The 144,179-nt window shown below is 34.4% G+C and overlaps 4 protein-coding genes across 6 annotated transcripts; 2 read left to right on the forward strand and 2 right to left on the reverse strand.

The window, feature by feature from the left end:
* Positions 1-1,989: 1,989 nt before the first annotated feature.
* Positions 1,990-73,642, reverse strand: fbl (pantothenate kinase 3 fbl). 3 transcript variants are annotated; one of them, XM_068769788.1, is made up of 12 exons: positions 73,540-73,642; positions 65,766-65,876; positions 11,286-11,377; positions 9,405-9,523; positions 7,918-8,096; positions 7,140-7,313; positions 6,506-6,649; positions 5,722-5,873; positions 4,762-4,938; positions 3,698-3,833; positions 2,856-2,971; positions 1,990-2,369 (listed from the first exon to the last, which is right to left on the reverse strand). In XM_068769788.1, exons 3-12 carry the CDS (start codon positions 11,375-11,377, stop codon positions 2,261-2,263), a joined length of 1,398 nt encoding a protein of 465 aa, XP_068625889.1. In that variant the 5' UTR covers positions 65,766-65,876; positions 73,540-73,642; the 3' UTR covers positions 1,990-2,260. The 3 variants fall into 3 exon arrangements, with proteins under 3 accessions (XP_068625889.1, XP_068625888.1, XP_068625890.1); XM_068769787.1 differs by lacking the exons at positions 65,766-65,876; positions 73,540-73,642 and adding an exon at positions 41,508-41,799; XM_068769789.1 differs by lacking the exons at positions 65,766-65,876; positions 73,540-73,642 and adding an exon at positions 19,663-19,674.
* A 992-nt stretch (positions 73,643-74,634) lies between these two features.
* On the forward strand, positions 74,635-88,411 carry LOC137926292 (charged multivesicular body protein 7). Its single transcript, XM_068769891.1, has 11 exons — positions 74,635-74,989; positions 76,932-77,151; positions 78,390-78,564; positions 79,720-79,886; positions 81,329-81,465; positions 82,532-82,619; positions 83,107-83,278; positions 84,206-84,394; positions 86,448-86,615; positions 87,916-88,069; positions 88,236-88,411. Exons 1-11 carry the CDS (start codon positions 74,718-74,720, stop codon positions 88,378-88,380), a joined length of 1,887 nt encoding a protein of 628 aa, XP_068625992.1. The 5' UTR covers positions 74,635-74,717; the 3' UTR covers positions 88,381-88,411.
* Positions 88,412-98,760: 10,349 nt separating this feature from the next.
* Positions 98,761-107,587, reverse strand: LOC137926126 (endocuticle structural glycoprotein ABD-4-like). Its single transcript, XM_068769655.1, has 4 exons — positions 107,516-107,587; positions 102,478-102,583; positions 99,994-100,100; positions 98,761-98,898 (listed from the first exon to the last, which is right to left on the reverse strand). The coding sequence occupies exons 1-4, from the start codon at positions 107,540-107,542 to the stop codon at positions 98,761-98,763; spliced, it is 378 nt and encodes a 125-aa protein (XP_068625756.1). The 5' UTR covers positions 107,543-107,587.
* Positions 107,588-139,227: 31,640 nt separating this feature from the next.
* Positions 139,228-143,707, forward strand: LOC137926363 (uncharacterized). Its single transcript, XM_068769966.1, has 4 exons — positions 139,228-139,442; positions 140,300-140,427; positions 141,823-141,975; positions 143,537-143,707. The coding sequence occupies exons 1-4, from the start codon at positions 139,282-139,284 to the stop codon at positions 143,686-143,688; spliced, it is 594 nt and encodes a 197-aa protein (XP_068626067.1). The 5' UTR covers positions 139,228-139,281; the 3' UTR covers positions 143,689-143,707.
* Positions 143,708-144,179: the final 472 nt, after the last annotated feature.

A 144,179-nucleotide genomic window follows, 5' to 3' on the forward strand; every position in this document is an offset into this window, starting at 1 on the left:
CGCGTAACACCTCTCCCGTAATAGTAGGTACAACCGTTAACAAAAACCGCACGACGACGACTTCGCGCCGGTGGCCGGTACAATCGTACACAAAAGTCCAAAAAAATAAATCTAAAATTTATTAAATAATGATTTTGTGCTATTAAAACTGTTAATTTCATTATCAAAGCGATAATTATGTAAAAACTGTATATACATCGACGCATATCTGCGTCCTAATTCAGCTACAACTTTAGACACAGGACTGCGTTGTCTGTCTCTTTCTTTTCAAGTACGTCATAAATAGAACTTGACTCTTTCCTTCATATACAGAAGAGACAATTCCTATCTCGTTCTTTTAAAGTACACTAGAAAGGGACAAACACTGTCTCTTAATTTCTAATACTTTAGAAGAGGAGGTTTCAAATTACGTTATAAAATGACAGCATCTTTGGAGGCAACTAAATGCGAATGACCTTCACCATCTTTTATCAATATTCAATTCAATTAGCAATGCTTAGTTCGTCTCTTTGCATTGGCCGCGTAATTCTGACAGATGTCAATCGTGACATTTCAAATTGCGTTCATAAACGCGACAAATAGGGTCAAGCAAAAAAAAACCCAACAAATGCATATATCTTAGTAGTCATTAATTTTTTAATTATTAGTCTATTAAATTTAGAGTTGAAATTGAAATATATTTCTTTTTATAAAACAGTCAATAATCAAAGACAAGAATTAAAGAATGCATTTGGCACGAACATATTACATTACAATTTAACAGAAATTACTAGCGTAAATGATATTATATTACAACCTTCATAGGATACTTCATAGGATTAGGTATTTTTCTAAACGTGAAAAAGATTTAATTGTCAAACTTTATATATAAACATAAATTGCCAGGCTCCAAAAATCTTTACGATAAAATGGAAAATCAGTAATGATTAGCGGGGTACATGATTAATTATTTTGTTTTCCATAACTGAACCTGATGTATAGTCCAGTTATATTTCGCGTTATTGTTTGATCACAAAATAAAATATGTTTTGTAAACCAAAACATATCAAGTTCGTATATATAAATACATATATACCTGTGAAGTATAATATTCATAATAGTTAAAACAAAATAAAATTTTAATATAATACTCGCAGTTAATTCTGCCTCCTATAATTTTGCGTTACATTCCCATTGCATCCTTATGTAGAAATCAAATAATACATATACAAATACGAAATTTATTAACATGATATAAAATTATTACAATATTATTGTATCATTGTCTCCATTTTAATAATTAATTATTGAGATATTTAATTAATTGAATTGTTTCAACTCATAAACTGTCGAATTTACCCAAACATAACCACATTCATAGAACCGCAATTCGTTTTTTAATTACTGAACCCAAAGACGTTGACAGATTACACCAAAACTGCATCATACTGTTGTTTTCTCATATATATATATAAATAAATAAATATATATATATATATATATATATATATATGTATATATATATATATATACATATATATATTTATTTATATATATATATATTATGGGGACCGGAAAGTAATGTCTTTTCCATCGACAAATTTTACATAAAAACAGATTAATTTTTACTGCTCCAGCACTGAAAATTTGTATACTAGATGGCAAAAGGTTGTTCATAACAAAGGTGAATATATTTTTGATCAGAAACAAAAAACTTACGACAGAAGAAAGAAAGGAAACGACAAAACGACGAAATTTAGAATATTTATATATATGTATATATACACATATATGTGCTTCTATAAAGCCAAAACAATAGACCATAGACAACTAGTGCCATCTGTCGACTTCGTCAAGGTATTAGAATATATATGATTTAACTAAAATTAATCAGCCGATTTGGTCATCTCATAAACAGTCAAAAATGAACCCAGAGAAACGATCATAAAGTATATTATTATTAAATCACCAAGAGGGAGCAAAATGTATCAATAATATCAATATATATATATATAACAAACGATATTCTAAATATACAATTAAAATTTTTCAAGTCCAACGTAAGATAAGTCCCGATATATAAAAATTATTACACAGATGTGTAGGAAATTGTAGTAATACAGTTAATATTTCTAGCATTGAATTAATTTTAACTGACGTAACACATGTATATGTCTATATGGAACTTGTGCAAATTATCGAGGCGGTACTGCAGCTGTGAGTGACGTATGCGTCGGCCGTGGGAATATGGACCCTGTGGCGTTAGCGCTAAGGTTGAAGTTCACCTATCCGCGTGCCCGGTCTCGACGCCGAACGGCGAGTTGTGACGTGTGTTTTCTTTCCGGTGGTTGATATCTAAATGAAGGAGACAACCCACCGCGCCGAAATATCTGAAAAAAAAATTCATTCTCGTTTAGAATGCTTTATCAGATATCTATGTTTGGGTTTCAGGGAGGAAACTTTTCTATTAATACTCTCTTACAGGATAGTCTCTTTAACTGTACTGTTCCCGTTCAGAATATCATGAATCATCCCCGCGTGCCAATTCAGACGCAATACTTCGAGCTATATCGAAGACCATGGTTCTCTTGCGAATCTCATTTCTGATTCGATCTCGCAGCACAACTCCGAGCATAGCTCTCTGGATGACTTTGAAACTTCAGAGTACATACACACGTTTATTTAGATATATTTAAAACTGGTATACGAAGAGCATTATACATGTATGTGTATATATTAGTTTCATATAATATAGTACATTATTAAAAATTTCTTATATGTTTATTAAACTATGTCGATGATTACGTCTAAAGTCTTGGATAAAACCTTCTCTGATATATAAACTGTCAGTGATAAAACACTGTGTGTGTACTCACCCTTCGTGCTCCAAGAACAGCGCCTTCAGAGCACCGCGCGACCAGTAGCTCATGGCGTAGGACAGAAGCTTCATAGACAGCGGGTTCACTCTTAGGAAATTACCGCAAAATACAACCTGAAATTTTTAATAATTTATGTTAGATTAATTTTTTATACAATACATATTATTTTCTTTCATTTATGCAACACAGAGAGATTTAATAATTAGATACTAGTTGTAATTACAATACCCGGCGGTAAATATTGCACATAGACCTTTGGAAAGAGACAATCTGCTAATTTCGGCTTCGTAGAACGTCATCTCTGTCGCACGAAATTCAAACAGTTCGGTATCTATTAGGAGCTGTAACAATAAGTATCTTCTTCTGATAATTATTTTTATTCTTTGTATAAAATACACCAATTTTTCTATAAGTGGTGGCACTCGAGTGTTACAAGCAGATATGTTCTCAGGCAGTTGATGGGTTAAAGGTTGCTATCATGGTACCATGTTACGGGTTTTGGAGAGGAATTGGAGGAATTGCAGGATCTTGTTCTTTCTTTCCTCTTCGTTAGGAATCTATTATATCCACTAGAGGGCGCTGAAGGTATTCATGAGCGGTAGCGACTACAAGGCAAATGAGGGTAGCTATAAATTTCTATTTAACATGTTTTTGTTGTGAATGGTAATCCTTTACCATCTATATATAATTAGAGCAAGAGAAAGATAATTATTATTAATTTTAAAATGACTATTTTGCTAATTTTTTTTTTATAAAGAGTTATCACAGCAGGCATCTATTTATTGTATTTCTCAAAATTAAAATCGTATGGAGTATATTAATATGGAGAAATTAATTACCCTTTCAATGTTCTCGTTGGAGGCACAGAGACGAGCGATGGAGCCAATGTTGTTGGTAATGGTGACCAGCGTTGCACGCGCCAGGTCCTCGCGGGACACCTTGGCACGCCGCTCCGCTGAGCACATCTGCCCGAAGCTACACGAACAAACAAAACGATACTCAAAATTACATATAATTTGTATTTTAGGACGCAAAAAATACATTAACTAATTAAAAAATATTACGGTACTATAATCACCGAAAAGATTTTATATAAGATATAAAACCTATCTCGTTGGTTAGTAAGGTAAGGATGTGTTTACATAGCAGCAAAATGTCAGTCAACATCCGTCGTTTGCACGGTACGGACGCTTTCGCTCGATTGTACCTGCTCACCCTACGACTCAGCATGATTTTGGCCTGATTTCTATTTAACCTGTGATTCAGTGTGCTCTTGAATTGAGTCCTGTTTAATTTTTGTCTTGTTGTGTTTCTTGTACAACGATGGCAAGTACATCGGATAACCCTGCAACAAAGATATTAGGACGGCATTTTTCGTCAAGACGTAATGAAATGTAACCGTTTGGAAGTGTTTGGTAATTGATTAAGAAAAGTAGATCACGTACGACAGGAACGATTGAACGAATGAAAGTCTGTGATGAGTATCTATTTTAATAATATAAGATCTTAACAGTTGATATTAAGGTATGGTCTGCAAATTAACAGAGAGAGCTATACTCGGATCAGCAATGAGGAGATGATCCTCAGAAGAACAGAGGTCATGAAAGCAGCTTGAAAAATTGCTTGTCTGAAGTGACAGGGGGTGAGGTATATAATTCTTGTGGTCACAGTCATCGGCACTGTTGGGGTCAAAAGTTTCTCTTGTGTGGCCTCCACGAGCATAAACATATGGATATTCTCCTCTCGAGGTAGATCGACGCCATAGTTTAGGTCGTCAAAACTTTCTGGATGTGTGATCAGTGCATGATTGCTCATAGTGACGATTTCTGGAAGAGTTTAGTATTAGGGGTCTGTCAGCTAAAATGTTGATGAAGGTATGTTTTAGCTCTTATGTTAAGGTTACCTGCTAGCAACCAGGTCTCCGGGCAGGCCGAATCGAGCGTAGTCGCCACCGTAGATGTCCCGCACCAGTTTGTCCACGGTGGTGTTGTCCCCGGCAGCCGCCAGCGCGATCGCCTCTTCGAAGCTACTGCAGCCCGTCAGCAGACAGCATAGGCCCAGGAACGTACCGCCACCCAGGCTGGTACACAGATCTTAGTTTAATATCTTAAATGTTCAAGTCCTCATATGGCCAAAATCAAGGCTGGAGGTGGTTCAAATCTGTGATATTATTGTAGTTGGGTGAGTAGTAGAACATCCATAGTTGGATATAGTCCTCCCCCATAGCTATCAAAGTCCAGCAGAGAATGTCCCGCGGCTAAAAAGATGATGTTGGTAACGCCGGTATTTTATATGGAACTAAATATACCATGTTGGATATTTCCAATGATCATTGACTAGACGGCGTTCAATCTAGTAAGCCTACAAATATTCACTTTTGGACACTGATCTTCCACTCTATTTAATCTTTTCTCATTCCAATTTCAACTGGAAAGAAGGTGCTCTACGTATCTTCGTGCAGCGACACTCCATTTTCATCACTTTTGCCACCATGATTTCTAATAAGACTGGTAGAAAGTGGTTTCCATCTGGCGCCTGCCTACGATCTTTACAAGATCGTCTGCTCACTTAGTGGATGGACGTATAACGCTGCGCTTTCTGGACCATGGTCTCCACTTCAGAATCAAGATATCGCCATGAGGAGAACACTAGAAGTGTCCAATTTGATAGAAACTAGATTGAAATTGAGCTCTCAAATAATAGCGTCCTTCAACCTAATGCTACGGGGTTCCAAACGCGATTTTTCTTCACTTACAGAATTATTCCAAAACTTATGATGGCAGAAGACTGTAGAAGGAAGTGTGAAGGGTTATACCTCTATGGTCTGCCAATAGATTGAAGAAGACAATATAATAACACGCACCTTGTGCCGCTGACACGGAAGTAATCGTTGGGGCCATTCACCACGAGCATGGAGACACCGCTGCCTATGTTGACCAGAAGAAACGGATAGGGCGATGAGAAGTCGTAGGGCTTCCGCACGTACACGCTTAAGGCTTCCGCTGAGTATGGCGGCTGGGGAGAGCAACATTTGTAATATTAGTGACATTTTATCATCCAATATCTTTCCGTGCCTAAAGTCAAATGTCCACAATGTTTGTTACCAGCAAGGCAATCCTCCAAGACTAAACGGGGTCGCACCGTGAATGCGGCAGCTGAGGGAAATGATCATTCTCTACGTCCGAATTATGGTTCGCGGCGGAGCTAATTACTCGCACTCATGGTTCCCTCTGTATCAAACTCGAGGTAACCCGCGTTAGACAAAGGCCGAGAAGTAAGATACTCTAGGTTCCGGTGTACCTATGCTTGAAGGGAATTTATTTCAGCAGCAGCTTCAGTCTAGCCAAACCAACTCCTCGAGAAATCCCTTCTGATACTTGATGTCGCCGGTGTTATTGAGGAGTCCCACCAGCGAACCTGGGTGACCATATAGGACTCTACTTCTGTACATAAGAGCGTATACTAACATATTGCACTTATCTTTTTTCTCCTGAGTCATGGTTACATGGGTGGCCGTCATCGGCGAAGCTACTGTATGGACATCGTGAGGCTTTTAGTGCAAGTCGGACATAGCCTGTCCTAGTTCCTGGAAGGGATGATATGTGAAGGCATTTACCCCACGTAAATGAAAAAAAAGTCACACTAACTGTATCGCTGGGCTGTTGATGGACTGGCTGCTCATTGGGTGGAGCCCAGTAGTAGCACTCCTGTGCATTCATCGAGTCCACGAACAGGACGCCCGCTATCAGCGCATCCAGTTCATCGAGCTTAGATAGCCTCATGTTTACTTCCTGAAAAGAAAATTAAACTATTATGCGTCTTATATAACATCGTTCTAATTCTAGCTTTACCGAAATTACTGAAAGCCCGGTGAGGCAAAAATATTTCTTGCGATAAGTCAACGTAGGTGTGGTCGACAAGTGGTTTGAAAATGGCAAAGTAAGTAAATGCATATGACTTGTACGGATTATTGCATTCATGACATTAACTTAATCGTCGATAGATGGCGCTGACAGTTTGATTCACGCTATTAACTTGGTCGAATCCGTGCGTTTGACTTTGTACTTTAGAATTAGTAATTAATATAAATACAAAAACCTTATTAAAAATGACACTACGATTTCATAGCTTTGGGTGTTAAAAAGAGACGATATAATGACGCGGCGTGGGTAAACCCCCTTCAGGTGGACCGATGATATAGTCAAAGTCGATGTAAGTGGATTCCGGCAGCCTAAGACTGGTCATCGTGGCGACTTTTGATGATAAAAATGAGAATCCAACCTTCTTAAAGTCCTCTTCAAACTTGTACGCTCCACCGCCGGTAGCATATATCGTGTTGACCAGGTCAGCCATGCCTTTGGAGCGAGCAAGTTGGAGGAAAGCGCCGACTTCGCTGGTGGGGAACCGGATGAAGTGGAGACACCCTCGGCGACCTCTGATTGTGACGTTCTCCATCTAGAAAGAATTTTATTAGTTATTTTAAGGAGTTCTTCTTATACATTAGTGATTTTATAAAATATGTAATATATTAACCAATGTTATATAATACAGACCGTAATCTACAGTACCCGGCAATAAATATTGCACATTTACTTTTTGGAAAGAGACAATCGGCTAATTTCGGCTTCGTAGAGCGTTATCTCTGTCGCACGAAATACAAACAGTCCGGTATCTATTAAGAGCCGTTAAAACAAGTATCATTTGCTTCTTTTCAAAATTATTTTTATTCTTTGTATACATTACGCATTTTTTTTATAAGTTTTTACAAGCTTTAGGTTGGTAAATTAAAAAAAAAACATGTTATGTTTATCGCCAGGTACTGTACAATCCAGAGAGATTTAGATATATAGACTGGCATAACTCTTAATACATTTTTATGCAGCTTCTTTGTGAACAGCGATCAGGCTGCCATTTCATCCCAAGTGGATGGATCAACGATAGTCAAGGTTAAGAGAAGTCGCTGAATGCAGGCAGCCCAAGACTGATCATCGTGGCGGTGTTTGGGCGAGACCTATGCCTTACAAAGGGAGTATTTCAGCTGAAAACAAATAAGACTCACTTGCAAATGCACATCTCGTCTACCAGTCTTGCCGTAAGCGGAGTTCCTGGTCAGATACCGTCTGATGTTCTTCAACACCTCCGTCTCCTTGTCCAGCTCGCGGCGATTCGTCTCTCGCGGCTCGAAGTACACCAACTTCGTTAAGGTTCCTCCAATGTCCATGCCGAACCATGGCATCGCTGGAATAAAACAAATTACGTTTTTTTTTTGCTCTAGGACTTTAAAAATTAAGTCCGAGAACCTAGACTTTAGATCAGGGATTCCCAAGAGTCGATAACAACCCATTGGGATTTCCCGGTGGTCGACATAAATAACAAATTTGGGAGTCGATTAGGTTTACGAATCTTCGAGATAGTCCTGTTTCATGTAACAACTTGTTATAATAATTACCAATATTTTAATAGAAATTATAAATATTTCCGCAAACTTATAAAATTGGTAATTTCTTGGTATTTTATTTCGAAAGGGAAAAAATAAGAGATAGGACTTATAAAGTAATAGTTCGTTTTGGAAAAGGCCTCTCTTGCCAAGAACAAAGGATTTTTGATCAAGACTCAAACATTCCAATTACTTTTTCTTTTCTTGTATGTTTTCTCTATATATCACGGTTTTATTGTCTTCTGGTGGCTCATGTGACGTCACTGAAAAGCATAGGCCTCCTTCAAGGTCGACACGATGACCTGTTTTGTGTTGCCTGCATACTACGACTTTAATTGTGTCATCGGTCCACTTAGTAAGGGGTCCCCTACCGTGACTACAAGCACGTCGCCGCACTAGAGCCTGTCGGCCCCAACATTCATCGGTTTAAAGAGCAAAGTGATACGCTCTTTGCCACTTAAAACGAGCAAATCTTCGAGCTACGTCAGCGACGTTGGTTCATCTGCAGTTCTACTCATTCCTGAGGGCATCTACGAGACCAAAAGCATTCACACAGTAAATAACAGTGTTTAAAGCAACAATATGGTTCTTCGCTTCATCATTAATGCTTGTTGTTGCATAAAAGGGATTACCATAATTTTACCATGTCAGTATTCCTGTTCAAATATCACATGGGTGATATTTGAACAGGAAGCGTGAATGAACAATGACTGCGCTATAAAATTTCCATGTTGTTCATTACAATAGAAATAATTTTCCTTGTAACTAGCTTAAATAAAGTTGTCACGTTGTAACTTTGGAACGGCGCCGACAGATGGAGTTAGTAGTCGTTCGATTTGGGTAATCGTAATAAAGGGTATTCGTCAGTTGAGTCAGGTATTGATTAATAATGAAGATTCTTCGAAGATCAGAGATGTGTATATAGGTTTTGTTTTTTTTTTTAAATTCGATTTTTACACACGTGGTAATCAATAAGATGGCGCCAAACGTCACTCAGCTATCGAAACAGCGAATTTAATTTGACTAAATTCAAAATTTATTAGCGAACTCTACTACGCTATTTTAAAACAGATAATCCTCGTTCTATTCGGACTTATTTGATCACTTACGCGGTGCGTTATTGTCGGGTGGAGTGGGAGGTGATGACTCAGCCATGCTGGCGATGCGATTGGGTTTCAGCACGGCGGTCTTGTAGGGAGATCGGCGAGCGCGTTTCAATTGGCTGCACCTGGAAGAGAGATTGAAGAATGAGATCAAAGCATGAGAAATGGCATAATGTACATAACTTTAAGTTGGTACATATGTTCAGTGTATTTGGCCAGAGTGTAGCGAGACAGTTGTACTAGGCGCGTATAAGTCAGCAGGACCTTACTTGGCCAGAGTGTAACGAGACAGTTTTACTAGGCGCGTATAAATCAGCAGGACCTACTTGGTCAGAGTGTACCGAGACAGTTGTACTAGGCGCGTATAAGCCAGTAGGACCCTATTTGGCCAGAGTGTAGCGAGAAAGTTGTACTAGGCGCGTATAAGCCAGTAGGACACTATTTGGCCAGAGTGTAGCGAGGCAGTTGTACTAGGCGCGTATAAATCAGCAGGACCTACTTGGCCAGAGTGTAGCGAGGCAGTTGTACTAGGCGCGTATAAATCAGCAGGACCTACTTGGCCAGAGTGTAGCGAGACAGTTGTACTAGGCGCGTATAAATCAGCAGGACCTACTTGGCCAGAGTGTAGCGAGACCGTTGTACTAGGCGCGTATAAGCCAGTAGGACCCTATTTGGCCAGAGTGTAGCGAGACAGTTGTACTAGGCGCGTATAAGCCAGTAGGACCCTATTTGACCAGAGTGTAGCGAGACAGTTGTACTAGGCGCGTATAAGCCAGTAGGACCCTATTTGGCCAGAGTGTAACGAGACAGTTGTACTAGGCGCGTATAAGCCAGTAGGACCCTATTTGGCCAGAGTGCAGCGAGACAGTTGTACTAGGCGCGTATAAGTCAGCAGGACCGTACTTGTCCGGAATGTACCGAGACAGTTGTACGAGGCGCGTATAAGTCAGCAGGACCCTATTTGGTTAGAGTGTACCGAGACAGTTGTACTAGGCGCGTATAAGCCAGTAGGACCCTATTTGGCCAGAGTGCAGCGAGACAGTTGTACTAGGCGCGTATAAGTCAGCAGGACCGTACTTGTCCGGAATGTAGCGAGACAGTTGTACTAGGCGCGTATAAGTCAGCAGGACCCTACTTGGTCAGAGTGTACCGAGACAGTTGTACGAGGCGCGTATAAGTCAGCAGGACCCTATTTGGTTAGAGAGTACCGAGACAGTTGTACTAGGCGCGTATAAGTCAGCAGGCCCTACATGGCCAGACTGTAGCGAGACAGTTGTACTAGGCGCGTATAAGTCAGCAGGACCCTATTTGGTTAGAGTGTACCGAGACAGTTGTACTAGGCGCGTATAAGTCAGCAGGCCCTACATGGCCAGACTGTAGCGAGACAGTTGTACTAGGCGCGTATAAGTCAGCAGGACCCTATTTGGTTAGAGTGTACCGAGACAGTTGTACTAGGCGCGTATAAGCCAGTAGGACCCTATTTGGCCAGAGTGCAGCGAGACAGTTGTACTAGGCGCGTATAAGTCAGCAGGACCGTACTTGTCCGGAATGTAGCGAGACAGTTGTACTAGGCGCGTATAAGCCAGTAGGACCCTATTTGGCCAGAGTGTAGCGGGACAGTTGTACTAGGCGCGTATAAGCCAGTAGGACCCTATTTGGCCAGAGTGCAGCGAGACAGTTGTACTAGGCGCATATAAGCCAGTAGGACCCTATTTGGTCAGAGTATACCGAGACGGTTGTACTAGGCGCGTATAAGCCAGTAGGACCCTATTTGGTCAAAGTATACCGAGACGGTTGTACTAGGCGCGTATAAGCCAGTAGGACCCTATTTGGCCAGAGTATAGCGAGACAGTTGTACTAGGCGTGTATAAGTCAGCAGGTTCTTACTTGGAGAGCGAGCGCGGTAGCTCGTAGGGCGGCGTTGCTCGGCGCTCGGGCCGGCAGGCCGCTAGGCAGCCCTCACAGCGGTGCAGGCGCATCTGGAACACGTTAAAAAATTAAATCATCTATTTCACAACCCTTTTATTAATAGGCACAGCCCTGACCTTGCACCTGAGACTTTTATTTATTCTCAATAAAAAAAAAAAGATTTCGTGAAGCTTGTGGTATTTCTTACTTTAGTTTCTCAAGATCGATCGATACATAGCTTGTCAAGAAGACTGTTTTAAAAAAACATGTATTAATATATCTAATAGATTCAGGCGTTAGTTTGCGGAAGTCCATCCTAAGTAAGAAAGGGACTAATACGAGTATATAGTTACTTCCGCTATGCAGCAGTAGTCGTGCAATTAAGCGCACCGCCTGCCAGGCAGCTGATAAATGCTTTTATATTTAAGATCAGCATGCGCAGCTGAACAGGCGTGTTTGTACATCAAATTAACCAAATTACATCAGGTGGCAGCTTAAAACGTTTGGTTTAACCAACAATGCAAGCATTTATCAGCGGGCTGGCGGGCGGTGCACTTCATTGCACGACTACTGCTGCATAGCGAAAGTAGCTATATATTTGTCCCTTTCTTACTTATTAATATGTTATGACTTAGTTAAATCTTTAGTAATGTTCAGTATCATCTCGTTTCTAAAGTCGTAATATATGCCAAACAGTGTTAAACTAGGCGCACCGATAAATCTAGAATAAGCCCATTTATTCTCTCGTTCTGTGTAAGCTATATAATGTAACTGAATTAATTACAATTCGTTAACCTTATGACACTTATTGACGTAAGTATGACGTCACTCTCTCATTGTGCCATTGGATGTTCGTATACCTCCTAATATCTTACTATTTTTTTGTGCACAAGGTTTCTGTACATTAAAATTATTTTTTTTTCACATAGGATATATAACATATCTTATTTACGCCGAAACGTATCTACCAACTGTTCGAATAATAAAAGCCTTAAATCTGACATTACATATTTTTCAAACAATATAAAATTGCAATATGAATTAATATAGAAATGGAGTCGAATATACAATTCCCAAGGTCATTTACGTTGATGTAACCCAGTGATTCCCAAAGTGGTCTATATCGACCTCTAGGGGTCTATGACAACCTGCAAGGGGTCTACGTCAGCGAAAAAAAAATTGAGGGTCCATGAAATGAAAACGGGGGTCCACGATAGTGGATCTCAACACATACACTGAAAGTACCTATTTACTTACATCATACTATCTTATAATATCAGAACATTTACATTATTTATAAAAGTACCTATGAAGGAAAAAAAACAGACTGCACATATTTAGCCGAGATAATTAACCCTTACAAAATTGACGCCAAATGTTGATAATTTATTATTAAAGCATCAGGTTCATCCTTCTCACTAAAAATATTGATTTATTGCGTATGTATTTTATTTATAGTTTATTTTATGTTTATTTAATGTTACGTATATTTTACATAACAGATACAAAATTTTATTTTGGGTGGTTTTAATTTAAATTAATTAATAAATGTATAAATTAACACGTGTTTTTACTTTAAGTTTTTAACACTAAACATCACTACAGTTAGAAATTTACAGGAAAATCAATATCAGGTAAGTAGGGGGTCTAACCAACACGGAAAAACATGGCAAGGGGTCTACGACACAAAACAGTTTAGGGAACTTTGATGTAACCCTTAGCTCACATGTCTGGTTGGTGCGTATAAATAAGGACTTGGCGGCGCAAACAGAGCTGTCGCTTAATTTCTTGATACAAGAGAATTGTTGTGTATTTTAATTACACAAAGTTATGTTAGTATAGCACCTTTGCTATACTTACCAACAATATCTTTTAAAACACTACTACTGGCTTTCTCTCCAATATATCTATATAAAATTATTTCACTTATCCTTTGGAAAGTGGGTAGGTCCCCCACTATGTAATCCGAATAAGTAATTAAGGTTGGTGGATGCAGACAGTGTAAGACTGGTCGCTGTGGCGATCATTACGGCCTATATCAGGTGTGGCCAAGCTCTTTGTTAGTGCAAGCCGTTTTTCCAAATTTGAAATTTATGAGTCGCAATTGAAAACGCATTTAAAACACGCAAAATAATGTTTTTTTTTTCACAAAAATTATATTTATTGAAATTATATGACAAAAGTATACAATACGTGTATTGAAGTTAGATATAACAGCACACTAATATATGACAGCACTCCTAATAATACTTAAGATGCCGGTTAGTAATTATGATAGGTGTTTGGATTTCGCTAATTTTATGGTGGAATAATAATAATTATTTTTATTCACACCAGTAATTAGTTTCGATTTCCCAGGACCTGACATAAGTAACATGAATTTAAATATTTAAATAATTCGACAATCAATCGGAGCTAGCTAAAAATAAACGTTCAAAGAGCCGCAGTTTGGTCACCCCTGATCTATGCCTTGTAATAGAAATCTATCGGCTGACCCTTGGAATCAGGTCATGGTCTGTGGTCCCTACTCCAGAATTTTAAGACCTCAGCGGCCATGTGGGGGACTTCCACAACAGCAAATCTTGAAACATAACCGTCGCCGTGGCTCATTCAGTGGCTGTGACCTTGCCGATGAGGTCCAAAGTTATGGAACACGCTTCTATATCTAAAGTCATCACGGGTAATATACATTAGTCCTATACCTTATTATTTTCCAATATGATGCAAAAAACGTCTCCCTTTCCGCATTTCCCCTTTGCTTTTCCGTAGACTGTACAAGCTTACCATGACCTCTCACAATATGTAACATAAACTACATGTTTTGACTTAACTGTAGAACTATAGTCATTTTGTGTTTATATATTCACTGGCTGTTAATGTATCTTGTTAGAGGCCGTCTGGTTAAGTTCAAACGTACCTTCTATTTTTTATGCGGAATTTTTACTGTATGTGTGTGTGCATTATTAATCATCAGGGTGATGGGCTCATAGAGTTCATTTGACAAAAACAAACTTATCTGATGGCGGATCAGTTAAAAAAAAAACATTTCGCCGAAAATCCGCTATACGATCTCCAACTGAGGAATTTAGGATTTCTACATTTAAATTTCCCATAGCAATTTCTGAGCTGAATGAAAGGGAACGTGACGGAATATTTAATAAAAGAACTGGTTGTCCTAGGTCCGTTACTAGTACGCGGTATAACTCAGTACATAGGTCGAAGTTTCTTTATATATATATATATATATATATATATATATATATATATATATGTATATATATATATATATACATTTTACTGTTTTGCGTCTCTTTGTATCAATGAAATACACTTTTACTTTTGTAATAAGTGATGGTGCAGACGGAACACCGAGCACGTCTGCAAGCGGTCACGATCGGGGCACGAGTGTCATAGTCGGGTTGCGCATGCACTATATATATATATATATAGGAGATTCAATGTCATGTGTGTGAATATTATTTGTCATCAAAGTACTCACTATGAAGCGCAGGTCATATGGAACAAAACAATTGACGCGAAACAAATTTAATTAAGAGCACTGGATGCGGAGAACACTAAGACTAAAAGTCGACCTTCTATCTTTTTGGTACATGTAGAGTAGATAGACAACTTATTTAGACAATTACAACAAACACACCTAACTTATGATAACTTTACATCGGGTCAGTACTGTTGATATAATTGTAAATAGGGTACATGGCGTAGAACTGATGTCCGCTGGAGCCTTAAGGTTCTGGAGACGCTTGGACGGCAGACCAGAACGTCTACCAGTTACGTGGTCAAAAGACCTTTCTATGGTCTTCGGAAAATGCTAGATGGCCGCTTCCAATCGGTCTCATTCTAAATCTATCTGTGAGACATACGTCCAACTGTGAACGTCTTATGTAATAAATAATGATAAACGGTGAGGTATCAATGTTCAAAATTCACAAGTTCTTACTTTCAGAAGTGTTTACTTCGACTGGTCAATGTGGACACTACTTTACAAAGTCGGAATTTGCTTGTCGTATTCATTCCGTTAATCTAATAGGCAATTTAAAGAGCGAAAATGTTTGCTAGCATGTGGACTATACAAACGGATTAAAAGGTAATTTAATTATAATTTTACAAAATTTCGTAACAGTAAAATATTACGTAACAATAGACTGACAGAACAAACGAACAAGCCAAGAGACACAAATTGTCAATAAATAAAGTAAAAAAAAACAAATAATATAAACAGGTTTTATATGACCCAGTCAGTCGCTAACATTCAGGCCCCCAGGTGGAACACTAAACCCTGGTAACAATTAGCTGGAGTTCGGCTACTAGCGGTAAGAGCTTACGGACTAAGCGACGTGGACCAGTCCATCAGGTCCTCTAAAATTTTTGGCCATACTACCATGAAGCCAAAGGTCCCTTCGTAAGGAATTGTCCGCGATCTAAATTACGTCACCTTGGCTTATATGACAGCACTCTAATAATACTTAAGATGCCGGTTAGTTAATTATGATCGGTATTTGGATTTCGGTAATTTTATAGTGAAATAATAATAGTTATTATTCACATCAGTAATTTGTTTCGATTTTCTAAGCGCTGACATAGATTATTTAAATTTAAATATAGAAATAATTCGACAATCAATCGGAACCTAAAATAAATGTTCAAGGAGCCGCAAGTGGCTCGCGGGCCGAAGTTTGGCCACCACTGGATTATATAATCACTCCTCTGCAGCTTTTACACTTATAACCAATCATCTGTATAAGGGATTCCCAATGTAAAATCAATGTTAATTGTAGTGTAACTTGCGTGTGTCACATATTTTTGTAACTTGACACTTTGAGATAGATTTTTCAAATTTACTTCATAGTGTAAGTAATAAATTTACACAAACTTACAGAAATCAAATTCACGGTCTTAATTCGGTTCCCACTAATCGATTACCCCTTTATGTAATATGTAAATGAAGAGTATATTGCGGAAAATTGCAGCTGGCAAAAAGTCAATGTGCCGTGTGACGTATATATTAAAAAATTAGAACTATATTAGTAGTCAACGAAAGTCAAACGCAGCAATGGAAAGCGAAATGTCACAAAATGACATTTCCACTGCCGATAATTTGTAACGAAGGCGAATATTTGTTCGAAAAATCTTTTAACAGTTTATCGATTATTTACCGATCGGCATTCAGTTGTGGGCTTGAATTTAAGAACTGTTCGTCTGAAGTTTTCCAAGCGAGGCACTTCGCTAGTGCAACTGATGGCCAGTGGGGCAGAAGGGTTTCGAGAGGCGACCACAAGCCTGTAGACGCAGCGTGGGTATGAACCCCAATGATGAAGATGGAAGACAGCATAGTCAAGATATCGAAAACACTAGATCTCGGTCAGCGTCAGACATGTCATTGTGACGATTTTTGGTGGAGGCCTATACCTTGCACTGGGAGTCCACTAGATGAAATAATAATGGAGATAAATTAGTTTTTTAGGGTTTGAGGTGAAACAACCTAGTCTTTAGATGAACATATTGTCCAAGATAGATACTAGTTGACAGAAAAAGTGTGTGACTCTTTTGAAGAAAAGATTAGTGAAGAAAATATCATGACGGTAGAAAATCAATATATAATATATATGAAGACTAGTTATAAATGGAAAATGTGCAAAAGGGATAAATGCATAGGCCATTTTTGTGCAAAAAGCTTTTATCCATCCTTCATTGTCAAACTAATAAAGTCGTCACTCTGAAACTCTACTGGAATGCCGCGTTTAAAACCGTAAAATCAATTAAAGTGTGCTACACACCATCTCAATCAATGCTTTTAAAAATAATAAATAAAGTAATGATATAAAAAAACGTTTGCAAATTAGAAGTATTAAATTTTAAAATTAATTACTATTTACTGTACCCCAAAGACTGGACTGACAGAAGTTATTGACGTGTCGCATTCCGATTAAAAAAAACTGATCTCTTTATACACGGTGATTAGAAATAGGTATTAGAGCTTTAAAACTTTTTGTAATAGATCTATACATTTACAATTACCACTTACTTTGTAAAGATTTAATAAATGTTCGCTAATGAATTAATAGTGATCGTCCAGTGGAAGCGAGGCTTAAATGAATGTTACGGTACAAATTAATTCAGTCTAAGACTATAATGGATCCCGTTTGGGTCAAATTGACCCACTGGCCTGAAATACGTCTGCTTCTATGTGTTATGTGAAGTAAAAGTTGTCTAACCGCAGTAAGGGACATATATTGTGATTACACGCGAGTTTAAACTATACAAAGATATCAAAACAAATTGTTTTAAGGAAAGAAAATTGAAATAATCGTGAGCAATATATTTATATTCGCATAACAAAGATAATATAGATATTTCTACAGTAACTTGTAAGCAAGTGAAAGTAACAGATGTAAAGATGCGTTTACCAATGACTTTTATTCAAAAATTCGATATTATCTCATTTACTATTTATTCGCGCTTTGTCACCAAAAACTAATCAAATTCTATCGTCATTTTGTTGCCGACTGAGACCGCAACAAGAATTGTAAATAACCAACATAAATTGCCGCCAAGTTTCGATAGTAAATAATAGAATAATGTAGCAAAGAGTTTTATAATCGAATGTTTAAAAGTAAATTTTTAATTCTCTTTTTTAACTGGCCAGTTCTAAGGAAGAGTGACCAATACGGCCGCCAATAAAACATATTTATGACTATTCCAATAATTAGATAACTCCATTTCACAGATTCCCAATGTCGTATCAATTTTTGTCTGATATATGTTTTGAGTTGTTCATGGTTATGCAAAAAAAAGTATAAAAATGTTAGCTTTTGTAGTATAATAATAAAAAGAACATCGCAGTGCGTATAATACATTTCCTTTTTTGAATAACTATAATTTTAAAAATACGTGGCAGAGATTTTTTGGTATTTTCCAGGTATGCTTTATATGCACGGACAAACCGTCTAGCTTGTTAAATTCAACAAAAGATATCACTCGCCGGATCGAATTGAATGGAAAATGTTCGGGAAGCTCTGTAACATCTCGTCAAAAATACTGCAATATTTGAGGAGTAAGGTCATTCACATATATGTTGCCAATATTGACATACGGATCTGAGATGTAGTCGCTTACGATGGGTTCCATAAGAAGGCTCAAGTTCACACAGAGAGCTATGCTTGAAGTTTCGCTGCGAGATCGAATAAGAATTAAACGAGATCCGCTGAAGAACCTAGGCCACCGACAACTCTAAGAATTATTCGTCTCAAGTGGCAGTATGCGTGGCACATCACTCGTATAATCGATGGCCGTTGGGTTCGAAAGATTCTCGAATGGCACGACCCTTGAACCACTTGTGATCCTCTTCCGCCAAATGACAGAGATCTTTTATATTGGTTACATTTATTATCATACCCGCTTTTTATATTCTTCCATACCGCTAATTCGTTATTAAATTTTATTTGTCTATACGTTACCTAATTAATTTCTGATTATTTATCTTGATTGATTATTTGCTAAAAATTAATGTCTATTATTTTTCTATTTACTGTCTTAATTATATATATATATATATACATATATGTATATATATGTATATATGTGTATTTATGTATATATGTATATATGTATATATATATATATATATATATATATATATATATATAAACATTTTGGTGAAAAAAAAAAACATCCAATACTCTATATAATATATGAAATTCTCGTGTCACGGTGTTCGAACTTGAACTCCTCTGAAACTGCTTACCGATTTTTACCAAATTTAATATGCGTATTTAGTAGGTCTGAGAATCGGCTACTATCTATTTTTCATACCCCTAAGTGATAAGGGTTGTTCACCCTTAATTTTTTTATGATACAACATACAAAAATACATACGAGTACAACCCTAAATTTTCACCACTCTACGATCCCTTATTTTTAAATTGAAAATTAAAAATATTTTTTTTGCAAAACAACGTTTGCGGGATCAGCTAGTACATATATATAATATTCATTTACTATGCAATATTTTTGTTAAATTATCTATTAATTCTATTATCTACATGTACAATGTCAACAAATAGATGACATTGTGGCACATTATTTATCTATAATTGTTAATTGTATCTTATTTTTTTTTACGTTTCAAATACCTATTCTAAATAAACTCTTTTTATTTCAGTTTGTGCGCTTGGCATTTAGTACACTGTTAAACCAAACTTCTTTCTGCACTATGTGAACAAACGTAGTCAAAGTTGGGGGATATCAGAAGAAAGGCCTATGCCTTGCAGTGGGAGTTTATCTCTAAGAATGACAAGTACCTAAATATATGAAGAACCACAAAAAATTGACTTACCCCGTCTCCAGAAAGATCCACAAGTGAACCAACTCAGTGATTATAAAACCGTATCTTATCAATGTTAATCATTTGGCACTGTGATAGCATTATCAATGTGTTATTTCTATAATTAATATTTCAAATGTCTGTTTATTTGTTACCATACTCTTTAATATTTATTTTTACTTTCCCTAAATCGGATACATTTATTTCACATTGTTTTGGTTACATCTCTAAGTTTTTTATTATATTTATCGTAGAGAATTTTTACATACTAGAATGTTTTAGTAAATATAACAAACATTTCCAATACAAGTTTCGAAGAATGTTACATTCCACTAATATCGTAACGACATCTAACGGAATTAACTTAATTATAATTGCTTTCAATTAAATGCGGTTGACAAAATCGAAGTCAGCCAAATGGTTTTCATTTCTGACGTGCCAAATCAAATGCCGAGTCAAATTTTCATTAAAAATAACAATTCAATTTAAAAATCTTAAGATAAAGCCGCAGGCACAAGTTAATTTTAGATATGGCGCACCTCGAAGGCGCGGTCGTGATAATGTATCAAGTGTTTACTCAGTTTTCATCGAATGTCTAACTTATGGTAGGTCACAGAATTCCTCGTGTATTTTATGATATACTGGAAGTCTAATTCTAACTCTTATAACATCATCGCGGTGATGAAAGCAGAGGTAGCATTGCATAATGTTGCATAATGCAAAAAAATGCAATTTGCTTAAAACCTCCTTTCGAAAATCAATCAGTCTCTTCGGAGATCAGCTCGCGTATCACAGGGGTCGCCAACCCTCGATCATTCTTGATTGCAATCTCCGTGCTACATGATTCTCCGTTACTGGAGTTTCTTCCAACACTTCCAGCGCTAAAGCTAATCAATTAATAATAGGAAAAATAGAATAAGAAAAGTGTAGTAATGTATTAAGAAAGCACAACCCAGAGAAAACTGTGATAAAAAAAATAGAATATGTCAATAATAAAATAAAGAATAAAAAAATGTACCTAGCCACCTAAGAGTAATAAGACGATGAAAAGAAGGCGATGAAAGCAAGAAGGAATGAAAGAACAAAATGAAAGATATTGTGATGGAAAAAATAAAAGATATTGAGAAGAATGACAGTGAGTGAAGAATAAAGATGAAAAATCTAAAAAACTTAATTGTGAACAAAGACCCTGATCACAACTAATTAGGGGTACGAGAGGCCTCCAATAGCGGGGGCCATAAAAAAAAGCCTTCCGAAGTGGCAGTAATGCGAATCTAACGCTTTATCGAAGGGAGCATTTAGCCTTTGTCATATATATATATAGTCCGCCTAAACGATCTGAGAGATTCACGATCCCCCAATGCTGTATGTAGCAGTTAACTGTTGTATGTAGCAGCCCAATCTTTATCTCCCCAAGATGCTTTTGAGCTTCGCTGTCTTAAAAAATTTTACACTCAAATCTATGCCACTTGGGCAGTATGCTAAGCTAGTTGTGTGCTGGGCTAGCACAATGTGTCGAACAGCCAGCTTGTTCAGATGCATTTTAAAATGCAAATATTTTAATACACGTGTTATTTAACATACTATTGCTTAACATTGTACGGATAAATGTGTTTGTATGTGTAACAGAAAGTACAGTCGCAAACAGAAGTGTTTTCGTTTGTAATTTTTATATTATTAAAAATTGATCACAGTAGAAAAACACATACTTCGTCACCAGCAGATTGTTAAAAATTATTTCTTGAAAGTAGACAAACATTTGTACTTGTTTTGTTAGGGGTATAAATAACGAACCCATGGTTACAGATAGGGTTGTCGCTCAAACCGTCGGAGCGTTCAGATCTATCTAAATATTGTTAGGCTTTTATAAAATATAAGATGATTATCAGATTGCGTTGTTTTGGAAGTGTGTAATAATCACTACAGTTATTTTAGTGATGTAAACAAAGCTAGTATGACTTTTTTGAAAAACACTACTGAAGCTATTTCAAACATCAACACATTTAACTAATGGCATCAGTATATAGAGATAGGCAAAATGTATCCTTGACAAGAAAAGAATGACTTATATCTTTTCGTTCTTGCGATATATATCACTCTTTTATATCTTTAACTCAGAGAATTAGACAGGTAAGACAAAAATATATCCTTTATATCTACGGCGTTTTTTTAGCTCAGACTTAGAACTGAGTAAGGCGGAATAAAACGTGTGAAATATTCCTAATAAGCATTTTATTTCTTTGTCATAAAGCACAAAAAAGACAGACAATCGGCTAATTTCGGCTTCGTAGAGATTTCTGTCGCACGAAATACGATTGATAAAACGTCACATAGGTAGTGTGGTACAGAGGTAGTGCTCTACGAAGCCGAAATTAGCCGACTGTCTCTTTCTAAAAGTCGATGTGCAATATTTATCACCGGGTACTGTATACAAAAACGAATACAAGATGTATCCATTGTTTTTTTTACTTTCTGATACGTCGACACCTATGTAATCTTTAGTTTTGGATAAACAAAAAAATTAGGTACAACATTAATTGAGGTATAAAATGTTTTATATATTTTTTTTAAATGTTTATACAGGTGGGCCAAAAATTTTTGCAAATAGCAACAAACAAGTTTTCCAAAATTTACGTAGTCGATTATAGGAGTACCAACGGCGAGACGGAGCACATCTCGACGATGTAATTTTTTAAAAATAAATTTTAATAAATGATAATTACGGTAAATAAATCATAAACAAAATAGCATTTGTACTTTTATTTCTACACATGTTTCAAAATTGCAAAAATTTATGGCCCACCCTATATCTTTAAAGTACGTGAGTTATTAACATATGTTCGTAGGGTGAGGTCCGATGCCCGGGGCGACGACCCGAGTAGCAGGTTCAGGCATTGCGTTCACCTTTACTGATCAGACTTCTCTCTTCTCCAATCAAAATTTTAAATAACTCTACTAATGCTGCCTTTTAAGCACTGTCCAAAAATGAGCTGATGTTAGCTCTTCACATGCCAAATCATTATGCACGTATGAGCGAGAGGTATAATAGAAGGATTTCTCTATTATGCCTCTCTTCTAACTCTACCGCATTTAAAGTTATTTTGTTACTTAGATCGTAGAAGTTGTTAAGCATAGTCGTGTGGGCTTTAGATAAATTTGTTTCCTTTAAACATTGGATCTTTTATCGCGAACCAGGTTTATGATAATAAAAATTGCCTTAACAAGATTTTAAAAATGATCCCGATCTAAATGTACCTGACAAAACTTTCCTTCAAGTTATGACCGGGTTACAATAGAAAAACGCTGGAGAGGCTTATCTTATTTGCGGGTACGTGAAGACGTATGCCATGTATTGAAAAGCCTTCCAAAACCTGTAACGAGGGTCATCAGCCCCGAGCGCACGAATAATAAGCCGAGCAGTTACGTCTCATCACAAGCATTATAAAATATTAAAGAAGATCCAGAACAACACGCGTCAACAAGAGATTGATTGTGATGACCTTCAGAATTAAGAACAACACCAGAATTAGAATAAAACCATAGGCACAAACTTTTCGATACTGAAAGAAATGAACATACATTAATATGAACGTTTTAAGTGATGACAGAGTATGATAATGAATTGTTCTATTATCGTTTTAAGGATACAAATAAGCAAAATCTATGTTGATTGCAGGCTTTTTTCAAATCAGGACGTGTTGGAATACCCTCGCAACTTTACGTGAAAGGATACCATTTTAGGCCGAGCTAAATCTCATTGTATGTGAACAATTTGATAAATGAATAACTTTCGTTATAATAATAATATAAAGACAGAAAAGGTGGTCAGACCTAATATCGCAGAAGTTGCTAATTATTATTGCTATACATCAAGCAATGAAGTAAATGAAGCAAACGATCTGCAGACTTCCTTACTTCCTGAAGATAACTCAGGTCTGAACAGATAGGTTGCTCGCGAACTAAAGACAAGAAAGATATATATATATCTTTGCAAAAGATATAACCACTCTCTAACTCGCGTATGTTTCAATTATATCTTACATTTAAGACTCAATTTTCGTGATGTCTTACGGCTCGTTCAGAGTTTGAGAGAGAGATGGGCTTATATAGCAATTTACACGTAAAACAGAGAGACCGATAACTATTTCATGTTTATTAAAAATGTAATCTACGGATTTTCGGAACGACAATACGCGCGGTCGATTAGCTTTTTTGTGCTTTATGACAAAGACATAAAATGCTTAATAGGAATATCTCACACGTTTTATTCCGCCTAACTCAGTTCCAAGTCTGAGCTAAGATATAAAGGATATATCTTTAGTCTTACCTGCCTTATTCTCTCTCTGAGTCGTACTGTGCTAAATGAGTTAAAGATATAAAAGAGTGATATATATCCCTAGATCGAAATGACATAAATCACTCTTTTATTGTTGTCAGGGATACATTTTGCCCATCTCTATTCCTCAGGGTCAGAATGAATACGTATCAACTGAGTCAGCGTGTTTCATTTGACCAAATCGTCGCATTTCACCAGGTGACTTGGTGGTCAAAGGCGGACAAATAAACTTACAAAAAAAGCTACGATTCTCACACATGATCACAGAGAGAAGTGAAATACATATGTATTTTAATATACAGATTGGTACAGCCCTACCGCGTCCTTGAGATCCGAGACGAGTGCATTAAGAGGGACAAGGCCAAACGCCAGCTGCATAAGTGCAAGGTCAAGTTCTCCACCTGTGCTGCATCCGACTACCCGTCTAAACGTGACCATTATAATATTATTAAATTCAACAGATTATATATTTCTTCAACTTTAACTTAAAAATAAAATAACATCACAATTAATCCTAAAACTAGTGCAGTAATAATATATGCAGTTATCTTTATCGTACGAAATACAACGACTGACAAAACGTCACATAGTATATAAAATTTATACAATACTATATAAAATTTATATGGAAGCGTATTATCCTTTTCAGTGAACAATCTCTAAAACAGACTACAGTACCCGGCGATAAATATTGCACGTCGACCTTTAGAAAGAGACAATCGGGTAATATCGGCTACATAGAGCGTTATCTCTGTCGCACGAAATACGACTGACAAAATGTCACATAGGTAGTGTGGGACAGAGATAGTGCTCTACGAAGTCGAAATTAGCCGATTGTGTCTTTCCAAAGATCGATGTGAAACATTTACCGCCGGACACTGTATAGTTGAAGTTTTCTAATATATATATTAGATTTTATCGAAAGGTTGAAACTTAGGGGTCGTGGAATTAATAACAGATAAGAAAACAAGCGGTAGAGTGAGACTTGCGGGATACAATCTTATATAATTCACACTTTCTGCAATAATTACATAGGATTTCACAGCTAACAAAGAAGTTTCCAGAGGATGGGCAGCAGAGTTCTCTGTGTCATTCTCTGTGTCAAACATGGCGATCATGGTATGTCCCCCATAGATATCTATGGGGAAGGCATATGTATTTCAATGAAAGTATATGAGTTGAAAAGACTAAAGAAACGAGTGACCAATTTAAAAATGTACCTTGAAAAATAACTTGATTATATTCTGGAATGTAATTGTAGTATAATAAACTTAATACAGGTTGATTAGAAATTGGTAGTAAAAACTTTATGTGAATGTATAGCTCATTTATCAGCAAATACTTTTAAAGCTTGTACAATTATTTCTAATGTCAGCGTTTCTAGCCTTCAGTTCTGAAGAAGCTGCAAAAGCCTCCGGGCCTGCGGCACTAACTTCTATGGATACAATATATATTTTCAATCATTCTGTATAGACTGATCACTTTGAAATATGTTATACGCTGTCAAATTAAATATGCTACACCCTGTCCAAAAATCAATGGCTTCAAAAATAATAAATAGTGTAATGATAATATAGTAAAAAGAAGGGTTTATATTAAAATTATTTGCTGTTTAATATCTTATATATACTTTCTATATATATTTAGTATAGACTGATCACTTTGAAATATGTTACAAACTGTCAATTATTGTATGGTACACCATATGGTGTCAAAAATCAACGGTTTCAGAAATAATAAATAGTGTAATGATAATATAGTAAAAAGAAGGGTTTATATTAAAATTATTTGCTGTTTAATATCTTATATATACTTTCTATATATATATATAGTATAGACTGATCACTTTGAAATATGTTACAAACTGTCAATTATTGTATGGTACACAATAAGGTGACAAAAAATTACGGTTTCTGAAATAATAACTAATGTATTGATAATGTAGTAAAAAGAAGGGTTTATATTAATATTATTTGCTGTTTAATATCTTATATATACTTTCTATATATATAGTATAGACTGATGACTTTGAAATATGTTACAAACTGTCAATTAATGTATGGTCCACCATAAGGTGACAAAAAATAACGGTTTCAGAAATAATAAATAATGTCATGATAATATAGTAAAAAGAAGGGTTTATATTAAAATCAATTACTATTTAATATCTGTTTCTGTACAAGCTAACAACTTCTGTCAGAAATTATATATATCTCAATTTGGTACAAAATATTATTAATGTAACATATTTCAGGGTGATCGCTTTATACAGGGTCTTTGGAAATAGGTGTAATAGCTTTTAAGATTATTGCTAACAAACGAACGTTTTACATTCACCATTTAATGTTTTTACAGCTATGACAAATCATACTGTAGTACTGTGCTGTACTATCTGGAAGATATTTGTGCTCTTGATATTGTTGCCCCAAGCCTTTTACAGCTTCGTCGGATATGAGTTCGTGGAGCTAAAGGGTTCGTGAACTATACTAAAAACTAAATCATTTTTGTTTCAGAATCTAAAACTTGACGCTCCGATGGAGATTGAGTCAGCTAAGACAAGACTTACATGATCTTGTCAGTGTTGATGTTGTAGTGCGTGTGCAGGTTTTTTACATGTTAAAAGTTAAAGATTTTTATTACATAATATGTTTTTCACATTCTCAATATTTATTTCTTCTTTCACTCGCTCTTTCTCACCCATTAGAAAATCTGTCACTCTTTATCATTCATTACATTCCTTTCTTTCGTCTCATTCCTCACTCCAATTGATTATTTTACATTTTTATCCCAATTCACGTTTATATTTTTGTTATTTTTATTTATTTTCTTTAATGGAGTGAGGATAAGTGAGCAGCGTGGACCTCGGATCGACCACGCTGTTCGCGAAGTTGGATCGGGCGGTCGACACCGTTTGCGTAACGGACGGAAGATCATACTTTAAAGTCAAGACTTTGTAGTAAACATCAAAATACTTGTATAAAATTATTTCGTACCGAATACCATACTTGATAAAACAAGTATTTTTATCAATGTGAAACTTTAATTAGTGAATGGTAATTTCTTATAATTTTTCCCTTTTATCAGTGTATGTTTCCTTAACATAAATACATATATATGCGCAGGTGTAACCAAACTATCTAGTTTGAACAAATTACAGTCAAATTTTAATATTGGCAGACTTTCACAAATTTAAACACTATTGAATTTAGCAATATATGTGTTTGGTACCAAACTTATTATGAGTCGATTTATTGAAGAATTGCTGGTCTAAAGTGGCAATGAGCGGATCACACTGCTCTTGAAACCGATGGAAGTTGAACCAAGAGCTGGGTGGATGCAGCATGGGTAGGCCCACCAATGTGTGGACCGAAACATAGGTAAGGTTGGGAGAAGTAGCTGGATGCGAGTAGCGCAAGACTAGTCATCTTGGCGGGCTGCTGGAGAGAGAAGGAGAGCGGGGAGGGGGAGGGGGGCGTCTATCTACTTAAAAGAAAAAGAAAATGAGTCTAAAGAAGTAATATGTGAAAACTAGCTCAAACAGGACATCGGATGTTTAAAAAATATTTTAGACAACTTATTTGGTAAACAAAATATCCAAGTCTAATACTATAGAACGTGTGTGTGTATGTGTGTCCGTTTACATGAACAAACAAGATATATGAATGAAAAATAACCTATTTCAAAGCTTTATATCCTTTTTACCACTCATCATAACCTTTTTTTAATAATAAATCCATCATTGTTTTTACATTCGTATAGATTTTAAATAGAGAGAAACATAGACTTACAAAAAAATTAACGAAAATGGACCAAAGACATATGTCTTTAGAATAATTGTTCTATTTCATAACAAAACTAAAGTGGACGAATCCACTTTAATGTAATGCCTAGAATGTTATAAATTGCATTGACCACAGACATAATTCTTCTTTTCAGCTGATGGACGCTCACTGCAAGGCCTCTTCCAAAGATCGCCAAGATGACCGGTTCTTCGCTGCACGTAACCAGCGACTTCCTGCGATATTAACTAAATCGTCGGTCATCCTAGTGGGAGGAGGGGAGGGGGGCGGCGGCATAGCCATGCCGGGTCTACCTGGCTTGTGGTCACCGCTCGAGAATCTTTTGGTCCCAATAGCCATCGGTTGCACGAGGGATTTGCACCGCTCACTGCCACTACAATTGTGTAATTTTTTGAGCTACGTCAATGATCTTGATTCTCTTGTGAATTTCCTCATAAGATTCTACTTATAATAGTATAACTAGCTGATCCCGCAAACGTTGTTTTGCAAAAAAAAATATTTTTAATTTTCAATTTAAAAATAAGGGTTGATCGTAGAGGGGTGAAAATTTAGGGTTGTATGTATTTTTGTATGTTGTATCATAAAAAAATAAAAACAAAAAATTTCGACGAAAAAATTTAAAAAAAAAATTTTAAGGGTGAACAACCCTTATCACTTAGGGGTATGAAAAATAGATAGTAGCCGATTCTCAGACCTACTGAATACGCATATAAAATTTGGTAAAAATCGGTCAAGCCGTTTCAGAGGAGTTCAAGTTCGAACACCGTGACACGAGAATTTTATATATTAGATAGAGTATTGGATGTTTTTTTTTTTCACCAAGATGTATCGCATTTTTCAGAAAAAAACCACTATTTCTTCAACACATAGAACACTGGCAACAATAGAGACCTCCATTTTTCGCAAGCTCATATAATAAAAAAAAAATATTTAAATAAAAAATATATAAATGTCTTACGCCATTTTACAAAAAAACTGTTATGTGATTAATGTACGGTGATATTTAAATTAGTTCGTTTCTTTTTTCACGGCGAAAGAAAAATTTGTAGAGCATTATTACAATCGTGCCAGACAACCCGGAAAACGAAACCGGCGAAAAACCTATCTTACCGTCAGTAATAATTTAAAAATACGCATATCAATATATCCTGACGCTATCAAATACAAATTGTTCTACTAGGAAGTATCGACAAAGATTTAATACAAGGACATCACTAGTTAATGGTTTGTTTTTATATTAAACCTTTTTTTCTAGCTTTACACTCACATCATCATTATTATAACAATACTAGCTGATCCCGCAAACGTTGTTTTGCCAAAAAAATTAAAGTTTTTAATTAACAAATAAAAAATAAAGGTTAATAGTAAAGGGGTGAAAATTTAGGGTTGTATGTATTTTGGTATGCTGTATCATAATAAAATAAAAACCAAAAAATTTGTTTAAAAAATAAAAATTAGGGGTGGACCACCCTTATAACTTAGGAGTATGGAAAATAGATAGTAGCCGATTCTCATACCTACTGAATACGCATATAAAATTTGGTAAAAATCGGTCGAGCCGTTTCAGAGGAGTTCAAGTTCGAACACCGTGACACGAGAATTTTATATATTAGATCATACATCTAGTGACTAAGTGACTTTGTCATCAGTCCACCTAATTGGGGGGAGAGGGGGGGATACGCCGCGTCAACCGCCTTGTGGTCACTAACCTAGAATCTAAGGGTCAAAACGTGACCTTGGTTCTTTTGCAAACCTCTCATTCCCGATTCGATCTCACAGGGTACTTCCGGGCATAATCTTCTCCATTTGTTACTGGGTTACCTTAAGTTATAAAGCCTCTCATACCTTGTCATCACCGGAAACACTCGTATAACTTATTTAACGAAAACATAACTTAGTGTTGCTTTAACTAACGACGATGTAATGTGTTACTTATGGTGGTCAAATTAGATTGTCTTGGCTGGACTAACATATATATATTATTAAAAGATTCAATGGTTCATTACCATCATCATTGGTGGCGGGTGTAATAAAGTATTTTTTTTAGATATATTAAGCTGTCATCTTTATACTGGGCATAGGCTTTCGTTTATTTCTAATAAAACTGTTGGGAACAGGCGTACATCCAATGTCTGCCGACCACCTTGCGGATCCGTGGTCTTGACTTAAAATTAAGATCCCGGCGGGTTTCTGTTCTGTGCGCTATGTAGTCTGACCACTGCCACTTGCGAAGCCTTTAGGCTATGTTGGTAACTTTCGTTACTTATGTATATAATAGTAGTAGTAATAGTATCTTTCAAGTTTTTTATTATTTTTCTCTCTTATTAAAACTATTATTTATTTTGGTAGTTGGCTGGAAATAATATCTGTAGGATAATAAATTCGCCGTTCAAAACTTAAGTTTTTTTGTGAATAAAATCGTAAGTTTTGTTTTTTAGTTTTTTTTTAATTATCATGTTTTTTAATATGCTCTTTAAAAAATTAGGAACCTATGTTCATTGACCTCTTAAATACATTCAGAACGCATGAGTTATTGGTTTTTTATACACATTCAAATTCAATTTATTGAAGTATGCATTTACACCCACTTATAATTTGTTCACATATTATTTTATTTCCGCACTCTACATCCGTTCAAATCAAGTTCTTTCATCATGCACCTTTATACATATATATATATATATGTATGTATATATGGTTGTACACGAACTTTATAATCTTCAATTATTTTGACATGCTACCGCCGGAACGCTGATCTGCTAGAAGAAACGCAACAGTGACTCCATTTCAATTAGATTTAACAATGTCTGATGTTCCTCTACGTCCGGAACATTTCAATTAGGGACCCTGACCTCTCGGGGTATGAAGTCTAGTTCCAAGCTGGTACAAATAGACCTTCACTCAAGAGAGACAATACAAATTTCAGTCAACATACTCTTGAATTATGTAATAAAATTTAAATTCCATTGATTATAAAGCAATACAGTTTTACAATTAACTGTCGCTTAAATGCATATATAATGTCTATTTGGGGGCAATAATTAATCATTATTGTATTTATGCAGAGGTCTAAAGTCAACGTACGTGAAGTTACCAACGCTTTGTATAGTGAAACGAACTACCTAGATTTTTATAATTCACATAGCAACGAATGAACGTTCTTCTATGGCCGACACAAAATAAGAAACATACATTTATTTATATTAACCTCGACATAGAATTTTACAAGATTAAAGATGTCCATATAACATCCTTCATATATCATAGCAACGAGTGTTCCAAACGCGATCAGTTTCAGAACTAACCCACAATTATATCGAACGCGTTTTTTGTGGACACTTTTTAAATTTTATTAATGAGATTAATTATACGGGAGTACATTGTAATAGAAGCGTTACTACATTACCCGACGATAAATATTGCACATCGAACTTTGGAAAGAGACAATTGGCTAATTTCGGCTTCGTATAGCGTCATCTCTGTCACACACGTCACATGGGTAGTGTGGAATCATTGTCTCTTTCCAAAGGTCGATGTGCAATATTTATAGCCGGGTACTATAATTTTATTAAGACATTTTATATCCTTACTAGCTGATCCCGCAAACGTTGTTTTGCCAAAAATAAATATTTTTAATTTTCAATTTAAAAATAAGGGTTGATCATGTTTGAAAATTTAGGTTTGTATGTATTTTTGTATGCTGTATCATAATAAAATAAAAACCAAAAAAATTGTCTAAAAAATTAAAAATAAAATTTAGGGGTAGACCACCCTTATCACTTAGGGGTATGGAAAATAGATAGTAGCCGATTCTCAGACCTACTAAATACGCATATAAAATTTGGTAAAAATCGGTCAAGCCGTTTCAGAGGAGTTCAAGTTCGAACACCGTGACACGAGAATTTTATATATTAGATAACCATTCATTACTTTATTAACTACATTTTTTTTTATTCGGATCGTCGGGTGAATTTTGAAACTTCATATAAATTATTTTAATCATTCAGTTCATTCATTCCAGTCCATTGACGTTCACTGTATGGCGTAGATCTCTCTCAAATATATCTATGGAGAGATATACCATTATTTATCGTTGCACTTGTCAGGTATTATGGTATGCAATTGACGCTGTTGCCCATTCTATGAAAACTTTTTTTGTATCAGCGGCAAATCTATATAATTAATGCACAAAGTGTGAATTATTTGGGATTATATTGGGAATCGAACTTGCGACCTACGCAAGTCTCAGTCCTCTACCGTTGTGCTTCAACTACTTTTATTACTACATATTAATCAGTTACTATGTTTCCCAGCAGATTTCGACTGCTAGAAGTAACTGGTCTGTCGCATTCTTAGAAAAAAAAATTAACATATTTCAGTGTATATGTTTATACATGATGATTAGAAATATATGAAAAAAAAATATATTTGCTAACAGTTCAAGTATATACCCCCCCCCCTCCCTTTAAAGCTTTTACACCTAAAAACCAAAGTTCCCCAAACTTTTTTGTATCGTAGACCCCTTGCCATGTTTTTCCGTGTTGGGTAGACCCCTACTTACCTGATATTGATTTCCCCTAAATTTCTAACTGTAGTGAAGTTTAGTATTAAAAACTTAAAGTAAAAACTCACGTTAATTTATACATTTATTAATTGAATTTAAATTCAAGCTACTCAATATAAAATTTTGTATCTACTATACCAACTAAACCAAGCTATTATACCAACATCCTACAACTTACACAATTTTATAAACATATATAATAATTTTTTAACTTCATAGGTATTTTTATAAATAATGTAAATGTTTTGATATAATAACATAGTGTGATGTAAGTAAATAGGTACTATCAGTGTATGTGTTGAGATCCACTATCGTGGACCCCCATTTTCATTTCATGGAGCCCCAAATTTTTTTTCGATGACGTAGACCCCTTGCAGGTTGTCATAGATCCCTAGGGGTCGATATAGACAACTTTGGGAATCACTGCTATAAACAATCATCCTGATTTTTATGACGTAGATTCTGTAGTACACACGTGTATATCTATCTATATAACTAGTAATTGTACCGCTTTGTTTCTTCTGTGTACAGATTCAGTTTCCCTGTCAACACAACAGAATTATCTAGTCGCACCAATATCACGACATTGAAAACACGTGTTATATGTTTGTATGTTTATTTACTTAAAGACCAAAGTACAGTTTCCGCTTCCCGACACACGTAACGGTCTCGAGTCGAGAAAGAAATTTGTGCTCTAAAGCAAGCGTCATAAATATTATAATCGCCTGGTGAATATGCACGAAATAAATATTCAAATGTATTTCTTATCTTCTTCAATTCTATTCACCAATATATAATGTACTGTTAGTATGTGTGTGTGTTTTTTTTTTAAATTATTAACTGTTTGGACACAATCGTACTGTCAAAAGTTAATGGCCAGTCGCAGAAAATACAGAGAAACAAAAAAAAGTAGATGAATAATAACTATTTTAGTGTGACCACTTCATTATTTATATGTTTTGATTGTCGTAAAATTTGTAGAGATGGAAGTGTTTTGATTTCCACAGGATTTAAAAAAAAAATGTTTTTAATGTAATGCTCGCTTTTTTATTTTTATTCTCTTTTTAAAATTGGAATGGTTTTCGTTCTTTAACGAATATGTGAGAAATATAAAATTTATCGAGCCGTTTTCAAGTTTTGTGTAACATATTTTAAGACTTACTTTTATTTATATAGATCATAAAAAAACTAACAAAGTCTAACTCGGCTTTGCAGCGTAATTTTATTTACATTTAGTTAAGTACTTACATATACCTTTAAAGTACTTATTCTCGGTTGATGTAGTTGCTGTTAGCACAAGGGCTTTTACAGCTTCATCGGAACTAAGTTCACGGAGCGGAAGGGTCCGTGAACTGAAGAATAAACAAAGCGGGACAGACGCGTATCAGTTGCATATAAACGTTCGCACGTAGTAAAGCGCTCTACCCGAGTAGAGCTGTGTAGTGTTGATGTTGTGTATATGTGGCTTGGGACAGCAGCATGGACCGCAGGCGAGCCAAGGATGGATCCGGATCCAACCTCGGTTCGCCCACGCTGTTCGCGGTTAGGGAGCGAACGGCTGCTCCCAAAAAGGAGGTTTTGTGGTGTCTTGTGCGAAATATCGCAGGTGAAGGTTGCTACTGCTATGTGGTTAGCGCTTGCAGTATTAAGTATTGGTGTGGTGTGATGCGTGTTCCGTGGGAACCATGTGATGGACGTGAGAAGTACGTCTTTGGGACGTCTCTTAATCTTTACTGAGGTACGGGGGCAGTAGTGAGAAGCACTCGCTATGTAACAGGGTTTGGGTGGAAAGAGGCCGCCTTAAAGGAAGTTTCAGAGTAGATATTCAAAAATTTTCGGACCGTTGGGAGTTTGAGGTCGTTACAGATGGATAGATAAATAAAATCTTTTCAGATTTTAATTTTATTTTGTCTACACGACTGTACATATAAATAATTTTTATTTTATTTCATAATATCACTGTGGAAGTGATAACGTTATCTTTGGAGCCTATGCGTTTAATTATAACGCGATTGTTCGTACGAGTGCTATTTATTGCCGATTTTGAAAGCCGAGTAACAAAGGCACGGACGCCAATGTCTGTGGAATACAGATTCTAATAATAATAAAAAAACCATATAGCGTTGAAATTTAAAGTGTTATATGTTCATAAGAGCTCTAAAAACTGAGCTGTTAAAGCAATGAAAAAACTATTTATAGTTAATAGTTTATCACAGATTAAGTTAAAAGTGTTGCTATGAGCAAAACCTAAGAACATCTCAAAAAAATTTTTCTATAATTTTGTAGATTGGTACGATAAAGGTACAGACAGATTTTTTCTGTATCCTAAGACTTATCTTATTTCAAATATCTCATGTGCGTTATGTCAAATGCGCTCTCCTTGTCACACCTATCATTATATCCTGTGTGAATATTGTGCACGCTATAGTGTTAGTTACCTCCCGATATGTGATCCACCTTGCGTTTTTCTATTCTGACAAAAGTCAAGCAGTCTGTCGATTGGCGATTATAAAATAATCTCGTGTGCGTCTTGCCATCACGCAGTGACAAACAATTCCACTAACAATATCGGAACTACAGTTAAAATTGTAATTTATATTTAAAATTTTCATTGATAAACTAATTACAAAAATTAACATATGGATATCTATATACAGGGTGATTTGTTAAAGTTGAAAGAGTGGTTGTTTTTCTCAAATAATTTATGATACATTCGTTTTAAAGATCAATGTTTACTAAACGAATAAATAGTGTAGTTATAACAAAGTAAGAAGAAACATTTTTCAAGGAAACCAAAATTCGGGTAACCGTTGTAGATATTTAATTTAACCCTTTCGATACCAGCGCCGAAGATGGCATCCACTGGACACGCCGTATGTACTAGCGCCGCATTTAAGTGGCATCCATGTTTTTTGAATGCGCCTTTACTCAAAAACAATTCTTCGAAAGTATTGTATGTAATTGGAAACTAAAATTTAAAATATAAAAAGTATCACTGAAATAATAATATACTAAGATTGACAGAAGGACATTTTACTTTTAATTTATAAATCAGTAGGAATAAATCGAAGTAGACGGTTCGTTGTGTGCAAATGGCAAAAGACGGGAATCTAAATATGAACGTAAAAATTGTAATGCGGGCTTATGTGAAGATCCCTGTTTTAAGATTTATCACAGACAAATAAATTACTGCGAATTATCCTAACTTCCATTTTTAATTAACATGATATGTATCTAAAAGTTTATTGTTATATCATAATTGAAATTTTCTACACTGAACACTTTTTTGCATATGCCAGTAACAGTTTCTTTGGGGATCCAATATAATTAGTCAACCACGTGTTATTAATGTGTATTTAACCCTTTCGTCACCAGCGCCGGTGTTAGCCGGCATCCACCTTGTAACGTGGGCTTTTGTATAGATCCCTGTTTTATATCCCTGATTTATCATAGCCAAATAAATTACTGCGAATTATCCTAACTTCCATTTTTAATAAACATATCAGTAAAATCTTTAAATGTATAACACAAATGAGAAAATTCGAACATCAGTCTACCGCCATGCAATGTGCACACTTTGCGGCGCCCTGCCCGGTTCAGTAGCGTCACTTCAGTGGAACGTACTGCGGTAACGAAAGGGTTAAATTTTCTTTAATATCTATTCGACCAAACTTTGTGCCACAAGAAGTTATAGACATGATGCATTACAATATAAATAAATAATGTAACGTATTACAGAATAATCACGATATACATAATAATTATTAATAGGTGTGAAAGTTTTAAAGCTTTTTTTTTCTTAAAAAATTTACACCTATAACCAATCAGCCTGTATTATAATGATATCCTTACTTAATGTAAACCATGTAAAATTGATTTTTACGTTTTTTATTTAATGAATACTTTTTACGCTATTGTTCTGTTATATATTATTGTTCTGTTCTTTTGTTTCTTTTTTCCCTTATTAATGTAATTAACAGCCGAGATTCACTATCACGTTGTTACGTAAATTCATTTATTTGGTATGGAAGACAGTGTATTGACTTTTTTAAAACAACTTTTGCTTTTATAGCTTTGCCTGATTTAGGGTGGCTTTTTACACTGTGTCGTCCCCGCTCTCCTTATGAGTGGACGTCTTACGCTGCGCTTGCTGGTCTGTGGTCCTCACTCCCCAACTTACTTACTAAAGTTAACACTATCCTTCACAAACTTATTGACTTGTTATTTTTTTTTAAAGTACAACATTGATTATTATAACTTGTTGAAAAAAAACTTATACAGTACAACCAGAATATATATATATATATATATATATAGTTACCTATACACGCACCTTATAATCTTCAATTATTTTGACATGCTCCCGCCGGAACGCTGATCTGCTATAAGAAACGCAATAGTGACTCCATTTCAATTAGATTTAACAATGTCTGATGTTCCTCCATGTCCGGCACATTTCAATTAGGGACCCTGACTTCTCTGGGGGTATGAAGTCTAGTCATATATATACATATATATATATATACACATATATAGTTTATTGTGTCGACGATTGAGAATACAATTTCGATTGAGGTCGACCCTTTATTATGTACTAGTTTTCACTGCCCAAGCGGCATTTGCAGATTTCGCAGATTCGTGGTGACAAGGCGCCGGGTGCGTTTAGCCTAAAACCTCTGCCCCCGGCTCAAGCCGCAGCGTACTATGCTACACTTTCCCTGGTTGATATCCTAAGTTAAGTAAATATAAACTTTTTTTTGAGACAGTCGTTTTAATCTAGTAAATTACCTATCTACTTCAAGACAACCGTACAGGAGAGAGAATGCTTCCTCAGCTACTGCAGGAAGGTGGTAATAAAAGCAATAGGTAAAAATAAAACGAACACTAAAATATAGAAATAAAAGGAATATAGTAGTAGCAAAAATAGTGTAATAAATAGTATAATATAAGATGATAATTACAAAGAAAATACGTGTTAAATATTTGAACAATAAATAATGTTGCAAAATAAAATAGTAAGGAAACCTAGAATGTAGTGGTTGAGGATGGATGTATGGCTAATGGAATGAAAGAGAAAGACTGGGAAAATTGTAGAATGAAAGAAACAGTACGACAGATAAGATGATATATGAAAGAGAAGAATGAAAATAATAAAAAATTGAATAAATTACTAGATTTAAAAAGTCCCTGTCCCACACGAGATAGGGGAACGAGAGGTCCCCAACAGCGGGGACCAATAATAAAAAAAAAAGACAACCGTACATGCGGAATTTTGGAGGGCACCCTGCATTTCCTCATTATTAATCTTAATTAAAATTTAACTGCCATACCTCTTTGACAGTCATTTGAACTTTACCCAGTTTCAACTTGACCTTCCTTGAAGGTCATCGGGCGCCTTATGAGACGGAATTATAAATTTACGATAACAAGGTATTACATAACTTCAATTAATAGAAATTATAATTTTCTTCTGAACAATAAACAGGTATGGTCAAAAACACGATGTAGCAGCTGATGGTTCCTCTAGATCATGGATGCACAGACCGCGGCCCGCCGGTCGAATACTGGTGACCCGCCGACAGCAAAAACAATACTCTCGAACATTCGAAAAATATTGAATTCTAATTATTATCAATTCTTCAAAGTCTTTAATTACCTATACTTCTGGCGGCTGGCTTGCCATCAGTTCATGATTTGCCCGATTGGCCCTAGTCTTAATAAGTCTGTGCAACCATGCTCTAGATGTGTTGTGGACTCGGTGTTTAGCACTAATCGGTGTAACAACTCCCGAAGATGCCCCGTGGAGGGGTGAAACACGTGTTGAGTGAATTTACGGTGGCGGTTGTGTGGTTGGCATTGTCTGTCGCATGCGCATTTACGAGCGGGCTGGCGGGCGGTGCACTTTCATGCACGACAACCACTGCATGTGCGGGAGTGGCTAAATATTGGTCCTTTCTTATTTAGGATGGACTTCCGCAATGTAACGCCTGATTCCATTAAATTACACAACTGCCAACGTTAATTCACTCAACACGTGTATCACCCCTCCACGGGGCATCTTCAGGAGTTATGTTACACCGATTAGTTTAAAAGCTAACAAATAGCTTAATTGTTAGCAATTTTAAAGCTTTTAAAATTTACTTCCAATTAAAATGTATAGTGTGATCACTTTGAAACTAGTACAACGTCTGCAAGGATAGATAATAAACAATAATTCATTTTAATATGTGGCTATTTGAATTTTGAATATGATTTTTCTTTATATATTACTTAATATTTATAATATTATATTTTAATCGACATCATATGAGCTATACATATACCCCTTAAAAGCGTTTATACCTATTACCAGTTGTCTTGTTTTATTTATGTCATAAGTCTGCCTGTAGCCACAGAATAATTCAATTTTTTTTAAAGGCACCAAAATTGTTTTTTATAGTCTGCGTTATTGGGGACATTTCGATATATCTTGGAAAGGACGGGAAGTTTATTTTACAATTAAATTTTTTTAGTTAATTAAAAACACATTTTCTTTTGTTATTTTCGTCTGTCTCTTTTTCGTTTCTTCTATTCATACTTCACCTCACTCTCTTTCTCTGTTTCCCATTGTAAAAAATATTGTCATGTTAATTTAAATTGAGAAAGCGACATTACTTTCCGTTCTCTCTAATATATAATTATTACTTATTAGGTAATTAGTTATGTTTTATTATGGATATATAATACAAAGTATTTAATATGTTGTATATCTATCACGACATTTACACGTGTCTGCTGGCTATCTATGCACGGCTCAAAGTTGACTGGTAGAGAATGTCTATAACAGAGTTCCCCAAAATTTTTTGTGTCGTAGACCACTTGCCATGTTTTTCCGTGTTGGGTAGACCCCCTACTTACCTGATATTAATTTCCTGTAAATTTCTAACTGTAGTGAAGTTTAGTGTTAAAAACTTAAAGTAAAAACACATGTTAATTTATACATTTATTAATTGAATTTATAATTAAAACTACTCAAAATAAAATTTTGTGTCTGTTATGTAAAATATACGTAACATTAAATAAACAAATTTTTTACTTGGTAGATACTTTTATAAATAATGTAAATGTTTTGATATTATAAGATAGTATGGTGTAAGTAAATAGGTACTATCAGTGTATGTGTTGAGATCCACTATTGTGGACCCCCAAAATTTTTTTCGCTGACGTAGACCCCTTGTAGGTTGCCATAGACCCCCAGGGGTCGATATAGACCGCTTTGGGAATCACTGGTCTATAATAACATTACCGATACAACACAGTGTTATTGTAAATAAATAAATTGATTTATGCGTTTGTCAAAATTTAATATAGTACACTTTTGTGCAGAATTGTACCTTCGATACTATTTTCACTTCAAACCTTTAACATGTCATATGCCTATGGACATATCTGTCCGAACTCCCCGGTTGCGTACGGGTCATATCTGCCCGAAATAAAGTAGACTACATTATATCGAATCACCTTAAAAATACAGTTCAAAATCGCTTGCTCTGGATGCACTACAGAACACAGGATCATAAACAATAATATTACATTTATCATTTAAAAAAATTCGTACTGACAGGCTCCATGTTGCGGTAAACGAAAGGTTAAACCGCAGCGTAGGACTTTCACTCATAAGGCAGACAGACGACCTTGTTAAGGTCGTAGGAACCCTATGCCCAGCTGTGGGCATCATACGGCTGAAATGATGACGATCATAAAATATCTATTGCGAGTACTATATGCATAGTAATTACCAAGAAATACAGATATAGTATATTACTTATTACTTATAACTGTTGATGATGAAATATTTAAAAAATTATGATGATTATATAGTAATGATAGCGTGTATAAAATTTAACTATGATTACGGTATCTCTAAATTACGTACCAACCATCACCTACTTAACCATGTTATGGAAGGAGGTGACGAGTCTGGTGAATCAGATTATATTTAAAGCACATAATCATCATCAGAATACTAGAATATTAGAATTTATAAACCAAACCAAAATCCGCACGATTTGAAATACGTACAAACGCTTTTAAAGGTGAATGTTTTTTTTTTTGTTAGCATAAAGTTTTAGTTTCTACACATATATCCAATCAATTTTCATTGTGTTACATGTGTTACATATAAAATGTGTTAATGTGTTATATTAGCTTAATTTTTTATTGAAATTCTACAGACCAATAACTAATGGTATAAAGTCTGCAGAGATAAACAATAATTAACTTTTATATGTAGCAATAAATTTTGAAAACGATTTTTCTTACTAAATTATTATTTCTGAAACTATTTATTTTTGCAAAGGGTGTACCTTACATTATTTGCTAGCAATGAGTTCACACGTTCACATATTTCGAACTTTTACACCTATAACCAATAACTTTGTATATCTACAAAGAAATATCATTATTTTTAAGATAAATTAAAACTAATCAATTTTAATTTACCTATATAATAATAATATTCTGATTGTTGTACATCGCTATTTATTAAAAAAGGTAATATATGACGACAGTTTTGTCACAGAGGTTAAAAAAAGGATAGACTGATAGCACCGGGCAGTTCAACATGTCATGTCGCGTCAGTTTAAAAGAAGGCTTGCTCTAGATCCTATGGTAATTTGGGGTCTTTAAAACAATCTATGTAATTGGCGGTCAAGAATAATTCAATGGAAAGGGAGTATGCTATTATTGATAACTGACCTCAACATTTAAAGGAATGTTGCGACCGATGGAGACCACTTAGAATAGGCTTTATATATATATATATATATATATATATATATATTAATGATTTTATATTAACGTATTAAACTGACACACTATAATAGTAATAAATGTTACCTCTGCAAATATATTTATAGCAACACAAATTAGTTAATAATTATTGAGTTCATGTTAAAACACCAAACTTAACAACTCAAACATTATAAAAGCATTTAAATTTTTATTAATTCGAAATTTACGAAGACCCACAACTATCATCTCTAATCTAATCTAAATATTTCGTCGAAAATTATGAAATATAAAATTGCACTTTAAATATATATATATATATATATATATATATATATATATACATATAATTTTAAAAAAAATATATGTTTTAAAAAAATAAACTCACTTGGTGTATTGTGATAACTCCAGTCTGCTGTGTCATTTTGATTAACTATTTAAATCAACTCTTAACTATATATATCACAGATTGAATAAATAATATATAATTTAAACTATAACATATAAACTATTCGTCTTCAACGTCCAAATCGAGCATTCGCGATATCTTGCCCAACAAATCTTTAATGATATAATCAAAAATTTTATACAAAAATATATTATAATATATAACAACGAACGAGAACGCGATTACGACCCGAACGTCCCAGACGTACATGAGCACAACTAGTCCACGCGCCGCGACGGTCACGCAGCGAATGACAACGGAACGCGTTCGAAATTTAAATTTGTGCGCATGCGCAAGTGATAACATTGGAGGCGCGTAAAGTTTGTTACACACGTCGCGCGACGGGCATTGCTAATGTATGTTTTATAACCATTTTTTATATATACCTTTTACGTGTGATGAATGCACGATTTATTTGACTACAGTGATAATGGTTTAGTCTTCGTTACATTAAAGTTTATGCGTTAAACTTTACTTCATTATTAATGACTTTAATTTTTTTACGATACAGTTTAGTCGGTCTCACGAGTAACATTGTGTGTTACATGTTGTTACAAATGTTTTACAGTACCCGGCGATAAATATTGCACGTCGACCTTTGGAAAGAGATAATCGGCTAATTTCGGCTTCGTAGAGCGTTATCTCTGTCGCACGAAAAACAACGACTGACAAAACGTCACATAGGTAGTGCGGGACAGAGATAGTGCTCTACGAATCCGAAATTAACCGATTGTTTCTATTCAAAAGTCGATGTGCAATATTTATCGCCGGACACTGTACTAAGGATTAATACGTATATGCGATATTTATCACTAACTATATATCTAATAAAACTATACACAGTCTCCTTGATCATGATTCGGAAAAATAGAGTTACTTTCAAATTAAAAATACCTTTATTCAAGTAGTCATTTACACGCATATTGAATCGTCAATTATTTTTACATAAGTAGTAAGTTGCTCGGAATGTCGATCTGCTAAGAGCCGACCAGAAATTCAACAGTTGCTCTTTTAAAACGAAATATAATAATGTTTTACAAACTACAAATTTATACATCCGTCAACTACACAATTCGACTGAAAACTCTCGAATGCTATAAGATTTATTTAACATACTTTTAATATTAGATTTAACTAAAAATAGATCAAAAAATAGATCATAACTCAGAATTGAAATAGTAAATCCCTCATGAAGACATGTGCAAAGAGTGTGCCTTCCTGCGTTTCTCCTTCTAAATTTTTCTTGCATTTTACGGTTCCCATGACACAAGAAAATTCATACCAGTGCGCACGCAGGAAAAAAAAACCCTATTCAAATTTGAAAAAAAAATCTTTATTCTATATATATCTTGACATCTCTTATTGTCGTCAACTGAATTCTATAACAACCCGTCACAAGAACAGTCGAAGCGAAATTATTGCTATTTTATATTATTTTAATTATAATATATTACATATTTAAATTAACATTAAAATAGCCTGAAGAAGAACGCATAATTTCAAAAGGTGTTATCTTTTATGAAGTCTTTGACAGTGATCCTAGTAACTGACTCTTAGCATTCAAACATTCTTTCACCTTTTTAAACATCTGATTAAGATTTACTAACTCAAAAAAGTCTAGACAGACATTTTATACATCACACTTCCTGTTAAAATTGTTAATGTTTTTGTAACCACACTACATGTGGCTATATTTACAAGACACTTTCATTTATTTTGTCTACATTGCAAAAAATTATTTATAATTCATATCATTTGAATTATGGAAATAAATAAATGAAATATACTTTATAGCGAGATAGCTTCGCTCGTTAATGTTAGATAAGATAACATATCTCGTTAGTTCAACAATCACATTACCCACAGCGTCTTTCAATACGGATTATAGTAATTATTACGCACTATTTGGCAATAGAAATTATCATTATTATTTGATGGAATTTTCTAGAAGAGTGATTCCCAAAGTAGTCTATATCGACCCCTAGGGGTCTATGACAACCTGTCTACGACAGCGAAAAAAAATTTTGAGTCCATGAAATGAAAATGGGGGTCCACGATAGTGGACCTCAACACATACACTGATAGTACCTATTTACTTACATCATTCGCCGAGGAGATTTAAGATTAACCCTTACAAAATTGACGCCAAATGTTGATAATTTATTATTAAAGCATCAGGTTCATCCTTCTCACTAAAAATATTGACTTATTGCTAATGTTATTTTATGTTTATTTAATGTTACGTATATTTTATATAACAGATACAAAATTTTAATTTGAGTAGTTTTAATTTAAATTCAATTAATAAATGTAAACACTAAACTTTACTACAGTTAGAAATTTACAGGAAATCAATATCAGGTAAGTAGGGGGTCTACCTAACACGGAAAAACATGGCAAGGTGTCTACGACACAAAAAAGTTTGGGGAACTCTGTTCTAGAAGATATTTTATTGTATTAGAGGATGGCATGTCATATTTAAAATACTCTGCAGTTCTGAGGCGGACAAGGTTATATAAGATTCTTAAATAACTATTAAGAGTGACCCGGGGAATTCCCCGATTATTGTAAACACATCCTGGCATTGCAAAATAAACATATCACGTCCATCGACCACTTAACAAGTTATCTGAAACCCCCAATCAACAGTTCAAAGTCTACATTCAAGTTTTAATCCGATAAAAGGCTTAATTTGAAAATTCAATACTGACACTATCGTATCAGTTTTATTACTAGGATAAAATTTGCCACAAATTAATCATTTATGTTACGAGTGATACATTTATGTCACGATCGAATCAGTTATGTTACGAATGTATCAGTTATAGTACGAGTGTCTCAGTTTTAGTACAAGTGTATCAGTTATGTTATAACTGTATCATTTATGTTACAAGTGTATCGTTTATGTAACAAGTGTCTCAGTTTTAGTACAAGTGTATCAGTTATGTTATAACTGTATCATTTATGTTACAAGTGTATCGTTTATGTAACAAGTGTCTCAGTTTTAGTACAAGTGTATCAGTTATGTTATAACTGTATCATTTATGTTACAAGTGTATCGTTTATGTAACAAGTGTCTCAGTTTTAGTACAAGTGTATCAGTTATGTTATAACTGTATCATTTATGTTACAAGTGTATCGTTTATGTTACAAGTGTCTCAGTTTTAGTACAAGTGTATCAGTTATGTTATAACTGTATCATTTATATTACGAATGTATCATTTATGTTACAAGTGTCTCAGTTTTAGTACAAGTGTATCAGTTATGTTATAACTGTATCATTTATATTACAAATGTATCATTTATGTTACGAGTGTCTCAGTTTTAGTACAAGTGTATCAGTTATGTTATAACTGTATCATTTATATTACAAATGTATCATTTATGTTACGAGTGTCTCAGTTTTAGTACAAGTGTATCAGTTATGTTATAACTGTATCATTTATGTTACAAGTGTATCGTTTATGTAACAAGTGTCTCAGTTATAGTACAAGTGTATCAGTTATGTTATAACTGTATCATTTATATTACAAATGTATCATTTATGTTACGAGTGTCTCAGTTTTAGTACAAGTGTATCAGTTATGTTATAACTGTATCATTTATGTTACAAGTGTATCATTTATGTTACGAGTGTCTCAGTTTTAGTACAAGTGTATCAGTTATGTTATAACTGTATCATTTATGTTACAAGTGTATCGTTTATGTTACGAGTGTCTCAGTTTTAGTACAAGTGTATCAGTTATGTTATAACTGTATCATTTATGTTACAAGTGTATCGTTTATGTAACAAGTGTCTCAGTTTTAGTACAAGTGTATCAGTTATGTTATAACTGTATCATTTATGTTACAAGTGTATCGTTTATGTAACAAGTGTCTCAGTTTTAGTACAAGTGTATCAGTTATGTTATAACTGTATCATTTATATTACGAATGTATCATTTATGTTACAAGTGTCTCAGTTTTAGTACAAGTGTATCAGTTATGTTATAACTGTATCATTTATATTACAAATGTATCATTTATGTTACGAGTGTCTCAGTTTTAGTACAAGTGTATCAGTTATGTTATAACTGTATCATTTATATTACAAATGTATCATTTATGTTACGAGTGTCTCAGTTTTAGTACAAGTGTATCAGTTATGTTATAACTGTATCATTTATATTACAAATGTATCATTTATGTTACGAGTGTCTCAGTTTTAGTACAAGTGTATCAGTTATGTTATAACTGTATCATTTATGTTACAAGTGTATCGTTTATGTAACAAGTGTCTCAGTTTTAGTACAAGTGTATCAGTTATGTTATAACTGTATCATTTATATTACAAATGTATCATTTATGTTACGAGTGTCTCAGTTTTAGTACAAGTGTATCAGTTATGTTATAACTGTATCATTTATGTTACAAGTGTATCATTTATGTTACGAGTGTCTCAGTTTTAGTACAAGTGTATCAGTTATGTTATAACTGTATCATTTATGTTACAAGTGTATCGTTTATGTTACGAGTGTCTCAGTTTTAGTACAAGTGTATCAGTTATGTTATAACTGTATCATTTATGTTACAAGTGTATCGTTTATGTAACAAGTGTCTCAGTTTTAGTACAAGTGTATCAGTTATGTTATAACTGTATCATTTATATTACAAATGTATCATTTATGTTACGAGTGTCTCAGTTTTAGTACAAGTGTATCAGTTATGTTATAACTGTATCATTTATGTTACAAGTGTATCATTTATGTTACGAGTGTCTCAGTTTTAGTACAAGTGTATCAGTTATGTTATAACTGTATCATTTATGTTACAAGTGTATCGTTTATGTTACGAGTGTCTCAGTTTTAGTACAAGTGTATCAGTTATGTTATAACTGTATCATTTATGTTACAAGTGTATCGTTTATGTAACAAGTGTCTCAGTTTTAGTACAAGTGTATCAGTTATGTTATAACTGTATCATTTATGTTACAAGTGTATCGTTTATGTAACAAGTGTCTCAGTTTTAGTACAAGTGTATCAGTTATGTTATAACTGTATCATTTATATTACAAATGTATCATTTATGTTACGAGTGTCTCAGTTTTAGTACAAGTGTATCAGTTATGTTATAACTGTATCATTTATGTTACAAGTGTATCATTTATGTTACGAGTGTCTCAGTTTTAGTACAAGTGTATCAGTTATGTTATAACTGTATCATTTATGTTACAAGTGTATCATTTATGTTACGAGTGTCTCAGTTTTAGTACAAGTGTATCAGTTATGTTATAACTGTATCATTTATGTTACAAGTGTATCGTTTATGTAACAAGTGTCTCAGTTTTAGTACAAGTGTATCAGTTATGTTATAACTGTATCATTTATGTTACAAGTGTATCGTTTATGTAACAAGTGTCTCAGTTTTAGTACAAGTGTATCAGTTATGTTATAACTGTATCATTTATGTTACAAGTGTATCGTTTATGTAACAAGTGTCTCAGTTTTAGTACAAGTGTATCAGTTATGTTATAACTGTATCATTTATGTTACAAGTGTATCGTTTATGTAACAAGTGTCTCAGTTTTAGTACAAGTGTATCAGTTATGTTATAACTGTATCATTTATGTTACAAGTGTATCGTTTATGTAACAAGTGTCTCAGTTTTAGTACAAGTGTATCAGTTATGTTATAACTGTATCATTTATGTTACAAGTGTATCGTTTATGTAACAAGTGTCTCAGTTTTAGTACAAGTGTATCAGTTATGTTATAACTGTATCATTTATGTTACAAGTGTATCGTTTATGTTACAAGTGTCTCAGTTTTAGTACAAGTGTATCAGTTATGTTATAACTGTATCATTTATATTACGAATGTATCATTTATGTTACAAGTGTCTCAGTTTTAGTACAAGTGTATCAGTTATGTTATAACTGTATCATTTATATTACAAATGTATCATTTATGTTACGAGTGTCTCAGTTTTAGTACAAGTGTATCAGTTATGTTATAACTGTATCATTTATATTACAAATGTATCATTTATGTTACGAGTGTCTCAGTTTTAGTACAAGTGTATCAGTTATGTTATAACTGTATCATTTATGTTACAAGTGTATCGTTTATGTAACAAGTGTCTCAGTTATAGTACAAGTGTATCAGTTATGTTATAACTGTATCATTTATATTACAAATGTATCATTTATGTTACGAGTGTCTCAGTTTTAGTACAAGTGTATCAGTTATGTTATAACTGTATCATTTATGTTACAAGTGTATCATTTATGTTACGAGTGTCTCAGTTTTAGTACAAGTGTATCAGTTATGTTATAACTGTATCATTTATGTTACAAGTGTATCGTTTATGTTACGAGTGTCTCAGTTTTAGTACAAGTGTATCAGTTATGTTATAACTGTATCATTTATGTTACAAGTGTATCGTTTATGTAACAAGTGTCTCAGTTTTAGTACAAGTGTATCAGTTATGTTATAACTGTATCATTTATGTTACAAGTGTATCGTTTATGTAACAAGTGTCTCAGTTTTAGTACAAGTGTATCAGTTATGTTATAACTGTATCATTTATATTACGAATGTATCATTTATGTTACAAGTGTCTCAGTTTTAGTACAAGTGTATCAGTTATGTTATAACTGTATCATTTATATTACAAATGTATCATTTATGTTACGAGTGTCTCAGTTTTAGTACAAGTGTATCAGTTATGTTATAACTGTATCATTTATATTACAAATGTATCATTTATGTTACGAGTGTCTCAGTTTTAGTACAAGTGTATCAGTTATGTTATAACTGTATCATTTATATTACAAATGTATCATTTATGTTACGAGTGTCTCAGTTTTAGTACAAGTGTATCAGTTATGTTATAACTGTATCATTTATGTTACAAGTGTATCGTTTATGTAACAAGTGTCTCAGTTTTAGTACAAGTGTATCAGTTATGTTATAACTGTATCATTTATATTACAAATGTATCATTTATGTTACGAGTGTCTCAGTTTTAGTACAAGTGTATCAGTTATGTTATAACTGTATCATTTATGTTACAAGTGTATCATTTATGTTACGAGTGTCTCAGTTTTAGTACAAGTGTATCAGTTATGTTATAACTGTATCATTTATGTTACAAGTGTATCGTTTATGTTACGAGTGTCTCAGTTTTAGTACAAGTGTATCAGTTATGTTATAACTGTATCATTTATGTTACAAGTGTATCGTTTATGTAACAAGTGTCTCAGTTTTAGTACAAGTGTATCAGTTATGTTATAACTGTATCATTTATGTTACAAGTGTATCGTTTATGTAACAAGTGTCTCAGTTTTAGTACAAGTGTATCAGTTATGTTATAACTGTATCATTTATATTACAAATGTATCATTTATGTTACGAGTGTCTCAGTTTTAGTACAAGTGTATCAGTTATGTTATAACTGTATCATTTATGTTACAAGTGTATCATTTATGTTACGAGTGTCTCAGTTTTAGTACAAGTGTATCAGTTATGTTATAACTGTATCATTTATGTTACAAGTGTATCATTTATGTTACGAGTGTCTCAGTTTTAGTACAAGTGTATCAGTTATGTTATAACTGTATCATTTATGTTACAAGTGTATCATTTATGTTACGAGTGTCTCAGTTTTAGTACAAGTGTATCAGTTATGTTATAACTGTATCATTTATGTTACAAGTGTATCGTTTATGTTACGAGTGTCTCAGTTTTAGTACAAGTGTATCAGTTATGTTATAACTGTATCATTTATGTTACAAGTGTATCGTTTATGTAACAAGTGTCTCAGTTTTAGTACAAGTGTATCAGTTATGTTATAACTGTATCATTTATGTTACAAGTGTATCGTTTATGTAACAAGTGTCTCAGTTTTAGTACAAGTGTATCAGTTATGTTATAACTGTATCATTTATATTACGAATGTATCATTTATGTTACAAGTGTCTCAGTTTTAGTACAAGTGTATCAGTTATGTTATAACTGTATCATTTATATTACAAATGTATCATTTATGTTACGAGTGTCTCAGTTTTAGTACAAGTGTATCAGTTATGTTATAACTGTATCATTTATATTACAAATGTATCATTTATGTTACGAGTGTCTCAGTTTTAGTACAAGTGTATCAGTTATGTTATAACTGTATCATTTATATTACAAATGTATCATTTATGTTACGAGTGTCTCAGTTTTAGTACAAGTGTATCAGTTATGTTATAACTGTACCATTTATATTACAAATGTATCATTTATGTTACGAGTGTATCAGTGATAGTACAAGTGTATCGTTTATGTTACCATTGTATCATTTAATGGAATCAGGCGTTACCTTGCGGAAGTCCATCCTAATTAGTATCCGATTAGTATGACTCTGTGTTCGGCACTAATCGGTGTAACATAACTCCTGAAGATGCCCCGTGGAGGAGTGAAATACGTGTTGAGTGATTTGGCGGTGGCGGTTGTGTGATTCGCATTGTTTGCCGCATGCGCATTTGTCAGCGGGCTGGCGGGCGGTGCACTTTGTTGCACGACTACCACTGCATGTGCAGAAATGGCTAAATATTAGTCCTTTTCTTACCATTGTATCGGTTACCAATTAGTTATCAATTATCGTACCTGTTTCAGAATATTTCTAAATAAGTAAAACATAGAAAGTTGACTGAATTGGTTCTTAACTGGTCATGTGAACCTATCCTCCATTCTTCGATTTTATTGCTTCTCTTTTAAAAAATAACACTCAAGCCATATTAAAAATGTATATGATTATTTCTTACAATAAAAGTGTATACACAGAAGTAGATATGAATCCAAAACAACATATTATCGGTAGATTAAGAAGCTAAAAATATAAAAAAAATTTAACACTTAGACGTTAATATGTACAACATTAAACATAGCAACGTGTTCATTACGTAAGTGATATCGGAAAAGTTTATGTTTTTACTTCTGTATGTGTGTTTTTATATAGTCCACGTTTTTGGGGACCACATTTTCAGGTTTTTCAATCTTTATTTATATACACCTTCCTTCCTTTGCAATATCTTTTATGCCTTTCTTTCGTTCTTCACATGTACTATCGTTCCTGTATATAGGGTGTACAATAAGTTAATTGATAACAAATGTGTTTATACGTTCACCTATTAAAAGTTTACAGGTATTACCAATCATTCTGTACATACATATAGCAAACTGAAAATTTTAACCCATTTCTTCATTTGGTAATCGCTCTCTGTTTTCTCGAAGTAACCAGTTCCGTCCAATATTGGTCTGGTAGAAATCGCAGTTTGCTATACGATCGCTATTTGTACTTCTTATCATCATTATAATATCAGACGATAAACGTCTATTGCAAGGCCTAGGCCTCCCCTATCGCCACGAAGACCAGTCCTGCGCTGCCCGCATTCAACGACTTTAATTATATTAAAACAATTGCCTTGATTTATATATTTACACTAAAACAGTATAGTTCAATGTCAAACATTATAATTAAATAAAAATAAAAAAACGCTCAACAAACGCTAGTCTGTACACGCCCTTAGCGCATCGTCATCGCCACGCCTGGTAACAATACAAAAGGATGTTTAGCAAAGATACGTACTACAACGTGTAATCTAACGAAATCAAATAAGCCATTGGTGTCACGCTATTATTATTATCTATTAACGTTCACTGTAAATATTTATAATCTGTGCAAAAAGCAATGAGGGTCTTAAAGCCCAATGACGTTTAGACTGGTTTTTATTTCATTCGCCGGACCTAATTAACAATGTAAATGAGACGTGATTGTAGATGGTGTCAACAACTAAGTGTGTTTACATGTGACTCTTTTTAAAAGGTTTTCACGCAAAAATTTATGTATATATTTACACATTGTCTTAAAATTTCCTTTCGATTTTGTTACTGGATTTTCCATTGATTAATGGTGCACATGCCATTGGTTAAAGGAAGAAGTTATAGTTTTGACAGAAATCAAGACATACCTCAGCTCGTATGGTAGGCAAAAAACATCTATATAGAAAGAAAACGTGTTTGTATTATACAGGACAGGCCAGAAAAGCGTACGAATAGATTTAAATAATTTCAACACTACAATGTTACTAGCAGTGGTAGCTCAGCGGTAAAGGACAGTCGCGGATTCGATTTTAGGGATAAAATCTTAAATAATTACTTTGTGCATTAATTATATAGGATTGCCTACTCATAAAGTTCCAGAGGATGAGCAGCAGTGTCCTCTGCGTGCCATAATACCACACTGCGATCGCCAACCCCCCCATCGTGCCTGTAGTGGCGATTATGATATATCCCCCATAGATATCTTAGCGAGACGCCTACGCCTTCCAGTGGGCGATTATATGCTTAATAGACGACAAAAGCTTGCACAGTAAAAGCTCCTTAATCGCGCTTCCTTCATTCGCGTTTTCATTATTTGAAGATTAAAAAAAAATGCGACCCAATTCCTATGTTCGCGGCTAAAATTTCTTTATTCGCGGATCTAATAAGTACATACATAACAATAAAAGGATTCCAATACGTATCCAAACCAATATCCTTTGTAAATTCCGTCAAAAGGACTAATAAAAAAGTTACGCTAAAATGTTAAATTCACAGCTCATTGAAGAGATTTCAACGAGAGCTAGAAACGTGACATTTAATTTGAAAAGTCTTAGCGTAGGTTTAAGAATGTCAAATAGGCTTTGCTATTTCTTTACGAAAATTGATACGTCTATGGTACGAAGTTTTAAAGTTGTTGAAGTTTTTCAAGAGGCAAACTGCTTTTTAAACTGCCAAGCAAGAGAAAAGTATAAAATTCTTCAAACCACTATTCAAGACTTAAGATAATCAATTAAAAAACTTTTAAAAACTTCAACTAAATCATTTTATATATTTGTTTTTTTTTTTTGTATTTTGTCACCTAGACGTATTCTGTATAATTCCATATAGATTACCTTTCGTTATTCACGGTTACTGTATTAACGAGATATTTATAGAACATATACACCGCGAAAGAGCTTTAACTGTCCATAATGCAAAATTATAGAGAAACAATACAAAATATTACAATACAAATCTAAATTAAATGTACAGAATGGACTGTATTGTCCATTCTTGGACAATAGACTGCCACGTATGAAGAATGGACTCTTCTTCATACGTGGAGGAAGCACACGATTATTTATTCCGTTGCGATACTAGGAATATGCACATACAACTACATTATGACCCATAATTAATACATGCATATATATGTAACTTCATTTTTAAAATTAATACGACATCTTCTTCGACAAGTAACTCCACTGACAAATTTTTGTAAATAACACAATGACTTTGAAAATATTTCGTAACAACGTAAAATAAAAACCGAACAGATCTTTTAAAAGTCAAAGAATAAATAAAATTGAATAAAACGATATAATAATAAAAAAAAATTAAAACCTGTACGTGAAAGTTATTCAATTGAGTCGGAGTGAAGAAAAAGAAATGAAATAATACAATGACACACGTGTTAATTATTTTTACAACCATGTTTAAGATGTAAGTCGAGGAAAGATTGAGAAAAATGTTATACCTTGCTGGCTTTGAACGCAAGGCGAACCAGGCGGTCGCAGCTAAAGCGTCCGTAGGCATTTTGCAACGCCTTATTGTCCACATTATTACATAATAACTTTAGTATGACCACATATAGGTAACCAAGCAGTAGATGACTAAGACTTGCGATAGAACGTCGTGAATTCGATTTACTGGATACAATACACCTATCCCCCGATTTTCACGGTACTTATTATACACGGTTTTCCAAATAAGTTTTATTTTGTTTTAATAACCGATTTTATTACCATCTCTCATAATGTAAATATTTCTGCTCCAAACATCGAATCGGCACAAATAACTTCGAGCGATGAAAGTGAATTCGAACCTTCGATTCCGAAAAAAAGAATGAGAGCAATTTCTGACAGTGATAAAGGATAATAAAACACTTTTGGTTTTATTTTTTGTTCTTCTGTTTAATGTATTGTAATTAAATTTAAAAAAAACAGTGTTTCCGTAATATATTATATATTTTAACTTGTCAATGCATTTTATTTTTATTTCTGTGTACACCAAAAAATATTCGAAAAAAATCGCAACTGTTAAACAGCAAAATCATGCATTTTCTGCAAGTTTTTCGATTTACACGGTTTTGACTTTATAATTTTAAATTTTCGAATTACACGTTTTTCTCAGGAACGTATCTACCGTGTAAATCGGGGGATAGGTGTATTATATAATTCATACTTTGTTTGCTATTGCTCACAAACAAGTTTTCAGAGGATGGGCAGAAGCGTTCTCTGCGTACCATAATACCACACTGTGCCAGCCAACCCGCCTGCCAGCAGTATCGAGGTGGACGCGGTCTCGGCCCAGCTCTTCACGGGGCACGGGGGGTTCTCTGAGTACCTCCATAGGTTCAAGCTCAAGGAGGACCCCTCGTGCTTCCGTGAACCGGGCGTGGACCAGACCGTGATCCACCTTGTGGCCCGGTGTCCCGCATTCGGGGGACTCCGGCACGGCATCGAGTGCGGGTCTGGCGTTGAAATCAGGAAGGAGACAATACCCTCCCTGATAGGCGGAAAAGACACCATGAAAGAATTCCTCAGTTATTGCAAAAGAATTATACAATATGCAATAGAAAAAAATAAAAGTTAGGCATCAACAAACAAAAACAAAAAGATATGTAAAAAAAAAATAATATTAAACTGTGATAGTTGTGTGTCTTGCAGTGCAGCCTTTATAAGCTTTAAAGACGACGAAAGCTTACACAGTAATTTAGTGTACTAGAAGCTCCTTATTCGCGCTTTCACTATTCACGAATTTAAAAAATGCGACCCAATTCCTAGTCGCGGCTAAAAATTTCTTTATTCGCGGATCTAATAAGTACATACATAATAATACGAGGATTACAATAGGTGTCCAACCCAATAATCGTCAAATCAACCCAATAAAATGTATGTGAATAAATAATATGCTAAAAAAGTCCCTATCCTACAAACAAATAGGGGAACGAGAGGCCCCCAATAGCGGGGGCCAAAAAAAAAAAGTTTATAAATATCATATAAAAGTGTTAAAATGTTAAATTCGCAGCAAAATGCAGAAGTTGCTTCAACAAGTAAGTGTATTTAATTTAAAAAAATATCAGTGAAGGTTAAAGAATGGCAAATGAGCTGTGCGATTTCTTAATGAACATTGATCAGTCTATGGAACGAAGTCTTGTCTTTAACCCTTAATAGCCTAGAGTTTCAATTTTGATACCAATCTTTTAAACCGAATATTCACATTACTATTTTTTTTATAGGTTGGCTGTACGTATTTTACTGTTGTATAATATTCTTTCCAACGAAATTAAAAAAAAAATCTATTTTTCCCTTCATCTAGACCCTCAAGCAAACACAGTAATATTAAAAAAAATTACTTTCGTAAATCAGGCTACTAAGGGTTGAGGCAAATTGCTAATACGACTGCTTCGTGTCTGTTTAAATCGAAGGAGCTTTCAAAAATTCCTATGCAAGAAAAAAACTACAAAATTGTTCAAATCATTGTTTAAGTCTTAAGATACAGCAACAAGTTTCCAGAGGATAAGCATCAGCGTCCTCTGTATACCATAATACACACTGCAATCGCCAACACGCTTGCCAAACGTGGTGATTATGGTATATCTATCCATAGATATCTTTGAGAGAGGCATATGCCTTGCAGTGACTATCTATGGACTGAAACGACAACAATGTCCACATATATCGTTTGTTATTCGTTCATATAAATATAAACGTATCACCAAATGTGTTGCTAAACAAAACCAATTCTTCTATTTTTTCATATTTCCGTTAAGACTCGAGCAAGTTTGAAAATATGCATATAAAATAGAACAATTTTCTTTCTACAATTATCTAAACAGCTATCTACAGCATCCGGCGATATAGTACATGAACCTTTGGAAAGTAGCACGAAATACAAAGTCACAGGTAATGTAGGACAGATATAATGCTCTACGAAGCCGAAATTAGCCTATTGCCTATATACGATATTTATCGCCGGGTATTGTACAATTTCTAAATATTTTTAGCCAATCAAAATCTAGGCAATTAATTCACTTGGTTTTAATCCTTTCCACTCCAAGGCTGTTATGTAGCATCTTGTGGTTCAAACATTTTAATAATAAGAATCTTTCCTGTTTTAAATTTTTCCGCAAAAAGAAGTATTACACCGTGTCGAGTATCACTCGACAGTGGAGCTTGTGGAACAAAATCAGTGTCGAGTCACACTCGACATTGGAGTGGAAAGGGTTAATAAGTTGTGGGAAGCGTGGTGTTTTCAAACGTAATAGATATAAGACTCCGTTGTCTAAGGGACAGACGGTGTAGTTAAGAGTGTAAAGAAAAGCCAACCATATACCTGCATTCGATTGTCAGTCAGAATTGGTCCCGCGTACCACGAGGATTACCAAATTGTAACACCATTACAATGTAATTTGTATATTGTTAAAACGATTTACAACCTATATAAAATACCTTAAACAGTCGTCTGTCTGTTTTGTATTTCTTAAAAGCCCTAATTAGCGAGAAGTTTTTGTTTAAGATACTTTCTTTTATTACCTGATAATTAAGACGTACTTTGTGTTGCCATAAAGAACCTTTTATTGTTTTGTTAAGGAGCTTAACTACCTTCTAGAGATTTAATAGAATCAGGCGTTATTTGGTATCAGGCGCGTATGCGGTGGTTTTATATTAGTATAAGACTCTAGTATCTAAGTATAAGACTCTGTGTTTGGCACTAATCGGTGTAACATAACTCCTAAAGATGCCCCGTGGAGGGGTGAAACACGTGTTGAGTGATTTAACGGTGGCAGTTGTGTAATTCGCATTGTTTGCCGCATGCGCATTTATCAGCGGGCTGGCGGGCGGTGCACTTTGTTGCACGACTACCACTGCATGTGTGGAAGTGGCTAAATATTGATCCTTTTCTTACTTACCTTCTAGAGGAACTTGATACATTTTTAGTAAATATGGCTCATGTAGCTAACACTCCACCAAAGTCAAATAATGACCACGTTGTACTCTGTTGATTATATGAGAAACTTTCGAAAGTTTTTTATCATAAATACCGTCATTTTGCTTAAAATATTTCACATATTTATTAATTTTCTCATCCGTAAACCAAAATATTGTGTGACCTCTCTTTTTATAGCGCTTAAGTAGTTGTTTTAATTGTACCTCTCTATTCTTTTTTTAAATTATCAGTTTAGAAATGACTAATCATCTCACATAGGCTTGCAGTTTAGGTCATTTAAAAATGCGACATGACTCTGGACGCTATTTTCATTTCCCAAGATCTCACACTTTCGGACACGATTTCCTCGAATTCTTTCCTTTACTGTTTATATCGCCTTTTTAGTACGACCACTAGATGGACTACCAGATCTTTTTATGTTACAAAGGAGGTTTCGTTGTAACTATCAATAGCCCGGTATATAAACATTTGACTAATACCAAGCATATGGATTTAAAAAACTGTATTCAGCACCATACCTACTTTATGTAATGCGCAGCGATTAGGTTTTATCACCCCACAGCATTTTAAAAATAAAATATTTTATAATATATTGCCGCGAAAATAAAAAAAAAACAATGAATAATCATATAATAATGACAGATTCCAAATTCAAAAGTAATATAATTTGATAAATGCGTAAGCGGCAAACAATGCGAATCAGAGTACTGTCTCTGTGTTTGACACTAATCGGTGTAACATAACTCCTGAAGTTGCCCCGTGGGTGGGTGAAACATGTGTTGAGTGATTTAACGGTGGCAGTTGTGTAATTCGCATTGTTTGCCGCATACGCATTTATCAGCGAGCTGGCGGGCGGCGCACTTTGTTGAGATGGTCATTGGATTAGTTTCGTAGATTTTTCCCCTTCAGATATCCCCCAAAAAAGTCCATGGAGTCAGTGCGAGGACTGGACATCCGGTGACCTGGGTGGCCAGGGGATGTCACCAAAAAGACTTATCAATTTTTAAGTGTAGAAATCACGGGAAAGCGTCATATTTTCTCTAGCCGTGTGAGGTGTGGCACCATCTTGTGTAGTTATAACTATAGTTACTACGTTTGATACTACAGCAGCTAAATAATGTACACCGCGGAAGATCGGCACATACGACGTACGACGAAAGACGTGAGAAAGAGATAGATACAGTTACTAACTTTATAAAACCTAGATAAAGGTATAACAAGGTATGGCATGGCAACGATGCTGCAGATGAGCTGGTGCGGAGGGGCTCCAACATGGTCGTATACGTCCCGGAACCCCTCATCCCACTACTAATGGGTAAGGCCAGATCTCTAGTAGCGAAGCGTACTAGGAGTCAACACAAAGAAAGAGCAATGGACGAGCTATGAGAAGTGCCGACAAGCAAAAGAGGCAATAAGCTGCCGGCTCTCTGACGCCCTGCTCCGGCTGTCGCGACACCGACTGCGTTTGGTGACTTAGACTTTACCCGTTCATGGTATTTTTAATATACATCTATTTATATTAGGCGTTACGGACAGTCCTTCGTGCAGAACGTGCCAGGAGGACGAGACTACTGTTCACGTACTACTTCGATGTACGAGAGTAGTATCTTACAGGGCTACGCATCTTGGATCGCCGAGATACCTCTCCGAGATCGCCGGCAACATCAAGTGTCTGCTGAAATTTCTAGGAGTTGGGTTTGGTCGACTAATACCAACCACGGCGTAAAACGAGCTCATTTCTGCCCGTCGAGACAAGACAAGATGGTATAACAATATTATCTTTATTTCTAAGTCTAACCTATTTCGCTATATTTCTTACTTTTATGGACATACACCAAATCGTCATATAAATCTAGAAGATAAGAGTTTCTTAGGCCACTTTGGAATACTAAATCTACACAAGAGTCCTTTTAAAGGGCGAATTTGATTTGGACAGCCATTTGATGTTTGTACTTTTCGGGGATTCCCAAGGTCGTTCTACTGCCTTATAGTATATAATTAAACTTGCCCGGAATGTGGTAATGGTCTATTAATTATATTACCAATTAGCGTTAATTACAAAGTAAATAATTGCGAATAGCAACTTCCTTAGCATTGTTTTTGGTGGACAAACAAGACCTCTTTTCCTTATTCTTACCGCATCCCGTCTTATTTTATCGTAATACTGACAGCGATTTTAAAATCCACCTAATTTAGCGTCTATATACTTACCAGGAAGTGATAAGTGTTTTCTTTTATAATCAAGGTCGTATTTGTCATAGCCCAATGGATTAGCTAGAGGAACTGCGAGCAGACCACATAACGCGTAGAAGACTTGATGATAGAAGACTAGACTTTCCGGTCTCCCTAATATGTTTGTTTAAAACAAATATATATACTTAATAAAAAATTATGATAGCTAGGTGGCAATATTGTAACGTTACGTTCCGTAATGCTGGCCACTGCGGCCATATAACATTTGTGTGAAATCATTCTTTGGCGTTCAAATTCAAATATCGAAGCCGATTTGAATTCGAACGCCATCAATGATGTGGTCGCTGCCGTTGCATTAGGTCGTGTAAATACTCTTTATACATATGTGAATACATCATCTTCGATCTTCCACACCAAGGTGCTTCGGCGATAATCACATATAACATTCCCAAGATGTAATAATAGTATAATCCATAGACGTGGGTAGCTCACCACCCACACCCCCCCACTAGGTAGACCGATGACATGGTCGCGGGAAGGCATCATGGCGTACGTATCTTTGAGGTACACCTATGCCTGGCAATGGGCATTTATCGGCTGAAAGAAAGAAGAATCTATGGCCTACAAAGGTTCTTTGACATATTTTTTCATAGACATCTGTAGACTGAAATGATTTAACAGCCTTCTGCGACCTTGATTCTGTCGTCAGTTCAACTAGTGGGAGGCCTACCCACAGGTCTACCGCCTCGTGCTTGCCACTCTAGAACCTTTCGGCCCCAACGAACGAATGTAGCACGTGTGATGCACTTCACACTAGATATGGTCAAAATGTATCTCTGATAAGAAAAGATTCATATATGTTGTAATCGGGATGCAGGTGTGGGAGTCGTATATATACTGATGTGATGTCTGAATGAATAATAGGTGTAAGATTTTGTGGGCAAGCGTAGCCGACGGGCGAACTTAGTGTGCCGAATTAGTGCAGCGGGCACATGCACGCACCGGTGACGCGGGCGCAGACCTTTTGTTACTTTTGTTTCTTTTGCGCCTTTGTTCTAATGCCCGCTTTCACTCGGTCGCAGAGCACATTGCGCCCCAGAGTCCTACGACGAATGCACGTCCTTTTTGCTCGCACTCAAGCGCTAATAAAAATTTGTTCGTGTGTTAAATAAATTGATAAAGTGTTACAAACGTCTTTTAATAAGCCACTAAATCTTTACAGGGATTGAATTTTAAAGTCTTTCGTGGGGCAAAAATATTTATTTTAAAAAAGAACTCCTAACCTAAACTGCGCACGCTCCTTCGTCGTTCAACCGTCGTCTCTCTCCCTTCCTCTCTCACCCCTCTCGCTTGCACCATCTGACGTTCCTATTCACGCATGCTATTACGTTCCATTTCACATATATATATCCTTTCGATCTTGGAATATATATCACTCTTTTATATCTATAGCTCATTTTGCTCAGTACGGTTCAGAGAGAGAATAAGGTAGCTCACACTAAAAATATCCTTTAAATCTACGGTTCTTTTAGCTCAGACTTAGAACTCAGAAAGGCTGAAAAACGTGTGAAATATTCCTATTTAGCATTTTATTTCTTCGTCATAAAGCACAAAAAAACTAAACGTCCGCGCGCGTGTTGTTGTCGTTCCGAAGATCCGTAGATTAACTTTACATTTTTACCACAAACATGCGTCTCTCTCTTTAACGTGTAAATTGCTGTATAAGCCCATCTCTTTCTCTCTAACTCTGAACGAGCCGTAATACATCTCCAAAAAAAAATCTTAACTATAAAAATATAGAGATATAGTTGAAACACACGCGCACCAGAGAGTGATTATATCTTTTGCAAAGACTACTTCAGATTAACAATTTTTCGAGCTATGTCTACAATACGAAGAGCATTCGTTCTTTCACTTCTTTGATCGCCTTTCCTGCCAATACTACGCGAAAGGCCAGATCTCTTTATTACAAAGAGAGGTAATTTCATTGTAGTTTGGTACGCCAACACGTAGGAAGAGAATTTTAAAAAATACATTTGGCTTCGCACTTACTTTGTGTCACTAAATGCTATTATAGCAATACCGTTCTCTACTCAATCTTGAATGCCCCCTCTTTATTTAAATATTACATAAATATTCAACAAAATTTGCGTGCAAATAAAAAAATAATAGATAAATATTCTAAGTAAGAAAAAGACCAATATTTAGCCACTTCCACACATGCAGTGGTAGTCGTGCAACAAAGTGCACCGCCCGCCAGCTCGCCGATAAATGCGTATGTGGCAAACAATGCGAATTACACAACTGACACCGTCAAATCACTCAACACGTGTTTCACCCCTCCACGGGGCATCTTCAGGAGTTATGTTACAGCGATTAGTGCCAAACAGAGTAATGAGATAAATATTCATAAAATACTGACAAATTCCAAATTGATAATGTGTTTTTTAAGGTATTCATGGCAACACTAACCATTCTATCCGTATATGTAATTCATACGGGTGTTTACCTGAAGTCAAACTTACCCACCTACAATTCAATGATATACAGGATGATTGGATACGTGTAAAAGCGTATAATAAATATAAAATGATCAAAATGAATTTATATTTATGTTACACTAATCTTTTTGTTCTATGGATATTCAGGCAGTACAAAATATAAATGTACAGATAGTAAAAAATAATTTTAATACGTAACAATTCGAATTTTAAAAAAAGTTTTTTTTAAATATATTATCATTACGTTATCTATTATTTCTGAAACCGTTAATTATTAAATAGGTTGTCCATTATATTAAGACCGCGTAATATATACATTCACCTATAATGTTTTTGCACCTATAACCATTCTCTTTGTATAAAGACAAAATGTTTTTTTTTTATATAATGGAATAATTATCTTCAATCACGCGTTAGGTCAGAGGGTCGGCAGCTTGCATGATCATTAGAGATAAAATAGCAGATAGCGGAGTATGTATATATCTGCTTATTCCATTGACCTTCAGAGGACAAAGAAACATTTTCTTTATATTACAAATATTGTATTTGGTATGTTGCTTGCGCAGAAGCAATAGATCCGCCATTTTAGGTGACATGCATTAATTTTATTTATCAACACGTTTCATGTCTAGAAAAAAAGCGCAGTTTCCTGTCCAAGTCGTGTCGATCAGTGATGATTGACTTTCAGTTCAAGCCGCGTCAGTCAGTGATGATCGCATTTACGAGGGTTTTCCTTTCCTTCTTATAGACCATGAATGCAGACCGCGGCCCGCCGGTCGAATACTGGTGGCCCGCCGACAGCAAAAATAATACTCTCGTACATTCGAAAAATATTAAATTCTATTCCAGAATAAAACCAAACAAATTTAATTACCTATATTCCTGGCGGCCGGCCCGCCATCAGTGCATGATTTGCCCGAGTGGCCCCTAGTCTTAATAAGTCTGTGCAACCATGTTATAGACCCTTGGGCAGTACTACCAAACTAAATCTCATATTAATTGACCTGCGTGGTTCAACTTTACCATATCAAGTTGGTTTTTGAAAAATTTAACAACTTGGAAAAACAATAATCACCATAGAAAGAGATTTATTGAAAAAACCATCCATAAATAATGGTTCAAATTGAGTTTTGTTATAACCAACTAACATTTGAGTAAAAGATGAAATATAGTAGATTTTAAACAGATTTATGATTATAGGCCTAAAGGAAAATATCACAGACTTTCAGCGCTGACCACGTTCGCAGAGAACGTGTCTTAACGACATAATTAATAATATTATATGCAAATATAAAATAATATATAATTTTTTTAATTTAATTGCAATTAATAAGACTCTACCACAACATGCTTAAGGTTAAAAAGTAACTTGGTTGATAAATCTACGTACATACCTGTTATTATTCTTTAATTAACTATATTTTTATTTATTTTTTTCAAAGTTAAAATAAAAATCGGTAAAAAAAACTTTTAAGTTAAACGGTTTTATTTGATACCCATGTTGTTGTGGTTGTGGAAAAATATGTACCTAGTCCGCCATATTGGAACGGCGTCCATCTTGAATTTGAAATTTTGACATAATCATCGTGTTTTACTAGTGTAGCCCTTTCATTTGATACCCATATTGAGGGGGTTAAGGAAAAATACGTAATCCGCCATTTTGTAACGGCGGCCATCTTAGATTTATAGTGTTATTGATTTTATGATATTGTATTGTCATCTACATTAAATGTGTGTACCAAATTTCAGATCAATCTGACAACGGGAATGTGTTTAAATTTCAATTTCTAATTTTGACCCAAATAAATAAATTCCGTACGGGTCGAACTAAATAAAACCGTTTAAAAACATCTCATAATCTGCCAGAGTTGATAAATAATATTAATTGGCAAGTTCGCAGTCGCTCCATGAGCTATGAAAGGTACTATGCCCGGTATTTCTCTAGATATGAAGCAGGAATGAGGAGTTCCATAGAAAAACGAGTTTAAATAACTTGGCAAAGATTAGCAAGTTGTATCGGCGTGACCACATAGCGCGCAGAACAGAACGTTGAGGCTTTAAGGTGAACAGTACGACTTTATAAGTCATCGCATACTGCTTCCTATCGGTTCTATTGTAAATCTCTGGGGTGGGCTTATGTCCAGCAGTGGGCGCCCTACTGTTGAAATTATGATATGTATACTCGTATATTGATGACGGTGAATAATATTCTCAACCTAGGTATAACAGCTGCGGCAACAAACATTTTTTTCATCTCGGAAACACTTCACTAAATTTGTTTCATCACGTCACTCTGTGTTTGGCACTAATCGGTGTAACATAACTCCTGAAGATGCCCCGTGGAGGGGTGAAACACGTGTCGAGTAATTTGGCGGTGGCGGTTGTGTGATTAGCATTGTTTGCCGCATACGCATTTATCAGCGGGCTGGCGGGCAGTGCACTTTATTGCACGACTACCACTGCATGTGAGGAAGTGGCTAAATATTGGTCCTTTTCTTACTTACATATATAAATATTAATATATTTCTTAGTTACTACTTCTGCGATGTACTGGCCATGAAAATCATTTTACATTTTTTTTAAATTTTAAATTTCGAATTTAAAAAGTTCTCCATCACTGGCCTAGTGGGTAGTATGAGAGCATCTAGAAATAAAGCTTAAGGACTATTTAAAGGATAGAGGATATTCTTACATATTGTACGAGGCGTCCGCCAGGAATGTTCAAACTTCGGGTATAGGAAAGGGATAGGAAACCTGGAATAATAGATATTTTATTCCTTTTTTATCTGTATTACATCGTAATGGCAATTTTTTTACAATGAAAAATCGTAGTCACATACAGATTTTTTGTAGGTGTAAAAGCTTTCAAGAGGAGAATATATTAGCTCTTTGACAGTAAAAAGCTACACTTAAAGCTTTTCTTACACTTTTTTCCAATTATAATAAATATCTAATATAAATATCTAACTGTGCAATTACAGTTTATTATAATTACATTAGGTGAACGTAATACAAGATGTATAATTATCAGGATTATATTATGTGTATATATATTTAAGAGTAGTGCATTTCTCTGCGCGGAATGGCACTCTCTTTATCTGCAGGGGAAAAAACCATTGTTGAACAGTTTTTTTAATTAAATCAATAAAACATCACCAATTACTTGCAGCTAAAATGTGATAACGATAATAAAATAAGAAAATAAACGGCATAGTATTAAAGCAACAGCAATAAACTTTGATATACAGTGCCCGTGATAATTGAGGAGGGAGGTGAAGGAAGAAGGCTATGCATGGAAGAAAAATGATTTAGTATGGAATGTTAGAGAATTGTAGTATACATGATGATGGAAGAGAGATCTCATGACGTATGATAGACAAGTATACGAAAGGTCTCTCATAACAGGGTCCATAAAAAATCACTTGCAGCTGTGAAAACACTCAGGTGTACCGGGCAAGTACAGTTACTAGGAATCACGATCAGACAGTAGATTGAAAGGGCTTATTGTCACCGCACCTTGTCCACGGCAGATAAGTAAAAACATACTGCCGCCGTCCAATATTCTTTTATTTATAAAAATTAAAAACGTATTGAACCACCGAAATAAAAACACACTGTTTTAATTATATTACAAGTAATATACGCTTGTGTTGTAAAACACTCATCACAAATGTATCAACTCCACGGCAATTTTTGAAGATTTTCCATTCAAGCCGCGTGTGGTGTATATGATCCACACATTAAACATAAAAAAGTCGTGTAAATATGCTTTACACTTTTTTAATACTACAAAGCTATAGTTGGCGGTAAAAAGTTATAAATTTATATTGCATTACGTATGCGCATACGTGATGCACAGTAATACCCCGCTTTACGCTACCCCGTTATACGCGGTTTCACTATAACGCGAATTGTAAATTTCGCGCTCAAATGCTTCGAATTACGCGAAAGAGTGCGTATAAATATAATGTAGTAATCAACTTCTCTATGGTGTCTTGACCATCTGTCAAACAATTAAAAACAGTGTTGGGTGTTATGAACGTGTTTTACAAGAACGTAAACAAAACGTTACCTAAAAGACAATAGATGTATTTTTCCGTAAAAAATAAGAGTATGTATTGCATAAAGTGTTCCTTGAATTAAAGTGATTGATTAAAATGATTTGTATTTTTTTGTAATAATTTTTGACTATGTTTAATCATAAACCTCGTTATACGCGAATTTCAGTTAACGCGATTATTTTTGGAACGTATCCCTCGCGTAAAGCGGGGTATTACTGTATGTCTATATCCGACCATACAATTTGTTTAAGAATCCTTTGTTTTTTAATGAGTATTGCAAATGGCCTTATGGCATGGAATGATATGCAAGACAAGTCTTTGACTGTAATCGACGCTCGTACTGGAGTGTTTAAACTATTTTATTTATTTTATTTTGGACACTTACCTAACACCATCCCTGGACGAATCCCCAGCGGATCAGGTTCCGTTGTCCGAGTTGAAAAATGGTTAACGCAGAATATTGTTTGCAACGTCACCTTCTCTCCATACTTGATTTCTGTAAGATGGGAATGAGTTTCAAAGTATATTCAATTAACTAATATATATGATAAAAAAATTTTTTTAAACGGTTTTATTTAGTTGTTTATTTATTTGGGACAAAATTAGAAATTAAAATTTAAGCACCTTCCCGTTGTCAGATTGATCTGAAATTTGGTACACACATTTAATTTAGATGACAATACAATATAAAAAAATCAATAACGTTATAAATCTAAGATGGCCGCCGATACAAAATGGCGGATTACATATTTTTCCTTAACCCCCTCTATATGGGTATCAAATGAAAGGGCTACACTAGTAAAACACGATGATTATGTCAAAATTTAAAATTCAAGATGGACGCCGTTCCAATATGGCGGACTAGGTACATATTTTCCACGACCACCACAATATGGGTATCAAAAAAACGTTAACTTAAAAGTTTTTTAAATGTATTTATTATTTCTGGTATTTATTTTAAGTATACCACACTTCCGCGTAAAATCGGTAATGATTTGATTACATTGACTACAATTATTGTCATTGCAATCATACACCTGTTTGGAAGGAACAAACCATTTATATATTTTTAATTTTTACACTTAACCCTTCGTTTGCCGCAACATGGCGCATGTCAGTTCGATTTTTTTTTAAATGATAAATGAAATATTATTGTTTATGATCATGTGGTCTGTGGTACATCTAGAGCAAGCGATTTTAAACTGTATTTTTAAGAAGATTCGATATAATACAGCCTACTTTTGGATTTCTGACAATTATGTCCATAGGCAGTTGACAGGTTAAAGAAACTTTACAATTTAAATTAGATATAGCATGAATTTATTGCAGAATTATAAATCGTGTTTATCGCAGCAATACTTTTTATCAGTAAATAATCCAAACACCTCTTTACAATCACACTATAAAATCATCACTCACTTGTGTGAGTTATGTTATTATTATATTAATTTATTTTTCTATTGGAATACAATAAATCAACAGCTTTTGGCAGTAAAAAGTCTGCAAGGTCAGATAAAATGCAGTTAACAATTTCAATAAGTAAAAATCCTTCCTGTGTAGCCTTCTGGCAGACTGAAAACATCAGGAGCCTTGCCAATAAATTACTTACTAACTTAAGTTACTCATTATTATTTTGAAGCCAATAGAATAAAATCTTAATTTAATTTTTATTTAAATAAGCATAATCTCATAAAAGTATCTATTTAGTCTAAATTTAAATAAATACTCTAAGGCAGCTTCTGTACATTTTAAAAGATTTCATGAGACTGTTAAATTTAAATTATACAGTATTTTGTACTAACACTAACATTATCATATTTACAAAAAAAATGAGTTAAAAACATTACAGATGTTAATTTTCTCATAAATATTCCGTATACTAAACGCAAACTTATTTTTTTTTATTTTCAATTACCATTTGTACCAAAAAACAAAATTAGTTAAGGTAATTTTAAATTTCATACCAGTCATTATCATTTTTAGAATTTTATTATTTAAAATAATAATATTACATGTTTGCCTAATTCAATTTTTCTATGCGTAGTACTCAATATTGAATGTCAATTCGTAACAACTGGCAAAGTTTCTGTCAAGTAGTACTCATTTTTATCACTACAAGAAGATGAACCAGTTGTTTCACTATCATGCACTTCTATAGCTTTCACATTAATCCAGGGTCGAATTCTAACAAAAGCTATTATATATTTATAAGGCTTCCCTCTTTTAGGAAAATCCGTTACTTGATAATGATCATTTCCTAACGCTAGAGAAATCTTAAAAAGGGCCGAAAAATTTAGATTGGAATTTCGTATTTTTTCTATCATTACCGTAATTATATCTTAAAATCTTAACTAGATAACCAACTATGTATTTAGTTGCCGAAACCCGATTAGCGTCATGTCTACGGTTTTGAATATTCTATATCTAATATTCTGGTCCTTTTCTATATTTGTACTGATATACTTCTTACAAATTCCACATCGTCTTGTGTGCTTTCAATTTCCATTTTGTTCGCAAGAACATTGCGCATTCTTATGCCAAATAATACTTCAGTTGGAGTCTTCTTAGTGGTTGTATTAATTGTGTTATTAACATCCCGCTGAATTATACCAAGTTGAATTTCCCAGTCACGTTCATTACCATTAAAATTTTGATCTCTCAGTTTAACCATTGGCTCTGGGACAAGCAACCGCGTTCAATATGTGCATAATGCCATGTTCATCGCAAAAAGCTTTAAAAGCTGACGATGTAAAAGAAGTCCCACGATCTGACACAATTCTTGTTGGCAACCCAAAATCAAAAAATATTTTTTGGAAAACATTTATTTTAGTCTTTGTTTTCGTATTTTTGACTGCCCGCACGAATACGTATTTTGTGAAACCATCTACAATTGTTAGAATGTGGGTGTTATCATTCTTGGTCCAATCGAAAGGCTCCAAGTAATCGATATGAAGGATAAAAGGAAATAAAAGAAATTGAGAAGAATGAAAGTGAGTGTAAAATAATGATAAAACACTGAAAAAATTAAGATTAGTAAATAAAGTCCCTGTCCCAAACAAAATAGGGGTACGGTACGAGAGGCTCCCAATAGCGGGGGCCATAAAAAAAAAGTAATCGATATGTATAGTATAAAACGGTATATATATCTTTTCTTTAGGGAACAAATGACCGCTTTTCTGTCGAGATGCACTATCTTTGTTATATGCACAGTCAATGCAGGCGCTCAAATATTTCTTCACAAAACGCCTAATCTTGGGGAACCAATACTTACTGGACTTTTTCTAAAATCTTAGTATAGCCAAGATGACCGATATCATCATGGATATCTTTACATATTTGCTATCTTGCATTCCGTGGAACATACAAACATATTCCGCCATCAAGTTTCCTGTACACGGTACCATTTTTCACTTCATAATTACTCCTTATTTCTTTACATTCTTTGTCTTACTCGGGTTTTAAAATTTTAAAAATCCGAATAATTTCAGGATCTGCTAGTTATAGAGTAAGAAACCAGATTTCCTGTTCTATTTTATAAATATTAATACATGGATTATCATCTGCTGTAACGGATAGTGTTGTATTTCTACTAAGAGTGTAACATGTGACATTTGGACGCCAGGACGATATTGTAATAGTCAAAAGTAAATTCAGAGATTTGTAACCACCACCTTGCTATCCGCGGCAGCAAATCTCCTTTTGTCAAGACGGTTGTAAAAGCCGCGCAATCTGTACAAATTTTAAAGTGCATACCCATCAAGTATACTCTAAATTTCTTCAAGGAGCACACGACAGCCAGTATTTTAAGCTCATAGGAATGAAGATGCTTTTCCTCAGGTGTGGTCTGCCTGGTAAAATAGACTGGTTTTAATAGTCACGTCTCTTTTTGCCACTGCATTAAGACCCCCTCCCTATGCCAAGAGATCATCAAGAGCTAAAACAGGCCTGTCTACAAGGTTTTGTTTGAGCAGCGAAAACGCATTCTCTTGTTCCTTGGCCCACAACCAGGCAGAATCTTTTTTCAGCAGATAAGTTAATGGTCGGCCATTCAATCCAGAATCTTGGATGAACTTGCGATAGTATCCCGTTAGGGCAAGAAACTGGCGAACTTCGTGCACATTACGAAGTGTTGGAAATGCTTTGACGGCTTGAGTTTCTGCGCTACCGGGCTGTTTACCTTCTGCAGATACCTCATATCCCAGATAGTCGACTTTAATATCGAAGAAACGGCATTGTGACAATTTCAAAATTTTCTCAAGTCGTTCAAACATCTCATACGCATTCTTGTCAGGTATCAACACATGGTCTAGATATGCTAAAGCATATTGGTATCTTTTGCTTCCAAGGATCTTATTTATTATCCGCTGAAAGACAGCTGGTGCATTTGTCCGCCCGAAGGGCATCCGTTTAAATTCGTAATGCCCATCGGGATTGACGAAACCCATAAGATGTTGACTGTCCTTAGCCACGGGCACTTGGTAGATCTGATCTTTTATCTTTTTTTTAACAATACTCATGTTATAATTGTCTTTTATCCAATAGCAATATGTTCTATATCTTTTTTTTTACGTGTTTCTATGCAATATTTTAAATTTTGTTAACAATTCCTAATTAATATAGTGAATAAATTAAAACCCTATCTTTTTTTAAAGAGTAAAGACTCTATGCTTCCAGCAACTTGGTAGTCGTAAAGTTTCACTTCATTAATTAGAAAAATATTCTATTTTTGTTTCAGAGCATCCTCCCTAAGGCAATGACAAAATTAAAAAAAAAATTGTGGTTACTACACATTTGACAGTTCATATTTATTTACAGATTTAAAAAACATTTTACTGCAATGATTATTTTAATTAATTAGTATTATAGTTGTAGGAAGATGGTGGATGCAGGAGTTCTTGTTTGAAACGTATGGCTGAAGCCTATGTTTACATTAACAAGTATGAATAGGTCTGTATTGTTAGTGGATGTTCTATACTGCGCATACCCGTTAGTTTTCACTCCAGAACCTTAAGCTCTAACGGTGACATATTCTGCATGATGTGGCCTGCCTAGTGCCACTTCAACTTTCAAATCCACTAAGCTATACAGGTTACTTTTTTTCTGGATCTCTTAACTTCTGTTTTGATCTCATAAAGAATTCCCATGCCTAGACCATGGTTCGTCAAGATAAACTGAAGTTATGTGTAAATGCATCATTATATCTCTGTGTAACTGTTGACTATCTGCCCATACAATAGTGAAATTGACAGAGTATGGTTTACATAATAATAAAACTAATAAAATTCTTTCATTGTTTGCAATAATTACTATGTATCTTCAAATATATTTATACAAACAATATGTATTCACTGAAACCGGATATTATATCTTTGAAATGCAAACTGTTCTCGAACAAAGCCATAAGCAATAGTGACATAATATAATACAATATGTTACACACGTCAAATAATTTAAATATGAAAAGAATAATTTTAAAAGCGTCACTCAACTGTTTAAAATATTCCTCTCTTGTTATTGAATATACTTTGAAATGATGCGATTTAAAATATTATATTTAGAAGATAAATGCATTAATACAAATGGATTTCTTATAAAGAGATATATATATGAAACCAAATAGTGGATATTCAAGAAATTAAGATAATTTTATATTTAATCTACCGTTTTTGAGCCGAGGCTTCTGAAAGAGCCCTAAAACTTAACTGCCTATACCAAGACTAACATGAAGCACTCTGACATGACAATGAGAATTAATTGATTACAATGTTCACCTCATTGTCATCATCTATCTGAGAAAGTCCGCAACAAATTCATACCACTATAGCGTTATTTACATGGTCTTACTTTCCTATTTAAAAAATTTGTATATACCAAGACTCTTTACAGGAACTAAGTTATCTTCCTCTTTTCCTTTAGGTGGTTGCCTTGTCCGAAAAAGGTTAAAAGTCCAAACTAAAATTGAAGAATATAAAAAAAATCTTGTTGCAAACAAACTGCTCCCACAACTTAATTGAACTTAGTTGAAACCAAAATTTTAGTTGAGCAGGCATTGCGGAAATACAGAAAATGTTAGGAATTACTATTGAGAGAAGCCACAAAAAAAGGTTAGACCTTGAATGATTTCAACATGAACAAAAAAACCATTCAAGGGGTCTCAAGGGGAGATTTCAGATGGAGGGCGCCTACACTAGCTGAACCCTAATTATTTTAATTCTGTTATAGGAATGGTTTGTAACTATGTCATCTAGATATCATTTTACCATTAAGTGAACCATATATGGTATATACAAGACACTTGTAAAGTGGTAATTTTCAGATTCAATAGTTTTCTTAGAAAATCTTAATGTATTGGCTATATGTGTGCTTGCCAAATAAATAAATATTTTTTATTGGTTTAGCTTTGAAGGGATGAATGATGTTTAATGGATTCAGGCGTTACATTGCGGAAGTCCATCCTAAATAAGAAAGGACCAATATCTAGCCACCTCCGCACATGCAGTGGTTGTCGTGCATGAAAGTGCACCGCCCGCCAGCCCGCTCGCAAACGCGCATGCGACAGACAATGCCAACTACACAACCGCCACCGTAAACTCACTCGACACGTGTTTCACCCCTCCACGGGGCATCTTCAGGAGTTGTTACACAGATTAGTGCTAAACACCGGTGTTTACTGTTTGTCACACGACAACCACTGCATGTGCGGAGGTGGCTAGATATTGGTCCTTTCTTATTTAGGATGAATGATGTATTAGGGGGACTAGAAAGTAGAAGATGTTTCCTTTGACATATTCTACAGAAAAACTCTAGCATTGAAAATTTGTATTCTAAATGATGGCAAAAGGTTGTTGATAACTAAGGTGAATATATTTTTGATTAGCAATAAAAACTTGTTAAAATGTAGTTGTGTGAATTTAACTTAAGAAAGTGACATTACTTTCCAGTCCCCCTAATATAATACACTCTTACCTTAAATCAATGGTTTCAAAAGTAATAAATATCATAATACAGTAAGAAAAAGCCATATCAAAATACATAATAATAAATTTTAAAATAAAAGATATTTACTTTCTGTCCCTGCAGTCTTTGTACTGCCATATGTTATTGCTTTATCACAGTTTAATAGAAAAAGCATAATTATTGTAACATTAATCAGGATGATTGGAAAAGATATAAAAGCCTCAAAAAAAAGAATGTAAAGTTCATTTCCTATCAGGTAATATCCAGAAATATCCATACCCAGAAACCAATGCAAGCAAGAAAGAGTATTTTAAAAATTCAGATTACTACACATTAAAATTAAATATTATCTGTCCTTGAAAGCTATGTATTGCCAGAACTAATTGACCTGTTACATTCCAATAATAATAAAATTATTGTAACAATTTTCAGCACCATTTGATACAGAGTAATTGGAAATACATGTAAAAACTTTTTGTTGATTAATGACTTGTACATTCAAACCTAACTGACTTATAACTATATATGTGTTGAAGAAATGAATTACAGTTTATATATATATACGCTATGCATTGATTAAATATTATAAAAACATTGATATGTGATCTTTAACATATCAGTAATGAAGTCTGTTTAATTAAAATTATAGATAAGATACACATATTTGTACAAGACAACTTTAAGATTTATGATAAACAAAAATCATCCGTTTCTTAGGTGGTTTACTTATCCACTATATAACTCAGTGGCAATCGTATTTTATCATTTTATTTGTTATATAATACATTTTTTTCAAATATTACATAAACAATCATTATATTTTTATTGTGTACAATTAAACAAGTTGTTGGTTCAAAAAGCTATCTCGTATCAAATGTCTTATAACACATAAAATTAATTATTATTTAATTGAAACATTTTATATCTATTTACAGTTAACTCAGTTATTTAAAATGTGTTACTTCACTGTTTAAAAGAAGCATAGCGTTTTATTATTCAACTAAGTACTTATCTAGCTAACAAATGCTGATTACAAGTAAGTTGGACTGCGAGACAAGGATATCGCATTGCGAATAATACTCGCACAATACTTTTCATAATTGCTAACAAAAAGTGGGACGAAACATACCTGACAACCTACTTAAATATGAGAGTAATACGTTTTTGATATCGTCATAAACCAAATACAAAAAAATACTTACAAATTAAAGATCCTTAACAATGTAGCGTCACTTTAATTTAGATTCTTATAGAAAATCTTGAAACTGTCTGTAAAATCTACGGTATTTTTTGGCGTCACACCGTATGATGGTTTCGAGTTCATAAAGTATAACTATGGGTAAAAGTCACGAATAGAATGACAGATAAACATGCGTTCGGAAAGTTTATACAAATAAAGTTAAACATAATACGATAATTAAAGTCATAGTAGCTTAATTTAAAGTAAGTATAGTTGCATGAGTAATAAAGTAAATAGTAAGGAGAGTTAAAAATGTCTATAGCTTAATTGTCATAAAAGTAACAAATTATACTATGTATTTTTTTTAAATAGTAAATCATGAAATAACATATAATCTTTTGAAAGTCTCATATGTCCTTATTTATACCTTCATATTTTTTTTGATTTCCAGCTTGCTTAGTTCATTTATAGGAAATCTAAATGCCAATTAAAATCGCGTATACAAATTATAATGCAAAAGCGACAGAAATTGTACGGCCTCTAGCTGCCACAATTTGTTGATGACTTACTTGTCTTTTTTACTATTACAAAAGTGTTACCATCAAGCTTTTTCTTTTTCTTTTATACTCCTACAATGCTCAAAACCATCTTCTCTCATTCTTTTGGCTGTACTTATCCACAGATTCCATTTCTAAATGAAATATGAAAGTTCTCCATTTTGAACCATCTATCACCCGAAACAATAGAGACAGATTCCTGCAAGTTGCTGGTCAAATTAACTCGCTGCCCTGACATATTGTTTGTATTTCTGGAATTTACAGAGAATAAGAGACCACATTCATAAATACATACGTAAATTCTAACTATCTACACCATCGTCTTCTTTCTACCCAATTTTCTATTAGCTCGAGATATCATACCAATAACTAACATATTTAACATACATTTGTTAAAAAACTATTCATTTAATTTATTTAAAGTAGGGATTTTAGTCAACACATTACTTAAATGATATTTGCAATTTAATATCTGTGCACGTATCACGTTTATTTGTTTATTCTGTAGCCCTGTATTTTCAATACGTCAAAAAATATTTGAGTATTGTGCGTGGTTTTTTGTTTAGTTTTCTTTTAATTTTAAATTAGTAGTGAACAAAAAATAATTTCTTAGAAGTTAAATCGAGAGGATTAAATACCCGACATGGGCCTAACGGACACACAAATGCCGTACGATAAGCTTCCACAATGCTGGTCGGACGACGTTCGAATGAACGCATTATTTGCGCCGTTCAGGATTAAGTCAGCGAACCCAGAGTCCTGGGACATGAAGATGAAGTTCTGGTCTGATATAGTGCGGCAGTGGTGTCGCTATAAAACCGATCCTGTAGTATCAGCGGCTGATGTAAAAAGTGCGTTTCAGAGGAAAGGTCGGACCGCCGCATGTGTTGACATCGTTATTGAAGAAATGTTTAGGTATCTAAACCTTCTTACACCAATAAAATTCAAAACATCACCTGTTATAGACCGTTTTTGGGTTTAACCTTGAAGTTACGTAGCTGTTTCGCGATTTTGAAATTGCGCCAAATTCCTTAGTTCTTTGTTTACTAGGTTGCAACGTAATTATCGATTGCACTGATTTTGACTTCCAGATATTTAATACAAAACGGTTTTAATTATTTACATCACAATAAGTATCAACTTGATTTATTTTAAGTATTCTTATATATCTTTTAACAAGCTTAATAATTTTTACATAGTTGTAATGATTTGCACATTTTGGTTATTCAAGTTATAATAATCTTATTTAAATTTTTTTTTTAGAAATTAAACTTTATGTATTATCATAATCTTCTGTAAGAGTGGTACTTTTATATTCCAATGTACCATTACACCTCAATCTTGTAATGTAATGTAACAAACAGAGTAGAAGTTTCAATGGAGTCTTCTAGATAAGTTGCATAAGTAAAGCACCTTCAGTACTCTGCTTTCTCATTTCTGTGGGATACATAAATGAAAAAATAATGTTCACCCAGACAGGAAAAAACTACACTTTTTTTTATTTGCATTTATTTAAATAAGTTTCACTAGAAGTGGCATGGGTAGAGTCCCTACCTGGTGGATTTGTTGGAAAGGTTGGAAAAAGTCTCTGAATGCAGGTCATCATGATGATCTTTAGGGGAGGCCTATGCTTTACAGTAAGAATTTATTGGCTGACATGATGATGTTGAATTATGAAGACAATTTCAATGTATTTGTCAAGTTTCAAAAGCTTCTCTATTTGAGTGTAATGGAACATCTTTGTGATATCTGTGAATAGTTAATAGCTGCTGGTGGCTAAATCTGTATGTGGTGGGTGGAGAAGAAATTTAAATGGAATTCTTCTAATTAGATGGAGGCTTTCATTTGCTTTTTTTTAATATGAAGGCTAATCTTAAAATGGCACCCATGCAATACTTTTTCATTAACCACTGCTTTTTTATTTTTGTACTGAACTTGTAAATTAAAGATCTGCGTGATTAATTTTTTTAAATATTTACATATCCTTTACCTTTAGTTATAATATTCTTTATTATGTTATTATTCTTATTCTCTTATAAATAATTACTAGAAATCAAAATTTTAATTAATGATTTGAAATTACTGAAAATTTTTTCATAACTCTTTAATTTTTTTATAAGCCACTTTTTAATTTTATTTGCATATTATTTGACTAGTTTAAAAAAATAATAATAATAAAGGATCATGGGGAATTTACAGGACTGGAACTATATGGTTATTGCTGAAAATGTTTTTAATACTAACACACCCTCTAAAAATTAGTGATGTTCTTAAACAAATTTGTAGCAGAACAGCGAATGGCTTACTAGAGAATAATGTGCAAACTAGGCAAGAAGTTATATCAATTACTTAGACCTTACTTTGCGAAATAAGCTGTCTGCAAAACAATGTAAATATATGATGTCCCTTCCAAGAAACTCAATTTAAGAACGAGTTGAGGGATATCGGATGGTAATAGCATCAGTTCCGAGTTTTGGCTCCGGGGGAATTCCTGCTCACCAGAGTACTAGCTAAGGCTCTCAAATCTTAAATCGACTCTTAGATAAGTTAAACAATAGGATAACACCTATATATTCTTGTGTAACTTTTTAAAAAAGAAGTCTCAGATTTATGAAACTTGACTAGTTATGATACATATAAACTCACAATATCATCAAAAGAAATACAATTTCATTATTTCATTAATAGAAAACTAACAAATTTGAGTAAAGATTTTTAAGGCCATTGGAAGTCTAGGGTCTTGGATGTATTTTCATATCAATGAATAGATGTAGTTTTCTACTAGGTGTTCTTGTGTTAATATATAGAAAAGATATTTATTTATAGAAATATTGTATCACCACTTTTTATGTTACAGAAATGGTGAATTGTCACCTATAACAAAATATCTACAGATTCTTCACAATGGCCCTGAGGGCTGGGTCCATTGGAGTGCAAGGATGGCATTCAGGCCTGCTGTGTTTGCAGTGTCAACCATGTTGTCATTGCTACCAGCGAGGCAGCAGCTGGATCATGATGGGCTGCCCAAAGCAAGCATAGAGTCAACACAGCGATTTGTCCTTGAAAGTGCTGTGAAGGTAACTTTTGTTGTACTGTGAACACGCTCAGGCTTAGTGCAGTAATGAATTGACTGTTTTTATTCATTGTGTTTTAAATAATTCAATTTTATTGTAAAGAGATAAGTGATCAAAGGATATCACAGACTGGTACCTCGGGAATAGAAAAAGGAATAGCAAGAGCAGGCAAGTCATATTATGGGAGGATGACTTAGTGGTTGGAGAAGAGTTTGTAGAGATAGAGTAGAATGAAAAGTTTCTAAGAAACCTAAGTCTTAGACACAACCTAACAAACAAATTGGAAATTGATGTCAATATGTAACTCAGAGTTGTTAGTGAATAAACACTTTTTTATGAATTTATCAAAAGTTCCACTGTAATCATTATTTAATAATAGCAACCAGTGAGCCATATAATGATTATATCCCTAATTGATTTGACTTGCAAACTAAAGAAGTAAACTTGTGGCATAATCTTTACAAAGAAATAAAATTTGTGTGTCTGTTTGTTATATTAAAATAATTTCTATTAGATGCTTATGAATATGTGGTGCATATACCAAAATGACATTTTTTTAAATATTAGAGGGACTTGAAAGTAATGTCATTTCTGTTGACAATGTTGTGTACTATATTTGTGTATTGTGTGTAGATGACAGAAGGTTGTTGATAACAAAGGGGAATATATTGTTGATTAGAAATAAAAACTTATTAAAAATGTAGTTGTGTTAACTTAAGATAGCTACTTAACATTCCAGACCCCCCAATATTTTGTCTGTCTGTCTGTTTGTTTGTTCTGGGTAATCTCTGAAATAGCTTGACTGATTTTGACCGGATTTATACAGGCAGGTAGCTCATGCAATGTGTTAGATAGGCTACTTTTATTTTAGAAAAATTCTTAATCAAAAATAAAACACTTAATGATTTTTTTGTTAAATTCGACATGAATAAAATCATTGGCACAGCTAGACTGTTTATATAAACTGTGAGTGTGATCTTCTCAGTTAGGTTTTGACTTCATTTACACTGAGGTTACAAAATGCCTTCACTTACTTGCCTTTACGAGGGCAATGATGTGTTTCAGACTTGCACTGGTTAAAACCTTTGCCATGTCACTTTATGACTAGGCTATGTTTAGCAAACTTAATTTACATGGTATTTTGTTTTTAAGACCCTGGTAGCTCAATATAATAAGGTTAGAGCATGCTGTTCACTAATTTATGGGTTTAGTTCTTGACCAATCATTTTGTAAACTTACAGGAGCAAGCCACCAACTTCTTGAATGACTTTCCAGCAGGTGAACCGCACATAGGTACCATTGATGAACTGATGAAATGCAGTCAATGGAATGGGAGCCGAGAGACATTCGAGATTATTCTTGGATATTTGGTATCACAAGGGGCGGCTGTTAAAAAAGGAGATGTAGTAAAATTGGGTATGCAATTTTGTTTTATTTTTATGGTCATCATTACCATCATAATGATTATTTATTCTATATGGTTGCGGGGTCTATCTTGAAGAATATCACCACAGCCTCTCTTCTTGGGTTAAAGCAGAAGACTACTAATAGGACAATAAACTAACCTTGCCATTTCCATAACTGGATACAAAAGGATAATGGGACAGAATAAACCCGGCCATAAAACAATCAAAACTGATAATTGGGAGGAAGTCAAGTAACCAATAACTTCGCTATTTAAAACATGAAGCTGCTACTGGAGCCACAGCTTAATGGCCTTAGTCTGACAGCAGGTGTTAAACAATTTCTCAAGAAACCCTCCCTAAGAAAGGAATCATGGAACTGGTTGAGATCCCCCACAGTGAAAATTGCGAAGTAAAAAAAAATCATTTCAGCAATAGAACATCTCCAACTAGATTTGGACCTTCCCCACAGATTTCTTAATAGGACTGATTGAAAGTTGCCTGCATCTATGGTATAACCAAAAAACGTGCTGCTGTGCTGTCTGTGTCTATTTATCTTCATTATTTCATTTTTAATGTGATCTGTAGCGTTTTTTGTGTTATTGGGCACAATGGCAAGTAGAGATGGACTCGCACATGTACATGATAATTATGATAAAACTGCAAAAGATATACAATTTAATTTTAAAATTAGAAGTAAATACTCTCTTATAAAAAAGGTGCATTTAAAAAAATCTTAATTTTTTAATGCTTGAAAAGAGTGCTATGAAATAATAATAATGAAACTATTATATTGTTCTCTGATTTGGACCTCTGCTACACCAAAAGTGAAGGCCTATTTTAGTTTTAATCATCCCTGCTTTATTGCCTTGATTGTACAGTATTTTTCTACAATTTTAGAAATGTCCACCTTCCACCCTTTTTTTTGTTGGCCCCCACTATTGAGGGCCTCTCGCTCTGCCCTATTGTTCACTGAATTCGTATGAGAGCTGATTCGCTTGTAACTGTAACGCTCTGTCCTTACAATTGTCTGTTGTCTGGCGTTACAATCTCATTTATAATATATAATATCTTTAATTAATACACACCCTTGCAAGCTTTTTAATTACACGACTGAAAGAGAGAGGTTACATTATCATTATGTTAATAAAATATATTTATTTTCCAGCGGAGTCAAACAAAAAGGTGACAGCAGTGACCGAAGCTGACGAGGCGCTTGTTAAACTGACGTCAGCGGAAGCCAAGCTCGAGGCTGATGTGGAGCGCCTCGGCAAGGAGCTGATTGCAGCAGACACAGAAGCCAGAGCTGCCTTGAAGTTAGGCAACAAATTAGCTGTAAGTGTTACTTATGGAAATAGGTGATAGAGCTTTAAATGGGTGATATAGTTCATTTGCTGTCAGTTAATCTGTGGTACATCTTATCTAATAATCAATGGTTTCATTGTAAATAAATAATGTAATGATAAAATAGTAAGAACTACATATTAAAATTATTCAGACTTTTTACTGATAGAAGTTAATTAGCCTGTCGCATTCCAACACAAAAAATAAATGAATGTACCATATTTGAAAGTGATTTTTCAGCAAATGAGCTATTCACCCATCTTTTAAAGTGTATGATACAGTTATATAATCACCCTGTATATTGGTAATTTTTTAATTTGGACTCAGTAAACTGTAAGTTTGACTGTTTATTTATGGCTATTTAAGTGTAGAAAAAATATTCGTCCATCTGACAGTTGCTGAGGTTATACACAGTTCAAGGCCACCACCCAAAATACCCACGACATGATAGGCCTAAGAACTAACGGCGTTGTCTTCTAGTCGGATACACTGGGTTACACCAGTGCCGTGACTATCATCACCATTTCAGTCATAGAATGTTTACTGCTGGACATAGGCCTCTACCATAGATCTCCAACAGGATCCAATCACTAAGTCAAATGTTCTGTGTTTGGAGGACTTCAGTCTATCTGCGATATGGAGCTGGGGAAGCAAATAGAGTAAGAAAGCATTGCCATTTCTTGAGGGCGACAATGATAGTTGCCCCACATTCTTGGGGTACTGCAAGAAGATTGTGCAGTATATAATAAGCAAGACAAAGATTTAGAATAGTAAGAAGTAGGGTAAGACAAAAAAAGGAATTATTATAAATTGTTGTTAAAAAAAGGTGCTATCTTAAAACATAAAGTTAGTCATTAATAATTACAAACCAATTCTGTGATACTGCAACATGATAAAGAATGAAAAAGAAACAAAAATAAACTGTGATACATTAGAAACGGTGATGAGTAATTAAAGATGATTCATGGAAGGTAATGAAACATAAACAAGAAAGACGAATAATGTGAAAGAAGGAAGGTGATGAAAGAGAAAGAAAATAATAATTAATTTATTTTAAATTTAATAATGTAAAATATTGACCCTGTCCACCCACAGTAGTGGTAGAAAGAGCTCAAGAGATGTGATTTGGAGTTTTTCGTGCTTCTTCTCCACCAGTATAACACCTTGTGAAGCAGAGTATCGTCAAAATTAAGAAAAATTAAAAAGTTAACTATAAATGTGAGTCCTGTTTAAAATTCGAAATTTGAATAAATAAATTTTATCTTAAGGCCTCAGTGGTCATCAGTACGCCACGTCTGTTACTTTTGTTTGTCTAAGAATGTCTATCTTTTAGACGAATCCCGAGTGTAAACCGTTCCATGGTTTGTTGAGCGACTGATCTTGCCAATGAAGCTAAGAGATATTATAATTTATGCTGTGTTTTGTAAAAACAGGCTAAAAACCACTTGCGAAGGAAGCACAAGATATCAGCGCGTGCCCAGCGCTGTGAAGCTGCTCTGGAGAATGTGCGACTTCTTCTCCACCAGATGAGAGAGGTTGACTCAAATGCAGCCATTGTTGATACATACAGGTAAGACATATTGAAGAGATAAACTGGGTTGTTCACCTCTTATGTTATGTAAGATTTTGAAATGCAAACTACTATATGATGCCGAGTTTTGGATGTTATATTGAAGCATTGTCAGTCGCTGCCTTATAGATGTCAATTTTTTTTATTGTTAAAGCAATTTATTTCCAAGCTTTATTATCTTTCAAAAATCCTTTATAATGTAATATGATTTATAACAAGTTTTAGGTAAATAAACTTCTTACATTTATTACATGATAATTTAGACGTTACATCGGAAAGTATTTTAAACTCATGTGCAGTTGACTACTAAATGGTTATTCATTTTATGATTTCTAAAGAACCCAATTTGGTCCACCATTTGGGTTTTGACGTTGATTTATGGGACAATAACCTATTTGTATATTTTATTTATTATTGCATCGAACAGCCTAATACTGTTAAGAATCTTATACTAATAAATTTACAATAGTCTATGGCACACTTTTGTTAACAATCGACAAAATTGATATTGCATTGATGTTATTTAAAAAAAAAAGATTGTCAGGCCATGTATTCAAAATTATTTTTTTTTTAATTTGTACTATATAATATAAATCATGTAAAATAGCCAACAAACTCATGAATACTATTATAGGAATTATTTAATAATATACCTTGTAATTTTAAATTTTGAAACTAAGAAAAGGAACGTCTAATATATTTCGTGGATCTTTATTATGTATGTGTACACGCATACCGTATACATTATATATTACATATAGATTGTAAATTTTGGCGCATAAATAATATGTTATTAAATATATATTGAGAGTTAAATATTAGGATACGAATTCCTTTAAAAAACATGTTAGAGAATCTCTAGTTTAGGAGTTATAAATAGCCAGAATAGCTCTTTTTTGTAAAATAAATATAGATAAATTACAATTATAAACACTGTAATACTAAATGCTATGAAGGTAGTTTAAATAAAGAGTTACTAATTTTTTTTTATAAATTATCTGTGGTTATTCCCTAACTGCCCTGTCACCATATGTGGTAATGATGCATATTGTTTTTCTTGTTACAGAACAAGCTCCCAAGCGATGAAGCAAACCATGAAGGAAGGTGGTTTGGAAGAAGATTCTGTTTTCAATACAATGGATGAGTTAAGAGATGTAAGTTATAGTTTTAATGAATTTCATCCAGTAGATGTCCAAGGGCTGAATTAACATTGCTCCTGTAGATCCCAATAGAACGGGTTCCACAACTTTAACAATCTGTCTACCTTGTAAGTGGATGTACATTACACTTTCTGGTCTGTGGTCTCCACCCCCAGAACCTTAAGATCCTAATGGCCATTATTTCTGTGGTCAGTCCATTTTCACTTCAACTTGTCATTCCGCTGGTTTATTTCGGTTACTTATGTCCATCCATGGTTCTCCTTATTCTTTTTTTAGTTAATGATAATTGAATTTATTAGTAATAACGACTATTATATTTGTGTTAATACTTAAATAATATCATTAGATATATATAGTTACGGTAGACGCAGCTTGGGTAAGCCCCCTACTAGGGAACCGATGTAGTTAAGGTAGCCTATGCCTTGCAGTTGGCATCTGTAGGCTGACATGATAATGATATAAACTTGGAATATATATATAGGTGCTGGACACATATAACGAGGTGGAGAAGGCCCTCGGCACCACCGTAGACGACATTGACATGTCCGAGCTGGAGCAGGAGCTAAAGGAACTCCTGGACACTCCGCCTCCATCGGGTGGAGGAACTCCTGGAAGAGCGGAGAGAAGACCAGGTGCTGCAGTTAGAGATAAAGGTGGGTTGTAAAACTTTCTCTTTTTTATTATCTGTGTTCAATCACGCCATAACTTGAAGTAGAAGGTTCTTAAGGAAAAAAAACAGATTAAAAAAATAATATAGATCCATTGCGCATTTGAATTTTGAGCGTTCACACACAGTAAATTAATTTTATGTTTTAACAACTGCATCAATAAATGTCACTGAATCAATATATTTAATACACATTTATTTAATTAAAAAGGTGATCACTCTGAAATTATCTTTAATTAATTTTATGATTTGTGACAGGGCTGATAACTGGTAGTACAAAGTCTGTCGGGAGAGTTATTTCTCAATAAAAGCTGTTTATGTTTCTTTCTGATTGTTTTCCTCTCTGCTTGGGATTGTGGCTTCAGACTCCATTAACCATTATCGGTTATGTTACATGATACTGATGTAACGTGGGATGGGAGGCAATGCGCGAATGTAATGTGGATGCTGTATGTTGAATGTATGCTAAATGATAGAAAATATGAAGGATGAAAGAGGGAATAAATAGAGAAATCGTAAAGGATTAGACTGGGAAGGGGAAAGCAGGAGCGTGTATATCTCTGTCCTGAAAACAATATGGGGAAAGAGTATTTTTAAACTAAAAAAAATTGGATGCTCCAGGACTTTGGTTTTCCAATCTCCATGCATCAACTTTCGAATCTATTCATTGTAAAATTGCTTTGATTTACATCCTTTATGGTTATAACTTTACCAAGCAAGCATCTATGTATTAAAATTACATAATTGTGACTTTTTTTACTAGGGTGAATGCAAATAAGATGGATTACAGTTTAAGTAATACAAAGTGTGTAACAAAAACCGTAACCAACTAACAAAAACAAGATGTTTTAATTTAAAACGAGCACTTCCCTTTACATTTTTGTCTGAAAAAAAGTTAAAAATTCGATTTCAGAGAACAATTTGCCATCACCGCCATCAAATAAGCCGTCTCGTAGAAAAGAGTCGGAAAGAGACTTCATATTCGACGGCGAAGAACGCATGCTGGCGGAGTTGAACGAGCTCAGTCTAGAAGATTCTACGCCGAGGAAATCTGGACGAGCCAGGCCTACAGCAGTGGCGGAGACCTGTGCTGAGACTGCAGGTGAGACGACCGTGCCGTCTACCCAGTAGGTTTAAGAAAATCATCATCACCATCATGTCAGCCAATACAACCTTAGAAGCCATAGGCCTCCCCTAAGATATCCACAATGACTGATTGAAGAATCGCTAGTAAGAAAATTCTTCTGCTATTAAAATCTTTTCTTGTATTGTAAAAGATTTTCTCCTACATTTAAAGATTTTTCATATGTTGTAAAAGATTTTTGGCTACTTTAAAGTTACTTTTACACTTAAGAAAAATACTTAAGTGTAAAAGGATATTCTTCCAGCGTAAAAGATTTTTCTTCTAGTCTAAAAGATTTTTCTTCGAATGTAAAAGATTATTCTTCCACTAAAATATTTTCGTCTAGTGCAAAAGAATTTTCTTTAAGAGTAAAAGATTTTTAAGTGAAAATGCGGTTTAATTAAGGTTTTAATAATATTAATAGTAAAAGCAAAAAATTGAGAGGTTATCATCCGAACTGTAGTACAAATGTTGGTGTATTATAACCTAACAGTAGATTAAAAGTACAGACAATAGAATTATTAATAGTATTATTGCTCTCTATAACCTATATGAAGGTCTTCAAACAAAATGTTTTATGTTGGTATTAAAGAACACAACCTATTATATTAGGTTAAATGGGCACAACTAAACTTGTAGTGTTAGGTTGGCAACATTTTTAGTGCTGCAAACTGTTGTAAAAGTTTTTTTTTATTCATTATACGATCTATTTTTTTTTTATTCTGAACAGTTTTATTTAATATTCTACTTCATTATATCTATTTTTTTTTATTTATATATATTTTGGAACATTTTGAAGTTAAGCAACCTTGTTAAAAATATAATTAGTACGCAGTTAAATAAAGAATAATAATTAGTTACCTATTCAATTTTAAAATAAAATACATCTATGTAGGTAAATAGATTTATTTAAGAACTGATTTTAATTTTAGATTTTTTTAATATTGCCCATGCCATGGTTGCCTGTCATTGAACTTGCTACAAGTTTATTTATATTCTTATCATCGTTAAAAAATAAAATAAAATTATTGTACTCTCTTATGTTTAAATTTAGAAGATAAAACAGAAGACAATGTTAAGAAATATCTGTAGTGACAAGTTTTACAATAGACACGAACTATACTGTGCGGCACTAAAAATTACGTAATGTTTGTGGTGCGCAGGACCGGTTGGATTGGGAATCGAGTGTAGCCAGGTACCGGCTGCCCTCAACGACTCTAGCTATATCTACATCAGTTCCTTAAAAAGTACCATGCCTCTTTATTTATGTCACATAGAATAGGCATTGTTAGTGAGCGTATGGACTGTATAAACGAATTAAATAAATGCAAATGATGGTGGTAATTTAATTATAATTTTACAAAATTAGGTAACAGTGAAATAATATGTAACAATAGACAAGCCAAAACTGCATCGCGACACAAATTGTCAATATATAAAGTATAAAAAAATATTAAATGGTTTTAAATGACCCAATCAGTTGCCAACTGGTATCCTCCAAAGTTCGCCACGACGGTCTTCGTGGCGATATTTAGAGGCGCTGCTCTACAGCTACTTCCCCCGACCTCATGTATGTCATCGAGCAAACCCAGTGGGGAGTTCGTTCATGTATGTTATGGTTGCACAGACTTATTAAGACTAGGGGCCACTCGGGCAAATCATGAACTGATGGCGGGCCGGCCGCCAGAAGTATAGATAATTAAATTTTTTTTGGTTTTATTCTGGAATAGAATTCAATATTTTTCGAATGTACGAGAGTATCATTTTTGCTGTCGGCGGGCCACCAGTATTCGATCGGCGGGCCGCGGTCTGTGCATCCATGATGTATGTGTTCTTATTGTATACATGTATAATTTCAACAGAGCCAATACCCAATACACATGTCTAATGTCTAAGCTGAAATGATGATGATATCAATATTTTTACTTTTGTTTGTTTGTGTATTAATTATTGTATTGTGTATTTCAATCTTTATAATCGTAAAAAAAGATGATTTCAAAGTTGTAAATGGCTTAATTTAAATAATTTACAGAGGTCTCAAAAACATCAGACGAAGAGAAACCTTCGAAGCCATGGTACCCGCCGTCAGGTAGATGCTTGAGGCCTGATGAATCTTGGCCCGAGGCCAGCGTTGACGCGAGCCTGAAAAGGCTCAGTGAAGGCTTTGGGGAGCTGAGGATGGATGATAGACTTCATCCTGGTGAGAAATATATTTATTTTTTTAAATATGTTGGCATAATCATGTCAATAGTCCTACTAGTTTAAGTGAATAGATAGGCAGTAGACAGTCAGAGATTTGTGAGTGAGATTGTGAGTCAGAGATTTGTGAGATGGGGAAGAGCGTGATTATTTAATGGAATCAGGCGTTACCTCGCGGAAGTCCATCCTAAGTAAGAAAAGGACCAATATTTAGCCATTTCCGCACATGCAGTGGTAGTCGTGCAATGAAATGGACCGCCCGCCAACTCGCTGATAAATGCGTATGCGGCAAACAATGCGAATCACATAACCGCCACCACCAAATTACTCAACACGTGTTTCACCCCTCCATGGGGCATCTTCAAGAGTTATGTTACACCGATTAGTGCCAAACACAGAGTCCTGTCCTTAAGAGCGTGATTGACAAGACGCACATGAGATATTTAACCGTTTCAGTCATAGACGGTATTGAAAAAACACTTGAAGAATCCCAAGCAGCGCGATCGCGCTTTCTCTATATGTACGAATATATCCAAGAAGTACAATAGCGCTTGTTGTATGTGTATCACACTTAATATGCGTGCGATGTAGAAAAGAAATTCCAGTATATCTTGATAAAATACCAATGCTGCAAATTTAACTTGTTACTCTCTATTTAAATTAAATGTTACTAAACATTTCAAGTATGTTCGAAATTTAAAAAAAAATTAGAACGAAAATAATACTTTGCTTTTTTATTGTATTATTGTATTTTTATAGTACGATTGTACCTACTGTAAAATATAATATTTGCTACATACTAAAATATGCGTTTTGCTACTTCATCTATAGTGCGAACAGGCAAGGTATGGAACAACACACTGGTGTCGTTGTTTCCAGCTAACTATAACCTAAGAGTCTATAAGTCAAGAGATTAGGTTTCTTCTAAGCAAGCATGTAGCATTATAGACCTCCTCGTCACTTAATATCAGGAGAGACAGAACTAAAATGCTTTGCCTTTGATAAAAGGTTGTTTTTCTTTGTAACAAATGGAAAAACTAAAGTAGAGTATGTATGGAAATGTTAATGCAGAAATGAACTCTGCTAGAGGTATGCCAGCGGTGAGACAGAATGCCTTACACAAGATGGCTTGATGTTTTTCAACTTCTTTTGTCATGCAGTTCAATTACCTAGAGAGTACTCACAAGTCAAACCAATTGTTCTTAATTATCTTATGTATGTCTTGTTATAAATGTAATAATAGTAATCTCAGCTAATAATCAATGTGTTAAAATTAAATTCATTTACTCGTCTGTGTCCAGGTCAACCACTTCAATTGGACTTCACTTCCCCCCCGCGCCACTTCAGCTCTGACTTCCAGGTCCGAGACCACAGGGCGGCTGCTCCTGGCGTTTGGTTGTATAATAATCGCGATGGACAAAACTCCGCACTAGCAGCTAGTACAGAATACATCAGGTCAGTCAATTTTCTTCTATAGCTAGGAACCATACATTTTTTTTTTTTCATAAAAACCTTCCTCAAATTATAATGAAAACCTGTAAAAGATTTGCGCTTAGTAACAAATTTAGTGATTTATTATTATTTATGTATATATATTAAACATAATTTCTTTTATTTTCAGTACGGAGAGCCCTGGTAAAACTGGTGGTAACTTCCAAATGGCACCAGGCGGTGAAAGAAAACCTGAACCGTGGCCTTCGAAGGAGGACGCCGGTATCGAGGACTTGGAGAGGAGACTGAACAAGCTGCGAGGGTTCAAGCTATAATAGACTCCTAGTTTATATAGGTAATACATATTAAGACTTCACATCTTTATGCTTTGTATATAAGGTTCATTTTTCTTTAAACATTAGTGATAAAAGAAAATGCTTGCTGCAAAAAGTTATATTCCTCTATGACAGTTATGCCATATTACTTAATTCTGATGACCTTTAAAAGTATTGGTTTTTATTTTTGACTAAAATGTATTATATCAGATGTTCTCATAAATCAAAGTTAGTAGATTCGTTCAATTAAATAAATCTATAACATATTTTTAAAACAATTGCCGTTTGAAAAAGTAAATAAATTTACAGTACCCGGCGATAAATTTTGCACATCGATCTTTAGAAAGAGATAATCGGCTAATTTCTGTCGCACATAATATAAAACGTTACATAAGTAGTGTGGGCACCTTGTGAAATTATGACTACGAATCCATATTTTAAATATTTTTTCACATTCAATTGTTACCGTGAGTATTTAAAAGCAAATATACTGCAATGGCCTGATTTTGAAAAAAAATATACTAAAAATTATTTCTAAACCAAAATTTTGCTGTGTTTTTTTAATTAATTATCTGTATTAGGCAAAACTTGCTCTATGTGAATATGTTATTTTTTCCGGCAACGCATTTCATAAATAAATAAAAATAAAATCTGTAATTTAACGACAACATTGAAAAATGGACCTTATTACTGTACATATTAAGTTGTGTGTTCTAAATTATATTAGTCAAAATATGTATATATAATCTGTATTTTATAATCATTGTCAATTGTGTAGTTTAAAAAGTATTTTTTGTGTTTGTCCTCTGGTTTGTTTCTGGTCTTGTCTTCGCTCTAACGTCTTCAGTTTTGTGATTATTTTAACGAAACTAAAATAAGTATTTGGTGGTTATTTATTTTTGTGGTTCTCATCACATTTCCATCACCCATCACCATTTGTTATCGAGTTTACAGAATTCCAGTCCAAACAAGCTAGGCGACGCCATCGCACTGTTAATTCAATACGAGACTTTTTCTCTGCGAGTGTCCAAATATTTTGCCATACTTGCGTTTTTGTAACGTAAGTGTGTTTTTAAGCATAAATAGCGTTTTAAATTAGTTCTCATTCCAAAAATTATATTCGAATTTTAAATCGGAATTAGTCAAATGAAATACTTTTATGTATGTGATGATATCCAAAGTATTTCTAGCATTTTTGGAATATAAAATTGTTATGATGTTTAGCTGTCAAATGGTATCTCTTTTCCTAAACTTTCTTGAACGATTAATTATTCTTTTGTGTTATTAATTTTTGACCCCATGATAACAGGGTAGACACATTTCTAGACATGGATAACCAGGGTTCAAAGCTATTAATTCACGTTTATTTCGTTATAGCAACATTATAGTCACATTGTAGTCCACAGCTGGAAGCAATCTATATCTACCCACTATCTTAACATAATTGACTGTCCATTTAGATGGACTAACTATGCTTGTTAGTCTGTGGTCTTCGCTCCAGAACCTTATTAAATCTTATTTTTCTTACCAACTGGCTAGTTATGTGAGTTTCATTCCGCCTATAAGTCAATGTACCAGATTTCAGAGTTTAAAATTGCCATAAAAATAAATTATATTTCTTATTCGGATGGTAAATAAAAATAAAATAAAAAAATATATAATCAAGTGGTGTATTTAATAAAACTTTGTTTTATACGTACAGATAAATTGATGGATTTGATATTTTAATATTTATCCTATTCAGAACAAAGAAATCGTGCATGTATAAATAACAATAGATACAGGGTGGCCCATAAGTCCTTTGAAAAGTAAAATTTGAATAAAACGAACAGGGCGCGCGTGAGCGGTGCAGGGGAAGCGATGGGAGTAACTTCGGTTTCTGGGAATTTAGTCGCGATGGAGCATTTTACCGGAGCAGACCGTGCGTTTTGTGTGCGCGAGTTTTATAAAAATGACAATTCGGCAACCGTTGCGCGGCGTAAATTTCGAAAACACAAAGTTTTACACAACTTTGACGACACTCCAACTCTTCAAACGATTAAGAACTGGGTTGCTAAGTTCGAGGAGACCGGTTCGACGTTAGATAAACCGCGGTTGGGTCGCCCAAGGACGTCACGTACGAAACAAAACATAGACACAGTGACACAGTCTATTCGCGAAAATCCGACACAGCCAACTCGTAAGCGCGCCAGAGCATTAAACGTATCCAGGACATCGTTACAACGGATTTTGAAGAAAGATTTACATATGCACCCTTACAAAATTCAGTTGGTTCAAGAATTAAAGAAAACTGACGGTATTCAAAGACAAAATTATGCGAATGAAATGTTGAATCGGTTTACTTCCTTCAATGACATAATGTTCTCTGACGAGGCTCATTTCCATCTTAACGGGCATGTTAGTAAACAAAATTGCCGCTATTGGAGCCCCATCAATCCAAAACTTAAGCATCAGAAGCCCTTACATAGTCCGAAAGTGACTGTTTGGGCCGCTATGTCAACCCATGGTACCCTAGGGCCTTACTTCTTTGAGGATGGCAGAGGGCGCGCAGTTACTGTTACGTCGGAGCGATATGTGGCTATGATCGAAGAATTTTTCATACCAGAATTGCAAAACTTTTCAGGCTTTAATGCCAGAACGCGGTTTCAACAGGATGGGGCCACTTCTCACACCTCTAACACTGCTATGCCCGTTATCCGTCAACTTTTTCCTGGCAAAGTGATCTCTAAGAGAGGAGACATTTCCTGGCCTCCACGTAGTCCAGATCTGACCCCGATGGATTCTTTTTGTGGGGCTACCTTAGGGCTAAAGTATACGACACAAACCCGCGGTCAATTGAGGCCCTAAAAGAAAACGTCCGCAGAGAAATGACAAGCATTTCAGCAGTGACGTGCCGCGCAGTCATCGACAATTTTAGACGTCGTTTGCAAGAGTGCCGTGATCGCAACGGATTACATTTAGAAGATGTTATTTTCATAAAATAATTCCCGTTTTTTAAGCTTTTTTTGTAAATAAAAATTTAATTCATAATGTAATTAGTTTTATTTTAATAAATTTTTTTCATATCAAAGGACTTATGGGCCACCCTGTATATTAACAAAAAATTAAATATGACGTTTTAAAATATATTTAAATGAAACATGGTATCTTGCGATTGAAAATATTTATCGATATTTCGTTTATTCGAAAGAAGAATTTAAAATATGTTGTTTTAAAAACTTAAATATATGATCAGATAAAATTTTGTAATTACATCATAACATATTCTTTTTACAAAGTGTAGACATTTTCTAAACCTTGCAACCAGTTGCCTTCCTAATTAGAGCTCTTTCAGCAGTCTTCATATTTTAAACCAATCATTAATTAATAATTAAAATTAAAATGTTCCCGCCAAAATTTGGACACATTTTTTCACAACCGTCACGACAGTACTATCAATTCAGTCAAATTTTAATGTCAAATACAGATTATATAATTGTATATTTTCCGCCATTTTATTTGACGTTTTTTTGTAACGTCATCATTGTGATTTTATGCTTTATTAAAAATTTTAATTAAGAATCGACTATTGTATATTTTATTATTATTATTCATCATTCAACACAACTGTCGAGTTACCGCCTGAATTTTTTAAATTTCATAATAAAGTTGCTATCGATAATGCTATATGTAGTTCGAATTTAAATACAGATAATGTTGTTATTTTTCCCGCCATTAAATTTGACGTTTCATTGTGACATATGCATTGTGATTTTACGCTTTATTAATATTGTAAAATTATAATTGTACAGTTTATTTTTATTGTAAATTAACACGGATGACTCAAGATGATGATTGCAGGTGATGAAAATTATTATAACGAACAATGTACAGATATATTTTAAGGTTACTCTGTAAGAATTGTATATGACGTGTCAAATAAGTATAGAGAAAAAATTTTGGAAAAAAATACCAAAAAAAAAAGAATTACACTAAACTGTAGATTAATGTAGATGTGCTTTTTTATACATAACTAAGAAAAATGAACAAAAAATTATATGTGTACGCCGTGTTTGCGGCGTGTGGAAGTGCCTGAATAGATAATGATAGGTTGTGGGTTTGATGCCCTTGTTCGAGCTTAGAAGGTTGTATAAAATACCCGGATTACTAATGCGCTGGAAACGCTCTTATAATGTACTAAAAGATTAATTAGTGTTGTTTTTAATCAATTGACGTCAACATATCTGGGCACGTAGCTAGCACCAATGGTGTTGGGGCCAAAAGGTCGAGAAGACCACAAGGTAGACGCGGCATGGGATACCCCCCCTCACTAGGTGCATCAGTGAAGATCGCTGGAGTATGGCGACCTTTGGAAGGGCATGATGATGAACAGTCAAGCGCATTAGCAATTCGTGGGTATGATACGTATGAAATGACTTTAGAAATATAAATGCGATATATTATGTCTGTAGAGATAAGATATTAATCAAAATTACTAAGTAAATGTATGAAACAGTGCTTGCAAACCTTTTTACATATGTGAGCCATTGTAATATTTTTCTGACTATTTCTAAGTGTGTGATATAAATTTATTTCAAAACGGACAAAATTAACTCCGGACAGAGGTAATACCAGTAAACGCACGATTTATTAGAGTTAATGTAAGGATGTGTTCACATGGGAGAAAAATTTCATTCTTCATCTGTTAATTATATGCTGTGGAAATATTTTCTAGCCCTCATGTTGACTTTTCCCGTGTACCATTCGACTTTCCATGTTCGGATTTATTTATACTTAATCTGTGACGTCAGTTAAAAAGATGATGACAAAATTGTTACATGCACGCTCTTTAGAAAATTGCCTTATGTAAACACATCTTTACCACAATCCCTATACAATCTAATTATCTCCGTCTATCCCCGTTACAAAATTAATTTTGAAAGAATGTTGTATTAACTCTGTCCAGGTGAATATAGTGTAGTTATTAATTGTAATATTATCTGTAGATTATTACGTCTGTGGACTGTGACGTTTATTATCATCTATCTGCCCATACTAGGTCTGTGGTGTATCGCTTTCCCAACTGTGGGGATATTAAAGAGAATAATTCATCACGTACATATCTGATTTTATTTGTTTTATTATTGTTCCTAAATTAAATTCGGAACGTGATCATAGAATCAATAGAAGCTTATATAGGTACTTAAGAATATCTAAGTAATTTATGTAATCATAATATTTATGCAAGCATGTTTAAAGTATTTTTTGCCATAAATTTTAATTAAAAATCATTTTCGATGTTGATTTTGTGCAGTGGAATAATGATGTATGTATAAACAATATAACATTTAAAAAGAGATATTTTCGCGCCTTTTTTGTGTGACATTTCTTGTAAGAGCAAATTTATCCTACATTTGACAGCTTATAAAATAAACAACGGAATTTAACATTTTAATACGAGAGCTTAACTAAAGGAATAGGCGGTAAACATACTATCATTAATATATATATTCATTTTTTTATATAATATATATCCATTTTTAATTTGCACACATATATATGTACTTTTATCAGTTGGTTGTGAGCGGTTATGGTACCATATACATGTACGGTTACATATAGATTAAAATATTAATTTTACGTGTGTCACAGTCGATTATAAATTTGTTTTAAAATTATGTATATTCTATAGTGACATTTTTTTAACACGGTTTTAATTTCGCGGTGTTTAATATAAAAATTTTTGTACTAAATGTTTTGATAATGAATTAGTTTTAATTATCTATTTTTACCTCATTAGAAATTATTGAAAGTTTTTTTGTTTATTGACTATTTTAGCTAGTTGAATTTGTTTTATTTAATATGTGCTTCTATGTAATCATTTATGCATAGAAAGTGTAATGTTTTTAAAAAATAATTTTCGCGCCATTTTCGCGTTTGACGTTTCATGAAATAACTGTGTTCCTTAGTAGCCTAAAATAGAAGTTAAAGATGTTTATAAATACTAGAATTTTAAATATTTTATAGTAATCCCACTGTGCTGATTGTGATGTGAAATTGTTGTAAATAGATTGTACATATTAAAATACGCGACGTGCCAAAATATTGTGTTTTCTTTTTGCAGCTTTTTATTCTATGTTTCCTAGTTTTATTTATTTTAATTTGTGTATATCTCCCTTTTTATTTTTATTATTAAATCGTAACTATAAACACTGGAATTGTGGTTTTTTTCCTATGACATTAAACCTTTATGTCCAATATACTAAAACTTGTATTTTTGTCTTCATCAAAGGGTGTTCTGGTATTATCATATAGTAAGTAATATAATTTATCGTGACAATTGACGAATATAATAACAAAAAAATTATTTGGCAAAAGTCATTGAAATACCTAGTTCAAAAAGAAACTTTTTTCGCTATAACTTTATTTTTTTTTAATTTTTTAAAAATTCCGTTTAAAGTGATGTTATAAATAGCATTTGTAACTCAACAATATATGTAATTCCTTCAGGCTTAACTCTCAAAATAATTAAATCTGTTGAATGTTCTTTTCATCCGATAAGAGTCCAATACAAGCCATAGGCTTCTTCCATAGACCACCAGGATGACTGGTCTTGCGTTTTCACTGACTTCCCGCGACCTTAACCCTTAACGTGGCAGATTTTTTTTAAAATATTACAGTAATATTCATACCATTTGACTTTTAAGACCCAAGGATGCCAACGGAAATAATTGAACAAGCGTTCGAAAATTAAGAAATTACCTAAATATTCACATACAAATGATTAATTTGCGTTCAAAATTGATGCCACATTTTTTTTTTAATTTTCATGTATCTCTGCAGATTAACATTGTCAGGAAAAGGGTTAACTATATCGTCGGCCTACCTAGTGGGGGCTTACCCACGCCGCGTCTACCGGCTTTTCGCCACACAAAAAACTTTTGGCCACGACTTAAACGTTAAGTAAAAAAAACTAAAGTTTTAATAAAAAAAATTATTATAAAAACTCGTTAACAGTTATAAATGGTTATAAATTAAACTAAAAAAATATTGACTGATGACTTTTTAAATACTTTATAAATTTATATAATTTGATAGATGTATTTTTTTAATGCCGGATGTGTGTACACGCCAGCTTTGAAAAAATCCGACATCCAGGATTTTGATAGATAGACAGATTCAAAAGCAATGTCTGACTGTTTATTATTGACAAGCCCGTAGTTAAACAACTGCTATGAGATTATTTCTGCATTACTTAAGGAATAAAATACAAATGTAATAAAACTAAACTGTGATATATAATTTTGATACATACCCGTACAAGAAAGTAAAACAAAAAACAATGATCTTTTATAAACTATAAAGAGTATTAGACATAACTGCAGTGTTTAAGAATGAATGAATGGAACGGAATGGGACAGAAAGATAGAACTGTAGAGTGAAAGAACGAAGAGAAAGATAATTTGAAGCATGAAAGAAGAGAATAGAAATAAAAAACAGATGTTAAAAAATTAATAAAGATATATAAAACCTTGTTCCCACAAAAATAGGAGATGGAATATCATTTTTTATATATATATATATCATTTTTTTATGGTCCCCAATAGCGGGGACCATAAAAAAATGATTATTTCTGCAGGTGTATAAATCGCCGTAATTATGTTAATACAATCATTTCGTATTCAATTTTCGTTTCAATTAGAAACCTATTCTGCTAAAGACTTGATATATAGATTTTACCTCGTCGTTGTACACATTTTCGTATAGGAGATACGTATTTGAATAAAGTAATAGATTCATATATAAAAACTTTGCTTACCGAGATATATAGATATAAAACAAATTTATGGATTACACTCATTCTAGAAATGCTGGTAATTGAACGATCCAATCACGATTATTTCTTGTACAGATTTTTTATACATATGACGGAAACAAATCTCAAGTAATATTTTTAAAAATTGTTTCTATGATGTCACTAAAATATTAAAGGGACCGGAAAGTAATGTCGCTTTCTTAAGTTAAATTCACACGAATACATTTTAACAAGTTTTTATTTCTGATCCACAATATATTCACCTTCGTTATCAACAACCTTTTGCCATCTAGTATACAGCGTCTTCCAAATACGTAATGAGCTACCAAATAACAATCAAATACCGCAGTGGTGTACCAAGAACTTTTGCCGCCCGATCTCCAGTTTGCCGCCCCTTCTATTATAAGTCAATCAAATAGTGGTTTTTTATAAATTAATACACATAAATAAATTATTAAGTTATTTAATCAATATTAATTAATACACAGAGTAAATTTTTTTAGACATATGTGTATGCACTCGTAAACATATTTATATAATATCTACTCTTCTTTCTAGCTTTCATACTAGAAAAATCGTGTATAATGCTCTCAAAATTAAAATTATTTGTAATTTCTTGTTCTATTGGCAATATTGCAAGAGTTTTTGGTCTTAATTGACTCATTGTAGATCGAAGATAATTTTTTATCAACTTCAATTTTGAGAAGCTTCTTTCGCAACTACCGATACTGATTGAAATTGTTAAAAAAATTCTTAACAAAATTACAATGTTAGGAACAGATATTTAATTTATTATTCAAGAAAGAAAATAAATATGAAATGAATATGTTGCTTTTTACAACTATAAGTAAATTTAAAAAATGCCGCCCCAAGGTAAGTGCCGCCCGGTGCGGACCGCACCCACCGCCCCCCCCTAGGTACACCACTGAAATACCGATATGCATAGAAACGACATTACTTCCCAGTCTCTTTAATAAATGTGGTGTTACAATTAAATTTTAAACAAATAAATGAATTCCTAGGTTTAATAATATAACAATACCTTTTAGAATGTTATTAAAGAAAAAATTCTATGAAAATTCAGACAAAGTAATGAGTATTGAAAGTTTAGTCATTTGACAGTTCGCTATGAACTTCGTGCGTTTGACAGTTAGCTCTTAATTTCGCGCGCTTGTCATGTTTTGTCACATTTTAACTGTCACTTGCTAGACCGCGTGTTCCGACCCACGTCAAAATAACAGTCGTGTTTATAGGCTACCATTACTTATGCGCCACGCGTGGGTTTAACACGTTCACTGCGGCTTGAGGTCGATTCAGCCTCATGGTAAACTTTGCACTGGTGCGGCGCGTAAAACTCGTGTTTTCTCTCTAGTGCGGCGGCTGTTTACACTCAACCGTATGAGGTATGACAAAAACAAATATTGCTTTCTTTATGTCTGCCAAGCATTGACTCAATATTGTAAAAAAATATTGATGAACATGAGGCAGAAAAGGCCTCAACCGCATTAATAGGAAGTTCAGCTTGAGGCTGATTCGACCTCAGCCGCACCAGCTGAAAGTTCTTCAAAATTGGGTCCGCAGTGAACGTGTTAACAACTTAACTTTCCATGATTTATTTCCGTAGTTGTTTAAATAGGTATGTTACTGTCACTGATAGAAATATTCCGTAATAGTGTTCCATATGGAACAGTCATGCGGTCTACTTCACATTAATACTATTATTTCTTTAAGGGTGGGTAACCTCTGTACTCCTCAAGTTCTTCGTTCGTTATATTTTCTTTTAACAGCGGTACCTCGTATTCAACGATCGATAAGTTTATTTATTTAATTAATTAACGTTTAACCATTAAATAAGGTGATCACTCTGAAATATGTTACATTAATTTATTTATTCTATTGAAATATGACTGGCCTGTAACTTATGGCAGTATAAAGTGTCTCAGGCCTACTAACCTATAAATTTTAGCTTTATAAGTAACTTTGTAATTGTGACAAATAGCTAAATTAAGGCTTCAGCTAAAACAATATATCAGATGAACATTAATAACAGCCTTACATTATGCAAGAAAATGTAAAGTTTGTATAAAAAACACGTGTACATCATTTTAAGCCTCATATAAAAATACATTAAAAACAATGTGATAAAATGGCAAGTATTTACTTTAGATATTGATATAGCATAAACTACGACATTGAGATTTGTCTACTGCTTAAGAACGTAAGAACGTTAAGGAAGTATATATAGTACCCGGCATCTGACATTATAATCTATTATTATAATATAATCTAACATATATATCCTAGATTTAGAAGAATTAACCGACTGCGTTTATAATTAGGTTCAGATTTCCTACGTGCCAAATCAAATGCAAGGTACTAAACGATATGGTCATCTTTCCTTTAAATCTAACGTAATTCCCTATATCTTTTCTTTTCTGCAATATATTTCAAAAGATTATATTTAAAAATATTATTTCAAAGAATAAGATACACGTATAGAAATAAAACATAACTTTTCACACTTTCATAGTCTCAGTGAACACGAAACTTATTGTGTTGTTCTAGTGTATAAAAATCAGGGATCGTTATTGATGGCTAGGAGGTAGCGTGGCGAGGTAGTCGAGCGCGCGCTGTATTGCCGGCGGCACCGGCGGCGGGGTTGGGATGTGGTCACCCTCCGCATGGAAACCGTTGGCGTCCGCCTTGTACAGTACGTTGATCACCTTGAAATAAATTTTCTTATAATTTTCACATTACTGGGATATAGGTCTAATCAAGAAAAGGACCAATATTTAGCCACTTCCGCACGTGCAGTGATAGTCGTGCAACAAAGTGAACCGCCCGCCAGCCCGCTGACAAATGCGTATGCGGCAAACAATGCGAATCACACAACCGCCACCGCCAAATTACTCAACACGTGTTTCACTTCTCCACGGGGCATCCTCGGCAGCCATGTTACACCGATTAGTGCCAAACACAGAGAGATTTACTCTAGCGGTGCAATTTGTTGCACGACTGCCACTGCATGTGCGGAAGTGGCTAAATATTGGTCCTTTTCTTACTTAGGATGGACTTCCGCAAGGTAACGCCTGATTCCATTGAATAAATATAGGTCTAATCTTTAGAAATCTCTAAATATACCCTAACCTCTCTTTCCGTATCTCTAGATCATTTTCTAACTCTACATCCAATTCTACTAATATATCTATCTCTTTGTCTTCATTAACGTTACCGCTGCTTCTATCTCTACTTCTACTGCTACCCCTATCTTTCCCTCTACTTCGACTTCCATTTCTATCCTTTACCTCCATTTCTAACTCTAACTCTGTGTTTGCGTCTACTTCTTTCTCTGTCTTTACCACTACCATTAACTTTACCCTTGTTTCTATCTGTACCTTTACCTTCGTCTCTACCTTTGCTTCTAGCTCTATCTCTATCTTTATCCCTATTTTAATTGTACCAACACTGTTGCCTCTTCCTATACCATTTTAATACATCTACCACTATTCGTATCTCTAACTTTATCTTTGGCCCTGCCTTTCTCATACCAATCTCTATCTCTAACTCTTCCTCTATCTTTACCCTTAGTTAGTCAATAGAATCACTTTTTAAAGCTCTTATCAAAATGACTTAAAGTGGTTTTGCAGTCTAGTCGAATAGTCAATGTAACAGGAATAAGCCGATACTTCAAAGAAATTTTAATTGCAGCTTAATTGATGGAAAGAAATCTAGAGGACCTTATCGTCGAGAGCTCTTCCACTGGCAACCTGGTGAAAATGTAAACGTGACCTGGATAATATTTGCAAAAACATTAATACCTGTCCATCAGGGGCTGTGTACTGATATTGGCCCTCCACCACCAGGCTGGGCTCCTCAGATGCGACCTGCTGTAATGACCCCCGCTGCTCGTGATAAATACCTCCCTCTGTAGATTAAAATAACTATTAAATATCATCTCTGTGGGTCTCAAGATCAACACTAAAAAAACCCAGTACCTCCACATGAAACGATACAAGAATAAGCGTGTTCAACAAGATGACCTTCATGTTAGAAACGTTTCATATGCGGGAGTGGCGAAGTGCCGGTATCTAGGCTGCACCATGACGGATGACAACACCAGAGATAAGGAGATCGATATCCGTATCCAGAACTCGCTGAGATGCAGTGCAGCACTTCACAAGGTTCTAGTGTCTAGGCTCCTAAGCAGAAGTATAAAAGTCCGTATCTACAAAACCGTAATACGACCAATATTGATGTATGGCTGTGAAGCTTGGACGCTAACTTTGAAAGAAGAACAAAAACTGCTAGTGACGGAACGCAAAATCATGCGGAAGATCTTGGGACCAGCGAGAAAACAAGACGGATCTTGGAGGCTCCGAAAGAATGCCGAAATTGAGACTTCAGTAGCACAGCCAAATATCATTGGCGAATATAAAGCTCAACGAATCCGCTGGCTTGGTCACTTGGAGCGAATGGGATCGGATCGGAGCGTGAAGGTAGCGTACCTGGATAAACCGAGGGGTCGAAGACCAGTGGGTAGACCTAGGTATCGCTGGATCGATCGCGTTGAGGCAGACTTGCGCAAATTGAATGTCAACCAATGGTAGACGATGGCGCAAGATAGAGGAAAGTGGAAGTCTCTCGCTTCGGAGGCCAAGACCCACTTTGGGTCACTGAGCCAGCGGAGTAAGTAAGTAAGTATTAAATATCATCATAATATCTGCTGTACGATGTTCACTGCTGGACAAAGGCCTACCCCAGAAATTTTAATCAGGACCAGGTACAACCGGCTTGTATCCACTGTCTTCCGACCTATACAAGGTCGTCTGTCCACCTTGTGTATCTTACGCTGTGCTTGCCAGTCCATGGTTTCTAGTCCAAAACTTCAGGGCACCTACGGCCATCTCTATTGCCCTTTATGTGGTCTATTTACAGCCATTTCTACCTTCCATTCCTTTGGGCTATGGGTTAACGGTAAATAATTGTGCTATCGAAACCGATATACTGCGCCCTATAAGGCCACCAGCCTTTAGGGTCAAGTATTGGCTGCTCTATTCCGACTGTCCACTCTTTCTCAATTTTGCTAGGCCCTCATCTTACCGAGTGTATTCAATATATAGTTCAGAACAGCTACCTCAAATTAGTGGATATTTGATATTTATATTAGGAGATATGTTGTAAATTGAAATGGCAGCGTGGTTGTAGATAGGGATGACTTCTGGATTACAGTTATCGGAGGAAGAAGTGTAGGGCGTTCTGCTTTTATTTATTCATATAATTTTTCACTTACTATCATTAAAAGTAAATCAATACAAGAAAAACAGGAAACTCTCTATAATGATATCTCATGAGTTAAAATAAGCTTACGTGGGGTATTTAAATGAAAAATATTAAAAAATATTCATATTTGAAATTGTACAGTTTTGCAATTACAAAAAAATTATTAGTGAAATGGATAAATCTGTTACGGAGCACTGATATTCTAGCGAAAGACGTCTGAAATTTAGATTATAGGTCTCAGGTTCGATCCCCGGAATGCAGTGTCTTTGTGTCTTAATTATATAGGACTAATACTGGTAACAAACAAATTTCAGAAGGTTGGGTAGCAGTGTCCTTTGTGTAACATAATACCACACTACGATCGCCAAATCGCGTACCTAGTGTGCATATATCCCTACATATATATCTTTGGGGGAGTCGTAAATCCTGCAGTGGGTGTCTATGGCCTGAATCGAAGACGACGAATGGATAAAACATACATTTCCACAACGCATACAGATATCGAATCTCTTATCAAAATTTCAATCACAAATCACAAAATGACAATTGATTTCATTGGCAATATATCGCTATCTTCAATATGGGTTCACAAAAAATAATCCAATGATCAAATTTGCGATTGGGAAATTCTTTGCATTAAATTAAAGGTTCCTAGACTTTTTATCACAGACCACTTTTAAAACTTAGGTAAATCCGATGGACTCTTTACGAATAGATTTCTACCCAATTCTAATTTCTAGCACATACTCGGTTTCTTTGCAACTGAACAAGTCTCGACACGTACTAAATATGGAATATTCAAGTTTCTACATTTAACAGTCGTTGAACTTCTTATAATATCTGCTTAATTTTCGGGGACTTCCGCTTACGAATTGTGGGCCTTTTTCTTTTGTCACACTATCGTAGATTTCCATCGAAATTCCTGTGGACTCTCAAGAAGATCGGTTTGGAAACTAAGGCATTAAATTCATCACTTCAGTGGCTATGCGACTTTTAAAAGATATAGACAGAAAGTTAAATACCAGTTTGCAGCGCCCATCTGTAGGACCCATCGGCGTGAGGTCCGTCGAAGTCATTTCTGAGGATCTTCTCCACATTTTGTGCCATCACAGTCGCCAGCGACAGAACCTGAAAGACATATATTATTTATTATATATTTATATATATAAATCTCGTGTCACAATGTTTATACTCAATGGACTTCTAAACCACTTAACCGATTATAATAAAATTCGCACACCATGTGCAGTTCGATCTAACTTGAGAGATAGGATAGTTTTAATCTCAAATTATAGTCGCAATTTTAATTTATTGCTAATTATTGTCTGTTATTATTTGACAGTCACAATTATCTGTTAACTCCAAATGATTCTAACAGATGTCGATACCTTTCGACTGGGTTAAGTAAGTAATCAATAGATGGCGCTGCTATGGTAAATCTACGAACGTGTCATATAAGCTACATTTTAACAGCATAATTACCACGTGTTGTCGACGCTATAAAATTAATTAAATTTATTTTGTAGTGAACGAAATACCGTATAATTCAATTATTTCCACTTTTTAAATTTTCACAGCAACGCGTGGCCGGGTCAGCTAGTATATTTATATATTCATATTTCAAACGAAATAAATCACTTACAGAGACATTTATCAAACATCACTATAGATATAGATAAAGATATATATACAGATATGGTTCGTTTAATAAAAAGAAAAAGTTTATGATCTGTTAATATAAAATCCTAGTTTTTCCAATAGACTATTACAAAAATAAACAATTAAAATATATTATAAAGTAAAACTTTATGTATTGATTTTATACCTTAATAATAAACTCTCATTACTTATAAAAATTTTAAACGTATTTTCTTTATTCTACTTGTGGTACTTATATTATGTAGTATCTGATAGTAATGCCTCATGATACACGATATGTTTTGTTTGATTACATGCTGCGTAGCTAATTTTTTTGTTTTATATAACATAAAAAAGTGTTTTTCCTCCAAATGGTCACATTTTTTCTCTCCATATAGACCTTGATCATGTTATAACGAATATATATAATGTGTATAAGAAAATTCCGTGGTCTATTTCTTATGGCTCACCTTTTTGTGAGCCCTCGTTCCCTTATCTTAATCAATAATAGGAACTTGGCTTACCAAATACTTTTTTCAGTATTCTGTTCTTCATTTTTTTTCTTACATCCTTCACATAATATCACATTCTCTCTTCTTCCTTCCTTTATAATATCGTTCACTCTATAACATTTATTTACATTTCGTTTATACATCGCCTTCTACCTTCTTTATTTTAATTTTTTTTGTTACATATGTTTGTCTGTGTTGTTAAAATTTTTCTTATTACAATATCGCAGCTATTTATTACCATTAACTAACCTAAGGCTTGTTCATATTTATGACTTTCTTTATGACCTCCTGACAGTATACTACCATCGTTCCTAGCTCGATCTCTATATCTGTTCGGAGAGCACTGAAGAAGGGACCGCTGGTAACTACGCGCTCTACGGTCTGGTCAATCGCTAGGTCACAGATGCACCAGAGGCTCTCCTTGAGTTTAAATCAATGCTGGTACTTAGTGAATCCGCCGTGCCATGTAAAAACTGTACCAACACCATGTCCAGACCTCTGTACGAAATGCGCAAAAGGCTGACTCGACGTCTGGGAAAAACTTCCAGAATCCAGTCTTAAATGTGTTAAATTAAACTTAAATCTAAAACGAGACAATCTTCATTTTCCGGTCATCTTTTGACTTGAAATTTAGTCGGATTATCCGTTTTTTCAATAAGAGATCACGGAAATTCCCGAATTTCACGAAATTCCATCACCAAGGAGAGTTTTGCGTTTATTCATTTAAAAAGAATGCATAATATATAGCCCTCATATAACCCAAAAGGCATAAAACTTGGCGAGTACATTTTTATGGTACGAAAATTTACAAATAATGAATTTTATCACATATCAAACAAAAAGGCTGTTCGGGTATACGTATGCAAGTAGGGAACACCTAGTTCTCATTAATCATATTCAAAATTATTAGTTGGACAGGAAAGTAATGTCGTTTCTGCACATGTCGGTATATGATTGTCATTTGGTAGCTCATTACGTATTTGGAAGACGTTGTATACTAGATGGCAAAAGGTTGTTGATAACGAAGGTGAATATTGTTGATTAGAAATAAAAACTTATTAAAAATGTAGTCGTGTAATTTTAACTTAAGGATGACATTACTTTCCGATTCTGCAAATATTTTATAGTAAATTTTAAAATTACGAGACGTATAAAAATCGGTACAAAAACTTATTTATACACACTTCGACAATCGTTAGCGAAACATATTGGCGACGGGTCATAGGTCGACAACGAGCAGGTGGCACTCCGAGAATGACAAATGACTACACAAATGTCGACAGCAAAAAGGTTTCACTGCCGCTGTCGTGACTTCTCTATAGATCATAGGGGCCAACGTACGATCAATATTACCAGATAAGGATCTGAAGTAATTACTGTGAAGCTTTACTGTCATCAGTTATTCATCAAAATCTAAAGAATTATCAATAGTTATAAATGCGTTTAATTTTTAAAAAAATAAATTTTAAACGTAGCAAAATTCCTGAACACATATTTTGTACTTTATTATATTGGAAATATTTTTAATCCTTTTTTTTACTTTTGCATATTTTTCCAATATATATACCATTGCGGCACGCTAAAAATTAGTTATTTAAAAAATATCCCGGACTATCAAATAGGTTGGACACCTTATTTTGAATCATTTTGTTATTGCTCTATTTAATAGAGCAATAACAAAATGATTAAAATTATGAAATATTACTTTTATAATATAGTCTATTATAAAAGTCATATTTGATAATTTTAAACACGTCGGTAAATTAAAAATGTGAGTAATTTTACAGTCATTTATTCATCAACTAAAGATTTAATATTTTTATTTATTCTTCTAATAATAATGGGTATGTATGTGATTTTTTTCAACTATAACCACTGCTACCAAATGACATCACTATCCGGGGATACGACGAGGAAAGATGCATATGGTGCTTAGTCTGAACGTCTTATATAGCAAAATTCGTAAGATGTCCTCCCTTGAAGTGGACAGACGATGTTGTAAGATGTTAGATGCCGGCCGCATCCTAGTGATACTATTAGAAATCCACTGGGGTGATCTATGCCTAGCTGTAAACATGATATTCCTTCAATAGCAGTAGCTCGGGATGTATTGTGAGGGCGCTGAGCTCTTAATTTGGTTAGGTGGGCACTCTATGCTGTGATCTGGACCAAAGGCCCCAGTACTTGTAACTTTTTTAGCACTTCAGAAAGAGTTAGCGCTGGGAGAAGCGGCGGAAAAAACACCAGCAATGATTCTATCAAATATACTCGAGATTAGCATCCTCCCTAGTTAACATATCCACCTGGATATCGAGGGGGTCTGGATTCTAAATACAAAAGAATAAGAAGCGACAGCGTTCAAAATAGCCGTGAAACAAATTCCCAAAGAGGAGTAGGCCTTCTATTTTTTACAATGATGCAGCAATCCATAGATTATCAACTTTTCTTTTAAAAAAAATATCATTAATGAATTGATACTTAGTTTAATTTTTGGTATTATGAAAACTTTCATTGTCATCTTTCGTATTATACTTGTTGGCGAGCGTGTGGACTATATAAACGGATTAAATAAATTCAAATCATGGTGGTAATGTACATATAATTTCACAAAACTAGGAGACAGTAAATTGAAACATAACAGTCGACTGACCGAAACAAAAGCACGTGTAATACGCCTAGCGATACAAACTGTCAAATAATATAAAAAGTATGAAAAAAAAAATATAAAAAGGTTTTAAGCGGCCCAGTCAGTCGCTAACGTTACTGTATTGTATCGTAACGTTAAAGAATTGTATTAATTGACACAAATAATATGATATTCTCATATCCGTCTTATTCAACAGTTATGTGGCAATTTTAAAGCTTTCTACAATACAGAAAAGTAATCATAAGGATTTTTTCATAGCAACAGAAATGGTTGACAATAATTACAGACGTAAAAATTAATAATCTGTCAAAAACACTTTAATAGCTTTCAATATGCCCTATTTTAAATTATTGTACAGATAATAAAAACATATGTTATACATATGCAACACGTAGCAAGAATAAACTGTCGCTAATTCGGAAGTTCAACGTTAATATTATCAAGAAATTTTGGAATATAAAATCCTTCACACCGTCATAATTAAGTTCGTTAACTTAAGACAAAAATTGGTACCTGTCGCTATTTAATTCGGTATTTATTTAATTTATATATTATATCTTATCGGCATTATAACTTGACCGAAATTGAGATGGTCGAACATAGAAAAGCAAATATGTATGTAGGTCTACTGTAAGAGAATTATATACATACAATTATTCAAAATAACAAATATATAATTGGATTAAAACCACAATTAGATCAAGAGAAGTGTCATATGTCGGATATCTTATAGTGTAAACAAGAGATTTTAAGACTTTTCATCATAGACCAGTTTTAAAATTTAACTAGTTTCCGTGGTTTCCCTGCAGCGATATTCTCATCATATTCTCAAAACAAGACAAAACTGTAAAGAATAATTCTAACAGGAAATTTAAATTGTATTTAAATTCCATGAACGAAAAAAAAGTTAGAATTGAATAAATAATTCGTGTTTTTATACGTCTGTACAAGCGTTACGAATGGTGGCGCTTTGCAAGTTTCGACACGTATTGAACATAGAACATGCAAGTTGTTGCAAGTAACAATCGCTGAGCTTCTTAAAATATTATCTTCCTACATTAATAAGTGAAGTAAATGCTTAAATTGAATTCTTCACTATCGAATGCAAATAAGTTTTCGTAAACCACTGCTTAATTATACTTAAATATTAAAAAAAATGATCACCCCTAAGTTGACCCCGTCTAGTATCCCATACACTTCGAAGTCCACCTTGACCACTTTCAGAACTAAGTTTAAGCAAGTTATAAATAATTTTTCACTTACCGCAATAAATCCTATATAATAATCCATGTCAATAATATATATATAAAATTATTCACTTTAAAAGTATATACGATATTAAATAAAATAAAAACTTTTTAACAAAAATAACGAATATTGTTTCGCGCGCAAATAATGACAGATGATTTAGCCGTCATTTGCCGTCTTATAGTACGTGTGTCGTAGGGATGGAACCGTCGTGGTACTGAGAAGCGCACGGCGTACCGAGCTACTGGCATATACCAGCTGTTGGATCCTAACTCGGTATTTTCTCCTTTCACATTTATCGTTCCATTGGTAGTGGTTGTAAACATACAATAATTATCATTGTGTATTGACTCATTCTTAAGTTATGTCATGCTAAAGAATGGAAACATCTTTATTCATCGAAAGTTTTGCTTACGTTGAGATGAAAAATAAAATTATTTTTTTAGAGGTAAACACAAAGACTTGGGATTGTAAGTAGCGAGTTAGATTCCCAGAATACAATGTTATATAAGTCACACCGTGCGTTAACTATTTTTAATCCAAGGCTGTTATGCAGCATCGATAAAATTTAATTGAATTATATTATCTTGCGATTCTAGAATATGTTTCATTCATTCGTGATTCAAATATTGTAGTAACAAAAATCTTTCCTGTTTTAAAATTTTCCGCAAAAAGAAGTATTACATCGTGTCGAGTATCACTCGACAGTGGAGCTTGTAGAACAAAATCAGTGTTGAGTGACACTCGACATTGGAGTGGAAAGGGTTAATTATTTAGGATTGTTAGTACTCACAAGCAAGTTTCCAGAGGATGGGCAGCAGCGTCTTCTGCGTACCATAATACAACACTGCGATCGCCAACTCCTCAGATATCTCTGGGAGAGGTCTTGCAGGGGGCGTCTACAGGCTAAAGCGATGATACTATACCAATATAGTACCATTACTAATAAAAAAAGAAGTTTTAATGCATTAAGCAAAAATGTACTTAGCTAAATGTGTATGCCTATTTCACAAGCCTTTATAAAAATCGTATCCTATCCTCTATTCTTTAAAATACTAATATAGATTATTATGATTAATATTTTCATACAGCGTGCTTGATTATCTGTGTAATATATAGCTATAAATATAATGTACAGCTCATTTGCTGTTAATTAATGTATGGTAGCCCTCGTCGAAAAATCAACGGTTTCAGAAATAATAATAAACGTTAAGATAATATAGTAACAAAAGCGTTTTCAAAATTTAGCTATCCACATCGAATTAAGTTATTATTTATAATCTGTCCCTACAAGCTTTGTACTGCTACAAGTTATTGCCTAGTCGTATGTTAAAAGAAAAAAATAAATTACTTAGATCAGATTGGAAATATTGGTAAAAGTTTAGAAGTTTTTTGCTGACAAATGAGCTATACTTTCACCCCTTTAAAGCCGACACCTATATTTAATTAACCTGTATAATTTATACCAAGTGCACTGCTGCCGAGAATAGGTCCAATCTTCATACGATTGTTGACTGACATAAGCCAAAGTTTGGGCTGACGTTGATTTATGGAACATTCACGTTTCCATGTATAATATATTTCTTCTTTCTTACTTATTCTCGGTTGAAGTTGTTGCTATTAGCCCGTGGGTTTTTACAGCTTCATCGGAGCCGAGTTCACGGAGCGGAAGGGTCTGTGAACTTAAAAATAAAACAGAAGCTGAACAGACGTATTCCAGTTGTACGATGACGTTCGCACGTAATAAACCGCTCTACCCGAGTAGAGCTGTGTAGTGTTGATGTTGTGTATATGTGGCTTGGGACAGCAGCGTGGACCACAGGCGAGTCAAGGAGGGATCCGGATCCAACCTCGGTTCGCCCACGCTGTTCGCGGTTAGGGAGCGGGCGGCCGCCCACTTAAAAACTGGTGTCGTGGATTCCTCTTTCTGTTATGTTAAGGATAATATTGTGTATATCTACAATCAACAATCACAACAATAACAGTCGCCTTTTCCTCATTGGAAAAGCGCACATCTAAAGAATTATGTAAAACATAGATTTCATACCTTTTATGACAACAGATAATGTGTTACAAAAAAAAACATATTTTAAATATTTTCAAGAAAATATAGAACGGGCTAGAGAGGACGTGCGTGCGCTTTTAAATTTTACATATATATTTTTCCATTAAAGCCTGCGATAACAGGACCTGGTTTTAACAAGACGACGTGACATCCCTTTCATCCAATAAGTTTTCAGCAATTGTTAATTAAATGTTTAGTGGGAAACTGACATTGAGACGAGGGAACATTTCATTGCCGCTCCAGAGCCCAATTCTTAAGCCACTGGATTTTTTGAAGGTGTTCCTCAAAAGTCCCTTTTACAACAAATAAACCGCCGAGGATTGCCCAGTTCAGAAATAAAATTCTCGAGGAAATGTCCGCTATACAACGAGAGATGTGACAGTGAATATCACAAATTTGCGAACATGATTTGAGATGTACATTTAGATTGCATACACCCAAGCGCTGTTACTATAAAAAAATCACATATATTTATTATATCATAAACATAAATTTTCTTCCCTGGGCTTTGAGTTTTTTTTTTCTATGATATTTTTTAAATCCGCTAAACTTAATGGCCCAACAGTAAACAAATTATTCGTAAAGTTTAATTATATTAAAATATTCTAATGAAACAGCAGTATAAAATATTCCAATTTGTTTCCAACCTAAACATAAAATGAATTACAAATTTTGTCGACAGAATAGCTGTAGTATTTTTTTTATTTCTGTCACTAATTGCTATATTGAATGCTGAAGACGAATCACATGTTGCTTCTTATTTATCCTTCAACTTCATGGCCCAATCTGTGTAAAAATATGCAAGTCGCATATGTTTGTGCACGCGCGTTTTAATGGAGATGGACTCATTGTATTTTGTTTCTCGCTAACCCCGTATTATATAACAGGTGTGAAATTACAATAAAAAATACTATGCAATATGACATCGCTAAACAGCGAAAGTTCATAAATTTGGGACAACGCGCCGACTTTTGGCTGAAACTACATTTCGCAAATCAATACTAATTGACTTCAACCGTTTGGGAGTTGTGTCATTTTTGAACGCGTTGTTTATGCGGTTTGTTAATATTTAATGCGTTTTTATTTGGTTATAAAATAAATGATTTCAACCACAACACGCCCATTTCTGAACATAGATATCCTCCGTCGATTTCCAAAAGAACCGGTAAGAAATGGCATGCACTCAACGTCTTACGACGACCTGGACAAATTCATCTTGTTTGGTTTCGGTTGAAGTTGATGCTGTTAGCCTGGGTGCATTTACAGTTTCGTCATAAATGAGTCCACGGAGCTAAAGGGTCCGTGAACTTAAAAATAAAACAGAAGCTAGACAGACGCATTCCAGTTGCACGATGACGTTCGCACGTAGTAAACCGCTCTACCCGAGTAGAGATTTGTAGTGTTGATGTTGAGTATGCGGCTTGGGACGGCAACGTGGACCGCAGACTAGCCAAGGATGGATCCGGATCCAATCTCGGTTTGCCCACGCTGTTCATGGCAAGGGAGCGGTCGGCCGCCTTCTAAGAACAGGTAGAGTCGTCTGTTCAGTATATCAGTGTTTTCTAACGCGAGAGCCACGCTCCACAGGGGGGCAATTTGATTGTTAACAAGGGGCAATATGGAAATGTACTCCACACTTGTTTAACCCTATCGCTTTTACATTGAAATGATTTGTTACACAGGGAGCATAAGAATTTTAGAAAGGCTTAAGTGAGGCATGGCACCAAAAGGTTGGAAAACACTGGCATAGACGGTGCATCTCTGTTGCAGTCCGTGGTCTGAACTCCAGGATCCAGCGACCAACTGTTCTAGTAGCTATTTGGTCTGTCCACTGTCACGTCAACTTGCTAATCTGCTGAGCCGGGTTAGAACGTTCGTTCTTCTACAAATTATTCGATTTCATAGAGAAATCCTGGGCATAGTGTTCTCCATGACTATTTGAGATTGCAAGCTAGCCCTCGTTCCCATAAGGTGAAAGATCACGTATCGATGTCGTACTTACTTATTAAATCAGGAATCAGGCGTTACCTTGCGGAAGTCCAACCTAAGTAAGAAAAGGACCAATATTTAGCCACTTCCGCACATGCAGTGATAATCGTGCAACAAAGTGCACCGCACGCCAGCCCGCTGATAAATGCGTATGCGGCAAACAATGCGAATTACACAACTGCCACCGTTAATTCACTCAACACGTGTTTCACCCCTTCACGGGGCATTTTTAGGTTATGTTACACCGATTAGTGCCAAACACAGAGTCTGACTCTGTATTGTTGCACGATTACCACTACATGTGCGGTAGTGGCTAAATATTGGTCCTTTTCGTACTTACTTATATTTTCTTTTTTCTTCACCGTATACGACAGACATTATCAAAGTAATGTATCTGTAAAAAAAATATTCAGGTTAAGTTAGGTTTGTTTTTACTATAACAATTAACGTTCATGGAATGTAAAATCGATATTGATATGTTGCATTAAATAATAAACATAAACTATATACAATATGAATAATAAATATAAGTAAATATTTAAAAAATGTCGCTGAAATACTTGTACATTTTTTGTTTACCTGTTCCATCGCGTACTAGGAAGAGGCGTCGAGTGCACGGGAAAGAAGAACCACTAAGGAGGTTTGGTTACCTTAGCCGACCTCATTTCTATTATATTATATCCCTATTTAACCAAATTTCAAATAACCATTTAGATACCTTTATAACTGCACCGCATATAAATTCGCTTTGAATTTATTCCTAGTTATTTTGTTGACCAGGAATTGTTATTTAAACTCATGATTATAGAAATGACAGTTTTTATTGTGAATGCACGAAGTATCATTTCACACAAGTGTATTATAAATAAATGTTTTAGACAATTATTTAGAGATATTTAAATAAAGTTTATATAATTCCGTTTACATCTTCAACAGATAATCAGTGGTGAGCAATTATATTATGTAATCAATATGGAATTGGCCAATTTGATACTTTTAATGTATACGCAACGTGGGCAAGGTAGGTCGAAAGGTAGGCAAAGCAACCTTTTACATTCACCGTGTACTGTATTAGAAACGCTGTTAAGGAAATTCACGAATTTATCATTTTAGTATCAGGTTTAAATATGTATGTATATTAGAATGGTAAAATAGTAAATAACTTGTATATTTATATGTATACACACATGTATATATATATATATATATATATATATATATATATATATATATATATATATATATATATATACAGAAAGTTTTTTGAAAACTATACCTAAACAGTTTCTGACATTTAAAAATAATATATACACTATTGTATAAATACATCCAGACGTATATATATTTATTTGAAAATGGATTAGACAATATATACAAAGTAATTAGTATTTAATGGAATCAGGCGTAACCTTGCGGAAGTCCATTCTAAGTAAGAAAAGGAATAAATGAATATCTTAAAATTCTTGATGATGTTTCATTCGAATATCGTGGTAATTCATGCGAATAATGATAATTAACTTGGTTTTATAATTACGAAAATTTAACTAAAATTTAGAAAAGGACCAATATTTAGCCACTTCCGCATATGCAGTGGTAGTCGTGCAACAAAGTGCACCGACCGCCAGCCCGCTGATAAATGCGTATGCATAAAGTAATTAGTTCTTGGTGTAAAATATATAAAGAGGTGAATATACAACTTTTTTGCTATGAATTAAAGTATGATAAACACTATCTTGAGTTTCGATGCGAGATCGAATTAGAAATGAGAAGATCCGTCGAGAAAAACTAAGGTCAACGGCGTAGCTCGAGGAATTGCTTGTCTGTAGTGACGGCAAGCGGGGCGCAAAGAATCTCGGGTAGCGACCACGACCCGATATATTCGTTTGGTGCTGGACGCCAGCCCTTCTGGCTTTTACAGCTTCTTCGGACTCAGAGCTAGCGCATCTGAAATCCGCGAGCTAATAAATTAAAAAAAATTATGACAAATGCGTCGCCTGACGTATTGTATTGACTAATGTATATATACTCAGTTTTAGGAGAAAGGTGTGACCCTTTCCTCAGAAGACATTTTAGCTGTATAGATGTCCGAGCTGAAGAGGATCGGTTGGAGTCGTCGGTGCGTGCGGCACTGCGTGTGTGATGCGGTGACGCTCTGACACGATGTGAGTAAGCACCTCCAGAAATGGACTGATGACGTGGTTAATATCGCTGGATGCGGACAGACCAGAACTGGTCATCATGATGATTTTTGGAGGACTCTGTGTTTGTCACTAATCGGTGTAACATAACTCTGAAGATGCCCCGTAGAGGGGTGTAACACGTGTTGAGTAATTTGGCGGTGGCGGTTGTGTAATTCGCATTGTTTGCCGCATACGCATTTATCAGCGGGCTAGCGGGCGGTGCATTTTATTGCACGACTACCACTGCATGTGCGGAGGTGGCTAAATATTGTTCCGTTTCTTACGCCCAATTCCATTAAATATTTTGGAGGCCTATGCCCTTTTGAGGGTGTCTATCGGATGAAAGTTAAAGACCCTATCATAAAATGAATAATTCAAAAATATTAAACCACGTAATGACAATATAGTTATAAAGCGCTTTCATCTCTTTATAGCTGTTACACCTATAACCAATCATACTGTATAAGGACTATCGATCACAATAATAGATATGTTTGTTATAAGAATTGACAGCTGCGCGCTTGTTCATTTTCTGAACAAAAGTTATTACGTCTATTTAAATATAGAATCAAAGCTAATAAAATAAATCGAGGTCTGTATGTAATGCTCAGTTTGATTTGTCATTAAAAATGAATTTTTACACATAGTTTGACTCAATCCGTGGATCTATTTACTCGGCAAACAACAGTGTAATCACGGGAGCTGTGAGACGTCTAAACATCCGTGGATTTCAATAAAATATTTGCTTCATCGAATTGTAACTATTAGGGTGGCCATATATATTTTTCAATCGAATTGGACTGTTTGTGTTTATTTTATTGCATTTTGTAACCTTCGTGCTTTTTAGATCGATTTAAAACACATTATTATGCCCATCGTTTTCCTAATCCATTATAATTTAATATTGGTTAAATTGTTATAACATATTAATTTAGAAACTATAACTTTAAAAAAATATTTTGCAGAATTATTTAAAAAATAATTATAAAACATTTTAAATAACTGACACCGCGAAGTCAAAGTAGAATTCGTTGAGACATTTGCCTCATCGAAGTGTGATTATGGTGACCATATTATCAGGACATGATCAGAGTTTAGTAATGACAAAAACAAAATGGTCAATAAAAAAATAAAAAGTATACATAAAAAATTATAACTGGCCGATGTTTTATTTTTCACAGACAATGCTTTGTTTATTTTTCTTTTACAAAATTATTAGTGTTTTTTAACTCGAAAGGTGTAAATATATAACTCTATAGCTGTCAACAGATGTCATTGCTAGCATAGCGGTAGAGGATTAAGACTTGCGCTCGTAGGATGCGCAATTCTTTCCTGGGATACAATCTTATATAATTCACACTTTGTTCATTAACTATATAGGAATGCCACTACATACAAACAAGTTTCTAGATGATAGGCAGCAGCGTGATATGCTTATCATATTACCACACTGCGGTCGCCAACAGATTATGGTATATCCTTTCAGAGGGGAGCCCTATGCCTTGCAGTGGGCATCTATTAGCTGAAAGGACCAGTTCTCTGAGAGCCTCTGGCTTCCCTGGGAATATTACAATGCTCACCGATGAAACTATGTTCGTATCACCTGTCCCGTTTTATTATCCACAAATAGCAGTTACCATAACATATTGCAATGATTGTTTGTTCACGTGTTACATTGCATCAAAGATAATAATTATCTGAATATTTTTTCCTTGTGGCAAATTTGTTACGTGTAAACGTGAGTGGATTTTTAGTAGCATCTTTCGGACTAGTATTAGGTCTCGTATAGACCAGTATATCGGATAGTTGCCCAAGGATATCGTAATGTCGGAAAGTATATTATGATTGGTCAATGCATGTACACTGCACATATTTGCATATATATACACGTACCCTTCACTCAAACGTTTGTTGACTAAATGTTTTTTTATTGTGTTTGCATAATAACTTTCAAACTGATTGCTTTGATATCCTATTTTTTAAAAAAAAAACCGTTGATATACCGCCTGTCCCTACACAAGTCCAAAAGGATTCTCTATTGAAGACCTTCCCTTCACCTATCTTATTTTAGGTACAGGACTAATATTATACCTTATCTTTCACACTTCACATTTTTGGTCAGTCTTACAGCATTCATTTAAATTTCATTTACACATCGCCCTTCATCCTTCGCCATATTTCTTGGAGATTTGTATTATTTACATTTCCAATTATTATTGTCATTTTTATTTATTTTCCTTCAATATTTATTTTTTAATATACTATACTATTTTATTATTTTTCTTGTTTTTTATGTAACAATTCAGACATTTTATTTGGTTTTGTTTTGTTTCATTACGTCACTGACGATCTTGTGATTAAACCATAGGAAAATGTAGCGGCTTTTTTTTTAGTTATATTTACGCGATATCGATTTCATTTTTCTTTTGTTTTCTTATATGTGGTGTATGTGTATATATATTTATTTACATGTACATAAACATATATTTTAGTTCATTTTTCTTACTTATTTTCAGTTGTACATCATTAATATTGTGAACGCAAAAAACAGATGCATCACAATTTTTAGTTGTTATAACGCATATTAATATATCTGCTATTATTAATTAATTTTCGTTAAGTGTTTATTATCGGCATACAATGAAATACTGCCCGTGTAAGAACTATTTCAACAGAGCAATGCAGTTGACGAGCTATGTGAACAAGCCTCCGCCATTCGTCCTCTTTGGCAAGAGAAAAATAATGTCACTTAATGGTCCCTATTTTTATACAGTTTATTTTATTCTGCGTATTAATCTTCCTGAATTTTATTAGGTTTTAGTGTATCATCATTTGAGATGTCCACTGCTGGACATAGAACGCCTGCATTGATCTCCAACACGACTGATGGGAAGCGAGCTGCGTTCAACATTTTTCAATGACCTTAACAAGGTCACCTGCGCAACCTTATAAATAAAACTGTAAATAGAAAATACAGTAAAATGTAAATAAAATTATAAAATTGTGTCAAAACTGCGATAATGTATCATACTGTGGTCTAGGAACGAAGACGTGGGAAGAAAGGTGATGCATGGAAGATGACTTGAATATGAAGAAAAATAGAGATTTTGAAGGCAGAAAGAGATTGTGAAGTATGACAAGAAATTGAAAGAATAAAAAAAAGAAAAGTTATTTACCCAAATTGTAACGTCTCTGCTTTACACCGGGCAGGGCGAACGGGAGTTCCCCAAAAGGGATCTGTAAGAAAAAATCTTGTAGGCGGATGTGCTACGCTGCATTTGCCCGTCTGATTGCCGATTGACGACATCTATTACAATGTGATGGGCAATAAATGTACCTGATACACATTTTAATACAATCAAACTTTTTGTATATCTTAAAAGAAATTCTTGTAATTAATTAATATAATATTAAATTAGATTTACATTGTGTATAAATACACTTTTTATCAACTGAACCATTTCAGACGAGCAATTCCTCGAGCTTCGACGTTGATCTCGATTCTTCTGTGGATCTCCTCATTTCTGAGCGAGTCGGAATACTATTGTTACTTCAGTCCTATCAATTTAAATCTTGACTTTTGCATCCTCGACACCCTTTCTTCAACTATACCTTCTTCTAAAATAAAAATACTATAGAAATTTGATTTAAAAGTAAAATAATACCATACACGACTAAATAGTATTGTATGAATTCCGTAAAAAGGAACGCGCTATAAAACTCTTTGTCACCGTATTTGAATTTTTGTTTTCGTATCATATACAAATATGAATTTAAATTCTAACTATACGATCATCTCAAGGTTTTCTTGGAATTAAAATTAATAAAACCATTATCAAAACAAATATTTGCGACGTATAAACTATTTATTCTATTTTAAACATCACATAAAAAATTATTACGACTCTAAAAAATTATTTCGACGATAAAAAAAAAATTGATGGTTTATTTTCTCGGTTAATCAGCGATTTATATTCTACAGTCGCCATGTCTGCGATACCAAAGTCTAATTGAAATTTAAAAAAAAACTTACGTCAAATCTATACGTCTGGTTTTATTAACATGATTATCGAATAAATTATCAAGAGATTGGACGTTTATTAAAATTCATTGTAATGTTTTTATTACTTATTAGCTATGTACAAATTTATTTAATATTCTTATTATTTATAAAAGAAAAATTCATATAATGTACTCACTGTATGGCAATACGGAAACTGACTAGGAGAGTTAAGCTCAAAATACTCCGGTCCAATGTGTAAACCGTGTTGCTAGATGGATGCGAGACGTGGAAGGTCACCAAAGATATCTCGCGTCGGCTCCAAGTCTTCGTTAACAGCTGTCTTCGACTTCTCAATATATACTGGCCTTGAAAGCCTCCAACATAGGACGAAACATAGCGGAAACGCTGTGTTGAGATGCTTTCGACCAGCAAATCAAACGCCGCAAGTGGAACTGAATAGGTGACACGCTCCGGAGAGACCCTGATCATATACCGAAGTAAGGCCTAGAATGGATTCCTCAAAGAAAGGGAAGTTGTGGCCGCCCAAAGCAAACCTGGCGACGGACGATCACTACAGAAGTGAAGGCAGTTGGAATGACGTGGAGCGAAGTAAAGCGCGAAGCTCAAGACCGCTTGGGATGGCGATGTACTGTGGACGCCCTCTGCCCCAACTTGGGGACATAGGAATAAATGATGACTCGTATTTATGTTAAAATGCGTTTAAAAACTTTGGTATACATTTTTAAAATTGACATCGTTGACTTTGTATTTTTAAGGGCTTAACCCTGCACTACCGCTAATTGACCAATTACATTAGAAAGTAATTGTTAATGTAAAATCAGAGAGTACGGACTTGATTTTATAATTAAATGAAACTAATTTGTGCAAGAGACAAAGGGTGTTTCAAAATCGAATCATAGAGAAATCACTTTAAAAAGCAGGCATTAGTTTTTTTTACAAAATGTTTTTTACAAACATTTAAAAAACTTTGCGGTAGTTTAAGTGACTAAGCCTGACATCATTGTCATCAAAATTTATCAGAATAGATTAATTATTACTAACTCAAATTATAAAAATATTTCAGTTGATCATTATTTCCTGGAAAAAAATTTTGATCGTAAAAGTATGTCACGTTTTTCCTATTAATTAATAAAGAGCACGCTCTTGAGTAGTGATCACGAGCAAGTAAACATGACGTAGTTAGGCCGCCCACTAAATGGACTGATCACCGGCATGATTGGACTTCTAAGTCTCGGATATAGCCACTTCCAACACCATTCTCGGGAGGGCCGTCACGTACTGTAAAGTTGTGATCACCAAAACAAGTCACGTACAAAGCGACTCGACACACCCGAGCAAGAAGGGCCACCGAAAAGAAGTCACCAAGAAAAAGAAGATCACGGGCAGGAGTAACAGAAAGCGGCGGCGGAGACAACGGCAACGCACAGTACTGCGCAGCATTCCCACGCGTCAGTAGGCGCAAATATGTTTTAAATAGTAATTTAAAGGTAGAATATAAGTCAGTTAGCTAAAGTCCTGAGTTAGATGAATTTTCATTTCAACGTTTTGAATAAATACATAGTCATAGTTTTTTTTTTGGCTATGTGACCGAAAAACTAAAATATCCGCTTTGCATATCGTGTCAAGGTGAGTAGACACGAGTTCCTACAGTTGACTTTTTTTTTTAATTAATTCTAATTTGTATCGCTAATGTTTTTTTTTACGATATTTATTTTTCGCTTTAACTAAACGCAGACAGTTGGGAGAGGGTTGCCGCTATTTGATACGGATCTTTCTTCTCCCAGCTGCGAGGCACGACATCGTTTTATAATTTTTTACAAATTTTATTACACAATCTTCTCTTATGGGTAGATATAGCTAAAATTTATATATATTAACAATACAATTCGAAATACTCAATTATATATAAGTTGCTACATTATTTTATTTCAAGTCGCTGCCCAAGCGCTAGAGACCGTTAAATACTTTGAGATTTAGGACAATGTGCCGGGCCAACTCATCAAAAGATTCTGCTGTAGATTTTTTCTTGAGAAGGTCCGGTAAGCTGAACGGAGGTTTATTAAGGTTTTCACATAAGGTCACGTGGTTACATCTTTTGGATGCGAATCGGGAGCAGTGTCTGAGTAAGTGATCAAAAATCTGTACTGTGGAGTCGTCACATGGGCAAGTCTCGTTATCGATTATTTTAAAACGGTGCATTTACTGCTTGCAATACCCGTGCCCGCTTAGAAGTTGCGTGAGATGGAAAGATGTCTTGACGAGTTTTCGCAGTTTGTTTATGTCCTACAGTTGACTTGTTATGTTCATATGAGTGCGGTATCTATATGGGGGTAGATGTTAAATTTTTCTGCGCAAACAAAATTAATTTCGTCTGAAATTTTTTTTAGAAAATTCTACATGTTGAAACGGGAGCTTTCTTAAAGTATTTACATTGAAATATATGCTTTAAAGTTATTCCGATCTTCTTAAAAATCATTTGTTTATTTTAGATATTACAGACAGTCTTCTTTGTCCATGTCTGGAAGAGGAAAATATTGCCTACGTGCTACACCAGTGTAAAGGGATTTTATCCTATACTGCCTCCTGGAGGTTGCCTATGACATGAGGCGCCCTCTGGAATTCCCCGAAGAGTTTGCTAAATTAAAACCAACCTCAAAGTAGTTTGGTTGCGGGAACCGGCCTGTTGGGACAAGAAAGGGAATGAAAAGCGCCCTATAGATTCCCCGAAGAGTTTGCTAAATTAAAACCAACCGCGACGCAAAGTCGTTTTGGTTGCGGGAACCAGCACGTTGAGATAAAAAAGGAAATGACACTTGCCATATTACTAGCCATCCACCTACGCTTTAAAGTTACAAAATGTTAAGCAAAAGTAAACTTGATAATTGACGGTGCGAAACTATGTAATATCGTAACTTACTGTGACATACACGGGGGGCACGCCCCTCACAATCTGGGTCAGATATTGAATATGCATACATTAATAAATTACTTTGTGTATATTTCAAAAGAGCAAATATTGATTTTTTTGACCGGCTCTTCTCAGCTGTTCTGCGTTCCGACTCGGTGGTATTTTAGTACTTTTCAATTTTAATATGAATGCAATAAATACAATATAAATAACCTCTGACTTCGTGTTTAGTACTAATCGGTGTAACATAACTCCTGAAGATGCCCCGTGGAGGGGTGAAACACGTGTTGAGTAATTTGGCCCATTTATCAGCGGGCTGGCAGGCGGTGCATTTTATTGCACGACTACCACTGCATGTGCGGAAGTGGCTAAATATTGGTCCTTTTCTTACATATAAATAACCGGTCGTCAATGCGATCTTTGGGGGGAGGGGGGCTGTCCTTTTGTATATTTTAAAGAAAAAGAGTTTTTGGTCAGTTCTTTTCAGCACACCAGCATTCCGAGCCGTTGGTAGCTCGCTAATTATAATTTTAAAATAACTGAATAATTCATATAATAAAGTAGACGCGGTGTGGGTACGCCCTCGTGAAGATGGACCCACGACACTAAGGATAGGGAAGTCAATAGTCTAGTAGTCACCGGTTAGTAATCATTTAAAGCAGTGATTCCCAAAGTAGTCTATATTGACCCCTAGGGGTCTATGACAACCAGTAAGGGGTCTACGTCAGCGAAAAAAAATTTGGGGGTCCATAAAATGAAAATGGGGGTTCACGATAGTGGATCTCAACACATACACTGATAGTACCCATTTACACATCATACTATCTTATAATGTCAAAACAGATTGAATTGACGCCAAATGTTAATAATTTATTATTAAAGCATCAGGTTCATCCTTCTCACTGAAAATATTGACTTATTGCTTATGTAATTTTTTTATTTATAGTTTATTTTATGTTTATTTAATATTACGTATATTTTACATAACAAATACAAAATTTTATTTTGAGTAGTTTTAATTTAAATTCAATTAATAAATGTATAAATTAACATGTGTTTTTACTTTAAGTTTTTATCACTAAACTTCACTACAGTTAGAAATTTACAGGAAATCAATATCAGGTAAGTAGGGGGTCTACCCACACGGAAAAACATGGCAAGTGGTCTACGACCCAAAAAAGTTTGGGGAACTCTGATTTAAAGTTTAACTGTCACGATATGTATTTTTTACATGAATACGTTAGACCAGGGATGAGCAACCCGCGGCCCTCGAGGCAGTAAATCTTAATTTATTTTTGTATTTTTTAAAAAAAAATGCTAGAATCAAGGCTTTAAAGATAATAAAAGTGTCTAATTAGTTGTAAATCGGTTGATTACGAACATAAATTACGTTCATAACATGGTTTGAACCTTGAATATATACTTTTTTTTTTCACGGCCCACTGTTTTTGAAACTGCGGCCCTCCGACCAAAAAGGTTGCTCACCCCTGCGTTAGACCATTGCTGAGAATATAATAAAATTTACAATTAAAATAAATACGAATAGAAATGAATATTTTATATATCATGTCTATTTACTTATCTAATAGATTCAGGCGTTGCTTTACGGAAGTCCATCCTAAGTAAGAAAAGGACTAATATATACTACTACTTCCGCTATGTAGCAGTAGTCGTACAATAAAGTGCATTTATCAGCGGGCTGGCGGGCGGTGCACTCTATTGCACGACTACTGCTACATAGCAGAAGTAACTATATATCAGTCCCTTTCTTACTTATGTCTATTTACATAACAGTGTTAAAGAATATAATAAAAATAGCGGTGTAAGTAAGGTCTTCCTCTTCTTTTCGGCTGATAGAAGCCAACTGGAAGGCATAAATAAGACCTCCATTAAGATCGAGGCGGTGACCAGCCTTTCGCTGTCATCATCCAGCGACTTCCGGTGACTTTCACTATCTCGTCGGTCTACCTAGTGTGGGGATTATTTACGCCCTGTTTACCGCACTTGAGAACCTTTCCCACTGGCTATCACCACTTCTCTTAATTTCTAATTCAATCTCGCAACAAAACTCCGAGCAAAGCTGTTACATTCTCTGGGTGATCTTGTGCCTTCTACGCTGCACTTGCAGGTTCTTCTATCTACTCCAGAACATTGAGGCTCCAACGGCCAACTGTTCAGGCCTATTTCCAGCTAAATTAATTTGACAATAGTACGATATATGTAAAAGTGTGAGAAAAATTATATGTAATTTTTTTTATAGTTATACGTAATATTTTACGTCTATGTTCTATAAAGGAGGAGTGTATAGCAACAAAATATATAAGATTTTATTCATGATTGTTGATATAAATCAAGTACAAAAACAAATCTTTCAAAATTTATTCAAAATCTCATATAGAAGAAGCAAAAACTTTATATTGCGTTCAAAATATCTCATTAATACCTAACATTTACACATATTTCAAGGTTACATTATTAATTCCGAGTACATGTTGTGTATATTTAAAGTCTCTAAAAAAATTAACAGATTTATTCGTTTTATTCAATTTATTGTTTGTAATTCTGTGGTATAATATGTTATGATTTACCATATCTACTGTATGAAAAGGATTTTTAAATATAGAACCTTTAAGACATACAATATTCTCTCGCAATTCGTTATCTGATAATGATATTTGTCTGTCTATAAAAGATTAAATGATAAAGATGTAAAAGCCTAAAAGGGGAGAAGGTGTAGATTATTTGACTGCTTATAGCTTTTACAACTATTTCGAATCACGCTGTATAAAGTAACTGCGGCTGTGACAGGCCGATACTTTTGATACAAGTTAATTTTTATCTGTAGTAATACGATTTTTTCAAAACACTTTTTATAGTTATATTATCACATTACTTAATGCGTCATTTATCTTTTGTGAAACCATTCGTTTTTGGAGAGAGTGATACCATATATACCATGTGTTTTTAAACGGTTTTATTTAGTTCGACCCGTACGGAATTTATTTGTTTATTTATTTGGGTCAAAATTATAAATTGAAATTTAAATACCTTTCCGTTGTCAGATTGGTATGAAATTTGGTACACACATTTAATTTAGATGACAATACAATATAATAAAATCAATAACATTATAAATCTAAGATGGCCGCCGATACAAAATGGCGGATTACATATTTTGCCTTAACCCCCTCAATATGGGTATCAAATGAAAGGGCTACACTAGTAAAACACGATGATTATGTCAAAATTTAAAATTCAAGATGGACGCCGTTCCAATATGGCGTACTAGATACATATTTTTCCACAACCACCACAATATGGGTATCAAAAAACCGTTTAACTTAAAAGTTTTTTAAATGTATTCATTTAAATGAAATTCAACAATGTTTGACGCATACATTATAATGTCAAGCCTGCAAATTAATCAACAATCCAAGGTACTCATATTTCCCTTCCCTTATTACCCTTGAAGGTTTGGTTCATTTTTTGAAGACGCAATTTAGGCGTTACGAGCTTATTTTTATTTCTTGTATTTACCTTGTCTTTCACTGTTTTTATTATGGTGAATAAATAATATGTTGTTTTTTGAAGATTGAAGAAAGTTGTATAAGATATTTTTTTTAATTTAAGGAAAGAAAAAAGAACCTAGAGCATACCTTGACAACGTATTTTGATATTTATATCTTAATTCAAAGATTTAGGCATCAAGTGTGAATTAGAAAAATCAGGTCAATAGGTCTCTTGTGACCTCCTTGGGAGAATGTCATGACCTTAGTGTGATATCGCGTAAATAATGAATAGAAATATTAAAGTACATTATCAACTCGAAGTTTTGTTTTTCTAGTTAATTTAAAACTATTTATTTATATAACTCGAACTTAATAATATTGTAACCTTGTAGTGTTGCCAGTGTTTGCATACTTACCTTGTTAAATGATTTAAATCCAATTTGTTATTAAATATTTATTATTTATCTTAGTTTATTGTACAATTATATTACCAGAGATGGGCAACAGGCGGTCTGCGAGTCGCTTGTGACCACTTAAAATGTTTATGCGGTCCGCCTAGCATTTATAAAATTCAACTTATTGTATCGACTTTTTCTCATCAATATATTGTAATAAAATTAATAATATTTAAATGGTGGTACATGCTAAACTCAAATGCACGATTAGAGTGCTGCGTACGTATTATATATACGCTTGTATCGTAAAAATGATGCCAAATTTCTCATTCAATTGTTCAGTTACTGTATATTCGTGTTCCGTTTTTATATTATTTTTTTATTATTTAACATTAATAATTATATATTTTCTTAAGTTTATTAGGAGTAAAGCTTAGTAAATTATTAATAAGTGGTACATTACTTGCAGCAAACCAAAGAAATTTTAAAATTTATATTGGCCTGATGATTAAAATGTTGCTCACCCCTGCACTAGGCTATCAGAAATAAATATGCGTAGCTGACGAGCGCAACATAGAATACATGTGCGGAAATCTAACACAAGTTTGATCCATAATGGCGTATTTTGGCTCCGCGACACTGACATCTATCCCTTAAACAAAAGATTCTTACCACGTGTAAAACTTTTTCTTTACGTTTAAAATACCAAGTATCTTACTCTTACAGTCTTCCCAGTCTTTTTAAAATACGTCTCTAAGAAAATGGCGATCGTGGATACACGTTCAATTCCCAGGATACAATTTTATATTATTATTTCTTTTTGCATTTATATAAGTTTGTGACTGCTCATAAACAAGTTCCCGAAGGATGAGCAGCAGCTTCCCTGGCGTTTAAAACAGCGTACTGCGATCGCCAACCCGCCTGCAAATCGTGGCGATTATGGTATATGGCTTTGCAGTTGACGTCTATGGACTGAGACAACAAGTACTACAATTTCTTACAGAATTGTTAAACCTGTGAAATAACTAGAAACTTATATTAATGATTAAACTTGATTTGAAATCATGTATTTGTTGAATTTAAATTCATTTAACTTACATTTTTTGACAAGCTATAACTGACAGATGTCAGTAAAAAAATAAAAAAGGCAAAGATATGTACATATGTATGTATAGATACATTTGCTTTTATCTTTGTTATATTTGCTTTGTCTTTTTTCTTAATTAAACATGTAATTCATTTGTTAACAATGCATTGATTGTTAATTTGGTTAAAACTATAAATTGACTCTTGTGCATATTTGTACAACCTGGTGGTAAAAACATAGCGTACTGTTACTGTATACGTATTATTTGGAATAAATATAATAAAAATGGCCGGTCATGGTGTACATTTTTGCCAGAGACCTATGCCTTATTCCGTCGAAGTTTATCGACTGATATAATTAATACAAATATTCGCTAATATCTTTAACAATAGAGAACCTTTCCCTGATATTAACATCTTCCGTAGTTTAAAGCCGTTAGTGTTATATTAACACTATTGTTAGCGAGCGTGTGGACTGTATAAACAGCTTCAAATAATAAAAATAATGATGGTAATTTAATTATAATTTTACAAAACTAGGCCACTGTAAAATATCACGTAACAACAGACTGACAGAAAAAAAGAAAAAGCTAAAACTGCATCGCGACACAAACTGTCAATATAAAAAAAAAAACAAATAAAAGTATAAAGAGGGTTTAAATGATCCAGTCAGTCGCGAAGAGAATCAAATTATATAGAGAAGAATCAAATTGGCGACCTAAGATACCACTACTATATTCGTTTCAAAGTCTTAATATTAATTCGCATTGCCTGCATTAATCTAGCAACACTCATCTAGTGTTATCAAAAGACGTCAATTTGACATAGTCAAGTGGGAACTTTGGCAGGAAAGACGTTAGATAGACGTTTCAAAACAAAAAAATAATGGCAACTTAAAAGAGTTTTTTTTAATTTTATTTAAAATACTAAGAGGTTTAAATATTTTAAAGATTTAATAAAACTTAAAATAGATGTAGGGGTGTTTAAAAAGATATATACTCTATTTATGTGCAAAAAATATCTTAACTTTTAACCATCTCATAATGTATAATATGTAATTGTATGATATGTATGGTTGTATGTACACGTCAACAATGGCTACTAGTTCTTCTAATTTTAAACTATAGTTGTTTGAAAGAAATTGCCTCAAGTTACAAGACCGTCCATTGTATTTTTTTTAGCTTATTATGCATCATGTATTTATTTTCGGACGTGTACATTAAAAAGTATTAAATAAATGAATAAATAAAATGATTTTACACGGCGTCCTTCTTATCCTTCAAACAACTCAATAATTTTAAATAGATTTATTACTCACATATTCCGAACGCGTAATTATCTATGCGACTTATTGCACGACTTGAATGTACAATAATGTTGATTGGAATGTCGATGGACTTTGTTGTTTATATTCCTATGATTGGTTAGTTTTTACTGCAACCTCTCAAATCATGACAACCCTAATACACAGAAAGATTGGATGTAGGTGTCAAATATTTCAAGCTGTGAATGTATAGGTGATTTGCTGTCTTTTTTTAGATGCATTGTATAACTATCAAGAAATCAAATGTTTCAGAAATTATAACAATAAAAATGTAAAGAAAAAATGTTTTGTAAATTCGTATTGCCGCATATTAAAAATAATTATTTGTTTACTATCTGTATCTGTAGGAGTTATTGGCTTGTTACATTTCCATAGAGTCAATTTATACTACTATTATATATCAGTTTTAAACCTTTTTGCTGCCAAATTAGCTATATAAGCATCCCTTTAAAGTTTATATATACCTATAACCATTCACGCTGTATGCAAAATGAAAGGTAAATAGGCATTGAGACGCACGTATACGGAACAAAAACGTATACGATACACTTATTATTATTTTTTATTGTACATTGACAGTACATAAAAAGTAATCAGACGAAATAGTAAATAAAATAAAGTCCATAAGACGGATGCATTGCAAAACGCGATCTCTAACAAACAAAGATTGGTTGCACTTGGTTATAGAATTTATAAGAATTTCCTTTAGACCAGAGTTCCCCAAACTTTTTTGTGTCGAAGAACCCTTACCATGTTTTTCCGTGTTGGGTAAACCCCTACTTACCTGATATTGATTTCCTGTAAATTTCTAACTGTAGTGAAGTTTAGTGTATGTTCAAAATGTATTGCGACCACAAAGCGAATACCAACATCCTACAACTTACACAATTTTATAAACATATATTATAATTTTTTTACTTCATAGGTACTTTTATAAATAATGTAAATGTTTTGATATTATAAGATAGTATGATGTAAGTAAATAGGTACTATCAGTGTATGTGTTGAGATTCACTATTGTGGACCCCTATTTTCATTTCATAGACCCCCAATTTTTTTTTCGCTGACGTAGACCCCTTGCAGGTTGTCATAGACCCCTAGGGGTTGATATAGACCACTTTGGGAATCACTGCTTTAGATCAATACCAAGAAGATACTCCTGCAGTTCCTCATTCTCATCATCTATTGTCGATCATGCTGATGTTAGTTGTTTAGACCCGAATGCAAATCTCAATAAACTAGACTGTATTTTCAATGACTGCATTCGATTCATTTTTTAAATTGTCAGATCCGGTGACACTTGTGTTAATAGATCCATACCAAAAAAAAAAACAAACTTCTAGAACACTAGGGACATTGTAAAATGAATGTAACATTGCTAACATATATTAGGAGGACCGGAAAGTAATGTCCATCTGTAGTCATAGTTTACAGAAAAATCGATTGATTTTTACGGCGCCAGAATTGAAAATTTTTATACTAGATAGAAAAAGGTTGTTGATAACAAAGGTGAATATATTGTTGTTCAGCAATAAAAAATTATTAAAAATGTAGTCGTGTGAATTTAACTTAAGAAGGTGACTTTACTTTCCGGTTTCATGAGGTTGTCGAATAAAAAGTTTTGAAATAGTTGAAAGCCAATACTTGTCAATTGTCGCATCATAGTTAACGGATTTAATTCTGTTTGTAAAAAATCGAACCTGAACCCTCTAAATTCAATACAAACGTACGCAATTAATATCTCGTTATTAAATGTCATCTCTACAAATCATAAATCACTCGACACCACGGAGGTTTAATATCATAGCGCTTTCAGAGTTGGCAAAAAATAATGCTGTAAAATTTAAAAATGTATTTGTTTAAATTTAGATCTTTTGAAATACGTTAAAAACACGTAATAAAGCAGTGTGGAAAATTGTAATTAATCATCGATGTAAAAAGGTAGTAGACGTGACCTTATTATCATCATTTTAGCTATAGGGAATCTGTTTACTGCATGGATGGAGGGCACAATGTTGTGCTTGAGGTTAAATGACCTCCACTCTCTGGAGTTAAGGTTTTGATTTTAAGACCACTACACAACGCCATTCCAATCCCCTGGTCAGTTACGAAAATAAAAAGAATTCACTAATAATAAATTCACATTTCATGCTAAGTGTCTTCAGGCAAATTTTTGCTAGTATACAGAAAAAAAAATTAATAAGATAACTAACAATCCTGTCTTTCCCAAAGACAGAGGAACGAGAATATATAAAAAAAAGTCGCGGCGTGGGTCGCCTCCCACAAGTTAGACTGACAATATAGTCAAGGTGTTATAAGATAATGCGAAGAACGTAAGAGAAAGAATTAAAGATTGTGAAAGATAAAAGAGACAAAAAAGTATACGATTTTTTTTTTGAAAAATATGTCCCTCTCCCGAAAATAAGAAAGGGAAACGAAATTAAAGTCAAGGTCACGGAGTAGTCGCCGGCTGCGAGCAGCACAAGACCGGTATCGTGGTGAGCTTTTAGGAGAGGTTTATGCCGGCTATCGACTGGCGTGATGATGGTGATGATGATATGTAGCTTCTAGTAGGGCTGCTACAATTAATATAATATATGGCACTGTTTGACACAGTTGTGGGAGTCGTTTATACACTGATGTGATGTCTGAATGAATAATAGGTGTAAGATTTTGTGGGCGAGCGTAGCCGACGGGCGAACTTAGTGTGCCGAATTAGTGCAGCGAGCACATGCACGCACCGGTGACGCGGGCGAAGACCTTTTGTTACTTTTGTTTCTTTTGTTTCTTTTATTTCTTTTGCGCCTTTGTTCTATTGCCCGCTTTCACTCGGTCGCAGAGCACATTGCGCCCCAGAGACTTCCACGACGAATGCACGTCCTTTTTGCTCGCACTCAAGCGCTAATAAAAATTTGTTCGCGTGTTAAATAAATTGATAAAGTGTTACAAACGTCTTTTAATAAGACGCAAAACTCATTACTGGTGACCCCGAAACGAACGCAGCAAGCATTAAGATGGAATCCAGAAGCGGTAGTCGACAGCGCAATGCAGACGGAGCGGATCAGCAATATGCCGCAGAGGAGAAGTCAACATAGTGCTGACCGGGGGCAATGACAACCGCAACCACAACCGCAATGGCAACCACAACCGCAACCGCAACCACAACCGCAATCGCAACCACAACCGCAACCACAACCGCAACTGCAACCGCAACCACAACCGCAACCACAACCGCAACCGTAACCGCAATCGCAACCACAACCGCAACCGTAACCGCAACCGCCACCCAACCGCAACCCAACCGCAACCGCAACCACGACTGCAACCGCAACCACAACCGCAATCGCAACCACAACCGCAGCCGCCAGCGCAACTACGCACACCTATCTACAAGATTCAGAGTCTGGCCAATCGAACCGACGTTAGTGTTAGCTCATATGATGAAGCGTACATGGACATGTATGGTGCTGCGGACCGGCCGTAGTACGGCGAAACACTACGACTACGAAGACAGTCCACCGTTACCATAGATCGACTGAAACCAGCATATATGACCAGAGATGACAACACGACACCACAAACCAGAACCGAGCAGACTCCGACTTTAGCCAATTCCGTTCCTGAAAATATCAACCCCACTTTGACAGAAGAAACCGTTCCAGTAAGGAAAACCAGATCGGGACGTACTGTCCGCTTTCCAGACCACTATCGACCTCAGTGACCTTCGGTCTTAGCGGGGGAATACTGTGGGAGTCGTATATACACTGATGTGATGTCTGAATGAATAATAGGTGTAAGATTTTGTGGGCGAGCGTACCCGACGGGCGAGCTTAGTGTGCCGAATTAGTGCAGCGAGCACATGCACGCACCGGTGACGCAGGCGCAGACCTTTTGTTACTTTTGTTTCTTTTATTTCTTTTGCGCCTTTGTTCTATTGCCCGCTTTCACTCGGTCGCAGAGCACATTGCGCCCCAGAGTTCCACGACGAATGCATGTCCTTTTTGCTCGCACTCAAGCGCTAATAAAAATTTGTTCGTGTGTTAAATAAATTGTTAAAGTGTATCAAACGTCTTTTAATAAGACACAAAACTACTTTACAGTAAATAAATAAAATATTACTGGTAGTTGGCTTCCTCGAATAGCAGCAGCAATTATTACAGCTCCGAGCACGAAACACTTCGGCTCGAGAGCTAAGTCGACACTTGAGTTACGTAAATAACTGACCGTGTTTGCCAATTATTGAGTGGCTCAGGTCGCAGAACGACCTCGGATCACTTCGAACGTAAGAACCATGAGCAAAATTTAATCCCAATTAGAGATGAAATACTTTTGAAATTTAATATGTAATTAAAGAAGGTACTAAACCTTAATTCTACTATAGTATGGCTAAGAAATGTCTCTCATTTCGGGCTACACTAGCTAATTCACGGTCGTTCAATGAACCATGGAGAGGATATGTTCGGGATTTCTCTACGAGATGATTCATTGCCGAACGAAAGTAACCTGCATAGCCTATTGGATTGGACAAAATTTGGTTGCAGTAGCATTGTATAGTCCACATAGTTCGCAGAACAGGGAGCCGCTTGGCTTGAAGTTCTGAAATGGAGACCATGTGCCAACAAGCAGATCGTTTGTTTTCTGTCGGACGTATTGGAAATTTCTGAGTGCGACCTGTTCTGCGACATGGTCAATTATGTTGACTTCCATTGAGATTAGATTCAATTACAGGTTATTTTTTTTTAGCAGATTTATCAAAAGATAACGTTTTTGATAAATCTGCCCGAAGTATCGTAATCTTCGTCCGTGTATTATCACATTACTTATAGCGTGGCGCGAAGTGGCCACTACTGCATACTGGATGCTGTCACACAATAAACTTTGCAGACGACAGGCTGCTTTTCAACGTCCAGAAATACAGAAACACAATCTTTGTGATAAGTAATTAGTTATTTTTTTGAGCACGTCATAAACGAGAACAAAACGTCGGTAAATCAGTACCACGTCTACGAAGCTTAGTGACTAGCGCCATCTAGTGGGTTTTAGAAAAAAATATGACAAAATATTTACCAAATTTCTTTTCTTCATGGCTTTTCATACATACGTTCTTTTACGTTACTAAAAGGACGTAACATTATTAAATACTATTACCTGATTAATCAAGGCTCAAATTCTCTTATTTCATCAAATGCATTTTTCAATGACCTAAAAATCTAAATTCTGAGTTCACGTTCACATTAGTGACATTTATATTAGTCAATAAGGCATAATTACCGTTGGTATATTTTGTGTTCACTTTATAACTCATTTCTAAAACCAAACCATTGAGCGCGCAAATGTTAAGCAATTCTAAGTTCACGTTTAATTTATTTAAATGATAATCAATTATTTTGCTTTCGCTGTTGCGAATTGTGAAATCTTATAACGATGTTATATAGCTGCCGCAGTACTGCACACCAATCACAACTGCTAAGCACAACGCGGGCCTTTGACGGCGCGTTTTGAACGAATTCGACTGTAATATTCGGAGGTCAGAAATGGATCTTGAAGATTAAAACCTCACAGCGTAATAATAAATATAATATTTATTGCAAATAAATACTATTATTCGTAAAATCGACTAAAACTGATCAATAACTTTTAAAATGTAAAAGTGTATATATTACGCTTATTCTGCGACAACTACATCAGTTAGTAAATTTTATAATAAATTATTAAGTTTAATATCTGATATTAGCCTTCGCAACCACTTTTCTCGTGCGAGCTTTAGCAAGATTCACAAATCAGATTGCATGGCAACAGACAAAATAAGGCAATGAATACTTTGGAACACATTTAGAGTACGTAGTCTAATAAAGAACATACAGGAAAAATATGTATATATTCTGGGATCCAGTTATAAAAGTGTATACATTGCCCATATAAATGTTCGCTATCTCGTTTTTCTTTTTGTGTGCTTGATGATCATTTTCGTGCGTACTGTTATCGCTAATTACGAAGCCTACGTCATAAATCGTGTTTTCAATATTCAGCAAAATCTAGTCAGCGCCATCTATCGGCAACATCCGTAGCAACAAGGTAAAGTAAATAATCAAATTAGTTTAACAATTTGTCACGTGCGGCGCCACCATCGTATGTACATATTTTTTTATTTTTATATATTCTTAGTAAACTGTTCTCGTGTTTTAAGTTCACGTAGCCTTCCGCTCCGTGAACTCAGCTCTGATGAAGTTGTAAAAGCCCTCGGACTAACAGCAATAACATCAACAGAGAATAAGTAAGTCAATTGTGTAATGAAAAAACGAATATATTAAATTTTGAGCCCGATAACTACAGAAAAATCAATTAAATTTTACGATCATTGACGATATACACTTTACGCAAGGTTTGAGTAACCTTTTTTTATCAACGGGCCAATTTAAATTTTATAATTGTTTGGCGGGTAGCACATAAAGCAATACTTATTAATAATATGCAAAACTATATTTATAATTAACATTTTAACAAAAAATGTAAATTTTAAAAAGGTAAAATTTCCATGTACAAATTCAATACAAAAAAATCGCGAAGATGCATCGCGCTCGTATTGCATGTTTGTATAAATCGCTGTGTGAGTGACTGACATATAGTTACGGTTTAGTATATAATAAGAAATACTATTTGTATTTTTTATTTAATATTATCAAAATATGGTAAAGTTATTCCTTTAGATCTTCAGAAACATTTATCCTAACGACACTGAATGAACGAGCGTTTTCCAGCCAGCTCTTACGGCAAACACCAGAAGTGAGGTTTGAGACTGTTCCATGCGCCGGTACCACCACGGCTTATCGAAAATCTTAGGTGAGGCTTATGTCCAGCAGTGGAAGTCTTATGGCTGAAATAATGAAGATGATGAAAGATAGAAAAGAAACATATAGATAGGTGAACCTCAAGGACACTGCCACCCCAAATTACCAATGTTTGTATTAATATGTATTATTTATTACTAAACAAACTTTATTGTACACAATGTTTTTTAATGTTTCAAGACCTCTTCGCAAAAGGAAGAGTGTTACATATATTTTTTATATAAAATAATGTAAAGAGTTAGCGTCTTATTAAAAGACGTTTGTAACACTTTATCAATTTATTTAACACACGAACAAATTTTTATTAGCGCTTGAGGGCGTGCAAAAAAGGGCGTGCATTCGTCGTAGGACTCTGGGGCGCAATGTGCTCCGCGACAGAGTGAAAGCGGGCAATAGAACAGAGGCGCAAAAGAAACAAAAGTAACAAAAGGTCTGCGCCCGCGTCACCGGTGCGTGCATGTGCTTTCGGCACACTAAGTTCGCCCGTCGGCTACGCTCGCCCACAAAATCTTACACCTATTATTCATTCAGACATCACATCAGTGTATGTACGACTCCCACAAATGTTGTTGTATCTATCGGTTGGCAGGCAGGTCACGTGGCGAGGTTCAATGATAACCGGTAGACAAGAAGGGTTACAAAATGGACGGGACCACGAGGTACCAGAGCGAGAGGCAGACCTAATGCCAGATGGGCTGACGAGATCGCGGCTACGGCAGGTCACAGGTGGCTCCAAGTTGTCAAAGATAGAGAAAAATGGAAAGCTTTGGAGGAGGCTTTTACCCTGAGGGGGGTCCATACAAACTTTGTACAAAATTATCAAAAGTATTATTTAAAATTACTAATTTTAAGTCATTTATATGAAATGATATAAAGCTTTATTATTATTATCATTATTATTATCTTTGTACTGCCAAAAATTATTAGCTTGTCCAATTCCAATAGAAAAAAATCATTAATATAACATACTTCAGTGTGATCACTTTATTTATTAACTGGGTATAAAATTAATAAATCAATTTATTGATAGATAGATAATGTTCGATGTAGCAGTTAAATGTTTCAGGCGCGTGAACTGTCAAATGCATGTAATTTGAATAATTAATAATTAAACACGTGCATGCGGTCCGCCGAGTATTTCTAAAATTGAATTTGTTTTATAGATTTTCTCTCATCAGTACATTATTATAAAACTAATTATTATAAAATAGTTTTACTTGCTAAACCGAAACAATTAACTAATTAATCAAAAGTGACAATCGAATAAGACTGAAGGATGCACGGTTAGAAAGCTGCATACGTTTAGCTGCACCATCAATTCCGACTTATATTAATCAGCTTGTATCGAAAAAAACAGTGACAAACTACTCATCACATATTATTTCGTTTTTCTGTTCTTTTCTTGGTCGCTTGCGGGTTAATAATATTTTAAGCGGTATAAGTGGACTGTATTTCTCATAACCAACCGTTTTATCATCAAGCGAAGATCGAATTTTCGTACAAGTTAAAATATGTTTCTATTGTGCATAAATTCAATTATCATCAACTAATGTAATACCGAAATACCGGTACTTTTACATAAATACCGGTTTTTAACATCGGACAAAAATCGTCCGGAATTCCGGTATTCCCAGTCTAGTTCCAGCTCCCCTTTCCAATCCATGTCAAATAACACGTAATTCCTCCTAATTTCGGTTTATTAATCTCAAATCTTAAAATTTCTTAAATATCTTATCAGTACTTACAAGATGGCAAAGTCATCGAACAAAATTACCCTAATCATATATACTTAAGTTAAATGATCAAAAACTTGAAAGACATGTCTCGAGTTTTCATATTAAAACCCAAAGAAACTTTTTTATATCATGTTAGATAGAGGCAACTAAAAACAATGTATATTTTTAAATTTAATTTGTATATCTCATTTAAAAATCATTTCGGAAGCATTAGACCGTCAACATGAAGGCAACGGGTTCAAAGTCAAAACTTATTATTTATGCATTTGCAATTTATTTTTAGCAAAACATTAAAACAATTATGGCTAATATTAATTATAAAAACTTATACCACTTCCGGAGTACCAATGATCCTCGGTGTTTCATCATCATTAATATCATTTCAGGCATAGGTCATCCACTTCTGGACATAAAAATAAACCTTTTCCATCGATTTGCAATAAAACCGGCTGGAATAGACCTGCATCCGGTGTTTTCGAACTAGATCGTCTGTCCAACTTGTGAAATGTACGCTGTGCTTGACTATTCGTGATATCCTGCGCTTCTACACGTCCCATTGTTACTTTAAATCGCCAAACCGCTGATCCATATCGATTACTTTCTCACTCCGCACTCGCACCGATTAGTGCCAAACAAAAAAACACTCTGTGTTTGGCACTAATCGGTGTAACATAACTCCTGAAGATGCCCCGTGGAGGGGTGAAACACGTGTTGAGTAATTTGGCGGTGGCGGTTGTGTGATTCGCATTGTTTGCCGCATACGCATTTATCAGCGGGCTGGCGGACGATGCATTTCATTGCACAACTACCACTGCATGTGCGGAAGTGGCTAAATATTGGTCCTTTTCTTACTTTCGATTACTTTCTTCCGTCTACGATGTTTATGATCCTCAGAAAATGTGGAATGAGACGTTGCCAAGCATAAAACTAGTTTCCTTGACAAATCATATAATGTTTGTGGAACGAATTGCCTGTGTCAATTCGAAAGATCTAATCTCTTCCAGTTTTGAAAATGCTATTAAAGCTTCACTAGATGTCGCTGTAACATTTTTTACCATCGTCTTCCTTTCAGCCCACTACCCATTGCCTCCCCCAAAGATATCTATAGGGTTATATACCATAATCTCCATGCGTTGTGGGCGGGTTAGTGATCTAGTGGCAGGTTAGTGATGGTATTATGGTATCCAGATTACTTCGCTGCCTATCATCAGAAAACTTTTTTATGAACAGAGGCAATCCTATATAAGTTAATACATAAAATTGGAAATATATTCGACTGTGTCACTTTTGTTTCTCTGCTCAAAATTTCGTCGTTACAGTGAAAACAAAAGATATTCATGTTGAATTTTAACTGTGAATTTTATGTAATACAATGGTATGTAGTGAAATATATAATGTATTTGTATTAAGCCATATGTATTTTAATGTGTACATACATTCATTTCTTCCTTTCAGTTGATAGTTGTTCGGTTTATTTTTAGTTATTTAGAAAGTGCAACAATTGAATAAGAAAAGGACCAATATTTAGCCACTTCCGCACAAGCAGTGGTAGTCGTGCAATGAAATGCACCGCCCGCCAGCCCGAGTCCCAGACCCTGAGTCTACACTCTGTGTTTGGCACTAATCGGTGTAACATAACTCCTGGAGATGCCCCGTGGAGGAGTGAAACACGTGTTGAGTGATTTGACGATGGCAGTTGTGTAATTCGCATTGTTTGCTGCATACGCATTTATCAGCGGGCTGGCGGGCGGTGCACTTTGTTGCACGACTACCACTGCATGTGCGGAAGTGGCTAAATATTGGTCCTCTTCTTACTTAGTATGGACTTCCGCAAAGTAACGCCTGATTCCATTAAATATTCAACAAATTAATATATAGCTTAGATCTTCCGTTTCCTAGTTTTAAGTGTTAAATTAGAAGTATTAAATAAATAATATTATAGAATTTAAATGTTTTAGTTGGGAGATGTAATTCAGTTGAATCATTCATATGGTTGATATGTAAATATCATATCATTGTTAAATTTCATTAAATAAAACAGCTATATACTTTCCGACCTGTTATAGGCAGATCAGTAACCACAGTTTGTTGGTACTTACTACTTATAAGTTTAAAATATTTGAATATTCAAAATTGTATGTAAATGACTACTCAAATAAAGATATTTTAAATTTGAATTTTCAATTTCAGTGCAAAACGTTGCTCTTCAGACATTGGTAACGAATTTTAATTTAATTATGACCATGCGATTACAATAAAAAAGAAATACATAAAAACCTCTTTTAATATCGTTGCATTAAAATAATTTTAATTAACATTAGAGTAATGTTACTTAAATTTTTGTAATTATAAAACCGAGTTAATTATCATTATTCGCATGAATTACCACGATATTAATATAAACCATCATCTCGAATTTTAAGTTATTCATTTATTGTACAATATTCAAAGCGACGTGTAAAATGATTCGGTTTTTAATTCTACAGACGTTTTGTGTGATGGGAGTCTTGTCGAACCCTGGTAAGTGATATTATGTCTAATATTGTTCGATAATCATTTAGTTCACTTCTTGGTTTTTTTTTTTATAAAATTTGGAACATTGTTTCTTTGATCTTATTTACTAAGAGTTTTAGTAAATATGAGATGTATAACGTCACTTGCTCTGATGAGCAAGTACACCTAGCCGACACACTGGCTCGCGTCGCGTCATGATATAGTAGCGAAGCAGTTGACAGCTGTGGAGGGAAATATCAAGTACCGAACGAGCAAATCCGTCTTCACTACCCTTTCAAGTGTTTCTCTTTCGAGCGACTAGCGCTATATTCGGAAAACTCGTTGGAATGATGAAAAACCGCTAGACGAGGAAACCATAGCAATATTTAAAGAGTAAAACGCTAACCATGTCCTTAAGGGTAAACAAAATGTTTCATCGTTTTCCACTTTATGAAAGAGTATCTCTTTCTACACTCGCCAACTAGATAGGTGATACATCCGCCATATAGCCCTGATCTTGCTCCTGAATCTCCACGTGTTTCGATCTCATCAAAATTCTTTAGGCAGTGTCAAGAGACGATTGACAAAACTTCTCATCACAAGTACCAAAATTTTACAGCAACGGCATCATGTCACCATCTACAAGATGGCGAAGATTCATCGAGCAAAATGTCACTTATATACTAAAGTTAAATGTAAATAATCTTTGAAATATTAGGGCTGACCGGAAAGTATTGCTTTCTCAAGTTAAATTCAAACGACGACTTTTTAACAAGTTTTCATTTGTAATCAACAATATATTCACATTCGTTATCAAGAACCTTTTACCATCGAATATACAAATTTTCAATGCCGGAGCGGTAACAAATCAATCGGTTTTTCTGTAAAATATGTCGACAGAAACGACATTACTTCCCGGACACCCTAATACTAACCAATGACTCTGTGTTAGTTAAAATTACTTTAAATATATGTTACTGCGGTGGTAGACGTTCAAGACGTTTTAGGTATAAACATAGCGATATCAGAATTGCAGGCTCTGAAAGACATGTCGACATAAACGACATTACTTTCCGGTCCTAATACTATGTATTGAATTTTAATGTTAAACGCGCGAAAAAAACTTTTTACCCATCTACTATTTGACATAATGTTTTGGCCCTAGGCTCTTTCATATCGCCCTGTAAGAAGAATGACGTGGAGTGTTGGACAAAGTCAGTGAACATGGTGGCTCCAGTCCTCGCGGCCGGTATCCCATTATTAGGCGTCGCTCCTTACGAACCGCTCTACATGAACGAAATCTCCGGTGAAGCATCAAAGTTAATATACCATATTTCAGATAGTAAAGTAACCGGTTTGTCGAAATGCGTTGTTAGTAATGTAAAGTAAGTATAACATTTATTTTATTAAACGACATGTGATTACAGATGTGAGATATCCTCGCTGGACATAGGCTTTTCTCGTAGATTTCCGGTTGGAGCGAATAACAAAAGATCTTAATAAGTCAGACCACCTTCTGGAAGGATGTTTGTCTACTGCAGTGATTCCCAAAGTGGTCTATATCGACCCCTAGGGGTCTATGACAACCTGCAAGGGGTCTACGTCAGCGAAAAAAAATTTGGTGGTCCATGAAATGAAAATGGGGGTCCACGATAGTGGATCTCAACACATACACTGATAGTACCTATTTACTTACATCATACTATTTTATAATATCAAAACATTTACATTATTTATAAAAGTACCTATGAAGTAAAAAAAATATTATATATGTTTATAAAATTGTGTAAGCTGTAGGATGTTGGTATTCGCTTAGTGGTCGCAATACATTAAACTTCACTACAGTTAGAAATTTACAGGTAATCAATATCAGGTATGTAGGGGGTCTACCCAACACGGAAAAACATGGCAAGGGGTCTACGACACAAAAAAGTTTGGGGAACTCTGGTCTACTGTCATATTATAATTGAATGTGTCCGGACTACATTTACTAAGGAACTACATATTTGGTGTGTGTTCGATTCTCACTACGGCCTGCGGGTTACACAGTGCAATTTTTTTATTCCTCATTTAAATGGAAGAAGTTGCTGCCCATCGTCCGTGAATATTCTTCCTTAGCCGGCTTCAACAGTAACCACAACAGTAAAGCGTGGGGACTATTATATATGCCGGAACACGACAATAAATAACATAAAAAGTTTTAATTTACTTTATCTTTTTTACCAAAAAAAAAAATTTTTAGATTCAATTTTGAAGAACTGAAATACGACTTATACTGTCCTTCACTAGTAGTGACCGGTCACATGGAAGTCTCGGGTGAACTGTTGGACATCCCCGTGGAGGGGAATGGCGAATTTAAAATCATCACAGGTAATTAACAAAATTGTATTTTGAAACTAGTTTACAAGCTTTGTACTATCAAAAGTAATTGGATTGAAGCAGGCCGTTTATCAGAAAAAAAATTACCGAATTTCGTGAAGGTAAACCGATAAACAAGGTCCAAATTTATACTTTGATCTTAGCCAAAATGCCAAGAAGCGTTGAAACTACAGTACACCTATCCCCCGATTTACACGATAGATACGTTCCTGAGAAAAACGTGTAAATAGAAAATTAAAAATTTTCAAGTCAAAACCGTGTAAATTGAAAACATCGCAGAAAATGCATAACTTTGCTATTTAACAGTTGTGATTTTTTTAATATTTTTAGGTGTACACTGAAATAAAAAAAAATGCATTGACAAGTAAAAATATTTAATATATTACGGAAACACTGTTTTTTATTTAATTACAATACATTAAACAGAAGAACAAAAATAAAACCAAAGGTGTTTTTATTATCCTTTATCACTGACAGAAATTAGTCTCATTCTTTTTTTCGGAATCGAAGGTTCGAATTCACTTTCATCACTCGAAGTTATTTGTCCCGATTCGATGTTTGAAGCAGAAATATTTACATTATGAGAAATGGTAATAAAATCGGTTATTAAAACAAAAAAAAAAACTTTTCTGGAAAACCCGTGTAAAAGCGAAAACGTGTAAAACAAGTACCGTGTAAATCGGGGGATAGGTGTAGTATGTAAAAGCGTTTCAGTAGTTTTAACAAAAGGCGTTCAAGAAGATCGTGGGGTTTTAGATGGTAGAAAACCGGCATAATCCCATGAAAGATATCCCCACAAGAAAAAATAAGGTAAGTCCAACTTTGAGAAAGTGGTCAATCCTGGAATCGAACTTGGCTCAGCAGTTGTAGGTATGTCCAGTAGTACATTTTACGGCAGAAAAAAGATAATTGATAATATATCATTTTTTATTCTCTCTCTGTGTTTACGATCAGTCTAAAAACACTAGGTAAATTTATTATTCGGATTGTTGTTCAATAAGACGAAACTCTTGAATATATAATATAGAAAGGTGACCCAATACAGAAAGGTGGTCTCTCACTTTTGGCCACTTTGGATAACTCACAGTTGCTCAACGGGATGGAGTGACCTATGCTCGGGTTTTCCCGAATGAGAAACGAGGAGATCCGTAGACGAACGAAATTAACCGACACAGCCTTGCGAAATGGCAAGTAGAGATGGCAGGGGGCAGGCGACATAGATTGCAGAACATATGGCTCTTAAGCCTTGAGGTCTGGACTGGGGTCCAAAGATCACAAGGTCGTCGGAAGGTGGATTTAAACCGCTTCATACGGGCCCTATTAAAAATCTATAACGGAGGTCTATATCTTGATGATAATGCTTATATATGCTACATTTTTTTCCAGATCAGACTTTAATCAACGTGGAAGCAAAAATGGAAAAATATACAGGTGATGATGGGAAACTGCATCTAGTTTCAAAAAATTTTAAAGCCAATACTCCACAAAAGCCGGTCGAAGTTAGTTTCGATAGTCTAAAACCAAAGAATGATTTACCGCGTAAGTGTTGTGTTTTTAAACGGTTTTATTTAGTTCGACCCGTACGGAATTCATTTGTTTATTTATTTGGGTCAAAATTAGAAATTGAAATTTAAGCACCTTCCCGTTGTCAGATTGATCTGAAATTTGGTACACACATTTGATTTAGATGACAATACAATATAATAAAATCAATAACATTATAAATCTAAGATGGCCGCCAATACAAAATGGCGGATTACATATTTTTCCTTAACCTCCTCAATATGGGTATCAAATAAAAGGGCTACACTAGTAAAACACGATGATTATGTCAATATTTAAAATACAAGATGGACGCCGTTCCAATATGGCGGACTAGGTACACATTTTTCCACAACCACCACAATATGGGTATCAAAAAACTGTTGAAAAGTTTTTTTAATTGTATTTATAATTTCATAATATCGATTCATGCATACAACTTCTTATTTTAAACGTTCAAATTACTGTATAAATGGAAGACTTATACAAATTTGTATATATAAAAGCACGGGAAAGTAAAACGCATCAATAAGTCCATCTTCGACAAGATTAAGACCAGGCTCTCCACGATAGGCTACTTGTATGTCTTAAGTAATTTTGGCCACATCGCAGTAAACGGTAAAAGCACCAATAACTTCACTTCCTTTTGCTACTGCCCTGAGGAAAGCAGAAGTTAGGATAGTATAGAAAGTGCTTGTCATCAATTCAGTCAAGTCATTTCAAAACAGACAAGATCTTCAGGAAGGAACAAGTTATTGAGAAATGTATATACATAAATAGTATAATATGTTTAAATACATTATTTAGGTTTTTTATAAGAATGCTTCGCCCGCTAGCACTTCAAGTGAATAATTCTTTTAGCAACTTCTGTGACATCGGTTCTGCGACGTTCAGTTTCTGCGAATAATCTCAAAGTTTCGGAGCACGAGGGATTTGCTTAATGATTTTATTTGTATTAAAAATGGCTTAAACTCCTCCCTTAAATTAGAGTCCCTCTTGTATCTGTGTCCCAACAGTGGACTAGATTTTGGTGCACGTGTTAACAAGCTGATCCGTATTCGCTAGAGAAAGATGGGAGTGCGAAATTCAACTGGAAGATATAGAGAAGTGGTACCTTGGTCTCCCTTATGGGAGTAGAGAACGCTGACATATTTTCTTAACATATTCTCGAAGAATTGTAAAAGAGGTGATTAATAAAAATAAAAGTTAATAATATGGTCGGGTAAAGCGATACGCTAAGCGTTGTAACATAAAATAAATTGAAAATAATAATTGAAATAAGTAAATGAAAAAATTTCGACTTCAAAGAATGTGGCGAAGAAAGAGAGGCTATGTGTGTAAGGATTTTGAACGAAAGAAAAGAGAATGCTTGAAAATGTGAATGATTTAAAGAGGATAAAGTTTTAGAGATTGTAAAATAAGAAAGAAGAGAATGCAAATAAAGAAGAATGTTGAAAAACTTATTGACCTAAAAGTCCCTCTCAAAAAAGGGAGTCATATAAAATAATATCCTAAAGACGATATTCACTATATTTTCATATAATTATATGTATTTCAGCAAACGTGGCGAAACTTTTTGAGGAAAAAAAATTCACGAAAGGCATTGAATTGTTAACTCCGGCGTTTATACAAGAACTATACAACGTTGTCTTTATCAGTCTCAATAAGTTTCTTGAGGCCGTCCCACTGGATGAATTGTTTATAGATTAAATTAAAAATTCATAAACAATATATATATATTATATAAAATAACGTCATAAAATCTGTATGCTAAAAAGTATAATAAAATTTTTAAATTGTTTTAAGGTGTTAATATTTTCTTATAAAATATAATAAGACAAAATGTTAAAATTAAAATGAATAGATAAAATCAGCACCGCAAGATGAATTATTGTGGTGAACTTTTGACAAAGCTATGCCTTGCAGTGAGCGTCCATAAGCTGACATGATTAAATGAACGAAATAACATGGAAGTGAACACACCATTTCTAAGATGTGATGTTTTCTTTGAAGTTATTTAATGTAGTAACCCTTAGCACACAAACGTTCGACATTTTATGATATAGCAGTAAAAGCTCTCAGTTGTAAGAGTGTATATATTGCCCATAGAAATGTTTACTAGCTCGTTTTTCTATTTGTCTGTTTCATGATCTTTCTCTTGAATAAATAATAAACACTGGATGCGAGTTGAGCGTTATCTA

The sequence above is a fragment of the Battus philenor genome, unplaced genomic scaffold (assembly GCF_028537555.1).
Source record: "Battus philenor isolate CCGP_79_NKW_IND1 unplaced genomic scaffold, ilBatPhil1.0.hap1 SCAF_29, whole genome shotgun sequence".
In the NCBI taxonomy this organism is placed as follows: Eukaryota; Metazoa; Arthropoda; class Insecta; order Lepidoptera; family Papilionidae; genus Battus; species Battus philenor.

Bases quoted from the DNA above. Each gene is read 5' to 3' on its own strand.
- fbl (XM_068769787.1), bottom strand. From the start codon at position 41,543: ATGACACAGCAGACTGGAGTTATCACAATACACCAA. The intron at 8,097-9,404 runs GTAAGTGATCAA...GTTTTATTCCAG, and splicing joins ACCCGACAATAACGCACCGC to CGATGCCATGGTTCGGCATG. The intron at 6,650-7,139 runs GTTGGATTCTCA...TTTTCTTTTCAG, and splicing joins TTGAAGAGGACTTTAAGAAG to GAAGTAAACATGAGGCTATC.
- LOC137926363 (XM_068769966.1), top strand. From the start codon at position 139,282: ATGGTGGCTCCAGTCCTCGCGGCCGGTATCCCATTATTAGGCGTCGCT. The intron at 139,443-140,299 runs GTAAGTATAACA...AAAAATTTTTAG, and splicing joins TGCGTTGTTAGTAATGTAAA to ATTCAATTTTGAAGAACTGA. The intron at 140,428-141,822 runs GTAATTAACAAA...ATTTTTTTCCAG, and splicing joins CGAATTTAAAATCATCACAG to ATCAGACTTTAATCAACGTG.
- LOC137926126 (XM_068769655.1), bottom strand. From the start codon at position 107,542: ATGGATTATTATATAGGATTTATTGCG. The intron at 102,584-107,515 runs GTAAGTGAAAAA...TATGTCTTTCAG, and splicing joins ATTATATAGGATTTATTGCG to GTTCTGTCGCTGGCGACTGT. The intron at 100,101-102,477 runs GTATTTAACTTT...TTTAATCTACAG, and splicing joins CAGATGGGCGCTGCAAACTG to AGGGAGGTATTTATCACGAG.
- LOC137926292 (XM_068769891.1), top strand. From the start codon at position 74,718: ATGGGCCTAACGGACACACAAATGCCGTACGATAAGCTTCCACAATGC. The intron at 74,990-76,931 runs GTATCTAAACCT...TTTATGTTACAG, and splicing joins GTTATTGAAGAAATGTTTAG to AAATGGTGAATTGTCACCTA. The intron at 81,466-82,531 runs GTAAGACATATT...TTCTTGTTACAG, and splicing joins GCCATTGTTGATACATACAG to AACAAGCTCCCAAGCGATGA.